The sequence below is a fragment of the Myotis lucifugus genome, unplaced genomic scaffold, assembly GCF_000147115.1.
Source record: "Myotis lucifugus unplaced genomic scaffold, Myoluc2.0 scaffold_27, whole genome shotgun sequence".
In the NCBI taxonomy this organism is placed as follows: domain Eukaryota; kingdom Metazoa; phylum Chordata; class Mammalia; order Chiroptera; family Vespertilionidae; genus Myotis; species Myotis lucifugus.
The window spans coordinates 5,078,599-5,222,777 of NW_005871075.1; the positions used below are offsets into that span (position 1 = coordinate 5,078,599).

At 40.6% G+C, this 144,179-nt stretch overlaps 1 protein-coding gene across 4 annotated transcripts; it reads left to right on the plus strand.

The window, feature by feature from the left end:
- Positions 1-27,015: 27,015 nt before the first annotated feature.
- ST18 (ST18, C2H2C-type zinc finger) lies at positions 27,016-87,025 on the plus strand. Of its 4 annotated transcripts, XM_023751900.1 has the most exons (19): positions 27,019-27,208; positions 32,280-32,661; positions 32,749-33,071; positions 37,896-38,030; positions 41,224-41,314; positions 42,347-42,451; positions 45,219-45,412; positions 47,624-47,835; positions 57,299-57,544; positions 65,272-65,387; positions 67,576-67,638; positions 68,446-68,514; positions 72,140-72,202; positions 72,303-72,383; positions 73,537-73,758; positions 79,671-79,759; positions 82,029-82,132; positions 84,520-84,663; positions 86,885-87,025. In XM_023751900.1, exons 1-19 carry the CDS (start codon positions 27,028-27,030, stop codon positions 87,023-87,025), a joined length of 2,961 nt encoding a protein of 986 aa, XP_023607668.1. In that variant the 5' UTR covers positions 27,019-27,027. The 4 variants fall into 4 exon arrangements, with proteins under 4 accessions (XP_023607667.1, XP_023607668.1, XP_023607669.1 ...); XM_023751899.1 differs by having other exon boundaries at positions 27,016-27,208; positions 32,280-33,071; XM_023751901.1 differs by lacking the exon at positions 57,299-57,544 and having other exon boundaries at positions 32,280-33,071.
- Positions 87,026-144,179: the final 57,154 nt, after the last annotated feature.

The following is a 144,179-nucleotide window of genomic DNA, read 5'->3' on the forward strand; positions in this document are numbered from 1 at the left end:
GACACCTCGTCCAAGAGAGCCCTGAACACCAACAGGCTGCATTTCCATCTGTCTTCTGTGACTCGAGTGTGGCACATCCCAAAGCTTGTCTGAACGCTCTCTTTTGGTGGTTAGAAGAAATAACAGTGCTAACAGAGAGACTTTCTTACCCACTTTCCCTGGTAAATTGAAGACATAATTTATATATAGTTTGGTAATAAAGACAAAAAAGGAAGATGGCTTACCTTGGAAAAAGTAAACATGTTTTTACACTGATATATAGTATACATTTTTTATAGTATAGGCCACTGCGGCTCGCGAGCCACGTGCGGCTCTTTGGCCCCTTGAGTGTGGCTCTTCCTAAGCCTTAGGAGTACCCTAATTAAGTTAATAACAATGTACCTACCTATATAGTTTAAGTTTAAAAAATTTGGCTCCCAAAAGAAATGTCAATCGTTGTACTGTTGATATTTGGCTCTGGTGACTAATGAGTTTCCGACCACTGGTCTAGTCCAACTGAATGATAAGTACAAGTGTCAGCACATCATTCATTGTTCACTTCAGTGTTTATTACTGATCCATTTAACTTGCCCTGCCTGATAGACTTCCCTTCTTTCATCTTAATAGAATGAATTTTAGGATTTCTCACTGAAGCGGGCAGAGACATTTAGTCACTTGAAAGAAGCAGGACAAACCAAGTTGGCATACAAGTTACCTGGAGAAACAGAGAGGTAAGGCAACATTTTTATGAAAAAGTATCATCTAGTGAAAGAAAACGAATCCAATCAAAGCATGTATATAAAGGCTCTCCTGTATAGCAGTGCTTTATCTCTGTGAATTTGCTTTGAAAAATTTTTTTCTTAGTGCTGAATTTAGAAGTGTGATTTTTGTTAGAAACATGGTCACTTTGATATTTAAAAACATCAAGCAGGTGAAGAAGTCCTCTGAGCCCAAAAGCCTTTTACATATTGATTGAGATGTGTTATTTGTCCACAGATTTGCCCTTAAAGAAAGGTTCAGTGTTAAAAAAAGTTTCAAAAATTCAATTTAGATTCATTTTTATTAGAAAATTAGTACTTAAGGATTAAAAGTAAATAAGTGATATATATTTTTTAAAAATATATTTTATTGATTTTTTACAGAGAGTAAGGGAGAGAGATAGAGAGTTAGAAACATCGATGAGAGAGAAACATCGATCAGCTGCCTCCTGCACATCTCCTACTGGAGATGTGCCCGCAACCCAGGTACATGCCCTTGACCGGAATCGAACCTGGGGCCTTTCAGTCCGCAGGCCGACACTCTATCCACTGAGCCAAACCGGTTTTGGCAAGTGATATATTTTTAAATCACGTTTTAAACACTATATGATGTGTAGAGTTAATTCCCACAAACACTGAAAAGTAAGGAATTGGGTTGTCCTTGGGAGAAAAATCTATTTAAAATAATTTATCCATATATGAAGGAACTTGTTTGCTAGCATTTACCTATTTTGCAACACATGCATCTCAAAATATCAATAAGAAAAAAATCAAGGCCCTTTTAAGATGTTACTAACTCTGAGTTCTTTTAAAATAGGGCCCACTAAAAAAATACACCAAAAAAAAAATGACTCCTAAAACATAAAGCCCGCAATTACCCCCTTATGTGACAAAGCTGTGACTCAGAGGCCACTACAGCAACTAATAGAAAACCTTGGCACACGTTGGCTACCTAAGGGAATAATAGGACTATTTGCCGGAGTCGTTTGGCAAAAGGACACAAACATATGGCTTTGGTTTATGTTCAGCACTGCCAGTTGTGCAAAGTTGCAGGATGAAGTCTACAACAGCAGTGACGACTCAGAAACGAGAAGTGAGACTCAAAATAGATCAGCCTCCTTAGAATGCCCACCAGCTGGTCTCAGGTTTAAGGTTTCTTCAGTGCAGTGCATGTCCAAGTGGTTCTAGAAAACCACCTTGTCTCTGGGAAATGTGCATGCACTTGGCCCTGGCGAAGAGCTATTCCCGGAGAACCGTGCTGAATCTGGGAGCAGACCAGACCTGCTCCTTCCTTTCAGTGTGGTGCTTGTTGGGCGTAAGAGGGGTTCGTGGAGACAAGGAGAGGTATCATACATGTAAAGGGTAGACATTATGCAATTCCTTGGCTTCCTACAGAGTCAGACAGCACAGTAAGAGACAGATAGGAACAGAGAGTTGAAATCAGGGTCAGTGTGCCCTAAACAAAAGATTCAGAAAATATTTATTTTATTTAGGATAAGGAATTCAGAAAAGATTTAAAAGATTATATATCTGTGTTGTCACAAATGATATAAAAACCCTGTTTTATTAGGTTAGACTCTTGAATATTTATTTTCTGAATTGCTCTTCCTATTAATAAATGTATGGGAAAAAACACACCCAGAAAAGTAAGCAGAGGGTACAAACAGAGAAAAACATCCTTGAACATTCTGTCTTCGTGTTCCTCTTGGTAAGTCAACTTTTCCTTTAGAATCACAGCTTATTTCCTTCCATGTTGTCCTGTGTATCAGGGAAACAAGCATCTTTTCCTGCCATTTTGGGCTGATCCAAAGCTGTGTTCAAACAAAACGGTGGCAGAATTATCCAAAGGAAGGGCGCTCACTGTAGGGTTCCTTGTTCTTCAGCCTCGCCAAGTTTCATTCCAAGGTACTGGCATCATCTAGTTGTTTCATTTGGGGCGGGGGTGGGGGGGTGGGGGGGAGGTGGTTAGTCTTTTCCGACTTCCTGAGTCTCTCTTTGTCATTTAAAAAAATTGATCCTTCTAAAGGAAGGTAAAAGGGTTAAGGGCTCCTCATCGAGAGGACCCTGGCACTTCCTCTCCCCATTGCAATGAGAGCTCCTGGACTGAAAGGACATCACACAGATGAATGTGACACAACATACAAAACTACATCATCAGTTCAAATACACCAGGAGAGGAACACAATGCAATCTGGTTAAACATGGAAATGATTACAGGTTGAATGTATGTGAAGGACTTTTCAAATGTGAAGTAGCTTCCTGCATAAGACTATATATACCTAGACAGTATTATGATGAACTGTATAAGGATTTTGAGAAAGTGTCCTTAAAACCTTATGATCACCATGGCTTTTTATATTAAGACTAGAGGCCTGGTGCACAGATTTGTGCACCGGTGGGGTCCCTTGGCCTGGCCTGTGGGGATCAGGCCGAAACCAGCTCTCCAACATCCCCTGAGGGGTCCCCGGATTGCAAGAGGGCATAGGCCAGGCCAAGGGACCCCACCGGTGCTCGAGCGGGGCCAGGGAGGGACTGCAGGAGGGCTCCAGGGCGTGTCCGGCCCATCTTGCCCAGTACTGATCAGCCGGACCCCAGCAGCAAGCTAACCTACTGGTCGGAGAGTCTGCCCCTGGTGATCAGTATGCACATAGTGACTGGTCGAACGGTCGAACGGTCAAACGGTTGGACACTTAGCATATTAGGCTTTCATTATATAGGATTAAGAAACATAAGACTACTTATAAACGAGTAGTGAGGATGTCTGTGTCTAGAGTTCTGTTGAAGGAGACATAAAACTTAAACATGACCAAAGGATTTGTTTTATATAGTTTTTAAGAAGTAAGTAAAGCATGGGAAATATATGAAATAATTCTGTGATAACTATGTAGGATTCCAGTTGGGGTCCTGGAAATAGCCAGGGGAACACGATGTAAAGTCTATGATTGTCTACCACTAAGCTGTACACCTAAAACAAAAGCAGCATAAAATTGAAAGAAAGTAAATAAATAAATTGGAGAAGCAGAAAATTAAAAAATATATATACTTGAATATTTTTTACCATTAGGTTAAAATAGGATTATAAGTGAAAAATAAAATCAAACTAAATCTACTTACATACCAGTAATTTACTTGTGTGAATAAAAGCAAAATTGAGTTTATGAATTATGTGTCCTGATTCTTGAATCCCTCTATCCCACAAAATGGTAATTTCAGGGCTCCCTCATCAGCACAAAGGAAGGTACCAGATCTGGGCACTGGGGTGCTGTGGACAGATCAGGTGATTGTCCCCGATGTAAGCACTAAGCCAGTGATGGTGAACCTTTTGAGCTCGGCGTGTCAGCATTTTGAAAAACCCTAACTGAACTCTGGTGCTGTGTCACATGTAGAAATTTTTTGATATTTGCAACCATAGTAAAACAAAGACTTATATTTTTGATATTTATTTTATATATTTAAATGCCATTTAACAAAGAAAAATCAACCAGAAAAATGAGTTCGCGTGTCACCTCTGACACACGTGTCATAGGTTCGCCATCACTGGACTAAGCACTAGTGAGAAAAGATGCTCCAGTACCAGTAACTAGAAAATGACTGTGTGCCCTGTATACAGGTTTATAAGTACATAAGGTTGTTAAATGAGAACTTTCCAAATTCAACTAAGTAGTTCCATTTTATTTTGTGGTCACTTTTCTTCTTCATTGCCTATCTACTTATTTCCATCGTTTGATCTTGCATGTCCTTCCTCCAAGTTTTGCTTCTTTGCCTTCTTTATTTTATAATTTTTTCCCCTCCTGTCATTTCTCCTTGCATTAACTCCTAGAGAACTGGGGAATAAAGTGTTCTTAAAGATTTCTTCCTGCTTTACTATGAATCAGATACCAAGCAATGACCACTTTTTTATAAATATTATATTATATTATATTATATTATATTATATTATATATTAAACATATCCACGCTTATAAGTTAAATAAACTTTTTAAAAAGTAGTTTCAGATCAATAAAAATAAGTGGCAAAGCCAACTTTTAATATTATTACTCTATTGAGAAGTAGACTGTAAAGCCAGGAGGAATCATAGGAATCTCAGAAAATATCTTGTCTTGTTCCTCTATAAACAAATGAATGAGATAGATAAAGGCCCTAAGAAACTGAGAGAAGGACAGCTTTTTAGAAAATCACATTTCTGTTTTGAAAAAAGTGACTCATTAAATTTTATAAAATTAATTGCAGACTTGCCAATACCATTTGGGACTTAAGTAGTAAAAATGATCAAGTCTCCTTTGCCAATGAAAAACAACAATGTTCCCAATGGGAAAAGTCATTTTAAGGTTGCGGCACATGTTATTTAGGTCAGTGTCCTGATTCATACCATAATCATGTATCTCTTCTATAAATCTGAGAGGATTTGGAAGATGATGATCCTCACCACACCCACCCAGGTCTCAACACATGCACTGAGGTACAAGTCTCTTTCTGCCTTTCACCAACCATTACCTGAATGAGGCACCCACTGAGTATGAGGTTTGATCTTACAAAAATTAAGGCTATTCATTGGAAATTTATTAAAGTTGCTGATAACAACTCAAATGAAGAACACTTAGAAATTTTTACTCCCATATTCAAGATTTTATTTTTTTTTAAATGTCTTTATTGATTTTTTTGGTGGACTTTTTTTCTCATATTCAAGAGTTTAGAGAACAAAGACTTATTTTCAAACTAGAGGCCTGGTGCATGACATTCATGCACTGGGGCAGTGGTGGGGGGCAGGTCCCTCAGCCCAGCCTACGCCCTCTCGCAGTCTGGGATCCCCGAGGGGTCTCTAGCTGCCGCTGCAGTCGTCAGCCATGAGCCTGGCTTCTGGCTGAGCAGCACTACCCCCAAAGGAAAAGCACATGTGCTTTAGGTTTCTGATATTTTTACTCCCTGACAAACTATAAGACAAGACTGGACACTGATTTTCATACTTTTATTCTTCTTCAGGTGTGAGGGAGAGAAAGAAGGTGAAATAGATAGGTTGTATATTATGGCCTTGGTCCACTTTGTTCCTACAACTTGGCCCACAGGTTAAATCTGAAAACGTAGTTGTGTCAATGAGTATTCGTTTTTACAGTATTTATATAGGACATACATGCTACACCAACAAGAGGACAGTAGCTCCACAACATGCAATTTATAAACCTGCATTCTAAGCCCAGTCAAGCAGAGGGCCATGCGTATTTACACATCCCTTCCAACGACCTTCATGGGGAGGTAGCTGCATGGGTTGATGAAAGAACAGTTAGGTCCTTGGATAGCCAAATTGCAAAATGGAAGCAGTCTGGCACTGGCTGGTGTGGTCAGTGTGGTTCAGTGGTTAGAGCATCAGCATGCACACTGGAGGGTCGTGGGTTTGATTCTTGGTCAAGGGCACATACCTGGGTTGTAGGATCATTTCCTGTCCCTGGTTGGGATGCATGTGGGAGGCAACAAATAGAAGTCTCTCTCTCCCCTCTCCTCTCTGCCCTGCTCCCCCCTCCCTTCCACTCTCTCTAAATATCAATGGGAAAAATATCCTCGCTTCTCAGGTGAGGATTAAAAATAAATAAACAAACACATAGATAGATAGATAGATAGATAGATAGATAGATAGATAGATAGAACTAGTCTTAAAGCTGTTATAACGAAGGTTACATTTAAGTAGGTTTCGGAAACTTTTTAATTTGTGTTCACTGGTACTCTTTGCTGTCTATTGCTTCATTTTGGGAAATTCAACCTCATGGAGTTCAACCTTCACTTGCCTTTTGGGGAAATTTTCCAGTGGCTGGGGAGAGCTAATACCACCTGTGTGGCAGAATAGCATTAGACCTGAGTTGAGTAGCTTCTTCACAAGGAGTGGATGGTTTTCATCATTTTAACCCCCATGCTACCATTCTCTCTTAATCTAGTTATTCGTTTAGCACATGGAGGGGAGTTTGCATGAGTTGAGCCACTTTATATGCAACAGAGATACTCACAGAAGAGGAGGATTTTACAACACAGTGCTCACCATCCTGAGTAAACCAAGCCATTGTAATCCCAGCCAGTGTCACATCTGTCATAAATCCATGTGTTTTTAAGAGGGGGGAAAATCTACAGAAAAAAACCCCACCTTTGTTTTATTGTTGTTTTGTCTTATTATGTAATCTAAAATATTCATAACAATGAACCATTTTATTTAGAAGAAAGCAACTGCTGTTCAGCAAAAGCAGTGTGCACTTCTTGTTTGCTAATTTAAAAAAGCAGTTCAATGATCGGTGTGGTGTTTATTATGAAATGATGACAAAAGAGTGCTGGTGGTTTTAATAGTTTTAGCTGACGAGAGCTGCTGTTAATTTTGTCTGTAGTGTTGCAGGTGAAAAAATGCACAATGGATAAATAGTCTATATTGGTTTAACTGAACATAATATATAGTGTGTTCTGGAGTTGTTTGTCTCAATAGACTATAGTAATCAAAAGTAATGAACCTATTATGTGCAGGACCTTGGAGAGCGTCAAATGGCAGTAAAAGTGTGGCACATAAAAGGTTTATTAAAGGAAATTAAAGTCCATCATTGCCACACCTGCTCCCCTATTATAAGTCTATGGCAGGTCAGTGCCTTCAATCACAACTCAGCCTCGGAGAGCAGAGATGTGTCTCCCATTACCATCGCAGTCACAGGCTTCCACACTCGTGTCAGGATTTAGGGGTGGGAGCCACACACAGCACCTTCTGCCCGTGTCTGACTTTCAACCAGCAAAGCAACTTCTTTCTGTTTAAGAAACCCTCTGACAACGTGTAAAAGTGAATTAAGCTAAGAAATTATTAGGGGAGTCTACGGAAATGGATGAATGGACCCAGGCCAGAATCTATCTCCATGTGGACAAAAACAATAGGTTTCTAGAATTGTTGCATCCCTTTGAGAATGCATGTGATTATATTTAAAATATTTAGGGGTGGTGTTTTAGGATATTTACTGCCACACCCAACACTCAAATTTCACCTTCCTTATAGACTGGGATGATTATAACCAGTGTTTATTCTGGAATTCTTAAAGTAAATGTATGCCATTTTTGCTAATCAACATTTCCAATGGTATTTTGAAATAGGGACATTTCAAGGGGTTGCCTCCATGTTGCTTTTTTACATGGGGAATCATTTTTTTCTGACTTGGCAAGTGGTATGTATCAGAAAAGGTCTAGAAATGCAAAGGAATCAAGTTTTAGGAAATTAGTCTGAAACCTTTGAGTTTGGCATTTGAGGTTTTGTCTCCTTTGCAACCGCTGTTAATCAGACACTCCTTTTTCTTTCTTTCTGTCCTTGTAATGCCAACAGTGTTTGAATCACTAGCAAACACTTATGGACAAGGACATCTGCCCTCTTGTCACTGTTTCCCGTGGTCCCAGCATCTATAGAAGTTATTTCCAAAATGCAGGGGGTGCGAGGGCAGTCACAGTTCTCTCCCTGCAGGGTCAGAATGCTATTCAAGAACATGGAAGTCTACTCTGGTTTTCATCACGACCTTAAGAACTTCTAGTGACATGTTTTCACATTTTGGTCACTGTCAAAGGAATGACCTCAGGACTTGTGCTCCTGTTACAGATGGATGCAGAGGCTGAAGATAAAACGCTGCGTACCCGCTCTAAAGGAACGAAGGGTGAGTTAGCAAGCCGGTTCCGGGACACCGTGCCCACCACACCATGAAATATGGGTGTTCTGGTGCCCAGTCCCTGCCGTGCAGAATGATGACAACCTCCTCAGGACTTCTCCTCTTCTTCTTCTTCTTCTTCTTCTTCTTCTTCTTCTTCTTCTTCTTCTTCTTCTTCTTCTTCTTCTTCTTCTTCTTCTCCTCCTCCTCCTCCTCCTCCTCCTCCTCCTCCTCCTCCTCCTCCTCCTCCTCCTCCTCCTCCTCCTCCTCCTTCTTCTCCTTCTCCTTCTTTTTTTTGGTAGATCAAACTAGAACATTGGGTCATGGTATTGAGAGGCAGAATATTCCGAACCAGGAGTTGAAGGACTCAGAAGAGCCCAAATGATATAGGATGCTAATTTTTATGAAGTGCAATCATGAGTAGACTCGAACATCTTGCAAAACAACATCAGGGTCAGCGAGGGAAGAATGCTTCATGGAGACCTTCACATTATTGATGTGACCTTTAATGGCCGAGGGAAAAGACCAAATTGCTCATTTATTGCCAAAATGGGTTTTGATTTTTATGTTATCTGGCTTCGTGGCTCCCAATCTAAACTTAGTTCCAGTAAAATGATGATGTTTATTTTTTGACTGTCCCTGCTGGGAATTTCCGGCAGCTCCGCAAAGAAATGTGTGAGAGGTTTAATGTAATGGTTCTCCCTCCCTTTTTGTAACCAACAGATGGTAACGTAACATTGAAATAGAAACAGGCCCTTGATGATATCAACATCTGGAAAACAGGATTGACGTGCAATAATACACCTTAAGGAAAATAACTTTTATTATAATTAGCTATATTTTTGGGGACCCTTAATTTTAAATGGACAACTGCAGGTTCACCATGGCGTCTGAAAACACTCTGGGTAGCCGTTCCCCACCCCGTCCTCTCACCCTCTCACGGTCGGCCTTGCTGAGAAGGGCTGAGTCAGGTAGCAATGGGAAGATATTTTGGAAGCATTTTGGGATTCATCATTGAAAGTGGCTAATCCAATGGGAGGCTTTTGTTAGCTATGCTTACATATGTAGTCAAGGTCAGTAATTCCTGTTTGAGTAAAGTTCAGATTCCAAAATTTTAAATAAATTCCAGGATGATTTTTTTAGTTAAAATGTAATTATGTTTATCATTAGCCATGGTAACCAAAATACAGAATATGCTATATGAGATATGGGGCTTTACCTAAACAGAAATTTGACACTGTATTATTTTCCAGTTTTAGCTTTACGTTACCTTTAAAGTAATTGCATCATGTAGTCTAATATTTAGAATGCAGTATTTCTAAACATTAAGTTTTTATGAAGTGCAATCATGAGTAGACTCGAACATCCCATAAAATATAAATTTAAGAAAAAGAGTTTGCATCATTATTTAGTATAAGCTCAGGTATGCCATAAATATCAGAGTCCTAGGGACTGTATTTGGATTATTTGAATCTCTTGCTTAGACTCCTAAAAGCACACTACTCTAGCATACTTGGAAATTGTGGCTGTTTTAATTTGCAGTTTTTTTTTTACTTCAAATTCCTTTGGCACATACATATACATTCTTAAATAGAGCCAAAATGTTCTTCGAGAAATGAGACAACTGTTTCTCGTGCAGCATGAGTAATCTTTCAAGCCACCTGTTGTCTCTCTCAATATGCTGCTTATCCTTGTGTAGGCAGGTATTTATAAACATGGACTTCTTTAGTTCCCATCATCCCAGTAAGAAAAATCAAAGTTCTTTTTTTCTATAAATTGCTTATTTTGAAAGATGTTGATACTTAACATGGCTGATGCTTATCCTCCTCTCTCTAAGTATAAAATGTGTGAGACAAATCTTGGGACATATTCTTTAGTAAATCTTTTGTCAGTTTTATTTATATACTTGTTTAATGTCCATTAAAATGTAAATAGGGGTGTGGTGGGGTTTTTTTTGGGAAAAATTCTCCATAAGCAATAAAATGGGTTAAATTGATTTAAAAAATAATTCAAGTTCTTCATGCCCCTGTGATTTTTGAATGTATCTCTAAAGACAAGTATTCAGAAAGTCCAACCCATGACATCAAGTTCCCAGGGTCACCCTAGGCACTAAACCTAGAGTCATCTGTTCTGGGCCATATTCATTTGTCCTCTTGTCTCCAAGGAACCAGAACCAGAAAAGATCAACCCACCAGTGGGAACTTAAGTGGGGTCTATACTGACCATTATTGATCATTATGGCTAGGTAGGTGAATAATTTCAGTTGTACAGTTCTTGAAATTAGTAACTGATTTTTTTTTCAACAGTGCCAATGAATTCTCTAATCCAGGAGCTCAGGTAAGGTTTGTCCTACATTACTTTTTCTAATATTGATTTGCTTTATTTATTAGAATGTTTTGTATTCAGAATCCCTGTTTTAGTATGGGGAATGAGCCAATGGGTTTATTTCACGTAGCCTCTGTCTATATGCCAAAGAAGGGAAAAACTATTGATAATTAACCTAAAACAATTCAAACTACTCTTGTGATAACTAAACCCACAGCATTTTGCTGTAATGTGAGTAATTTTCCACTTTTCTCCGTAGAGTGTGTGCTGCCTCTGTGTACACACCTCACATGTGGTTTGTTTGTGCACTGATGGTAAGTGAAGAACTTGATTAATAGATAACCCAAGTCCTAAATTCTCTACTCTTTTTTTTTAATACTCAGAGATAATTCTATCAGGTAACCACGTGACTTTTTCTAATGTGACTGATAGCTATTGGGGTGGGTCCAAGCATTTCCATCTTGTATATTGTAAATGCACCTCAGGTAATATTCTGAAAAGTCCACCTTAATAGGTTTTGCAGAATAAACTCCAATTAGATTTTTTTAAACAGTATTATTGTGAAGTATGGTGTGGTTTTTAAAAAGTATTTACTTATTTATTTTAAATATATTTTTTACTGATTTCAGAGAGCAAGGGAGAGGGAGAGAGAGAGAAACGTCAATGATGAGAGAGAATCATTGATCGGCTGCCTTCTGCAGGCCCCCTACTGGGGATTGAGCCCACAACCTGGGCAGGTGCCCTGATTGGGAATGGAACCGTGACCTCCTGGTTCATAGGTTGATGCTCAACCACTGAGCCTCACCAGCCAGGCTAGTGTGGTTTTTTAAAGTACATATTTGAAAATAAATACATACTGCCAATACATTTTCTGTACTGGTGATATTTTGTAGTGAAATTGTGTCAGGAACAAGATTAGAACCTTGTCTCTGCTCTAGGTTTACTGTTGCAATCCCAGAAAGTCCCAACCCCGCTAACTAACCCACTTTTGTGAAAACAACAGTGGTCTGTATGTGTTCCTCAGGGAAATGTTTGGAAACTGAAGGATAGGTAACAGTGTCGGATCCACATTGAAATTGGTCATGTGTGCATTGACAGTTCACATAGTTATTTTCCCAGGAACTGTGCTCTGTGGTTTCCCGAAGCCAGGGCTGAGTTACTTCTGTGTCCCAGGATTCATTCTGTCAGGTTTGGTTCACCCATTTAATGGGACACAAATCTATCAGAACTGAGTACAAGCATTCATGCTAATGTCCTTAGCTGTGGAAATATTTGAGTAGGGAATCCATGGCCCTGCCTCCATTATCAATGTTATCACTGAGAGTTTTACATGATAAACTACTTTTTATAAGAGCAAAACATACAGTATACCCCACATTGAGGCAGAATGAAAAGATTGAATTTTCTGGCTCACTTAAATGCTTGCTTTTAAGATCTGTTCTCATTTAAAAGTCCTGTCTGTTTGGAGACTTTATGTTTCCTGTAGAATGATCAAAAGACGGTTACGTGATCAAAGGCTCAAAGTGGGTGAGATGTTTGCCATCGCGGGGAACAGTTTCCTACTGGTCTGCCACAGAAACTGGGTGCCCATGAGCCCACGGTCTGCTCGCCTGTGAAAGTGGTTGTGTTTTCAGCCAGAGTCTCTTTTAGAGACTCCAACTATTCGGAGGGGAGGGGAGAGGCCTTTTGAGTGACGTGTCTTGTATGATAGCATGAAAAAGAAAAGAGAATATTGAACAGATGAGTGTGTGCTTTGGCCAAGGAGAAATATGTAATTCATAGAGAAAAAGGAAGGAATTCATAGAGAGAAGCAACTTTGTGGGGGAAAACATGTTTAATAGAACTTTCTGGAGAAATAAGAATTACTATTTAAGTTACTTTATTAGCATTTATTATAATAATAGAGCTAATATTTATTGTGATCTTATTGTATGCCAGACATTCTTGAGCACTGTTTGTCATTTAATCCTCACAACAACATTATAAGGAAAAAAATGATGAGAGTTCCAATTTTCGGATGAAAAAAGTGAAACTAAATAGCTTATGTAAATAGCCCAAGATTTCATTCACCACTAGTTAGTAACCCAGACTTCTGACTCAGAGACCAGCTTCTCAACTCCAAGCCATGCTTTCTGTCCTACACAATTAACAGTACCTGCCTAGAATATAAATAAAAAAAGAAATGGTTCGGCTGGATTTTGAAATTCTATGCTTTAACCCTTATGGTGTGTCTCTCAAAGCTTAATTTTCTGAAATTCAAACAAAGAATATCTTTTAATTAAAAATAATAAAACAATAAAGTAATAAATTGTTCTAATTCCCTAAAAATTATTTTTATCAGATATTTAATTTTACCTAATTTGTCATTAGCCCAACTCAGAAAGCTGGTGATAATTGCTGATAACATTTAGAAACCAACTTAATTCACCTATTTTTCTTGAATAAGAACCTGTTTGTAAAAATTACTGATTACTGTTAATTTCATAGTTGCTTGTTTTCAACAGAATGATCATGCCTGGACTGAGTAGGTCCCAAGTTGCTGCTGAAATAGTTTAAATTGACCCTAGATATAGACCCTAATGATCATTCTATGTAAATTCTTGAAAAAAGTTCTAATTTACTTGTTAGGTTATATTTTTAGTGTCTTTTTAATTTTGTACAAGTTCATTGGCTACACTTGCTCCTTCAAATTTTTCCTCAGGTTTCTGGTGACCTAGAATCCAGAATTTGTTTTGCGTCTGAAATTTGAGCATCTTAGGCCATATAGCATATTTTCCTCAGTATGAGAGTTAAGGCTATTTTGTAGGGAATATTGGCAACTTTATTTAGTTTTCCTTTTTAGAATGCATTGAGCATGTTATTGCTTCTAGAGATACCACTTACAAAAATACTAAGCAAAAAGAAGCTAATTTAAATACACTATATTATTCATGACGCTAATAAAAATTGATACTGACATTCTCATCTCCCTATTATCCTCTATGTCAGCTACTATCATCACCATTAAAAAAGCAATTTATAACCACAGGCCCACCTTTAATCAGATTTCTTATTAGCATTTCCCAGTCTTTCCTCTGACACAATTCAGGCTACAGGTGGTGTTTGGAAGGCTCTCTTGGCACCTTTCTAAATCATGACCACTGTCTCATCTTTGCTCTTTTCGTTTGTTACTATTACCCTTAATCTGATCCTCATGTGATTGCACCTACTAATATTGGTAATTGTCTCATGCATTAGAAAAATGCTTTTATACCAGTCCAGCCCCTTTGCTCTAATTAGAAAACATATTCCAGCTTCTGAATGGCTTTCCTATGCTTCTGCTGCAGGAGGTACGGAAAGGCATGGGACAGACCACCCAATTCTGCCTCTGGTTCACTCACGTAGTCAAAAACCGCGTAGAAAGCACTAAACTGCCCTGAACTTGGCTCATGAGTTAAATGTGGATAATATCATTTGTCCTGACTATCCCGTGAGCTTTTATGGATCCAATTAGACACAGTGCATATTATTTCAACAATTCACTCAATAGGCACATATTGCAGGCCCACTTGATAGCAAATTCAATGCTAAATGCTATAAAAGGCTATGTAATACTATAAATATATGATAGCATTATAGTTAATGGAATGTACTTATTAAAGAACAAACTCTTTTTATTTATTTTCATTCTTATCAAAAGCCTCCCTAGTACATTTTAAGACACTTTCTTACCCTAGTAAAGATAGTACAATAAACAAAACGATCTCTCTGGAACGGTTGTCATCTTATGCCTCAAAGTTTCACTCCCTGTATATTTCCTCTGTTTTAAATTATGTCTTCATTTCAGAAAAAATACTATGAGGCTTATGAGTAAATATTCAGAGTGGCATTTCTCAGAAAGGAATCAGAACAAGAAAATATGCTTTATTTACTTTACCTTTTTTTTCTGTGATCAAATACTATCACAAGGATATTAACCAATGAGTTATAGGCATCTAAGGCACTAATATTTCTAGAAATCAGGCATTTTCTAACACTGACAAAATGCCACCACTGCAGGTTGCACATGAAAATTTACTTCACTGTGGCGTTCAGGTTTGCAGAGCTCACTCATAGAGATAATTTTTTTTACCCATCTAGCTTTTATTTTTTGTAACATAAATCTTTTTACATAGCAGAATTTGCCACTCTTGATTGACGAATGAATATTTCCTTCAATGTTTGTTCACCCAACCCTTCTTCTGTAGAGCGTAGTACTAGGTATTGCAGTGGAGATGAAATTAAAGGTATCCATGTAATAAACCCAAGGAATTATATAATATTATCATTGTGGGTGTTATGAGCATTCAGAGGGAGAGATCACTTCCAACTTGAGGATCAAATATAACCCCGGAGCTTGACTATTCAGAGTATCAGCTGGTTGGCATTCCGTGGGAGCTTATTAAAAATGAAGATTTTGGGGCCGCACCAGACCTATTGAACCTGCATTTTAACAAGATCTGTAGGCTATTAACATGTGTATAAAAGTTGGAGAAGTGCTAGTTTTTTTAGTCCTTACTTGGAAAAGCTAATCTTCAATGGTGTTTCTTTGGAATTTTCTTGATCTCTGAATTCTTGTTAATGATCATTGGCATTTCTATGTGATGAAGAGTAGCAGGATCCCAAACAGTTTTGATGGTGGCATAGCAAAAAGCACAAGCCTTGGTCTTTTTCAAGTCTTTGATTTGACCTCTTGGAAGTGTTTGAAATCAACTAAATCTTTCTTAAATACTTTTCAAAGGTCATTAGAAAGAGAATTTATATAAGGACACTTTTTAACACCATCTTAAATGCATCCATAGATGACTCTCTAGCCATCTCAAGTGTATTCTCAGAAAAGTTATTGTCTCAAACAAAATCCAAAATCTGTCAGCTTCCACATGTCACATGACTGTCTTGCTACTTTGATACACTGGTAACCAATATATGGAGGTTTCCTTCAACCTGCTGAGCACTTCACAATTGTTGTTTTGGTTGGTAGCTTCTCTTCCTAATGTGCTCTTTGAGAATCTCTAACTCAACACAAAGTTATTTAACACTGTTTCTTGTTTCTCATCAACCCTCCTTGAAGGAATGCATTGAATTTAATTCTCAAGCAAAACACTTCATTTCTTGTTATTGTTTAAGTAAACTATAATCATTTGAAGTCCCATTTCACTTACATGATATGTTTGTAAACAGTGTTTCTGACATCTTGTAATATTGTTCTTGCTTAAAGTGTGAACTGAAATAAATGTCCCACAATGTTGACAAATCAGCTCCCTACAACCAAGACATGGTGTGCTTTAGCTTCTAATATTTTCTTTCAATGGGTGACTTTCATAATTCTGAATGCAAACCCTCACTTAGAATTTGACTGGTTCATGCAGTGGAGTGAACAATGGGGTAATCGCAGGCCTGGGTTCCGGGCTCTATCCGTGACTAGCTGAGTGACCTTGGAGAAGTGTTCAAATGTCAAGTCTTGCTACCTTCTTGACTAATGAAACCTTTTTTCTAGAAAGCACCTTCAGTTCTGGCCTCTAAATTCACCTCCCTGTCCCATGCCCCATCCCTTTCCCCCATCTCAAAGCATAGCTAAATTTAACTTCTTGTTTTATTCAAATACTAGAGGCCCGATGCTCGAAATTCGTGCAAGAGTAGGCCTTCCTTCCCCGCTCTGGCACCCGGAACACTAGCTTCCCTCGAAACCCCAGCTTCATCTGGAAGGTCATCCAGAGGACGTCCGGTCTAATTAGCATATTACGCTTTTATTATTATAGATATCTCCTGAGTTTATCTTTGCCTTTGAGCCTCTCTTTCGCTATCTTTCACTTGCTTTTTTTTTCATTGCATATTTTCTCTCATTTATATTCTCCTCCTTGAAAGAGAATGTACTTTTTTTCCTAAGCAGCCCCTTCCCCCCAAATTTTGTTCTTCCAATCTCATCACCATACTGTTTTCTTCAGGAAATCCATACCTAAGGATATTTCTTATTTTTCATTTTATAAAATGCTCTTTCCATCTCAACTCTGTTACAGGCTATTCTGGCAAACTTCTTCCCTTCATCTTCTCCCATTTGGAATTTGTTCTCATACTTCAAGGCTAATGATTAATGTCACCTCCTCCATGCATTCTCCCCATGACCACCCAGCCTGATGGATACTTTTTTCCATTGTGTACTCAGAGCTCTTCTTTTCCTGTCTGTCATCAAGCGCTTATTACATTTAATCATAACTATTTTATTATTCATCTCATCCATCTGTCCACTCATGCAAAAGAAAGCAGATCCCTGCCTTGAAGTTTACAGTTTAGTTGGGAAAACAATAAAAAAGGAGCAAACTATAAAAAAACAACCCCACTTTAATCATATATAATTTTTCCTTTTTGATACAGTCAACATTTTAAGGATAAGAAATCTATTTTATTCAGTTGTGGCCCTAGTACATGATGTCCCTTGAGAAATATTTTAATTTATATTGTCTATCAGTGTTTTGAGAATAAATAATGCAATTAGTAATTCATTGTAAAGGAATGTCTCATTTATCGATTTTCTATAACATCTTTAAAAGGACTGCAACTTTTTGCTTCTAAATTCTTAGATTATTTCACTAGGTCTGTCCCTTTAAAGTCAAGACTGTTTGCTAACAGAGCTTCCACTGGCCCCTTCACTACAGAACAGCCTCCTCTAGCTATAATCATTTCTAATTCATTTTCCTACTGCCAATAAGTGTTTTCCTCTACAAATATATTTCCTGAAAGTATCAAATAGAAAAGTGAGGGTCTCTTGATTTTGTAAACCGCTCCCTGGATCTCATTTGGTCATTTTTGGTCTCGAAGAGAAAACAAAACTGGAATAGAAATGCATCATGCCCTTTCCTGGGTTTGCTTGTATGAAGGGATCAGCCAAGTAAGTCTGTGGACAGGAGTGGCCAGATGCCACAAGATCAGAAAGTAAAGCCACGGCTGGATATGTGAACACAGAAGAAATCGAAGGCTGAGACAGCAAAACACAGAGACTGTAGATAAGAAAGAATACTTTTGGGGTTTTATTTAAAGATCCTCACAGTGGTTCTCAGCCTGAGGCATGGGAACTCACTCCATTGGAGTGGGAGGCACACATGGGGTTTTCTCTCAGAGTTGGAGTGGGCAGTGTGTCTCTAGGGACTCACTCAAACTCAGGGCCAGGGAGTGAAGCTCGGGGGGCGGGGGGAAATGATTGCAATATGCCCCTGGGGTTTGCTCTTCATCTCTCTCCCCCTGTGTGAATAGAGAGGCTTGAGATACCTGGACACCCAAAGTGTTCATGGTCATTGCTGCAGAGCCTCCAAGGTCCCCGTGTCCTGGTGGGTGAAAGCCGACACAAAGCCTTCTGTCTCTCCTGTAGGATCACGGCTCTGAGTGTCTGAAAGGCAAGTCGGGCAGGCTCGCTCTCCATGGCCGTTTTCAAAGAAGTGTGACTTCCCAACACAAATGCTCCCCGATTTCCTTTTACCACACGGACTGTACCTTCTTAGTGCTCATTGCTAGTTCCCCCTCAACACCCCAATCACCCACCACACTCACTTCTTCCTAATCTCCCTGCCTTCCTCCATTCTGACCCCTTCCACCTCAGACACTTCCTCCCTCTCTCTAATCTTCCCCTCTTTTTGTATGGCCTGTCCTTCTTCTGCAAATTGCTACTCTAACTGTTCATAATAGATCCACCTTTCTTCAAGCTGGGAAAAAAATTCTTTTGAACATTGAGAAATATCTATAGTAAAAACAACAGAAATCGTCAGGAAAAAAAACCTGGAGAACAATGAAAAGGTCGACATTAATAAAATCTGTTCTTGATGACAAATATAATGTGACTCTCCTCACTAAGAAATAATACAAATATAAATAACACCCAATAAAACTATTTATACATGAATTTCACTTACAAGCAGCAAATGTCAAAGAGAAAGAAGCCACCATATTATATTATAATATGCAAGGTATGATTATCTATCGCATGAAAAAACATTTAATTCTTACATCAAAAGCTTAAACTTACATTAAGCTCCATTCTCTGTCATTCTCAATAACCCCCCAGCGTCTTCTCCTTAGGAAGAGTTCATGTATGTACATCTTGGGAAAAAGAAAAAAACATGTTCATACTAGAGAACAGAAGGACACCTATACTTCATTCATTACGGTACTAATTAGGCCTTTGTGCTTCCTGATCTTGATTTCCCGCCCTACTACATTAACTCAATTTTACTTACGTGGCCCTGGTTTGAGTGTTTCTGGGAGGGATTGACCCACAGTAACAAAGAAGCGCCAAACCCCATCATTAGTTAATGATTTTTACTTTGTGAATAAATGAGATCATTTTCATTTATAAAGATGTATCTGCATCATACGCATAATAGGAACTTGATACTTGATCGATTTGGATACGGTAGAGTAGAGATAATGTCCTTATGGGTTGATCACAATAAACGTTTCCCCCTCGGACTTCTCTAACTCATATGATCTTGAGTTTATTCACATGATCACAAATTAAATATTAACCGCCTTTGTCATTTTTGTTCAGAAATAATTTAGAACAGACCCTTTCCTATGCCTACTTTACAATCACGATCACTTACTCCACTATGATGTCCCCATTCAAAAGTGAGGGCTGAAATCGAGATTTTGAAATGGAATTTCGCCAGCGCCTGGATAGTGGTTCTGCATTCTATTCAACAAACTTACAGTTCTCATTCCCGTTAGTAAGTGGCTGCAGTTCGCTCTGACCTCTAGGTTTTGTGAGGAAGTGAACTGTTTCTTCTTTCATTAGGAGCGTGCACGAAAGGGTCCGGCTCCTCCTCCCACTGCACAAAGTGCTTGCACAGGGATGAGATGAGGCCACACCCCCCTTCCCCCAGATTCTCCATGACCTCTAGCAAGCCCCCGGCACTGTGCTACACACAACTCTAGAAAGTCTAGACCAGGTGCAAAGTTAGGGAGAGGACATACCGGGTGTCATTATTCGCCAGAAAAATAGACTAGGATGTTGACGGACTAAATGGCAGGGTGAATGACGGTTTTTTGCGTCTTTCATGAAGATACTTGTATTTAAGATTTTTTTCCTTTCAAGTTTGAGGTTTGGGGCTTAAAACCCCTTTTCTGACAGAAAAAAGCTGAGCCAGCGTGGCTGGTTCTTCCACAGGAAGCAGGAGGGACTCTGGCAGACTGCGCAGTCCTGTAGACCCAGCCCAGGGAGGAGGAAGGAGGGGGAGCACCTTCCATCCCCCTACTTAAGCAGTGCTTTGATCTTTTGCTTTTTAAAATTTAACCATTTTTGCAAGCATAATATGCAACAAAATTTCTGCTGGCAGCACAATCTATAATAATAAAAGGGTAATATGCTAATTAGACCGGATGTCATTCCAGACATCATTCCTGATGAAGCCGGGCCGGAGGGAAGCCCAGGTCCCGGGTGCCAGAGGGAAGCCGGTGCTGGGGCCAGGGAAAGGAAGGCCTACACTTGCATGCACCAGGCCTCTAGTAATATCTAATAAAGAGGGAATATGCTAATTGACCCTCACACCATCACAAAGATGGTGGCACCCACAGCCAATAAGGAGGGAATATGCTAATTGACTGCCACGCCCTCAAAGATGGCAGCACCCATAGCCACAAGATATGGCACCCAGTCCCCTCAGCCCCGCTGGGGTGGCAGGCGCGTGGCAAGGCCAGAGCCCCCCAGTCCCTTTAGCCTCCCAGCTGCCTAGGGCTGGCCTGAGGCACAGGCAAGCCTCAGATGGTGGCTGCCCAGCCACTCAGGGCCACCCGAGGCTCAGGTAACCAGGGCCAGCCAAGGCTTGCGCTGCTGGCAGTGGCAGCAGCAGAGGTGTGATGGGGGCATCGCCTTCCCCTGATTGCCGGGTCGCCTCCTGCCCCTGAGGGCTCCCGGACTGTGAGAGGGGGCAGGCTGGGCTGAGGGACCCCCCGCCCCCATCCAGTGCATGAATTTTCATGCACTGGGCCTCTAGTTTCTATATAAAATTCTTTGAAATACTGTGCGAGAGAAATTAAAGGGGGGTACATTTTATTTTCTTCTAAAACTAGGTATTTGTGAATGTATATGGGCTTATCATATGCTAACAAAAATACAGTATTTTTATCTTATTATGAAATTTCATAGCTGTCATTCTTATTTTATTGTTAGGAATGCTAGTTCAAGTAAAAAAAAGTTTCAGATGATTGACAAATTAAAGTAAAAAGAGTCATTTTAAACTCGATTTTATACTTGCATTTAACCTGCATTGTCAAGATGCTGTTCTTATTCAACCACGTTTAATTTTTAGCATATCCAATCTGTAATAGGCCAACTAAGAAGCTGTTATAAACATAACTTGCCAATGATGTTTTGTGGGATGTCTTGCTCTCCAGGCCCCTGTGGACTGTGTTATGACAGAGAGCAGTAGAATTTGCACAGTCCTCAGTAAGGGTATAGACCTACATTCTTTTTCTTATTATTGGAGTATTAACTGACCCTGGTTCTGCGCTCTGATAGCGATGGGAAAGAATGTATTTGTCCTGTTAGTGACTACAAAACACATACCTGAGTCTGTTAATCTGCTGAAGTAAACATCACATATTTTGGTCTAGCAGAAAGGACTATTATTTGTTTGAGTTTGTAGCAGTCCATTGTTAATCACCAGGATCAATCTTATTGGGGTCCACTCTTGTAAATTTAATGGAAAAAATGATAGGGACCACCCACCAAGCATTTTCTAAGTTCTAAGGGTGGCACTCACCTTTGCCATGCCTTCTAGAATATAATATTGTAGATTTACTATTTTGGTGCTGGGAAGGGAGAAGTTTTAGAGGGTCCCACTTAGGGTTCCTACTTTATTAGCTAAGAAGCCAATAATTTTTTTTTTTTGCATTTCCCTGGAGGTGAAAGAGCCTGAGCACCTCATCATTTGTGTATCAGTTCTTTTGTGATGTGCTTGCCCATGGCTTTTGCTACTTTTTAAATCAATTGTCATTTTCTTAATTATCTGGAAGATTTTAAAAGTATTCTGTATATATGAGTTAGAAGAAACTTTTCCCACTTGGTAGCTTACTTTTTTTACTCTTACTGGTCTTTAAAAAACCGTTTTGAAGGGTATAATGGAAGGAGGTACATATCATAAGAGTAGAGCTCAATGAATCTTCACAGTGTAAACATGCTTGTGTCAACAGATCAAGAATCAGAATATTGATAGGAAGCACTGCTTACTGGTATCTTTTGGTGAATAAAAGTTTTTAATTTTAAGCCATGCTAATTAGTCTTTTCCTTTAAATTAGTGCTTTTTATAATCTTCACTAAGGACATGAGGATATTGTTGCACTTTTTTTTTTTTTAGCAGCTTTAAATTCATACTTTTTCTGGATTTATTTCTCGTATCTACTATACAGTAGAAGTCAAGACTTTTTTCAGATAGATATCCCATGGATCTGGTGCTATTCATTAAAGTAACAACCCTTTCCCAAGTGACACGTCATAAATTGACCATATAGGTGTGACGTTATTTCTGGACCCAATAGATGGAACATCTATCTCTTCGGTTTCATTGGTCTATTTGTTGATGCTTGCCCCAATAACACCGTATCTTAAGTACTACAGATTTATGATAAACTTTGATATCCAAGACTATAAGTCTTTCAACTTTGTTCTTGTTCTTCTTTGAGATGATCTTTGCTATTCGTGGGGCTTTTCATTTTCATACAAATTTTAGAATTAAATTGTTAATTTCTAAAAAAATTATTCTTAAGATTTTTTTCTGGGGACTGTATTAAATCTAAAAGGTAAGTTTGGGGAGAATTCAAATTGCACAACACTGGGTCTTTTATTCCATGAATATTTTATATTCCTTTATTTGTCTTTAATTTTCTCGAAATGTTATTTGTTTTATATTCACTTTATGCATATTTTGTTATATTTATTCCTAGGTATTTCTTATTTCTATATAGTATAAATGGTTTTATTTTTTAAATTATTATTTCTAATTGTTTATTGCTGCTTTATAGAAATGCAAATAATTTTCTAAAGTGACCTTACTAAATTCACCTCCTTATTTTAGTGTTTTATCTATAGATTCTTTTGGGTTTCCTCAAACACAATCATGCCTCTAAAAAAAAATAGTTTAAGTGTTTCTTTTTCCATCACCATATACTGTTTTATTTTCTTTTTAATTCAAATTCATACTTTCTGGTACCTTTCCATGAGTCTGTAGTACTCTGCCTAGATAGAAAAAATCAGTAGGCATACCTACTATGAAGTTTCCATGGAAATATTGGAGCATGTAAATCATTCCTTTGGACTCAGGGATTAATAACTTCCAAATCATTTTTGTTATATTCTTTTGGGGAAATGTTGTTAGAATATATCTACTGCTGAAGCTACATTTTTAAATGTGTTACATATTTTCTGGTAACTTGCATTGAGAATTGATTACTGTGAAAAATAAACTAGAAAACTGTTCTGGAGCCCAGAGCTTAATGGACAAATGTTGGGGGTTACAGTTCCCTAATTTGTTGTACTCTTTTCTGAAATCTGAAAAGTTAATGAATTTGACTTCTAATTATATTTCCAGCACTGACTTTTTCATTCATGTTATCTAATTATTGTTTTCCTCAATCATTTGTTAAATAAAATTTCAGTCATATGTTGTCATCAGAGGGAATACGATTTCAAATTAGAATTTGAGTTTCTAAATGGAAGCATTTATTAAATATGAAACCAAACATTTCCTTTGGGTAAAAATGCAGATATGCTAAAGATATTTTAATAAAATCAAAACCATAGATTTGAAATATGGCATTGAAAGGTATTTGGTGCGTTGATAAAGTTCCCTGGAGGACTCTGGATGTTTAAAGCAACAGTTTGATTGAACAGAACAATAAATGCAGGGGTATTTTTTCTCTTTCTTTCTCATCTACTAGAAAAATATAGATAATAGAGCTCATTTATTTCCTTAACATTTCAGAGCTCTGCAGATGGGAAAACACAACCCAGTGGAAATTATTTCTGGCAACCTCGAGAAGATATGTTAGCATTTTGTGGCATTTCTTTCAGTGACATGTAAAGCATGGCTTTCCCTCATTGCAGTGTCACAGTGAAGTGTCACAATAAAGCCAAAATAGTGTGCCTCGGGGAAAACTAGGGAAAGGGACCATTTTCCATGCGCACACAAAGGGTAATATTTATTATAAAGCCTTTTCATTTTAGCTCCAAATGCTGTCGGGGGCCATGGCTACTTTGCAATGGAGAAGCGCACAGAGTGTGAGATTTAAAGCAAATGTTATGTATAAACCTAATGTAATTTATGTAAATATAAATTAGACGTAAAGAGAGGAAAGTGCCTTTATGGACATGCAAGCATGCATACATCCGCACAGTGTGTCGGAGAGAGATGCTGCAGAGTGGCAACATCAGCCTGATGTTGATGGAATCCAAAGAGCACTGATCTGGGAGTCAGACCAGCTCTATCTTGACCTACTTTTGTTCTTACCAGCCCAGATGTTACCTTCTACCTGCCACATGTGATATGAAAATTGTTACCCTTGTTCTATGGATAAGGGATTTGGTTTTCCAAAAGACTCAATTCTATGTTACAGATTACACCAGGGGTCCTCAAACTTTTTAAACAGGGGGCCAGTTCACTGTCCCTCAGACTCAGTTGGAGGGCCGGACTATAGTTTAAAAAAAACCTATGAACAAATTCCTATGCACACTGCACATATCTTATTTTGAAGTAAAAAAACAAAACGGGAACAAATACAATATTTGTATTTGCATGTGGCCCGCGGCCCGTAGTTTGAGGACCTCTGGATTACACAGCTAATATGACTTAAGGAATGTCATTTGATACACACAGTGTATCAAATACAATAACTTTATTTTCAGTTAAATGTGTACCTTTGATAAAACCTTGTATTTCTTCTTCGTCCTTGACACAGTTATTATTTGGATCCAAATACTCATCTTGAGTTTTATTGCCATTAAATGCCACCTGGTTAGATTCATTCTACTGCTCCATCTCTGGACAGTTTGGGGGTCTTGATTACATTCCTCAGCATGCTTTTCATTGCCGCAAGTCAGTAGCACCCCCAGAGCTAATGGACATGGTCGATACCTGCACCCGAAGCATGGGCCAACACCCGGTGACAGGCAGCTTCCTTCCAGTTAGAGAGGTGGCTGGTTTATCCAGGCACCACTTCACCCAACTGCCACATGCATATGGAAATCACCCAAGTTCATTGTTCTGATTTGGCGACACGCAGGAGGGAGCCTGAGCCTTGGGGCCCGCAGACTGGGATTTAGCACCACCAATGACCGATCTGTGATTTGGGGAATGTAATTAGTCTTTATAAGTACACGTAGGTAACAGTGTTAACCAGACAAAGTTGTAAGGGTGTTGCAGGTAGTAGATGTGTAGTCCCATTCATCACCATCAAAGAAAAACAGGACATTTTTCTGGCTGACCAGTTCTTTTTAACCACCCCGACCACCCACGTCGCCTTGATCAGTGTTTCCAGGACTGACACAACTTCATCTTCGTGAACTTTCTCAGTCTCTTTCCATTGTTATGCTTAAGTTGGTTTTAAGAATCCACTCTTTTTTTCCTGCTTTAATATATGAGTGACATTTTTTAGAACTCTTTTATTTTCTATAAACCTTAGTTTGAGATAATGGTTTAGTGGTCTTGTATTTCTTCTGAGCATCTTTGATGGAAATTCACTTGATGTAGGAGACTTTCGTTTAGGGAACTTCTTGAACTTTTTTTTATATAACTAGGAAATTTATTCCTTTTGATATGTTTTTTTCTGTCCCTCCTTCTTCAAAGGTCAATCTCCTTGAAAAGAAGGCAAGGGGAAGGGTGTTCTGTGTCTCTGGGCTTGGTCTCATGCTATCATAACCACATTTGTAGGCTGTTTTCTTTGACAAATTGGTAGGTTAAGGCCATGGAAGTTTCTGTTTGCTGCAGTCTTCTTATAAAGGCATATGTTTGCTCTCTGGTTATATTCTCTTTTGCTCTATCTTCTGTGCATGGTCAGTTTAAATTTGAGCTCCGAAGAGAAATTTTACACAAGCACATTAGCTTATTTAGGCACTACACCCTTTTCTTCCTCAGAATAATTTTAAATTCTTCTATTTTAATCTATTTTTGAGAGATTTCTAACCCTCTTGAATGATCTTTCCTTCCAGAATCTTTTTTCCCCTCTAGAAGAAATAGTATTTTTTCTTCTGACATTTTTTAATCTACTCTTTGAAATCCAAGGATGCATGTATAACAATAATCAAGTAATTCTCATGAATGGGCCACCATCTTTGCATTAATGTTTCTAAAGAGAACAACTTAAGGCCTTTATCTATTTAGTAATATTACTGAGCATTTCATCAGTTTCTTAGTGATGGAGTAAGGAATAACATACTACTTTGAGACTCACTGTTGCCTAAACCCTCTGGTCTTCCTGTATCTTGCTAAGAGAATGCTTGTCTTAACTCCAATACGTAGAGTGATCTACATTAAATCCGAGTGAGCTGTATGCAGGAAATCTATTTGAAAGGGCCATCCTCAGGAGCATTTTCAAATAAAATGATATGAGAACAGGAGTAAGAATAAATTGTTGCCCATTCTTGTGAAATCCAATCTATTTCTCCTCCTTTTCTGTGTTTGTTCTGTGTGCTAAAAGGATGAGAGTAAAAAAATAGAATGCCACATAGCATTTTTGGGTGTGTGTGTGTGTGTGTGTGTGGGGGGGGGGTGCTTCTGGAGATGGGCTGATTAAGTGTTCATAACGTCCGCTCCTTTCATTCTCCTTTCTTTCAAGTCAAAGCTCAGGATATGGCATCTCAAGTTTGATGTGCAACTGTGGCAGAGATAAGCAGATAAACAACTATTGAAAAACCTTGCTATTTATCCATCCTGGGCATGTGTGGTTTTTTTTTGTATCCGGTGGTAATTTTTCACATTAGCTGTTTCTTAGGATTAGCAAGCCAGTGCAAATCTTGTTTCATCCTTCCCTGGGTATTTATTGTAGCGCCAAGCGAAGCACAGATTCACATATGCTTCCTCGGGATTAAGGATGATCTTTGGATAGGCAGTAACATAGAATCCACAATCGATTCAGTGGATGGGCTGTTTTCTTTCATGCCAACAACAAACCCTAAACTTTAGGGTTTGCCAAAAACAAGCCCTAGGCTTTTAGTCCCAAGTTCCCACAGACTTGGAGTCATACTCATGAACGTCAAATAGCAGTCAAGTATTTCACCATGTTCTTCATTTGCCTCAATCCCTACAGTGCGGCATATGATTGCTCCATGGCAAAGAAGAGGAGAGCTGAAGAGCAGGCCTCGGGGGTCCCTGTCAACAAGAGAAAGTCCCTGCTGATGAAGCCCAGACACTACAGCCCAAGCATGAACGGCCAGGAGGGGCTCGATACCAGGACGGAGGCGGAGGAGGACAACGGCCTGCTGGGGACCAACGCTCACCGGACCACAGGTAGCAAGGAGGGGCCCAACTCTCCATTTGCCCTCAGGCACCGAAGACTCAGTCTTAGCTTCTGCAGAACACATACAGCTTGTGTGTTTGAATTTGGAAGCAAAATTAAGTATTTTTTTTCACGTCGAATCCATTTAGTGAGGGCTGATTTTTGTCTGTAACTGTGGGATGTCTCAAGCTAAGCACCGGGGAGGCCTTGCCCTGCGTTCATTTTCAAAATGCAGGATTGGACTGTGCCTCTTTTTGAAGAATATAAAAGATACTAAACCTGAAAGCTGACGAATACCTTGACTCCCAAATAGGGTAGATGTCTAATGCCTGAAAGAACCTTTCAAAATAAAAGGGCAGATTTAATCTTGAGAATATTTAAGATATGATATACATGAATAAAACAAAATATTTTTGTTTTGTAAATATATATAATATTAGTTAGCCCTCAAAATATAATTGGTGATAACAACATGGACCAATGCAGGTGGAATGCAATCTTAATATTTTCAACATTTAAAAAATAAATATTTATAGCAACGGACTGCAGAAGGACGTAAAGTTGGCTGTCTAGCATCTCTATCTAGAAAACTGATATAGAAAATTTATTACTGTGCCCACTATTTCCAAAATACAATCATTTTAATTTACCTATAAGCACACATTATGTTTCATGAATTTAATTCTTCACTCATTAAATGCTGTTTGCATTACAAGTTATATGTTGTTACAATTTCAGAATTTTAGGGTGTTTCTCCCCAGTTCACAGTTACTCCCATTGGTCCCTGGTAGTCACAGTGCCTCCAGGAGTCAGAATATCACCAACCACATTGTGCATGAGGCTGAAATTAAAGAACATGCAAAATATCTCAAAAAATTGTATTTAAAAAAAGAAATCTAAAGCTTGACTTATTAGAAAATGAAATTAGGTATTCTAAATTAAATAAACATGTTTTTTCAAATGTGACTTTATAGGAATCAAAATATACCAAATGAATTATAATTTGAAAAAAAAGTATATATTCTACAAACCAAAGGCAACAAGAGTGTTAGATCATAAATATATAGAAATATAGTAACAGCAATAGGTGTCAACAGAACAGATGTAAAAGCATATGAAAGACGAGTGAGCACAAATCTCAGATCACAGTCCACAGATCTCCAGTAATCTTGGCTTACAAGTAGCTTGAGGTTCTGTAGTTAAAAAAAAAGTTATATTCTGATTTGATGATGTTTAAGTAAATTTTCTGACTTTCCTGTATTTAACATATGGCTTAAAGCCTCATGGCTCATTAGTAAATTATAATCATCTTTGACTTTTTTTTGTTTCCTTGAGTTGGTTAGATTTTTGTTGATTCATGAAAATTGCAGATAGAATCTAGAAAGTCCTTGAATCAGTGTGGTTGGACTTGGACTGTATCTGCCCACTGATGGTATCATGATGTGTAACCATTGTAGATGCCTAGTATTAACCAAGAAAATATATTGTCAAAATGTACTCAGTTAAAATTTCAGTTGTAAGTGTTGATGGACATCTATTTGCAGGTTCATAAATGTTACCTATTTTTTATATTAATACTGGAATCACTACTAATAACAATGAATATGCCAAAATTCCAGAAGTAGTGGCCATTATTGTTGAATTTTTAATATATTCTTGGCAAATAAGTTATATCATTTAATCTACCTGAAATGACATGTGTATGATTATGGACAGAATTTTACAGACATGATGATTAAGGACCACGGAGATTTAATGCTTAAGGTAATGCAGCTTGTAAATGTTGGGAAGGACATAATTAGGAAACAATTGAAGAATAAGCAAAATAACCAGCTAGCCATGCTTCAGCAGCTAATTCTCCCCAAGCTCTGACCACCTTCAGAAAGCAGACTGCGCAAAGTTTCTGCAACATTAGGTCAACATTTCCAGAAACGACAGGTCACAGATGCTCCTATCTCTGGTCAAAAGAGCAAAACTCTTTTAAGTTTTCTTCAGTCCTTTGAGCAAGTGATCCCCCACCCTCAGAAGGAAAGAGAGCTAGGTTGGTCCCCAGGCCCAGCGTAAGGGCTTCTCATCTCTCTCTCATTTACTGCTGGTACTCCGAGGTTTTTACCTGGCCAGGGGTGCACCTGGTTGCATCTTCAGTGGGCATTTCAGGTGCTGAAGGGAGAGGGTCTAGTGCTCCTGGAAGTTCACATCATGAGCTTGTATCCATTTAATGGCAAAACTGCACCCTGGACCCTCCGTGTGGTAAACAAGCTCCACCTCACTTATGTGGAGGGCCCCATAGCCTCTGCCTTCCCTATCATCTAACACAGTATCTAGGGGAGGGGGAAGAGAGCCACCTTCCTGAATACCTTCGGGGTGTCACCTGCTCTCCCGCGCTCCCCCGGGATGTCTGCAGGTGCCTCCCCGTGTGAGGGAGGACGCCAGGATCAGAGAGGTTAAGGACCTGTAAGCGCTGGAACAGAGATGCATGCCAGGCCCAGAATCAAGCCTAGGTTCCTCTGATATGAAAGGCAGCCATCTTCTAGTGATTTCAGTGGCAAAATCACAGACTAAGTCACGAGGCCACCCTGGGACATAGAAACACACTCGCATAGAGAAGTAGGCAGCCTGTCACCGAGCTGGGAGAAACAAGTGTCTCGTCGCAGACCTGTCGGGTTCAAAGGCTCCCTCAACTTCTTTCCCCCCTGTAATTACAGTGAAAGCCAGGGAGAGAGGGATTCACGGAAGGAAAGTCGGGTGGCAGCTTTTCAGGCCATCCCTGGAAACCTTCGTGTGCAACGCGCACGGGCATGGCTGTCGGCAGGACTCCTCTCTTTCTGAGGAATAATTAATAAATATTTTCTTTTAGCATATAACAAACAGTTGAACCAAGCAATTATGTAAACTGGAAATGACCCAAAATGCTAGCAGTTGGCAGCGGCACAGCGAAGTGCATTGTCGTGCACATGTGCATTTTTTGTCACTCCCGCCTCTCTGGTGATCTGCACTTAATAGGAATATTTTAAACTATGTAGCTAAGCAACAGAGGTAATTGTTGCTTTCTAGAGCTTTTGTTAGCACTCTACCACAGCCCAAATATGCATAATTAGGTATAATGTCTATAAATCATTATTGTACACATGTGGGTAGTTAAGTGGAGTGAGAGAATAGTTCAATGAATTGAGCATATTCACTGAAAATGCTTTTTATTTGTTTTCTGTAGTTCATAATACTTTAAAATTATCATAACCCTTTACACTTTCTCTTAATCACCAACCGTGATATTGAGAAAAACTTCATTTGCATTTTAGACTATGTTTAATATATTATTTAAACCTGGAGTTCCTCTGATATGAATTCAGGAGAGGATAGGCCATCCTATCAAACATTATGTGCTTGTTTATCCAGTCTCTTTTCTAGGAAGTAAAATGTTAAATTTTTCAGTTTATGTTGAATAGATCCCAACAAAAGACTGCACCCTATAATCAGCATTATTTAAAGGGGCTAGTGTTGTGACTAAATTCTTCCCTTCATCCAAAAATGCTTTTAGTTACTATGGCAATATTTACTTGATCCTGGCAGTCCAGTGTTGATTTAGGGAGATAATTACCAGAAAGGAAGATGATGGAGATGTATTTTTGAGTGTCCTTGTCAGAGACAATGTTTATAAAAAAAAATTAAATGAGACAAAAAAAGGCTCATTGTCTTCTGCTCAGACACCCTCGCCCACAGCCCTCACATGGGATGGCTGTGCTTTTCTTCCGTCCAAAGGTGCTTATTAACACAGAATGCACTTCACTTGGTGTCTTTAGCAGTCCTTCAGGTAGCTGATTATTTTGTGTTGCCCGTCCCCCACTCCCCTCCTGCTCCTCCTCCTTCTCTTCTTCCTCCTCTTCCTCTTTTTTGGTCATAGTATTCACTAAAGGAAGCATTGCTGGGTTGTCTGGTGCATTTCACAGCCTGGTACGTGCTGGGTGCTGTGCTCGCTGGAGGACACCTCGACCTGGGCAAGGGTTAGGTCATCAGATAATCTGGACCCTTCACTGGTGTGTTTGCACTGGGATGCACACACACACACACACACACACACACACACACACACACACACACCATCTTATCACCCCCACTGGGCCATTGCTGAGAAGGAAAGGGGGTGATGTGAACACTGCCCTGGGACAGGAGGGATGGGTGGACTGTCCCAGGCAGACCAGCACTGGGGCCTGTTCTCACTCATGGGCTCCTTGACTGTCAGGACTCCAGCTGGTCCTGCACCGAGAACAACAGTTGACATTCAACATCCTCCAAACATCCCCATCTCCCGTCTCATTTCCTTTTCACACAAATGCACGAAGCACCAGACCAGAAAATGTGTTACTGGGTAAGGCGTTATTTGATCATGCTGATTTTCCCATTTGCTTGTCTTTCCTTCCACATGGAACTTTTGGGTGACAATTCTGAAAGTGGTCAGGAAATCTAGAAAGCTTTCAGAACTTGTTTAGTTATCGTCAAGTAGATGAATTTCGTATTTTAACGAAATCCCATAAAATCTGAAAGTATGTCTGAAAAAAACTATGAAGACAGAAAACTGAAACCAAATAAGCTTTGAAGATATACTGCCATGCTAACGGAGAAATCTGATGACTATTTCCTTTATAATGCATGGCATTATATATATTTGATTTCTAGGTGGCTAAGATTTGCAAATGTAAGAGGTAAGTAACAATAATTTCGCATTCAGCATTCTGTTACTGCTTCAGTACCCTAGAAGTACTTAGTTCTTAATATACTGAAAATTCTAATAGCTCATTTCTTTAAAGGTAATTCTCAGAATATGAAGGTGTAAGTTTTGTTTTAAGAAGATATATATTTTCTCCCTAATGCTTTTAAAATTAATAGAGCCTACATATTCACATATTTTACATATTATATATACATATGTATGTATATATTGTGTGTGTTTTCTTAAATTATTTTGAAAATATTTTTTAAATAATTTTTAATTATTAAATAAATTTAAATAATTTTCTTAGAAAAATTTCCATAAACGATTTTTGTTCTTGTCTTTCAAATATTGGCATGTGTTTTTCCCCATAGAAGAAATCATGACAAAACCTCTGGATGAGAATGTTCATTCAACTGCACAAGAAAACTCTCATGGGAAGGAAGACAGATACGGTTGCTACCAAGAGCTCGTGGTCAAATCTTTGATGCACGTGGGGAAATTTGAAAACAGTGCATCTGTCCAGACCACAAATGAAAACTTCAATGACAGTGGCATCCAGTCTCTCAAAGCAGAGAGCGACGAGGTGGACGAGTGCTTTATGGTTCATTCCGATGACGGAAAAGACCACATCGGCGACTCCCAGCGGAGATTCTGCTCCTCCGATGACAATGAAAGCAACTCGGAAAGTACAGAGAACGGCTGGGACAGTGGCTCCAACTTCTCCGAAGAAGCCAAACCACGTAGAGTTCCAAAGTATATTTTAGTGGATGATAGGAAAGACATAGTGGAAGTCCCCGAAATAAAGACCGAAGGTGACAAATTTATCTCTTGTGAAAACAGGTGTGATTCTGACCCAGAAAGGAGAGACCCGCACAGCGCTCGCACGGATGCACTGGAGGGCAGAGCGCAGGCCCCCTTCCCCGGGGCCGAGGAGGATGACAGCCAGTGCCTGGCCGTGATGACAGAGGAGTCTGTGGACCTGGAGAAGGCCAAGGGGAACTTAAGTTTGCTGGAGCAGGCCATCGCTCTGCAGGCCGAGCGAGGCTGTACTTTCCATAACACCTACAAAGAGCTGGACAGGTTTCTGCTGGAGCACCTCGCAGGGGAAAGGAGACAAGCCAAAGTTACCGACATGGGTGGAAGACAACTCTTTAACAATAAACGTAAGACATGCTTTTGCATTTTCTTTAGAAAGAAAATTGTGTTAGGGTTGGGAAAAAAAAATTAGTTCAGACTTGATTACTTCTTCCAGATAGCTGTTTGGACAACTTCACACCATTTGAAAACTAGTTTATATTTTATATTATAAAATAAGCAATTTCTCTAAATTGTTCTCAGATCAAGCTTGGTCAGTTGTGTAGTGTTTTGACACACGATAAAAGGATCATTGCCTCTATTTCTTCTAATTTGATTGCTTTTAAAAAGAATATAGTACTTTTTTAAAAGTACTTTATTGTACATTAGAAGTATATTAGTCTTTATTGGATTTTAAATCATCATATTAATCAAGTTATTGGATTTTAAATCATCATATTAATCAAGTCAATTCCAGAAATTTATTATTTCTTTCCCACCCTCTTTCTGGGGTCATCTGACTGTCTTTAAGCTTCAAAATAGCCCGGCCAGCTTGGCTCAGTGGTTGAGCATCAACCTATGAACCATGAGGTCATGGTTCAATTCCTGGTCAGGCCATATGCCCAGGTTGCCGGCTCCATCCCCAGTGAGGGACGTGCAGGAAGCAGCTGATTAATGCTTCTCTCTTATCATTGATGTTTCTATCTCTCTCTCCCTCTGAAATTAATAATAATAATAATAAAAAAATAACGTTAAACTACTTGCAAGTCAAGCAGGATGATCTATCTGATCCTTCTTAGGATAAAACTGGCTGTTAATGCTTTTATAAGCCTCTGCTTTTTACAAGCTCTCTAACTCAGGGTCCACAAAAATCTGGGCCAAGCTTGAATGCGAGAGTAAATAAGCTTAAAATTGTTCCTCAGACTTTAGGGAAATTGTGTTTTCTCTCCCATAAAGATAATCCCCTCCCCCACTCCACCCCCAACCTTGCACAAGGTGGGCCTGATGATGATTTTTTACAGTTAAGTGGAGTTTCCCAAATGGTATGTAAGTGCCTAGAAAGCTAAGATGTGTATTTCCAGGATCTCATGAGACTCACTGCTCCAGAACTCGACATTTTTAAAGCAAGTTTGTCAATTGATTCTTGGACACCCTGAAGGCTGGTAACCACAGAATCAGGGAAAATCAAGGTGGTGGCCCGAAGCTTGTGCTTATTAGAAGAGTTAGATGTTTGGTTGCTATTTATGCATGAATGAATGGTTTTGTCATTTTAAGTCTGTTTTACTACTCACCTGCAATCTTATTAGGTATTGCCTTGCAGCTCAGAGCTGAGAAAGCAGAAAAGAATAAGATGACGTCACGTAGTGAGGAACTAGATAATGCTATGCAAACATTCTGCCAGGGTTGGGATGGGGACAGAATATTAATGACGTGTGTGTGGTTTGGGACAGGACACTGTATTTAGCTCTGTGTACTCCACTAATAGGCAACTGTTGGATTTATCTGCGTGTTTGGTTTTTTTTGTTTGTTTGTTTTGTTTTTTAAATAAACTACAAGCCAGAAAAAAAGAAATTTGCTTCCAATTCCCCAACTCATAATATCTAATATATTACATTTCATTCATCCTAAGATACAGAGTTTCCCAGTTTAATATCTCTGAAATCACAGAATGTGCCATAATTAAATTTTAATAGTTTTTTCTTTCTTACTAGCATACAAATTATGTTTCATCTTACAATTGATGAAATCTTCCAGCCAATGTAATCCAGTATTTGGAGAAATTTTAATTATTTGTGCTACAGCTTGAAATACTTGATCCTTGGGTCAATTTTATAGACCTTTTGAAACTATTTTTTGTTTTCAAAAATTAACAAGGCGTTGGAATCTGTGCTTATAGACTTGGGTGATGTTGGAGATTTACTGAATGGCTAATGCTGCTGCATGGGTCAACAGTATATCTTATTGCGTAGAGCAGCGGTTCTCAACCTGTGGGTCGCGACCCTTTGGGGGTCGAACGACCCTTTCACAGAGGTCGCCTATATACATCCTACATATCAGATATTTACATTATGATTCATAACAGTAGCAAAATTACAGTTATGAAGTAGCAACGAAAATAATTTTATGGTTGGGGTTCACCACAACATGAGGAACTGTATTAAAGGGTCGCGGCCTTAGGAAGGTTGAGAACCACAGGCGTAGAGCACTGTCCTGCCTTGGGGTGTAAATAGCCGATGCCAGGAAGATCCAGACCAGAGTAGTATATAACAGACAGGGAAAAAGAAGTGGAACTCAGAGAAATTGTAGGTGTGGTCCAGAGAATGCCTACAGAGTCCAAATTAAGTATTAACTTTCCTGTTCCTCTTTTTAGATTTGGGAGCCAGCAGCGTTAGAGGTGCTTTTTTTCTCTGGCATAAATTCCATGCTTCTAAGTCAACACTTTTCCCAAATGATAGCCACGCTCTTCAAAATATCATCCTCATTTTCTATAGACTGTGGGCATGTGACAGCTGTTAAGGAGAGAACAGTAGAATTTTAAAATATCATTTTACCCAAGACTTCAGATGAGTCAGCAATTCTAAAGTAAAGTTTGACTATCCTGTTGCCACCAAGCATCTAGTGAGACTTTAAGTCGAAATATAAGTAGAGTCATCGTAGAATGTATAGTTCAGCCTCTTGGAGTGAAGGGGAGTGATATGAACAACCACACAGGTATATCAGGCGGGAACTGGGACAGTCCCAGACAAACCAGGATGTAGAGTCATCAGGGGAGACGGTCATTATGCAGCATTTCACACAGAAAATGGAGGAGCCAGGCCTGAGATCACAGGAGCTCTGGCTTCTCAGCCTGCACAGGGGCTCTGCCCTATAGAGCATTTCATTAGCATCTCGTTTCACCCACAGAAAAGAGCTTGCAGACAAAGGTGCATGATGGACGTCAGGGGACCACACCTGGTCAGGAGCCAGCGGCCTTATCTCCCACACCCTCTCTGGCTTCCTGCGCACCGATAGTGTGGCAAAGAGGAGGCACATTCGACGCCAAACCTTTCAGTCTGGTTTAGAAATGTGGCCTCACCTGGGTGAGGTCCAAGAGAGGAAAGGCACCGAATTACACATTGTTTCTCCTTTTTTCCTAATTCACTCTCCTGTGCTGTCAACCCTCTGAGTTTCGCTATCAGCAAACTTCAAGGAATTTGACTAGCGATCTCCTGGAGAGGACAACCTGAAAGTGGGCAACGTTTTTGGATTCAATAAAATCTATCGCCATAAAAATCATAGAACAAGTCAAAGCCCTTTTGTCTCTTACAGAAAAGTGTATGTTCTCCACATGATGGCATTTAAATTCTGTCTCTCTTTAAACAAAACGCCTGCTCCTCAAGGCATCCCTATCTTTCCTCTGTTCATTTCTCACTTAACTTAGAGCTTTCTTTCGGCTCCCCTACCCCCAGCCCCTGAGTGACAACTTGAAGGACCCTTGGCTCCTCCCCCTTTGCTGAAACCCTGCTCCCAAATAATTGCATTACATACAACCTGCTGTGCCCACCTGCCCAGGACCGCTTGTACTCCAACAACTGGGGTGGCATGCTATCTCAGAGGCACGTCTGCTCTCACAGTCCTCTGCCCTGGAGACGGCTGCCACATCCTGTGACCTTGCCCTGCTCCCCGGGCCATGCTTGGAGCGGCAGCACACGTGCCCTCCACATCCACCTGGCAGGACTCACCCCCTCCCCCACACCCCCACACCCCCGTCCCATCGCTGGCAGCTTATTTATTTTCATTATTATTTTTCATTCCATGCACTAGTGAGGGAGGCCGTTTGGGCTAGAAGAATGCATTTGTGTTTGAAGTTCATTTGCCATCTCGACCACAAATATGAAAATTCTATAGAAGGCCTCTCTGTTAGTTTTAACCTCCTTAGTAGTTCTGTTAGTTCTCATTCATTTTATATATTTAGCTAACCCTTTAGCTAACCCTCAGCCAGAAGACCAGACGATTAACACCCAGGGCTTACACCCAGGGCTTGTCTTCAGCCCTTCCCCTGACCAAGGTGTCCCCGGTCCCTGCCTGGCTGTGCCTGGGATCCGCACCCCCACCTCTGCTCTTGGCAGCACCCTCCAGGCCATGCAGGGCGGCCTCCACTCTTCGTACTTCCATTCTCTCTAAGTTCCTGCAAGAATGTTGCTTTGCCAAACCTCCTTCCTATTGCCTCTGTTGTTAGCTTTTGCATTCAGAGTAAAGCCAGCAGCTCCTTTTCTGTAGCCACTGCCTGCAGATCCCAAATGGCAAACCATTGGCGTTTTGGAACCTCGGGCCTCTGCAGCACTGGCCATGGCACCAGGTGGCATGCTGGCATCCTTGTCCTAACTCTCGCAGAAGCAGGTTCCACACGTGTCTAGGAGCAGCGGCTGGGCCCTGGAGCCTGGGGCCACCTGCTTTGTGAGTGACAAGGCCAGAGATGTCTTTCTCAGATATGGTGGCTTCTTTGTTTTGTCATTGTGAACCGGCTTTTTCCAGACACCTTCAATAGGAGGTAGTTTTGGGTTTAAATAAAGTCTTTCTTCTTTCTCACCTTTTTTCTTTTTCTTTTCAGGAGCCTGTGTATCCTGTGGTGTGGACTTGCTTTTTCACAGTGAGGCTCTAACTACAATCTGTGGCATGACAACTTAAAGCCATCTTGTGTTTTAACACTCCCTTGCCCTGGGTCAGCCTTTGCTTAGGAAACCAAGGAAATTGAAAATCTTTTTTATGTGTCCACAGGTCTTAGTTGAGGGTCTCACTCAAGGCAATGTGAGAAGAATGTTTATGATGATAAAACTGAATAAAGTGAGAATGTCACCCTGCAAGGCCATCCTATTGAAAAGGAAGGGAAAGAAGAATAACCAAACGAATCTTTCCATTTTATTTCTCTGCAGATTCACCGAGGCCTGAGAAGAGGGAGACCAAGTGCCCCATCCCCGGGTGCGATGGCACAGGCCATGTGACAGGGCTCTACCCCCACCACCGCAGCCTTTCGGGGTGCCCCCACAAAGTGCGGGTTCCCCTCGAAAGTGAGTACTGCTTAGCTCTAAAAGAAGGAGGTGCCTTGTTGTACATCCCACAGCATCACAGTGTGATCCTCTTTCTCCTCTAATTTGGAATTAGGAATGGAAATATAAAGTTGTTAAACATTTCATCAAGATAATTTTCATCTGGCCTGGTGTTTAAAATACAGTGTAGAGATAGAAAATGTGGGAACAGTCAGGCCAATAGGTCATGCGATGACTGATATTGAGAAGGTAATTTGTTACTCATAGTTCCCAAGAGGAGGGGGCAGGCCTCACCAGGCAGGGCCACCCTGGGAAGTCCCAGGGCCAGTCGGGGGCAGAGTGAGGGCGGGGCAACAGCCTTTATTGTGGTTTCCTGGGAAGGAACAGAGTGAGCAGGTTTAGGATTGGCTAGATCAGTGGTTGGCAAACTGCGGCTCGGCAAACCGTGGCTCGCAAGCCACATGCGGCTCTTTGGCCCCTTCAGTGTGGCTCTTCCACAAAATACCGGCTCTTCCACAAAATACCGACTTCTGCGCATGGGCCACGAAGTTTCAATCACACTGTACATGTGCGCCCGCACGTGGTATTTTGTGGAAGAGCCACATTCAAGGGGCCAAAGAGCCGCATGTGGCTCGTGAGTGGCAGTTTGCCGACCACGGGGCTAGATTGACTCCTTTCGGGGGCTCTGGCCCTGGGAGGTTGGGGCAGGTGAGAGGGTTCTGTAATGCCAGAACCTGATGAAAGGCAGTTGGGTGAGGGCTCAGAAGGGGTTGGTTTGCCACTGAAAAGTGTTTACTGTGTCTAGGAATTAGGTAGCCCTGGGAGGGGCAGGCTCCCCACGGTTAGCAAGGCCCCAGATATCAAAGCATCAAAGTACAGAAAATGAAAGGCATGGCTGATACGCTGTGTGACTGCGTACTCAGAGGCATGGGTTCCTTCTACCCACAAGGAGCGTTAGCCTCAGTGCATCACTGAAATGTGGGAAGTGCATCACTTCGCCAATGCCCTCTGGACCGCTGCACTGAGGGTCACGGAATGTCTGGGATGTTGCCCCAGGACAACAGCAGCTGGGGGCCTTGGGCAAGAGCCAACCTGAGTTGGTCTCTCCACCCACATGCCCACTGTGAACTAGGAAACTAAAGGAAAAGGAAAGGACTGCCTCCTAGGTTGTCAAGTATCTCTGTGTTACATCCTCTACTTTTTGAACCCACTCATTGAAACACCTCTTGGGTCATAAAAACCACAGTGATGGGAATGCCCAACATCACCTTTCTCAAAAGGTTTTTTTTTTTTTTTTTTTTTTTTTTTGCAAATCACTGAAACTAATCAGCTCATCACTGCCCCATTGGATTAGCAGTTCCTCACACTGATTGCCTCAACCATACTCTTCCACCAATAATTGAATGGCAGTGAGGGTGAGGAGTGGGGGGTGATGGACAAAGAATCAAAATAATGTCTTTTGGGAAATAAAAAAAGACCATATTCAGAACGTCATACTGTGGGGAAAAGATAGAAAGAATAACTATCTATACTAATAAAAGCCTAGGTGCCTCTCATGTGTGACGTCATCACAAGATGGCCACCACAAGATAGCCGCCGCAAGATGGCCACGTGCACAGCGGAGGTGGGGCCTGGCGGTCGCTCTGCACACTGAGACCTGGGGGTCCCATGGCTCTGTGTGGCATGGAGGAGACCGGTCCCAGTGTCTCCGCCGCCTCCCGCGAAGGAGGCAGGTCTCAGCAGAGGAGGTGGGTCGTGGCAGGGGAAGGCAGTTGTGGGCAATCGGGCCAGGAGGGGAGGGCAGTTGGGGGTCATCGGACTGGCAGGGAGGGCAGTTGGGGGCCTTCGGGGCAGCAGGGGAGCAGTTAGGCGTCAATCAGGCCAGCAGGGGTGGTTAGGGGGTGATCAGGCTGGCAGGCAGAAGCGGTTAGGGCAGTGGTCAGCAAACCGCAGCTTGTGAGCCACATGTGGCTCTTTGGCCCTTTGAGTATGGCTCTTCCACAAAATATCACGTGCGGGTGCACACGTACAGTGCGATTGAAACTTCATGGTCCATGCGCAGAAGTCAGTATTTTGTGGAAGAACCACACTCAAGGGGCCAAAGAGCCACATGTGGCTCATGAGCTGCGGTTTGCTGAGCCGCAGTTGGCCGACCACTGTGTTAGGGGCAATCAGGGCAGGCAGGCAGGCGAGAGATTAGGAGTCAGTGGTACTTGGATTGTGAGAGGGATGTCCCGACTGCTGGTTTAGGCCCACAGGGATTGGGCCTAAACCGGCAGTCGGACATCCCCCAAGGGGTCCCAGATTGGAGAGGGTGCAGGCCGGACTGAGGGAACCTCCCCCCCCCAACATGCATGAATTTCATGCACCAGGCCTCTAGTTTGATAAATAATGTTTTCCATTCACTCCAAGGAAAAGCATCTATATATATAAAGAGCCAGGGTCCATCACATCCAAAACGACCAAAGGCTCAACCTAACGCCCAGGCTGCGTGCGCAACAGGCTCTGGTGGGTGGGGACTTGTGGCAGTGGGGCCGAGGCCGGGGGAGGGGGGGCCCGGCACTCACACTCATTCACAACCACACACACGCACAGACACACACAGCGCCTACCAGCTCACAGTCTTTTCTCCCTTTCTTTCCCTCCCTCCCAGCTTGCTCTCAGAGTCTCTCTATGAATGAGGCCCCAGGGAAGGCAGAGGATGGAGCTGCCCCCATTGGCCCTGCCCCCTCCCAGCTGGGAAAGAGGAAGAGGGAGAAAGGGAGGCAGGGAGGCCTGGAGGACTGCTAGAAAAACAAAGAGAGACAGAGACTGGGAGAGACTGGGATGGAGAGATGGAAACAAAATAACAATATTAAAATATTTCCTCTAATTAATTCCCTTTTAATGTGCATGAATTTCATGGACTGGGCCACTAGTATAAATATAAAAGGAAGAATATAAGCTTTTCAGTTTAAGTTAAATATAAGCAGAATCATCTCATTTAAGTCTAGCGTTAACCATAATAGGAAGTTTAGAAAACCTCAGACTTGCTGAATTTAATTGTTGAAGTCCTTAAGTGCCCATTTACTTCAACCCCAATAACTATGGGGAGGAAGCAGCGAGGGTTATGTAACTAAATTCATTTGACTGCAAACTTGAGAAATCACCTTGTGCTTGTGTCATGTGCTTATAGTATATTATTTTTTCCTTCTATGTGACATTTTGTGCTTAGTTCTTGCCATGCATGAAAATGTGCTCAAGTGCCCCACCCCAGGATGCACAGGAAGAGGGCATGTGAACAGCAACCGGAACACCCACAGGAGGTAATGGTGATGAGTTGCTAACCTTTTACATTACAAAGAAGTGAGAGACTCTTTCCATCAAGAAAATAAGAAGCTAGCAATGTGTTATCCAAATCACTGCAGCAGTATCAGATACCTGACCACTTGAAGTAGATAAGAAGTATTCTCAATTTGTGCAGACTAAAAAAAAAATGACCTCACTGTTTACTCTCCTAGAAATGTTCTTTTAGCAGTCAATTATGCTAACACAAATGTTAAATTTGAAGACCAGGATTACACATTCATGTAGTCCTACAAGTAGAACATGTTTTCTTTTGCTCTGAACCCATAGCTGTTTTGATATTGAAAAGAATCGCTTAGGAGTTATCTTGAACCCCATTCTAAAAGCATTAAAAAGGTACCCAAAAGGCTTCGATATGCTGTGGTTTTGACTATATATTAGGATGAAGCTAAATATTACTACATTTCATGGAGATTCATCTCATTGAGATCTCATCTACCTTAAAACACATATGTGCATTTATATACAAATGTATTATGTATATGTAAATATTTTTGGTGAAAATGCTTATTGTTTTATGTGTATTTTGTATTATGTATAGACTATGTGGTCTGGAGATACTATTTGATTCATAAGCATATTGCCAGAAACCTTCATATTCTATTTAAACTCAGACATCCAATGAAGTTGCTAACATTTCCCTAAAGATCCGAAGATAAATCATGGAGTTATCATGCTAACATCTATAGTTGGATACATTGCAATTGGAGTGAGCACTGTCCACTTAAAATATTATAGAAATTTCAGGATAATTTAGTTATTTCTTCTTTAGGTAATACTTTGATTTTTAATATGAGTTTGTTATCTACCACCTCTGAGATGTGGTTGAGGGACATATGTTGACACTATAGTTTGCAAACCCCTTTACTGTGTTAAGTGAGCTATTAATGTGACTTAATAGTGTGTGAGAGGTATGATGTGAGGTACCTGCCAAAGCAAATTATGTTATCTTTTTTTTTTAACTCAAATTCTCACTGTTTTATTTTTGACAGTCTTTCGGGTTGTCCAATTGCTGCGGCTGAAAAATTGGCAATGTCCCAGGACAAAAGTCAGTTTGATTCTTCCCAAACTGGGCAGTGTTCTGACCAGGTTCACAGGTATGACCCTCCCATGACACGCCTGGTACTGTATTCATGCCATGCTCCTACGCAATGGGTCTGTCCCCTCTCGTGTGCTAGTTCACTACGGCCAACATTCGTTCTCAGCTACCAATAGTCACTGGAGAGGCTGGTCCAGTTGATCATACTGTCACTTAAATGAACTTCTAGACCATCCAGAAGTTTCACTTGAAATTAATCTGTATGCAAAGGTAACATAATGTGGTTGAATCTAAAAGAACTAAAGTATATGATAACATATATTAATCAAAAATTTGCATCACTAAAGGCAACCCATTCCACTGGTCAGCTATGGTCTTCCTAATGATTGAATTAACCTTTCTCCCCAGAGAAAATGCCACCATAAATCATTCATATCACTCAAACTACGTGATGCTATATATTCGCCTTCTCTTCCACATGTACATTTAGCTTTTTTTAAAACAAAGATTTAATTGAGTAAGTTGGTAACTATTAATAAAATATATCTAATTTGTCCTAGGTGCATCACAATCTCTGGTAGTTTAGAAGACAATATTTATACCTAAGTAGTAAACTATATATGATGCCACTTAATGTTATATATTTAGTAATATAAAAATCATATATCTAAGAAAAGTGATTTCAGGATGAAAACAGATGATCAGATCTTCATTGTTACTGAGACACTGAAATGCAAAATAGATAGTAGGAATATTTTTTTGAGATTTGGCTTCTATTAATATGTGATCCTATAGATTTAATTAAAAGATTCAAAATAGGAATTCAAATTCCATGAGTGAATAATATGTGTCAAGCCCTAACAGGTTTGGCTCAGTGGATAGAGCATCAGCCTGCAGACTGAAGGGTCCCAGGTTCGATTCCGGTCAAGGGCATGTACCTTGATTGTGTACACATCCCCAGTAGGGGGTGTGCAGGAGGCAACTGATCGATGTTTCTCTCTCATCGATGTTTTTAACACTCTATCTCTTTCCCTTCCTCTCTGTAAAAAATCAATAAAATATATTAAAAAAAGAATATATGTCAAATGAAGTACATGAATTACTGAATAACTAGCAATTTAATATTTTATAACAAGCTTCTTAGTTAGTATTACTGTATTCTCTAGTTTTCCCCTAAGTAGGTTATTTATTAAATATAGAAATAACATTAAGTTTTAATTTGCTAATTTCTTAAAAAATAAATATTGTTTTAGACTGGAACACATGCAACATTAGGAGTATAAACCAAGTTATATACACAATAGCAAGATTAATTCATCACTCAAAATATTTTTATATTTCAGCAAAAAAGTTTTTTTTACAAAATCCAGGAAATATTATCAAAACTTTGACATTCTGATGAGTCAGGCATGTTTTGGTAGGAGACATACACATATAAATATGTATAGGAATCCCCCAGAAATGTATACACACTTTGAATGATTATAAAGTAAGTGTTTATTAACATACAGTTCATTTTCAAGATTTAAAAAAATCTACAGAAATGAATAATTTTTTTTTTTGGTCAACACCTGTTTTCAAACTGATGACTGTTCTGGTCCAGGCACTGCTTGATAATGCAAAGCACTGGAATTACAAGCATCAAGAGTCATTTCCTTCGGGATTTGTGCACCCCGAATTTGTCAGCTGTTGCCAGTTTTGTACTGTAAACTTTATCTTTTACGTATCCCCATAGAAAAGTCTAGTAGATAAATTTTCTTTGTTCAAAACTTAGTCTGGCTTCGCCTATTATTTCAAATCAGTTGAACCTGAAAAGGAGTGAAAATTAAGTGAGTTACCAGCTGTTAAAGTGTATACATGTTTTTTGGGACACCTTGTATATCTATCTATATCTATATATGTATCTATCTCTATCTATCTATATACATATCTATATATACATATATGTATTCTGAAAGGTATATTTGTTTAAATTCTTTTACCATTAGACCATAGCACAACAATATTTGTGTTTTCATTGACTGGAACTGGTACTCCATAAATAGGATGCCCTTGTGTAATCCAAATACAATAATTCTAAAGGAATAGTTAATTCACATTTAGCTTAGATTGGGATAATTTTGTTGAAAACTGTGATAGCTGTGATAACACAGTAATTTAGATTCCTATTGAAATGATGGCAATTTAATAGCTACAATATTGAATACTATTTAAACGATTATGTAAATTAGCAAAAACATTCAGACTGCAGTTAGCAAGAAAGGTGAAAAGCCTGACAAGAAACTCACAATCCAGGAAGCGGTTTCCTGGTGCCTTGGCTGCTCCTTTGAGGTGCTGGGCTCCTGCCAGTTCTGCTGAGCACGGCAGAGGCCAGCATCGCTTCTCCTGATCAGAATATAACGGCTTTTCCTCACCAGTTATGTTACTTTTCACTGCTAATTTGATGAACAGTCCTCGCAAGCAGAACGTGCACACCTTGTCAGTGCCCTACTAATAGTTACACGGCACTTTTCTCTAAGGAGCTCAAAGTGCTAACATCCATCAAATACTTGCTCCTCGTGGCATCTGCATCAAATGAGTGGGAGATTGTACATCTTTCCTTTATGGATGGGAGACTGAGACACACAAAATGAAGCCTCACCTTAGCCACCCAGAGCCCAAAGCGCCTCCCTGTCTCTTACTCCGGGTGCAGAGCTGTGACCAAGGCCTTTCCCGCAGTGCAGTGTCGCTAAGGGTGCCCGCAGGCATGCCACCTCTGATCTGCTTTAATGCTGAGGCTGGTGTGTTCACCACGAGGTTCACCATATTTCTTTCAAACTCTTCAGGACAAGCTTGGTGAAGCAAATAGAATTCAATTTCCGATCACAAGCCATCGCCTCCCCCAGAGCCACGGTGTCAAAAGAACAAGAGAAATTTGGAAAAGTACCGTTTGATTATGCCAGCTTCGATGCACAGGTTTTTGGTAAACGACCCCTAATACAAACAGGTCAAGGACAAAAAACTGCACCGTTTCCTGAATGTAAGCTTTGAATTCTAATGCTTATTCCAAAAAACGTGTATTGTGTATGTGTGTGTTTGGGGAGGGGGGTGTACTTAAATATGCTACTCACTGCTGGGAGAAGAGAAAATATATTGCACATCGAAATAACAGAAACAACGATAAGTTGATGAGTGTTGCTGATTTTATATGAACTTACACTGAATATGGTGATTAATGAATGATTTAATTATTCTAAAAATGTGGTACTATTGTTTAGTCTGAATACAATTTTCTAAAGAAATATTTATTCCACATTTAGCTGAGATTGGGATTAATATATTGAAAATGGTAAGAGTTATTATAAGAGAGTAAATTTGACTGAGAATGAACTTTTGAAAATTTAATAGGTAAAATATTGAAATACTACTTAAAACATTACTTAATTAGCAAAAGTGTTCAGACTGAAAGTAGGAGAAAAAGTGAAAAGTCTAAGAAGGAACACAATTTACTGGGAAAAAATGTGTGTGGCTATGGAGATATTTACTCACAAATTTAAGAATTTATATAGAAACATTGAAAATGTGTTAATACTCTAACGCTAACACATCCACATGGAAGATGTGTTCATCACTCAACGATGCTCTAACATATAAAGCTTGATGGTTTTCCTAACACATTATTTTTCAAGTTGTTTAGAGTCTTTGAGTATTTTAATGAAAAGGAGAGAAAGTGACGTTGGCAATAAAGCCAGGAATGATTTTTTCATTATAGTAACTTAATCATAAGGGAAGAAGCAAACTAATTCCCCACTTTGAGTCCTCCATAGACCACGAATTATATACAACATTCCACAATTCTGTGAAATCCTTTGATCTCACACCTCTTCACCAAGACTGAGTGCTCCTACAACACAGAGTCTTTGCTTCATTCTGTGATATTGATCTCCTCTTTCAAAGGACTAGGATGCTATATGAACCTAGCAGTATAAAACCAGGCCTGAAATGAGTCTGCTATCAATGAGAAGGAGCTTCTACTCCAAATATGCTCTGCCTATTCTTACCAAAAATAGGCCCCAGACACCATAAATAAGCACTGAAAACCTGTTAGATTAAGGAAAAATATCACACACACATGTGCGCACACACATGCACAGAGTATGTTTTGTATCTATCTATACAATGTTATATATAGTTTCATTAAAAATATGCAACACACACACACGTGCATATCTGTTTAATTCTGGTAAAGCTAGTTAATAAGAGCTATCTGTATACTCACATAATATCAACATTGGTTTAAAAATGTGAAATATTCCGTGATATTTTCATATTCTTATGTAGGGATAACATTTGATAAGTTTTCAAATTTTGTTTTATAAAAATAATGATAAAACATTTAAAATAAACAATATTGACAGCAAAATGAATAACTAACTGCTTTAGTATAATCCCCAATTATCTTGGGTGTGTCGACTGTAACCTTGAGCGATGTTTACAAACACCCAGTGAAGAGAAATATGCATAATTCTCTCTCTCGGCAATGCTTTGGTCCCCACAACAGAAACATAAAACAGAAACTCCGCCTTGATATCTAAGTTGCCTCTCTGTTCACCTTGAGGACATTTTCTCTGTCCTTTGCTCATCGTGTGCTGCCTGAATATGCAAAATGCCAGCTCGTTAAAGACTCTGCCACCTCGTTAGTTCCATCGAGTTGGAGGGAGAACAGCTTCTACTGGTTTAAGTACAAAGCAAACCTGGGTATCAAGTAAACAGAAATGCAATTCCATATCTAAATATAACTTGTTATTGTGAAAGCAAATATTGAAAGGATATATATTTTCTCTTCTGGAATGACTGGTCCGTACACACACAGTTTACAGATGTATAAGCCTTAACCCTCTGTAGGCCCTGATGTGTTTTAGCTAGAGTGGTTTTTAATATACAATCTTTGCCCCAAATGCTGCCAGTGCACTTGCCCCATAACATTAGCTGTGGAGTTTTTGCTATAAGATGTAGAAATACAAAAAATATTAAGAGAATAGGCATCTTTTTTTCTCCAGCATTCACACCATCTGTGAACTTCTGTGATAACCAATCTGAGTAACCTTCCTTGAATGTACCAATGCATAATGGATCGTGTTTTCATTCACTCTTCACATATTTTAAAGCAAGGAGTTGTATCTTTAAAACAAATCTGTTTAATGACCGGCACCACGTACATGCAATTGCTAATCAAATCTCTTTTCAGCAGCGAAGCATTTTTCAAATCCAGGGAAATTTCCTAATGGACTGCCTGGTGCAGGCGCCCACACACAGAGCCCTTGCCGTGCCAGCTCTTACAGCTACGGTCAGTGCAGCGAAGACACCCACATAGCAGCAGCTGCTGCCATCCTGAACCTTTCCACCCGCTGCAGGGAGGCTGCCCACATCCTCTCCAACAAACCACAGAGCCTGCATGCCAAGGTAGGCCAGTCCAAGAGCCTGGAGGGGGGGCCGGCGCCTGAACCCTGAGAGTAAACTGCCTTTCATGTTCCTAACCACGTGCACTGCCCTGCCGCTCCCACCCCTAAAGCACATCCCCTCCTTGTCTTAAGAAGAGGGTCAGGGGCCCAGTGACAGGGATGAGTTGGCCGGTTCCAGGAGGCATGAAAGAGGGGCTGTTCTGGAAGGAGGTACCCCCAAGTTGGGGGTGAGCTATAGAGACTGGCTGGGGAGATGTGTAGCTTTCAAAGTTATGTGTTTTTTGTTTGTCTGTTTGTTTGAGGAGTTTGGCACACAAGAAAAGAGGGTTGCCATTAAAATCAGTCTGAACAAGGGAAGCTTTTTGCTGTCTGCGAATCAAAGAGGGTAGGAACTGTATGATTCAACTGTGACTCGTAAAACCTTCGCAAAACTGACTCAGGGCATTTTGTAATTGCATGTGATCGCTAGCCCAGGGTGCTGTAGTTCCCAAAGGACATGTAGTAAAACCTGGACACATTGAATCCACAAGAGATAGTTCAGGGGGACTGGAGGGCTAAGGGCAGGGGTGGGGAACGTCCGGCACGCAGGCCATTTAAGGCCCGTGAAATCATTTGGTCTGGACTTGGCAAGGCATTAGGGGTGAGCTCATTAAATGTTTAACCAAATATAGATGGCTAATTTTTAAGTTAATAATGTTTATCACCCTTGAATGATGTCATACATATCCAAATGGCCCTTGGTAGGAAAAAGGTTCCCCACCCCTGGTTTAGGGCATCCACATCCAAAATCGAATTCTAGGAGGTGCATGAAGATGCCACATTTCTGAAGCCTCAGAAGTTAATTCTGTTTCTCTAATGACCTCGCCTTTCTAACCAGCAACGGGAAGTCCACATGCGTGTTTCTGACACCTCGATGACAACAAGAAGCAGAGGCCCTCCGTGTCCTGCCTTTTGAGAAGGAGGGGTTGATGGGCTGCGAGTCACAGTGATCCTCCCCAGAGGGAGGGCAGGACTGAGCCTGCCATCAGCCTCAGCGGGAGCCAGGAAGTCCTACCTACACAAAGGGCTCCCTTAAAATAAATCAGTTTCTACCCAGATGGCAGAAGGCAACCGAAATAGAGTGTGGGCTTATTTGGAGAAGAGATTTTACTCCTACTTTCAGTGAAAGAACCTTGGGTTAAACGCTAACCCCAAGATTCAGGCGATCAAAGGATACTGGTCTCTTTGCCAATTAAGCGCAGCCCCATCCCCAGTGTGGTCAGCTGCTCACCTGTGCCTGCCAGGCCTTCAGGAGACTGGGAACGCGGTGCTATGGAGCATTTGACAGAAGAATCGGAATTAGCTTCTGGACAAATCTGAGCCAAGTAAACCCCAGGAAGAGTTGGTGGGCCAAGAATCACTCAAAAACAATTTTTAAACAAATGAGATTCTTAAACAAAGAAAAATACATCCTCTAAAAATATAAAGAAAATACCAAGTTATCCAAATTCAAAGGACACCAAGTCAGAAATTATTTACTTAAATAAATGATCTAGGGTACTTCAAAATGCAACTTTTGTTATTTTAAAATTTATCTTTAAATCTGAATATTTTTTTCCTTTTTCAATATGCAGGTAGTTGGAGAAATACTAAACTATTGTCCTTCTTAGTGCTTTATTTTTTCTTTGTATAGGCTGTTCTATGAAAATAAAGGGCCAACATTATAATGATTAGTGCTGCTAAATCACTTGAGTAAAAGATTCTAAGTCGAATGCTTTCCATGTGCACATGCAGATATTTTTTTGTTTCTCAGAATTCTGACTTTAACCTTAATTAATACACTCCTGTGTTCTATTAATTGATGAAGCCAAACAATGAATCAAACAAAGATGACTAAAATCTGAGAGCATTTTCCCTTATCAATATATGTTCTCTTTTTAAAACACATTTTTTCTGGTCAGAAGAGTGACTGTTAAATTGGCTTATTTCAAAAATGCAAATGATCGACTTCCTGTGTATGTTCCTCTGCTCCCACTGGGCGCACTCTGAGTGCCAGTGTCCCCTGTGGAGCAGATGCGCCTGCCCAGGGGACAGGAGCTCACTGCTGGTCTCAGCCTCCCAGCTGCCAGCCCAGTCTTCACTGCAGAAGCCAAATCCGTTACGTGATGATGAAGATGGAAGAGACAGGAAGGGCAGAGATAGACTTTTAGAAGGAGTCTGCTCTTCTGGGAGCTTTCTAAACCATTCCCCCATGAAAGTGACCTCGTTTGGCACAGTGGTCGTTAAAACAGGCCGAAGATGGCCCCTCCAAAGTGTCACTTAGTAAGGAGTCCTTCCCCCAGCCACACATTTGCACGCAACTGTAGCAATTGGTAGAATTCTGTCCTCGTGGGATCCTGTTTCCTGAATAAAGAAGAGAACCTCATAAATTCCTAAAACCACAAAACATAATTTTTGTGGCAAAAAATAAAATAGAGAGGGAGAGAGAGAGAGAGAGAGAGAGAGAGAGAGAGAGAGAAAGCCAAAGTAATTAACCCTGAAAATGGCCTCTGACAAAGTGCCCATTGTGGGCCATGTGTATCGTCAGCATTGCACTTTGCTCTGTGCCTTTTGCTTAACGTTGGATGAACAATCGTCCCCGCCACATTGAGGACGAGGCTGACTCTCTTTCCACTAGCTTTGCTTTCCCCCCCATGGCAGGCTGTGAGCATGTTTATGTCGGATGGAAAACAGCCATAGATCTCTTGAGTTCCCTATTCGGAACCAAGGATGCGGACATAGGAAGTTTTCCCTTACTCTTGACTTCTGCAGCCAAGCATTTTTGATGTACTAGAGCAGCGGTTCTCAACCTGTGGGTCGTGACCCGTTTGGGGGTCGAATGACCCTTTCACAGGGGTTGCCTAAAACCATCGGAAAACACATATAATTACATATTGTTTTTGTGATGAATCACTATGCTTTAATTATGTTCAATTTGTAACAATGAAAATACATCCTGCATATCAGATATTTACATGACGATTCCCAACAGTAGCAAAATTACAGTAATGAAGTAGCAACGAAAATAATTCTAAGGTTGGGGGTCACCACAACATGAGGAACTGTATTAAAGGGTCATGGCATTAGGAAGGTTGAGAATTGCTGTACTAGAGAGACATTTTGGCAGATGGACTCTTAACTGTATGGACCAAAGGTGTTGAAGTGCTGGACTGCTCAGGCCCAGGTTAGATCCCATCACAGACCCTGCCTTCCGAAAGCTGACAGACAAAGCAGACACAATGGTTGTCCCAGGCAGAGGGCTAGGTTTTCAGCGGCCATGGTCCTCGTGTCCGGGTGCGGATGGGTGGCTTTGCAGAGAATTTGATCAGAACTTGGGCAGGAGCTGATTTCTCATTTTCCTTCTGCCTCCATCCAGTCCTTTCTTTTATGTCAGCAGCTTCTCTGAAGTCACTGAAAGCGCTCAGTGAGAGCCCAACAAAATTATAGATCATGATGTCACCCAGGCACAACCTTTTTAACATCAAGCCCAAGGACAGGAACCTTGACATTGCCTTCCTATTCACCTGTTGAGGTGAATATAGATTTTTTTTTCATGCTATTTGCAAGCTCTCAACCGATTCCAAGTTGAGTGGGAGATCTGAATTCTTGATTTGCAAAATCCCTACTCTAGTGGAAGATAGAAGCAGAGGCTGTTTTCAGAGTGGCAGGAGAGCTTTGAGTTCTTAACACTAAAAGCAATGAAGATTGGGCGTTATGGATATTCTAAAACGCTCTTCTCTTTCTGAAGTTCCTCAGCCCGAGCAGCTCTCTACCCAACACTGGGACACTGTCTTCATCAGCCCCTTCCCAACACCGCGCTGAGGATATCAGTACTAACACCCCTGCCCAGACTCAAGTCCGTTGCATCTGAAAATAACTTTTAAAGGGATTATTCATTAAAATACAACCTGGCGTGAATGCAACACATCCACCCTGCCAAAAATTACCTGTATATGTTTTAAGTATCTCTTTGAAGAATCAAGTCAAGAGAAAAAATAGTATCAATACTTAGTGGATAGCATAATCGTGAGAGATAATTTTGTGTAAGGTCTGAGCCCTCTTTTGATTCTAGTACTTACATTTGTTCTAAGATTTATGTAATGTCCTCTATTTTTTTAAAAATATATTTTATTGATTTTTTACAGAGAGGAAGGGAGAGGGATAGAGAGTTAGAAACATCGACGAGAGAGAAACATCGATCAGCTGCCTCCTGCACACTCCCCACTGGGGATGTGCCTGCAACCAAGGTACATGCCCTTGACTGGAATCGAACCTGGGACCCTTGAGTCCACAAGCTGACGCTCTATCCGCTGAGCCAAACCAGTTAGGGCAAATGTCCTCTATTTTAATTTGGAATTTACATGAGTTTGTAAAGCATACACGGACCATAGCCTCAGACACTCTCCCTTTAGTCTGGTGACTGTTCCTACTGATATTAGCGGAGAATTCAGTCAAATGGGCAGCAGGCATGGAGTGAGCATCCCCGGTGTGTGGAGTTTGCTGAGTGCTTTCCTCCTGCCCCGTAACAGCCTGTGCCAGCACGTGTCAGATTCACTCCCCGTTTTTCTTCCTCCCTCCCACCCTCACCAGCAGAGGTAGGAACACGCTTCACAGTCTATCTTTATCCCGGTCGCTGCTGCTTGCCAAGCGTTCTGTTGTTTGTTTTGGTGTCTCCCCCACCTGTTTAGACAAAGTGGCATATGCACAGTGTGCCTTAAAAGAAAACAAAAAATTGACACTTGCTTGAAATGTTTAAAGTTCAAAGTCTGTTTTGTGCTTGAACAAGGCCGAGAAACAACATGATATCACATCGCCATTCTTGCTGCCTGATATCAGAAATAGCCTGGCAGCTCTCAGGGTGGTTAGAATCTGAAAGCGGTCTTTTCAGTAACTTTACACCATGTACTGTGTGTAAAATGCTATAAGGGACTCAAGTCAAGGATCCCAAGGAACCAATTAATACACGTGTAGGGAAAATAGATATTTAATAACTGGCACTGTACCTCTGAGCACAGTAGCATAGAAACATGTCTCTTTTGGTATTCAAAAACCCAAATTATTATTATTACTAGAGGCCCAGTGCACGAATTTGTGCATGGGTGGGGTCCGGCTGGCCTGCCCCAATCGAGGCTGATGGGGCCAGGCCGGCAGGAAGGAGGGGTGGGAGGTGCCGATCGGGGGCAGGGCCAGCCAAGAGGAGGGGCCGTGGGCGGTTGGCTGGTCGGCCCTGTCCCCTGGTTGAACTCCTGGTCGAACTCCCGGTTGAGGGGACAATTGCATGTTAGCCTTTTATTATATAGGATTAGTTGTCATTCATTGAATATCTATTATGTACCAGGCACTATGAACTAGCACTTTGCCCACTTTAATCCTGTTTAATCTTTCTAGAAATTCCATAAAGCAGATATTATCTCATTTTGCAGATGAAGCAGCAGTGGTGCAGAGATATTAAATAATTTTCTCCTAGTGGCACAGCCATGAATGTTGGAGCTGCCATTTGAACTCACACCTGTCCCACTTCTCATCTTTTTAGAGAGCTTGTCATGGTGTGGTTTCAGACTGCTGGTCCACCAACAATTTCCACTGACTATGATTCCAAGTCCCAGACAAAGATTTTTGGGGAATTCCATACATTTTTCAGACAAAGACTTGGGGGAAATTTCATTTTAATTTTATACCCTATGGCAGACACTTATATTTCCTCTGAATTCCACCATTCTATTTATATTGAGTACATTTCACTAGTTTATACTCTTAATTTAGGAGTTTTAATACTCAATTACTATTTAGTAAGAATTAGATATTTATTTTTCCCCCTTATTTTTAATAATCTGCCTGCTTTGAAAGCAGATTTCAGATAGCTTCCAATCATGAAAAGGTACTCCCAAACACCCTGAAGCTAGCGTGAAAGAACACAAGAGATGAAAATGAGGGAGGGGCTAACTCCCACAGAAACCTAGGCTGAGGGACACTTCATTTTGCCCGCCCTTTTAGCCAAGTCAGAAAGGAAAAGGTGACGGGAGACCTACCTTGTATTAAGAGAAAATTTTGCCAAATATGGAAAACAATGGCTATCCTACCAATATTTTGAATATTAATAATTTTTATAATCAGAACATTTAAAGTAAAAATTATGATTTTGCTCCTTTAACTGCATCGTCATCTTTAATGTATGATGAAATTTTTAATTGTTGAAACAATGCACTATTTTCATGTGCCTGGAAAATATTGGAGGGAAGAGCCACAAGTCCATCCTCTAAATAGAAGGACCATACTTTATGCAGTTTTCTTTTTTGTTCTTCTGGAAACAAATTTCTATTTATTTTTTCCCTACTTGTAAGCAGAGTAGAAATGCCAGGCGGTTTCCTGCTTTCGGTGGTAGGTGATAGGTCTTTTCCATGTTGCTACAAAGTCCTCATAATTATTATTTTACAGGTCGCATAATGTGTCATTAAATAGATGTAGCATAATTTCAGTAATCATTTCTCTGTTGGTGTACAACTGAGACACTTCTTATTTTATAGTGCAGATAACAATTACAATGAATAATTATCTCAATTTTCAGTTTAATAATTTATAACATTTATTAAATCACCTTTTACTACTAATTTCTTATACACATAAAACAAGCTCCTCAGAGGCAGGAAGAATGTATTTTTTTCAACTTTCTTTTCCCCTAAATATAGTAGTTTGAAAATATTAAATGCTTTATCAGCAATTTAATGAATGAATGAATAAATTGTAGGTAGCATCTTTAACTTGAAAGTGGCTGAAATGGATAAGAGGGTGTTTGCCATGCTCCCAAATTGGAAAGTACATGAGTAGTGACAGACTTATGCCTACCCTCAAGAAAACTTAAAATTTAAAGTTAAACTAAAGATCCCAAAGAGCACTTTGAGAAATGAGAATATTAGAAGTCTGGGGGTGGGGCTCCATAGCAGCTGAAGGGCTGTTTTCTCCTCCTACAGTCCCCCGCCCCTCTCAACTCCTCCCCACTTTCATCCTGCCATTTGGAGTTTCAGACTGGAGAGGAAGTGATGTCCATAGACACAGCTCCGAATAAAACCCTGTGCAGTGAACGTGTGATCCACCCATCGACGGGCAGAAAGGGACCCTTCCCTGGAACTGAGTGTAACTGTTGACTGCATCTGTGCGCTCACTTTAAGCCCATTTGTACCCTGGTGCCCAGGCGTGCTCTCTCCCAGGCAAGTCAGGTGCTCAGAGCAGCCGGCTGGAGCCTGGGCTGCGGGAAAGTGCCTCTTTTAAACATTAGGAGTGATTTTTTTTTTCAATCAGCACACGATTACTCAAGATGTATACTCATAACAACTCTATTTTTGAAAAATGTACTATTTGGAACTTTTTTCCCCCCTGGGAAAATTAAAATACATATTAGCGTTGCCTTGGGATAATTGATATTTTTCAGTGAGCTCAAATCTGCACTATTTGTGGGTTTTGTACTATAAAACTCTGCAGCCCAGTCACATGGCTCCTTTCCCTAAGCCATCTGTCACAGAGGTCTGGAATTTTATGTGAATGTTAGCTGTGCAGTCTTAACCCAAGTTTTTTTTTTTTAAATGAAAAAATGCCAGCAACTATGGCATTTAGCACTTTACATTGGTTATTAAACTTGATTACTATAGATCTGTTTTATTGCTGTAGTTACATAGCAGCTATGAAGCCAATAATTGCCTTGATATGCTCATGACAGAATGCATCGTTATATCATGGAGAGAGCACATGGCACTGATATGGTTAATATCTTGGGTTTTTGTAACTAAGGTTTATTAATGCTGGTAGAAAAGTGTATTTGATGTTATACAGATGGCATAAGATGTTGTGGTTACTAAGTTATTATCCCGGATAAGCTGTACTGTCAAATTCAGGGCTTAAAACTATCACAGGAGATTAAACTATTTACTAAAAAGGACAGAAAGATATGGCCAAAGCGTCTTAGTACAAACATATTAGAAGTGTATTTACCTCCCACAAATACAATGCAGCATATCTGTCTCATAGACCGAGAGCCGGAAGATAGGAACTTTGCATGTAGAACAAACAGACAGAAGAGGTGATTTTAAAATATATTTTTATTGATTTCAGAGAGGAAGGGAGAGGGAGAGAGAGATAGGAACATCAACGATGAAAGAGAATCATTGATGGGCTGCCTCCTGCAGGCCCCCCACTGGGGATAGAGCCCACCACCCGGGTGTGTGCCCTGACCCGGAATCAACCGTGACCTCCTGGTTCATAGATCAGCGCTCAACCACTGAGCCAGGCCGGCCGGGCTTCATTCTCTAAATCCGGGGCAAGCGGTGAGCCCAGCTACTGTGTGTGGCCCACACCTGAGTGGCAGCTGTCGGGGAGGTGAAGGCAGTGAAAACGGGGAGTTTGAGTAAATCCCCGGGGAAGTAACTGGCTACCACACACGTCAGGGATCCTGCTCCCATATTCAAGGACGCCTCCTGCTTTGCCAGCCTGAAGGACAAAGAGTAGAGAAGTCGTTCAAAAGTTAAACGTGAATTGACGGATGATGGCGAGAACGCCAGAAAGAGACTCATTTGACCCACTTAGGAACATGACAAGCGTGTTCTTCCCAGCATCTGGCAGTGCTCCTGACTGACGATGCCGTGAAAAACCCGCCTGAGCAGGCACCTTGCAGAATATGCAGACACACGGGCACGTGGGCCTCAAACACAAAACAAGAAAACCTTAGCCGAAGGTGTCCCCACAAGAAATGCTGTGAGGAGGGTAGTTTTAAGTCTTTTACTCAGTATCACCTTTCTTCTGAAGATTTTACTGTAGAACTTAAACCGTGAGCGGCCATCCTGGCAGCTGCTACCCAAAGGCCCCGAGTGAATCGTGGTTTGCACATCTGCCTCCCCCCAGCTGCCTCCCCACAATTTAACAAAGCTTTTCAGGTTCAAGTAACCCAGGGTAAAATGTTACTTCCATGTCAATCTAGTTTTCCAATAAGAATTCTCTCCGGGCCTGGTTATTTTTCCACTTTTCTCATGTTAGGTTAATATTGTGATTTGGGGGTTGGAGGGAGGAAACCTGTTGTACCTTTTCATAAAGGCAAGTATTAATGCTTTCAATGATGGATTGCGAGTGAGAATTCTGCAAACTAGGAAAGAAGATTTAAAGCTAAACTTTAAAAAACACCTGACCGGTTTAGCCAATACATTTAGTATTTGGAACCTCTGATTTCTATTAGCCTTACTTTGTTTAAGCCCAGAAACATGAAGCTCACTAGTGGGGCTGCTCTGAAAAGTCCGCCTAAGAATCGAACATTAACCAAAGCAAATCAGAAAGCGAGGTTTAAAATCAGATATACTTACATAAAAGCTTGCATTTAAAATGATCCCTTAAAAGCCCCACATGGCTCAGCTATAACAGCAAACTGCTTAAAGGTTGTTTTTTTTTCTGTTTCCTATGTATACCAGGGAGCCGAGATAGAAGTGGATGAAAATGGCACATTGGACTTGAGCATGAAAAAAAATCGACCCCCGGACAAAGCTGCACCCCTAACTTCCTCAAACACGTCTATTCCGACTCCTTCCTCTTCCCCATTCAAAACAAGCAGCATTTTGGTCAATGCAGCGTTCTACCAGGCTCTGTGTGTCCAAGAGGGCTGGGATGCTCCTATCAACTATAGCAAAGCTCATGGGAAGACAGAGGAGGAGAAAGAGGTATTGCTTCAGTATGTCCATACGTTTAAGATTGAAGGGCATGATGGAAGGGTATTATTGGCTTTTTTCCCTAAATTATTTTTGCACAGTCCTGTTTAGATGATACATCATTCTGTACCTTGTTTTAGGTTTTGGTAGAGTGTTAACTTAGAATTTCAGAGGAAATTTATAAATAAATCCAACTTTTCCTGTTACTTGCCTAAAATAATATTAAAAAAAATTTTTTTTTTGTTAATCATCACCCGAGGATATTTTTCCATTGATTTTGAGAGAGTGGAAGGGCGAGGGAGAGACACACAGAGAGAAACATCAATTTGAGAGAGACACATCGATTGGTTGCCTCCCACATTGGAGATGGAGCCTGCAACCAGGTATGTGCCCTTGACCAAATTCGAACCTGAGACCCTTCAGTCCACAGGCCAATGCTCTATCCACGGAGCCAAACCAGCTAGGGCTATTGTTGTGAATTTTATCTCCATTATGGCTACAATTGTGTGAACTGGGTGAGAGATTATATTATCTATGCCTTCAGATACAGCCGCCTGTATTATGAATTCTTTCTGAGCCAGGAAATAGAAAATGAAACCAATTCAGGGACAAATAGGAATCATGTCAAATGTATTTCCTTGGTTTTGTGAAGGAACTGTGTTAGCAAAACAATGTGCAGTCGGCCTTGCAGAGTCACCCAACTCCAGATGGAAAATATTCAGAAAAAAGTTACGTTGTTGCTGACATGTGCTATGTAGTTAAACCAATGATTGAATGTGTGCTGAACACAGAGAGACATTTTTTCCTTGTCATTACTCCCTAAACAATATAGTATCACCACTATGTACATTGCACTTATATTGTGTAAGGTATGATAAGTAATCTAGAGATGAAGTATACAGGAGGATGTGTGTAGGTTACATGCAAATACCTCAAGTGTCCATGGATTTTGGTATTTGAGGGGGTCCTGGAACCAATACCTGAGGACCCCGAGGGACAGCTGTATGGAGTCATTGGGTCACACGCTGGGTGACTGAGTTGTCTCAATCCCAAAGTCAAGAAGATGCATTCACGTACTTGGTTATCTTAGAGGCGCTTTTACTCCTGGGAGCCAGATGTCCTGACTGTGCAGGAGTTCCCGTAGCCTTCATCTCCCTCGTCTGAGCCACCTGGCTTGGCTAATTAGCATGACTTAGCGTCGTTCAAAAGAATTCATGGCCGGACCCCTCTGTGGTTTAGACTCTATATCACTGCAAATGTGACCCTAATTGTTACAGTAAGTGATTCTCGTTTGCTTGTTTGTCGGGAAAGTTATAGATACTTACATTTACATGTTTAAAGAACCGAAGTAGCCATTCACTTTGGAAGTGTGCACCACCTTTTTCAGGTTTTTGAAGTCCAGAGACTTTAGGGGAAGAGTAATTTCATTTTAGCATATGCTTGAACATCTCAGAGCATAAGTCAACGTAAACAGTAGTGATCTCAGATGGGGTTGTTTGCAATCCCTCTCTACCCTCTCTCCTCCTCTCCCTCCCTTCCTCCCTCTTTCCTTCCCTCCCTCCCTGCCTCCCTCCCTCCCTCTCTCCCTCTCTCCTTCTCTCCCTCCCTCTCTCTCTCCTTCTCTCCCTTCCTCCCTGAAGCACATGTTCACGGGCAGTATTATCTCTGTGTCCAGTCAGTAAGGTAGGCCCAGGACCATTCTCCCACCACACATGTGCTCAATCTAGCAGGACTGACATAACAAATCCCGCTGATAAATGGAAGGAGCAGGCACACAAAGTAGAAAGGAAAGGCCAACCCTATGTGTCCTGGCTGGGGACGGGTTCCTGGGAGTCCTGAGGACCCAAGGCATGCTCTGTGTCACCAGCACACACAGCATCCCGGGAGTGGAGAGGGAAATTGATACAGCAGCTGCTTCCGATGAGATTCTGTCATGCTGGACGTAGTCACTTTATTATGCCTGGCTTTTAAAAACGTATCTAGAGTGTTGAGGGATGGTCTTAGTTCATCTATCCTAATTGTATTTTAGAAGAACAGTTTCTTAAAATAATATATATTTGACTTTAATAAATATAAAACCGACATATACAAAGTATAAAAAGCTGGTTTACCGTAAGCGATGACCACAAACTGACAAACATGTGTTCCCTCCTCCCACCACATTCCACCCACCCCCTACCCCCGCCACTTCAGGCTCCTGTCTATTTTTATAACCCAGAAATCTGCTGAAATTCATATTAACTGATCAAGCATAGTCATGATGAGATCAAGATTGTTGATTCAATCCCATTTCATACAAGTCAGCTTTAGAAAATGGGTGGGGGGGTACCCTCCAATTCCCCAGTCTTCTGAGTCTCCAACCAGTCGATTGCTGATGGGATTGTGGCCTATCCCCCCCCCCCCCCCCACTAATGGGAATCCTAGTCCACATCATAAGATCTGTTGCTGGGGGTTCAGTAAAAGTCGTATGTCACATGAAGGACAGTGCTTTGCAAAGTCAGCATAACTGCGTTCTAATTCTTGGATGGATCCAGCTGGGATAAAGCCCACCATGTGTGGAAGTGTCTCAAGGCCATGTGCAGGGGGGACTCAGGCTTTCTGGCCTCATCGTTGTGACCGTGCTGTAATGGGCCATGGTCAGTGTTTGCCGGACATCCTTCTATTCGTACAGAGTCAGACAAACGGATCCAGTCCCGAGTTAATGAAGCACATGTCAGACAAGTGGGCTCTCACATCCATTTAGGGTCTTGTGTTGGACATTGGTTATAATTCTGTGCCCTCCGCAACAATGCCAACGCCGTACCTTTTCTATGCTGAGAAACTCCTCCCATTTGGGGGTCTAATTAGCTCCTAAGGGACCTCCTTGGCTACACTTTATCACTCAGCCAGAGAGTGAGATCTTATAACAAATAGTTTATGTTTACTTTCCAAGCTCATTTTTTGCATAATTCCCCCAAAATATGGATTCACCTTGGCAGCTTTTATAATTCAATAGAAATATGTTCTTATCTAATGCTTATATATACTAGTATATGTGAGCATGTTTTATTTTCTGGCAAATTCATGGGGAAAAATGGATTTGTTTAGATTCTTTCTCTTTTCGAATGGCTTACTTACTCCAGATCTGCTAGTACAGACTTTTACTTCTACAGTTTGCAACCTAAATAATCTAAAATCTGGAATTTAGAAAGTATGTGGAGATTCAATGTCATTAGGAAGAACAAAAAGGAATTTGAAGATGCTAAGTGAGTTCTTAGAGTCAAAGTGCTTGCCTGGGTTTGAGTTGACAAAACAGTTTTTAAGCTAATGCTTATTACCGCAGTTATCTGACATGGGTGACCCCCTGCTTGGGGGAGCTACAGCCAGTGGGGACAGGCACGAGAAAGAGCGCTTCTGGATCACCTTAGCCCCCAGCACACGTTCTCACCTTTTGTTCTTTGTTCCTTCACCTGTGACAAGGTAATCAACTAATAGAGAGTATTGTTCACATCCTGTTCTGAATCTTGAAAATGAGAAGTGAGATACTTAATAGGTATTATTTTGAAAAAGTAGATGGCATTCAATGTCCTCCTTGGGAAGGTATCAGAGGGGTACCACGTTCAGTAAAAATAAAGATGAGGGATCTTTATCCTGAGATCTGTATATTGAGAAGCAGGGTTATTATCAATGTTTTTAGAGGAAAAAATTGAAGCTCAAGGAGGGAAAGGTGTTGATCCTTAGTCATGCAGAAATTAAGTAATGGGCTGGGCTTCCCTAATATGAAGAAAAGGGAGAAGAGAGAAAATAGAGAGAAACAAACAAACAAAAAAAAAAACACCAAAAAAAAAAAATGGAGACAACTAGGGAATATTGAAAAAAATTAGAAAGGAAAGAAAAAAGAGAATAACGAAGAAACAGCATGAGGCAAGGTTGGTGGAGGCAACCGTGGTCTACAGTGCTTCTCAGAATAGCAGGATCCAGAACTATAGGATGTGACCACACAAGTTACAGGGACTGGTCCACGCTTGTCATTTTCAATGAGCTTTACTGGCATGGCTGCACATGGCCCAGTGATATACTGAAGACTACCTTGTGGTCTGTTCCTGCTCCCATACCCCCATCCTTCCTGTTGCCACCTCCGTCACCTCCCCACCCCCCACCTCACATGACACACATACATCTACACACAGGCAACCAGAAATTGAGCGATTATTTCTAATTCATTGTTATCTAGCTCATATGCACAACAGTTGCTTAATTTTGGTGGCAATTTTCAGAAAATATTGTCTGTCTCTCTCAGTGAAATAGCCTGTCCAGATGCCCCCTAAAAAATTCCTGAATCTGGAAAAAACTCAAAATATCTCAGAAGGAAAGTGCTGAGAAATAACTACGGCTGTCAGTTTCATTCAACTGTCAGTTCTCCAACGATTTCAGGGCTTAAAATGTTAAAAGTGCCAGATGCTATTATCTGTTATTCATGTTACCATTATGTTCTGGTCTTTACTAAAATCCATATAAACATCCATCTGTACATTAAAGGAATCTCATTGCATCCAGGTCCTCTCTAAACACACACATATATGCCATGTTCTTTCTTACATAGCCATAGTATAAAAATATTAACTTCAAAACATTTAAAAATAATATTTTTATTTAATGATATTTTATATATAAAAAATTCTTATATATTCTTATAACTTATTTTTTTACTTAGTCCTGTTTAGGAATTTATCCAATATAAAATGCTTCTGTAACAAATGAAGAATTTTCTTAGTGATGGCCATCTGTATTTGAATATCCACGTTCTCTGCAAGTGTTTTAAGGCCAATATGCTGAGCAAAGAAAAGGAAGAAAACAATTATTTATAATGAAACTAGTGGCCCAGTGCACGAGATTTGTGCATGTGGGGGGAGGGTCCCTCAGCCCGGCCTGCACAGTCTTGCAGTCAAGGAGCCCTTGGGGGATGTCCGACTGATGGCTTAGACCAGTCCCCCTGGAGAGCGGGCCTAAGCCATCAGTTGGACATCCTTAGCGCTGCTGCGGAGGCGGGAGAGGCTCCCACCACCACCGCTGCTCTCACCAGCCGTGAGCCCAGTTTCTGGCTGAATGGTGCTCCTCCTGTGAGAATGCACTGACCACCAGGGGGCAGCTCCTGTGTTGAGCATCTGCCCCCTGGTGGTCAGTGTGCTTCATAGCGACTGGTCGTTCCACCATTCGGTTGATTTGCATATTAGCTTTTTATTATGTGGGATTTCATACATAAGAGTCCACAGTTTTTAAAAGAAGTTACAAAATATTTTTTAAAAGTCATACCCAATAAAATTGTCTTATTAAAGCATTACCACATATTACTATACCAAATGAAATATCATATATTCTGCAAGCATTATTTCATATGCATTTTAGTCAAACAACTTAAACTTTCATAACTGGTCATTTCTTTCAAAGGCCCCTATATCCTTGCTTTCTATAATGCACAGATTCAGCAGTAGAACAACGAATAACCTTTACATGTTCATCTATCACTGTTCATACCTTCTTAGAGATTCTTTGTTCTTTATCATAAAAAAACAATAAGATGGCTTTTTAGTTTATGCCATTTTTGTGAACTTTAATATCTATACAGAAAAACAAAGACTGTTCTACATTGAGACTTAATACTGAACTTAACATTTGTATCTGCTTTCCAAAAGCCAAGACATTTATAAATTGTAGTAGAAAATACTAGCTAGGCTGAATCCAGATAACGCTAAATGGAATGGATGGTGGTATTATTAGGTTTTATATCTTATAATTAGGACTTGCTTCACTTTAGGCATCCACATTATAAAACTTGAAAAGTATACTAATAAGCATCATTCATCTATTTTGCTTCCATGAAAGCAGCCACTAAAATAGCACTTCTCTTTGTATCTGAGTAGGCAAGTATTATCAAGTACCTATTTCTCTTTAATTTTCAAGGGTTTATTATTCTCTGCTGCTATTTTCAAACATTTATCAATAAAATAAGATGGGGCCTGACGGGTTTGGCTCAGTGGATAGAGCATCGGCCTGTGGACTGAAGGGTCCCGGCTTCAAGTCCAGTCAGAGCACATGCCCAGGTTGCGGGCTCGATCCCCAGTGTGGGGTGTGCTGGAGGCAGCCGATCAGTGATTCTCTCTCATCATTGATGTTTCTCTCTCTCTCTCTCTCTTTTACTCTCTGAAATCAATAAAAATATATTAAAAATAAAATAAAATAAAATGGAACACTTAACACTATAAATAATATATAGAAAAATTATATCAAAACAGGTTTTATGAATTTGATCTGATGATAATATAACTTGAGATAGTTTACCAATGTATTTACACTATATGGTCTTGTGTAAAATAATTGATTGAATTGTTATCTAAGCAATTAATGAAAGAAATTGCATTTGCCTTTATAACTGAGATCAAGGTTTAGTATTTTTCTTTAGTTGGAAATATTCAGGTATTTTGTTTTTCCATTGCTTTTTAATGTAGACTAAGGTTATTAAACTTGTATTTTACCATTGCATTTTTATATCCACTTGATTTAAATGAGATTTACCTAATAATTTAAAATTGTTTTATCACCTTATTTAGATCAGTACTTTTGAGAATTAGAATACAGTTTTCTATATTAGTTCATCTTAATTTAATATTAAATCCAGAAAATATTTACCAGATATAAACTAAATGATAAACTAATTATGCGATGAGGAAAAGGATCATTAGTTTCCTGTAACATAATATATCAGATGGTAAATAAGTGATTTGAAAGGATTAATGAGTCTTATGAAATAAAGGTCAGTCTTAAGCTTAAAAGAAGGCCATGAAAATTAGTGATAACTCAACAAGAAATTCCATTCAATAAGTAAAAGCATAGCAATTTAGCAAAAAAACCACAAAAAACATAACTAAGGTAACTTAAGAAAAAACAGGAAGTGCTGCAATAATTAAAGCGATGATCCAGAAAAATCAAACTAAATACCTAAATATTGTAGACTTGGTTATTATTTATTTATTTATTTGTTAATCCTCACCCGAGGATATTTTTTCCATTGATTTTTAGGGAACGTAGGAGAGGGAAAGATAGAGAGAAACATTGATGTGAAAGAACACATCGATTGGTTGCCTTCTGCACAAACCCCAACCAGGGCCTGACTGGTTGGAACCTGCAACTGAGGTATGTGCCCTTGACTGGAATTGAACCCGGGACCCTTTGGTCCGAAGGCCAACACTCTATCCACTGAGCCAAACCAACTAGGGCAGTTATTATACATTTAAACAAATAATTTAAATCTTAGTTATTTGTATATTAGAAAGAACATTCTGTTAACTTAAATTTACTTATTCCTTTTTAGATTTAAACTTTTTGTGATTTACTTTTGCAATATTTCTTCTGTTTTACCAATGACTTCTGTGTACATAAAGAACTAGCCCTATGTTCTCTAGGCAATGTTCATCATACAATAAAACCTGAACTCTATTAGAATAGTAACTTAATTATTTGGCTCAACAAATGCCTCTGTAATTATATTTGCCAAAATGTGAAAATTTTAAAGGTATCCCCATGAATTATAATTCCTCATTCCTCATTATCTTATTTATTTTGTGCACAAACCCTAGAGGAATTTCAGCTAAGTCTTTAAGCCAAAACTCACATTGGACCCTGAGGACTTCAAATACAGCTCTCTTTCTAGGGTTCCCTAATGCCCTCTGTGCTTCTGTTTTTTGTCTTTTTTTTTTCTCCAGAAAGACCCAGTGAACTCTCTAGAAAATTTAGAGGAAAAGAAGTTTCCTGGAGAGGCCTCCATGCCAAGCCCTAAACCCAAGCTCCATGCAAGAGATCTCAAAAAAGAACTAATCACGTAAGTGATCCAACATGGCATTCTCTGCGAGACTCTGGAAATAAGGTACTCAAGGTCGTATATTTTGAGTAATAATATCTCGGCTTATATAGTTGATTTTAGGAATGTTTTAGGGCAATTTCCACCATCCAATAGTTAGATATTCTACATGGACCTAAACAGATGCACAGAACTAAGAGGATTATGAAGAAAAAAGAAACACCAACAACCAAAAAAAACAACCACCCATTTACATGGCATGATCTTATGCTAAAAGAATTAAAAGTCTAACTGTTTAAAAACAACAACATAAAGCCAATAGAAATGTTTATGTTTTGATCAGAAATTCTTAATCTGATATCCATCGACTCCAAAAAACCCAATTCAGGACTTCAGGTGTCTACAAACCTTTTTGAACTTAATGCAAATTGCTATTTGGGTGAGACAGTTCATCGTTTTCATCACATTCTCAAAGGACAGAAAAATGAAGTGTGAATATTTTTTAATGGGTACTTTTTACTGGTACAAAAGTAAACAAACGAGGAAGGGTTTTTTAAAAGACGTTGAACAATTTTTGGAATATATTTATGAATTCCTAGAAAATGATCTCTAGGGACCTCATGGGACTCACCACACTTTACACACAGGTGAGTGCTTTAGCGGATACCCCTTATGTTTATGGGTTGACATTCTGGTTTTGTGAAAGTCTCACTACTTTACAGTTCCATCCTGTCCTTCTTATGTTTTATGTTCCTAACACATAAATAAATGTACCTCAATCACTTCCCAAAAGTTGTTTGAAATAGGATTTTTTTGATGTTGTTGATTAGCATAAATTTGCTTAGAGTTGGAATGCCACTTATTGAGGGAACTAGCTAGTATCCTCTCTCTAATTTTGATCCTTCCACTTGCAAACCTTCTCAGCAAACTGGCAAATGTTATTGTGTAGGATTTTTCAATGAAGATTTGTAGTTAAAGCCAGCTGTCAGAATCTGAAACATAAGGGTTCCCACTATAACACTGCCCCCAATTCTTTATTTTTGTTTAACCTCTTCATACCACCAAACATGAAAATTAATCAGTAGATAAGTGCACAATTTATTATTATATTTACTAAGTATTTATAGCTGACTTGTTTAAAAATTATTAGTACGTCTTTACCTATCCTCGGCAGTATTAACAGTGGTAATTTAAAAATAGAAATAAGAAATAAAGTAAATGCAATGCTGTTTTGAACACTAGGTGGCGATGTATTTCCAAAGTGGGAATTAACAGATCATTATAACACGTCTTTCACTCTCTGTTTATATGATTTGTATAATGTTCAGAAAAGATTACTTCTCCATTTGGGGGAAGAATGTCATTTGCAAGATAACTCAGCTCAAATGTTAGTCATTGTTTATTTTTTCTTTACTTGTTTACATATGCTATAGCTGGACACAGAATTGCTCAGAATAATGCACCTGTTAGCTTATTTTCAAAACACACAGAAGAGGCCCAGAATGTGACTAGCTTCTGAGATAAAATCAAGTCTCTGATCTTGCCAGATGCCCTATTATTTAGGTTTATTTTTAATTAGCAATTGCTTTGTTGGGTTTGAGACTTGAATAAAAGTGATTGCAAGCTTTTTAACTAAACTTCTTGCCTATTTCTGAACTGTCAGCAACTTTGTCAACTATTAATGTCAGTTTACATTTCAGTCACATGTAGTATTTTCCAAAGATTTTTTTCTTTTTCAGATGATTTAAAAAAATGTTTATGAAATTACTATGTTGCCTGATCTCTTAAAAACTAACAAAAATTCCTTTCTGAAATCTGTTATATAATTGATGATGGTATTCTTAAGAGACACTATCATTGCAAAGCATGGGTTTACAATATTTATTTTTATAACCCACATTTTCAAAGAAATAAAACGTTATTGATTGTTGACTCACCTCATCACTAGAACATATATTTTAGCATCACTTTCCTACATTATTTGAATCGGAGAATTGGATGTGATGCTGAGAGCTGATAAGAGCATGCCAGTTTTCTTTTCGCTAGTCCACTCGTTCTTCTGTAGCATAGATCCTTAGTTCACTAGCTTCTGCAGGTTCTATACTGAGTAACTGACGTTGAAAAGAGAAGCAACGTTATAACAAACCAGACAAAGCAAGTGAAGCAATAAAATGCACTTGACGCTAATTATATATATTTTTTGGTCCAGCTGTCCAACGCCCGGATGTGATGGAAGTGGCCACGTCACCGGAAACTATGCATCCCACCGCAGGTACCTCGTTTTATCATCTGGTTCTGATTTAAATACTAATTCTCACCCATTCTAGAACGATATCTTGATCATGAATTAGAGCGTAAGTTAGTTGGTTTGTGTGTGTGTGTGTGTGTGGGGGGGGGGGGTTGTGGTTGTGGTGGTGGTGGTTTGTTTTTCATAAATAAAGCTAAGTTAAATCTTTAGTTTTTTCACTTATGTAGTATAGATATCGTGATTTTGGTTAAAAATGGTTTTCTGCTCCTGTAGTCCAGGCTACAAAGTGAGAGCTTATGTCAGGGCTTTGGTTGTATCTAGCTTTAGGATTCAGGTAAAACAAAGGTAAGACAATAGAGTGACTGGGGTTGACCACTTAGCTGTGGATGTGGCATCCCCAGTCCTGGTGTTAAAGGTGAAACAGTGACAAAAGGCTCTGCTTAATCTTTGCGCTCACCTTCTTCATTGATTTGCTTACCCTTTGGGTGCTGATTTGAACCTGTCAGCCACCATCCTTTGGTGATGCCGTGGGCATGGACTCCTTGTCAGTAATGGTTCTATCACTGAATTCTAGAATTGTGGAGTATCACTGGGTTAAAGCCCTTCATTTGATAAATAGCAAACCCAACTCTTATCAGAAATAATTGAGGAGTCCATGAGCCCAACCTGGCTAGAGTAACAAAGCCAGATTCAAACCTAATTATTTTTTTTCCCCAATCCCCAGTCACCAGAAAATTTAACAGATATTCACAGTCTCAGGATGCCATTTGAGTCAGATTTGTGTATGTCAGTGTTCTGTGTTTTGTTTTTGTTTTTCTCACCCCTTTTTAGTGTTTCTGGATGTCCTTTAGCCGATAAGACGCTTAAGTCCCTCATGGCTGCTAACTCTCAGGAGCTTAAGTAAGTGTGGGAAGCGTGACCTCCATGCCCTGTGCCCGCTGTGCTGGGACTCTGCTCACTCAGGACCAGTGTGGTCACTAACAAGTAGTGAATTGTGTCTCCGTGAATTATAACCAGCACACTCTTTCACCAAAATGTTCAAGTGACTAAACCCAAATCACTTTAAGCTAATTATTTTGCTTGCTTTGGGAGTTTTGATTTTTATAGTAATTTTTAAAGCAGTGATGTAATAGTATAAGAATACTTTTTTTCCCCTGTTAACTTCAGAATTCGATGAGAGAGAAACATCGATCAGCTGCCTCCTGCACATCTCCTACGGGGGATGTGCCCGCAACCCAGGTACATGCCCTTAACCGGAATCGAACCTGGGACCTTTCAGTCCGCAGGCCGATGCTCTATCCACTGAGCCAAACCGGTTTCGGCGGGAGTTTTGATTTTTATAGTAATTTTTAAAGCAGTGATGTAATAGTATAAGAATACTTTTTTCCCCTGTTAACTTCAGAATTTATATAATAAATCAGACTTCTGAAGGTGTGGCAAACAATTTCCATCATCTGATTTTAAGAAAGCTGCATCATATTTTCTTTGTGGGCCTTTTGAATCATCTGACTGCCTTTCACTTTTGGGTGCTAGACACATTTGGCTCATTTTTACCTAGTTTAAAAAATCTCAAAGTCATATTAACTTTTACTTATTGATTTTATTTTCGCCATTCTTATCTTCTTTTTTAAAAAAAATATTTTTATTGATTTCAGAGAGGAAGGGAGAGGGAGAGAGAGATAGAAACATCAATTATGAGAGAATCATTGATTGGCTGCCTCCTGCACGCCCCTTACTGGGGATGGAGCTCGAAACCCGGGGAATGTGCCCTGACTGGGAGTCAATTAGTGACCTCCTGGCTCATAGGTCAACGCTCAACCACTGAGCCACTCTGGCCAGACTCTTATCTTCTTTTATTCCAAAGTTCTCACTTGTTTATTTTCACATCTTATTATATTACATGTAGAATAATTAAAAGTAATGATCCACCTATACCCTTTAAAAATATATTTTCATATCTTATTATATTACATGTAGAATAATTAAAAGTAATGATCCACCTATACCCTTTAAAAATATAATAGGGCATATATTTTTAAAAGACAAAGGAATAATATTAAACAAAATTAATGAACTTTACTTGAAAATAATAATATTTTAGGAAAAATGAGTGTTATTAAGTTTAATGATAAAACACTATTTATAAATAGTAAAATCAACATTTGGTATCTAAACCACAGGCAAAATTTCATATATTAAATGTTTTTAATTTTTGTTAGTATTTCCATTTTCTAATTTGTTCTAAAATTTTATCTAAAAATTACAGAAAATAAGTCTGCGAAAAGAGATGGAATATTAAATAGATATAACATTCAGAATTTTAGTACCAGAAACAGTATAGGGAACTATACAATATACAATTTTTCTCATTTTCAAAGTGTAAACTACAATCAATTGTGTTGGTGTAGATTCTGGAAATTGTTTTATTGACTGCCACTTTCGCAGACTGAAACATAAGAATGCTAACTAAAAACTAATAAGAGATTGAAAAGAGAGAAGTGCCAGGCATACTTACTCTTATTTCATCTTACTCAGTACTTAATTATTCAATCTTATAGAATTGCTCTAAACTTACACATTGCCATGTCTTCATAGTAATTGTCGGTTCTCTTAAGTATTTTCTCTAAACATTATTTCTAGGGAAAAAATGTTGGTAGTACATTTAAAACATGTAGGTTGACAGGTCTTATAGCAATCTCCAGTACTTAGGTCTTATACAGTCATCTAATAAGTGACAATTTTGGATTTTTTCTGTACATAGAGGAAAAAGAGACATTTCATTGACTTCTTTTTTAGAGACTCAAGAAGAACTCCAAAGCAAGGTCACGTGACACAGATTTTTCTATAATTGCAATATGCTACTAAGCCAGTAAAATATTAATAGAAAAAGACTGGCATTTAACCCTTTCCTACAAAATAGCATACATGTTATATTTGAAAATGGCTGATTAGAGATTCAATGCATAAATATGATTTCACTCATATGCAGGCTATACAACTGAAAACAACAAGTGAACAAACAAGACAAACAAACAAAAATTTATAGACACAGACAACAATAAGGTGGCTACCAGAAGGAAGGGAGGGAGGGAAGGGGAAGAAGGGACAAATATATGGTGATGGGAGGAGATTTGACTTTGGGTGGTAAACACACAATGCAATATACAGATGATGCATTATAGAATTGTACACTTGAAACCAATATAACTTTATTAAACAAGGTCATCCCAATAAATTTAATTTTAAAAAATAAGTAAAAAATAAAAGACTCAATGCAGGTTTCTCTGGTTGGCTTAAAGAGATGGATGCTGATTTTATATTTCATTTGGAAAAAGCATTTACTCCTATTTTCTGCCTCAGGATTGAATATAAAAACATTTTTTATGAAAGTTCAGTGGGTTCAAGTTTAAGAAAAGGGGAAGTGTTCACATTTTCCTTTTGGTTATTATTTTTCTCAAACTTGTGTTTGGGTAGAAATCTGAACCATTGTGAGCATATAACCAAAATAATAAAGATAATTTCTTCAAGAAAATTTAAAAAATCAAGCATTTTACATCAGTCTGTGTGTATCAGTATTTGGGATTTTTAAAAAGGCAAAAGGGAGAGAAGCAGTATAAACTGTATTCAAGTGTATTTTAAAACCTAATTCTATTTTATTTTTTTTTTTAAAAATATATTTTATTGATTTTTTACAGAGAGGAAGGGAGAGAGATAGAGAGTTAGAAACATCGATGGGAGAGAAACATCGATCAGCTGCCTCCTGCACACTCCCACTGGGGGATGTGCCCGCAACTCAGGTACATGCCCTTGACCGGAATCGAACCTGGGACCTTTCAGTCCGCAGGCCGACGCTCTATCTACTGAGCCAAACCGGTTTTGGCAAAACCTAATTCTAATTAGCCTTCCAAGCAGAATTGGGTTTTTCCTCCTCTTTCACCCTCCTCATTCCAAATTTAATGGTTGACTGTCAATAATAGTTATTGGTAGATTTTCCAAAAGGCCATTTAAGTTGGACCATGAGCGGAACAGACCAGGTGCAAATGACTTTGCTCCTTTGGCAACCATATTAATGTGCCAAGTCTCTGGAATTCGCATAGAACACTGTTGTTCACCTGAACTCCATGGATTATTGTGGCAGTGGAGCATATCACAGAAAATAAATTATGCTCTGAAACAATTTGGAAAACTGTTTTTCTTAAGTGAAAGATAAGAACTTTGCATGATGTAGACAGAAGCCCAGCAGTAAGTTGTGGATCAAATTTTAGGTTCCTTCTCAAACAAGTTTTTAAGAAAAGAAAAGAAAAAAAAGAATGTAGGATAACTAATACAGTCTATCAAGCCTAACACAGGAGTCACATAGCTTAACAAATTTTTAAAATGGATTCTTAGCCAAAAACTAATTTTATTTAAGCAACGCGGGCCCCACCAAAAGCAGCTCATTCTGTTGAGTTCTGTTTGCATGTGTCATGATCCCGCTCCCTCCACCACAGCCACGTGGCCAGCGCTCTGTCCCTGTGTTTTCCAGGTGTCCGACCCCAGGTTGTGATGGTTCGGGGCACGTGACTGGAAACTATGCTTCCCACAGAAGGTAGGATTGACCCATTTCTGAGAAATGAAATCAGTGTCAGCAGCAGTGGCCATGGAGCTGACATGGTCTGGTTTTGTTCTCTGTTGGGTCCATATTTTAGTTTGTCCGGCTGCCCTCGTGCCAGGAAAGGTGGTGTCAAAATGACTGCTACGAAGGAAGAGAAGGAAGACCCTGAGCTCAAGTAAGTGCGGCAGCCGAGGCAGCAGCAGCAGCAGGGCCAGAAGTAGCTTGTGGGTCAAATGGGCGGGACCTTCGTTGTGGTGCCAGTGGGCGCTGATTGCATCTCACACACAGGGGTCCTTGAGGCAGCGGTCAGTGTTCAGAAGTTTGAGAAAAATTTTCCATTCATAGCCATGTTTCCACAGATGATGTTACTATAAAGTTAGAAGGAGGGGACCGTACTTCTTCCAGTTGTTTTAAAGGAAAGAAGCCTTCTGCTAGCGCTACAGAACAGCAAATCGGCAGCACCCCCCCCCCCCCCCCAGCTTTAATTTTGCTTAAGGCGAACTTTTACCTAAAATCCCTCCTCTGAGACATATGCTACCAAGGCTAGGATGACATATAAAAATATAGATGTAGGAATTCAAAAAATTTTTTAATTGATTTCAGAGAGGAAGGGAGAGGGAGAGAGAGAGAGATAGAAACATCAATGATGAGAGAGAATCACTGATCGGCTGCCTTCTACATGCCCCACACTGTGGATCAAGCTCGTAACCTGGGGAATGTGCCCTGACCAGGAATCAAACCATGACCTCCCGGTTCATAGGTTGATGCTCAACCACTGAGCCACACCGGCTGGGCTAGATGTAGAATTTTAAATTGCTTGCTCTACAGCATTTCTAAGTATAATATTTAGGTATTTGGACACCAGAATTCCTGTTCTATGAGCAATGTGCTATGTAATATAGGACAAGGTAGCTAACATTTTGCACCCGTGGTCTTTGCCGGCAACAGGGTTCACCTGGTTGGTTAGGGCTAAAAAGTGTGGGTCTGAACTGGACTCCACTTCTTGTAAAATGGATGACAAGTTTCCGAAGCCTCATTTTTCCCACCTGTAAAATGGGATAATAACACTCTCTGCCCATTAGATTTGCAGTGAAGATGACAGGAGATAACGTGTGAAAATTGCTTAGCCCAGAGCCCACGGGCTATTAGTACTGCCAGAACCACGCTATTTTGCTAGTTGTATTGGCATCTTTTAAAGTCTATAATCTCACCATCTGCCTTCTGGATAGTGTGGAACCGCCACTACCTTCTTGTTCACTCAGTTACTGCATGTCATGTGAGTTGTCCATTCTCTCCCAGCTGGTAACATCTCTGCTGTGTCCCTCTAGATGTCCTGTGATAGGGTGTGACGGCCAAGGTCACATATCAGGTAAATACACATCCCATCGCACAGCTTCTGGCTGTCCCCTGGCTGCCAAGAGACAGAAGGAGAATCCTCTCCATGGGGCCCCCCTCTCCTGGAAACTGAACAAACAAGAACTTCCACACTGTCCCCTGCCAGGCTGCAATGGGCTGGGCCATGTAAATAATGTTTTTGTCACCCACAGAAGGTAACCTTTATTCTCTTTTTGTTGTGTTGTTGTGATTATTTGTCACCTGGGGGGCTTTGTGGGTGGGTGGAGCCCTCCTCAGGGTCACACGTTATAGCATTTTTAGATGTGATGACAATGAGTGTGGTCAGAGAGCTGACTAGTTTGAAGAATCAAACCTATTTTCCCTATTTCTGAAAATTTACTACACGATTTACAAGTGTTCTAGAAATGGTGCCTTTGTCTCTTGTATACTAAAATATTGCTTATGCTGCTATTTTTTTTAATGGTTCAGTCTTTTAAGGGTTCACTTTAGTTCCAAGAGGTAATATCTACTCTATTATGTTGTGTCATTGTAAACTTTCACTTCACATATTTATGCCATTCCCTGCCTCTCGCGAACTGGCGCAATTTCAGGCCAAATTGTAGTTATTTTTCTGCTGGGAAGATGTGACTCATCCCCAGCAGCCAGAAAGAAAATAACACAGTGACTACTAAGTGTGTGACAGGATGAGAGAGATTTAGAAAACCCTTTATGGTTTCACAATGACTTCATTCCTTTGTCACCGAGTGTCACGCATTTCAACAGAGTCCTTTGTGGGTACAGTGATCGCATGCTGCCTTGTGGTTCACATTCCACCTAACGGAAGATTCACTGCACACGCCTCCAATCAGCGAGGGCCCTTCTAGCCTTGCAGCCCGAGCATGGGGTGCGGGTTTCTTACCAAACGGAGCTTCAGTGAGTCTGATGCTTTGCTTCAGAGCAGAATGTGGATTGAGCAAAGCCGGGGCATTTTAACATTTCATTCCATTTTAAAGCTACATATCGATGGAATCAGAAAAGTGAAACCTTCCAGGAATTGCTGGTTTAAGTGGCTATGCAGTGACACCTGCTTATGGAGAAAACCTGGACTTGTTCAGTCATTTATTTTTTGATGGTTTTCAAATGCCTGGTCTCTTCCCCAATAGTACAAATGGTTTTATTCTGAGTTGGAATCGCCATCCCATAGTTTGAACTGACAGTGGCAAATTCCAGTGTGCCTAATGTCACCATTACTGCAGAGTAGCTTTACTTTCTTATCACGGACTGAGCAATAGACATGTTAACACTGATAAGGAAATGTTACTGCTATGCTATGATGAGCACAACCCTCCGTCAGCAACAACAGAGGTAGCTTTTTAAAAAATATTATTTTTATTGATTTCAGAGAGGAAGGGAGAGGGAGAGAGAGATATATAGAAACATCAATGATGAGAGAGAATCATTGATCAGTTGCCTTCTGCACGCCCCCTCTGGGGATCGAGCCCATAACCCAGGCATGTGCCCTTGACCAGAATCGAACCTGGGACCCTTCAGTCCGCAGGCCAACACTCTATCCACTGAGCCAAACCGGCTAAGGCAACAGAGGTAGCTTCAAAAGCCATGAAGAAGCTTTAGACGATGTCACCAAGGTGAGCTGAGGACCACAGGGATTCTCATACAGCTGCAGGTGGAAGAGGAGTGGGGAAAGCCACGCCAGGAAGTGAGTTGCCTTCAGGAGTCAAGTTGAGAAAGAGCAGACGCACAGGCCTGCTGCCCAGCCTCTGAGCCGCTGGGCTGATGCCCCAGAAGGTCTCCTGCATGGTGGAGCTCAGAGACACGTCTGAGAATGTCTGCGGTGGCATTGCTCTACTAACTCCAAGCTGGAAGCGACCTGCCTGCCCACTGGCTGCCGAGAGCATAGGGAATCAGTGTCTGTTTACAGGGACTGCCATGCAGTGGTGAAAATGAAGGCACAGCGCGGGGGACTTTCAGAACACAATGCCGAGTGGAAAAAAAATTACTGCTGGAGAATATGTTCAGTATGATTCTAATTACAAAGAGTTAAAAATGTAACAACATTACACTGTAAAAAGCTAGGTAATTATCCCCCCCCCAACTCCAGTTAATGGTTTTCTCTGGGGAACAGGAGACAGCAATCGTGGAGGGCTCAGGAGCTGCTGAGGTGCTAGTAAGGCACGCATGGGAAGGAAAACCGTGTTCATCTTAGGAGTGTTCCTTACACTGCAGACCTATTGTGTATGTGTCTGCACACATGATGTACTTCATGATATGAAAATCAAAATGATGAGTTCAAGAAAAACACACACAGGCTGCAAAATTAATGACCAGATAGTGTTTTTCTAGGAGAAGGAAAGTGATGAAGAATTTAGACAAATGAATAACTCAGATCTCACTGCTCTTCACTGGCGATCTCTCTTGTTCCTCACAAGATCCAAGAGATGGCATTTAATTTGTGTGATTCTCTTTAATGCAGAATGCTTTTCTTCCTCATATATGTGTATATGTGCATATTATTTTTTATATTATTTAATGGAATAATGTAACAAAAATGCCCAGCTTCTTCTGGCACACCCACAGGTGTTCTATACAGACTATCTCCTTCCTCTTTTATGAAAATTACATGCATATGATACAATAATTTTTTAAAGTAAGAACGACTTAAACTGGAATAGCACATTCTGACCTACCATAGACGTTTACATGCAATGTATTCTGAACCTAAAATCCAGGACTCTTTCCAATCACCAGTGATAGCTGATAGGCACCTACTCGAGGCTCTCTCTGTTCCGGCAGAAAGCACTGTGCTAAGTTTATTCTCTCAAACCTTCACAAATCCCTGCAAGCTACAGAGGTGTTGTAATGATCTTCCATGGACAGGAAAGGACATAAGCACAGGGAGTTGCCCCTGCAGACAGCATTGGGATGCCAGCCCCCTTGCATGAGCGCTGTGTCATCCATGTCCCTGTGTTTAATGAGTCCTCCCTTGTACCAGGCCACATGTGCATACAGTTTCCTCAGCCATCGTCTAAGATAAGTTTTCTAATTTTTCCCATTTTCCCATCAGGAAAATGGGGATAATTACAAAACTTGCCTTGTACAATAGTTAAACAATATCCAATCTCTGTGTTAAGTCAGCATTATATTTACACTAGAGGCCCGGTGCATGAAATTTGTGCACTTGGGGGGGGGGGCGTGTCCTTCAGCCCAGCCTGCACCCTCTCCAATCTGGGACCCCTCAGGGGATGTCTGACTGCCAGTTTAGGCCTGACAGCTGGACATCCCTCTCACAATCTTGGACTGCTGGCTCCCAACCATTCACCTGCCTGCCTGCCTGCCTGATTGCCCCTACCCGCTTCTGCCTGCCAGCCCGATCACCCCCTAACCACTCGCCTGCCAGCCTGATCAATGCCTAACTGCCCTCCCCTGCCAGCCTGGTCACCCCCAACGGCCCTCCCCTGCTGGCCTGGTTTCCCCTAACTGCCCTACCCTGCTGGCCATCTTGTGGCTGTGGGCACCACCATCTTTGAGGGTGGGGCAGTCAATTAGCATATGCCCTCCTTATTGGCTGTGGGCACCACCATCTTTGTGATGGCATGAGGGTCAATTAGCATATTCCCTCTTTATTAGATAGAATACCAATTGCTTTAAAAGCTTGCTTTAAATCTTTACATTATAAACTTCCATTTAAGAAATAGCAATATGACCCTGGCTGGTTTGCTCAATGGATAGAGCATTGGCCTGCAGACCAAAGGGTCCTGGGTTCTATTCTGGTACAAGGGCATGTACCTGGGTTGCAGGCTCCTCCCTGGCCTGGCCCTGGTCAGGGCTCGTACAGGAGGCAACCAGTCAATGTGTTTCTCTCACATCAATGTTTCTCTCTGTCTTTCCCCCTCTCTTCCACTCTCCCTAAGAATCAATGGAAAAATATCCTTGGGTGAGGTTTAACAACAACAACAAAAAAGAAATAATATTTAAAATCTTTTTTTCTTGAAATATTAATGTTAATTGCATGTAACATTATATTTAAAATCATTTTTCTCGAATTAAAAAAAGAAAGAAAAAAGAAATAGCAATCTGAAGACAAATATGATATTAAAATACAAAGACACAAACACACACGCACATGATTGTGGTTGTATGTCGCTTTTAAAACAGAATTTCTGTGACTAATAGAACTCAGTGCTATGCCATAACTTTGTAATTTTATGAGGTTCATTAGTCTATTAGAAACAGTGATGTCCACTACATAAATTTTATCACTTGCCATTTTATTTTAACAAGGCAGATGAAGATATGATAGTTTAAAATTGCCTTGATAGGCCTTAATAGAATTTCAAATTTGATCAAAACCATGTAAGGCACACTTTCCCAGCCATTTGCATTATGGAGCCCAAATCCTGGCAGGGACATATCCCAGCCAACCGCCCCCTTTCCTCAGCCAGCGACATGGAACCACATGGAGGGCGTCCTCAAAAGAGTAAGGACTTTTAAAATATTTTCCACCCCAACTTTTTAAATGTAGGATCTGCTTTATATTCTGAAAGGTAGAACTGCATTGGAAGAGACAAAATATCCAGCAGCTATTTGAAATCAAAGCCCCCCTTTCACATCTTAAATATACTCTTTGGTTCCAAGTCACGTAGTTGGGAACACTTCACGCACTTGCCACACCAGTGAGTTACAACTGGACATTTACTGCCGGGCTGGCCGAGCCACGCAGACGGAGAAGGCGAATGAGCTGTTAATGTCCATGACTTCACACACGGACTCTGACAGGTCACTTTAAAAACCGAACTTAGCAACAAGGTATTAGTCCTCTTCATGACCATTTTCTGAGAACAATATGTGCCATGAAACAAGACAGATTTGTGCAAACATTCCAGAAAAACAAATAAGGAAGCTTAAGTGGGCCACACTTTACAACGAGAAACTTCTACAATAGAAAAATCAGGTGCAAATTCAGTTTGTGCTTTTTCATTATTTTCTTTTTCTGTGTAAAATATTACATAATTTATCAAATTTTGGAAAATCACATGATCCTGTTTATGTATAATATTACATACTTTTATATTTTATATAATCTTTGCATACAATAATTTAGAATTCTTTAAAAATAACTCATTCAGCAAACATTTATTTTGCTTCAGAAGTCATATTTTTTCACTTGGCCAAGTGTCCTAATCTTTGGGTTGAAAATAATTGTCTCATACATGGATTATAATCACATTTCTGTGGGAAAATATTTTAAATGACTGTGATCATTTTTAATTTTATTTAAAAATTGTATCTTTAAAAATACAACAAAATTACAAAAGAATTAATAGGTGTTTAAAACAACAAATCATCTGATTATGTACCATGGAATACAAGCTTTGGTCAATGTTATTATCCTCTTGGTGCAATTTAAATACAACAGATACATTAACGAAAGGACTGCTGAGTAATGAAAATAAGGAACTGAGTATAAACACCACTATAGGATGATATGTTGCCTGGGCAATGATTGTGTCTGAATATATTTATGATGGTTCCTTTTATTTTCCTTTCAAGGTAGAGCTTTTTTTGAATAAAAAATAAAGGTTTAAAAGTTAAAGAATAAGTTAGAAACTTTCCCATACCCAACTGCCTGGGGAAGGAGGGTTATTATTTTGTAATAATTTGAATCATTCTGTATAGGTCAGGCTATATAGTTTATATAAAGATGGAAAGATCTAGATTCTGCTCTGTTATTCATGGAAGTTTGACTAATTTGGAACAATTCTTATTAATAATGTATGGACCATTTCACGTTTATAGGAAATAAAGTAACCACTACTAAAGAAAGGCACTTATATGTATGCAGAATAGAAATAATTTGATAACATTAATTAAATGATATCAGCAGTAGCTATTTGTATTTTTATTGAAAAAATCACACAAAACATTTTACATCTTTTTAGGGCATTTTGCTTTTATTTTTATATATATATTGTTACTTTCTACAAAGGGACTGCATGTTATAATGTCATTAATAGGCAGGCAAACACTTAAATAGTAAGTAGTGAATAAAAATTTTAATTTGTATATGAAATAATATGTTTCACACATCAGCATATTCCTATTTTCACAGCTTATCTGGGTGTCCTTTAAATGCACAAGCTATCAAAAAGGGCAAGGTCTCGGAAGAACTAATGACTATCAAGCTCAAAGCAACTGGAGGTAAGAGTTCATGGCCAGGGTCACCATCTCCATGGAGGCCCAGGTAGTAGTTCCTCACAGGGTTCTGCATGCCAAATTATGCTTTATTTGGGAATTGTAATGTTAATATACACTAAGGAAGCTTTTCTCACATTTGAACTAGAAGTATAATGTTTATCTCAAACATTATCATTATACTTGGTTTTTTCCTTACTTTAAAAAAAATATGTTTTTATTGATTTTAGAGAGAGAGGAAGGGAGAGGGATAGAGATAGAAAACTCGATGAGAAAGAAACATCAATCAGCTGCCTCCTGCACATCCCCTACTGGGGATCAAGCCCGAAACCTGGGCATGTGCCCTGACCCAGAATTGAACCGGTGACCTCTTGGTTCATGGGTCAACACTCAACCACTGAACTACACCAATCGAAAATGCCATTCCTTGAAAAGGAAGTTGACTCCAAGGAGACATAAAGAAAAAACACAATATATATAAAAGAAACATAGCAATAGAAGTTTTCATTTGCTCAAAATACTTGTTTAATTGAAAATCTATGCTCCATAAAGTTGTTGAAAACAAATATTTTAATCCCTGTTGCCTGTGAAAAGATTCCTCTACCAGCAAATCAGCCAATAAGATATGGTGCTGACGATGCAATACAGTTCTCCAGATGCAGCAGGCCAGTGCGGAATGAGCCCTGTGTCCCAGATAGTGCCGTTAGTGAGGTCATGGGTAATTGTTTAATCTTTTCTTAATGACTGCGTCATCCTGTTACTCATATTCAAGTTCATTTAGATACTAAAATACTGAGGTCTTAGTTGGTGAGTTTGCTTTTCTTCTTTGAATCTCAGAGCCCAGTATTAGGAATCTTATGACACACTCTCTGCATTGGTTCATGCATGGCCGATTTTGTTTAGGTAGTTAGTTACTTATAATAAAGCAATAAGTACCTAGAAAACAGCCACCTGATTTAGCATGCTGTATGTAAGTGTTCCAGGCTTATTTTTTTCTCTCGTAACATTATATTAGTAAGAGTCATCCATATTGTTTTTGGTGGGCATGTGGCTTGTTTCCAGGTCGTACCTTTGTAAACAATATGCTACGTACACCTTGTGCCCACCTCCTATCAGACATATGCAACTGTTTGTCTCTGGTGTGTACCTACGGCTGAAATTGCTGGTTCACAGAGTATGTAAAGTTCACCTAAAGCAGATAATGAACTGTGTTCCACAGCAGTAACCCCAGGAAAGTGCAAGAGCCTGGATCTCTTTCAAACAAATTGTCAAGTCCCCATCCTGCTCTCATGAAATTGATCTTATTACATCTAAAGTGAAAGTTTACATTTATCTCTCTTAATTGCCATCTGTTTGGTTTAGATTCATCACTATGGACTGTTGAGATTACCTTAAATCCTGCTTCTGGCATCCTTACTATTAACTACCCATCCCACCTTTTAAAAACCTTTCCAATCCATTCATATTCCTTCTATAAAACAGTGATGGGAAAGTGATGCCTGTTCATTGACCCTTTACTCTGTGTTCAGCACTTTATATATATTTTTGCATTAATTCTCACAACATAGATTTTATGCCTCTTTTACAGACAAGGAAGTGGAAGCACAAAGAAGTAAGTTCCCCAAGTTCAAGAACAAGAGTCACGGGCAAAGCACATGTTTCTTCTAGATTGCATTTGCTTGCCTTCACCCAGGCCCACGTAGAGAGCCCAAATTACATGTCCCTGGACTCGCACCCACCTGTCTGCACCCAGCTCTACCTGTGTAATGGTGCATTAATTAATCAGCATAACTTGGGTCTTAATAGCCTTTACAGGGTTGTGTATGAGAGGACCCATGACCTTTGGAATTCAGTCCCATCTCTGCCTCTGACTTTGGACTTGGGCAGGTTCTATCTCCTGTCGGTGATGAGCATGGCCTCACTTAGCTTAAGGCTCAACATCTGCATGTATGAGAAAGGTATAATGGAACACGACTCCTAGTGCGCAGTGAAGTTGAAATGAGAAAACATTTACAAACACCAACATGTCTTGCAGCACACCTGCAGCGTAATGGGCAAATTAAACGGTGGCACTTTTATACGCCCTTCTTTTTCTTACAAAGGATTTAAATCCTTCAACTCCTTTTACCTATCATTTTAGAATCTTGAACATGGATTTGGATACAAATTCAACATTTCAAACCACTCCACAAACCACAAACTAAATGTAAAGTGACTGAGATTTATCACAGTCTCGTAATTTCAGTGTGAACTAAGAGAGTCTGATTCTTTGCAGGTATAGAGAGTGATGAAGAAATTAGGCATTTGGATGAAGAAATAAAGGAATTGAATGAATCCAACCTTAAAATTGAAGCAGATATGATGAAACTTCAGACGCAGGTAAAGAACCAGAAAGGTATCTTCATGGTAATCATACTCTTTAGTGGAGGCAAAACATTGAACTGCTAAACCTTGTGATGAAAAAAAACACACCCACACACTGATATCTTATAATGAATATACTAAGCATGCCTAGATTACATAATTATTGTAAATACGTGAGTAGGTGGGTCACCTGGGCCATCATTGATTTGGTAGCCGAAGGCAAAGGTATTCATGTTTCTGCTTTGGGTGCATCAAAGGCTTTATAAGCAGGTCATCCTGTAATTGTAGAGTCCTTTAGAGCGCATGGTGCTTTAGAGAAATTGTATATGAGAAGATATGAGTACTTAGTTTTATTAAAAAATTCAAGTAAAACAGGGCAACTTTAATTTTTCTACAACACCTCTGAATGTGTCCATTTTTGTTAAAAACAGATCTTTCTGGAGATTTTCCTGCATAGCTTCTTTACCAAAAATTGCAAGCAATGTCTTTACTCTGCATTCTCCTTTGTAAATGTCTGCCCCATTCCTTACTAAATTTATCCAAATGGAAATTAAAAATGTAGTCCAGGATTTTTTTTAGCACACTAAATAATAACTCTATTGCAAAAAGTACAGTATCTTTCTCCCTTCTCTCCTCTCCTGCAATGTGCGATTTTTAGATCACTGTGGTTACTGATTCCCAGAAGTCATTGCCAGCAGTTTAAGACAGAAGGTTTAAGTCCATCTGAAATGTAGGTTTGGTTTCCTGACCCAGCATAATGTGAACAATGCCATGATCTTCCATTGAATCACGATCAGTCTATAAAAGAATTCGGTTTACAACTCCTCCTATAACTATTAGCAAAGACAGCAAAGGCGTCTGCCCTCATGGAGCTTCAAGTCTAGATGGGGGAGGCCTACAATAACATAAAAAATCATAAATAAATTGTTTGACCTGGCTGGCGTGGCTCAGTGGTTGAGCATTGTCCTATGAGCCAGGAGGTCATGGCTCCATTCTTGGTCAGGGCACATGCCTGGGCTGCAGGCTTGATCTCCAGTGTGGGGCATGCAGGAGGCAGCTGATCAATGATTCTCTCTCATCATTGATGTTTCTATCTCCCTCTCCCTCTCCCTTCCTCTCTGAAAGCAATAAAAAAAAATAAAGGAATCATTTGTATGAGGGAAGCAGGTAGGGAGAGGCAGCCAGATTTCAATATAAAACAGGAAAGCCAGGCTAGGCCTCAAGAAGAAGGAATCATTTTGGCAAAGACTTCAGCAACTGAGGGAGTTTGCCAAACAAGTACGGGGGGGAAAGTGTTTCAAAGAGTGAAAGCACCGTATAAAAACACTACCTCTAGAGAAAGCACAGAGTTTTGAGAACTAGCAGGTGAGTGATGTGGGAGATCAAAGGAGATGTGTCCTGAGGTAACACATGAGTGTCCTAGGACATTCTGAGGACTTGGTTTTTATTCTGAATGAACACAGAACATTTTGGGGTTTTGAGCCAAAAGTTAATGTGATCATATTTGACCTACATGCGATCTGCATTTTAAGAAACTTGTATTGGTAGCTGTGTTGAAGATGGACCAAAAGAATAGATTGCAGGGGGCAAAGCCACACTCAGGGCCACCATGAGAAGGCAGTCAGTCACTCTGGTGGCTGGGCCCAGGGGACAGCAGTGAAGATGGGGGACTGTCGGCCCATTCTGGATATTTTGAAGGAGGAGCCCAGTGGATTTAAAGTGTGAGAGAAAGAGAGCCATCAGGGATAACGTGAAGGCCTGAGCAACATTCTAGTTGCTACTAACTGGGAAGGAGAAGACTATAGTATACTAGTAGCCTTGCACACGAATCCATGTGCCAGTAGCTCTCTGCAGGAACTGGCCGCTCCACACCCGCTGCCCAGAGGCTCTACATGGCCCAGAGGCCCATCCGCAGCCGGGCGCGGAATGCTTGCCTTGTCGCCAGGGCGACAACGCAAGAGTGTCAACCCCCCCCCCCAACTCCCCCGTCCCCCGCCACTCCGTGCCCACTGCCCAGAAGCCCTCCGTGGCCGGGTGGAACGCTTGCCTCATCGCCACGGCGAGGAAGCCTCTTGTGGCTATGGGCTCTGCCATCTTTGTGATGGAGCGACGGTTAATTTGCATATTACCCTTTTATTAGATAGATGGAGCAGGCTTAGGGAAACACAGAGTTGAGATATCCATCATATAGCCATGTGGGGGAAGTCTGGGCTGAGGATATCAATTTGGGAATGCAATTTCAAACTTTAGAGCCGTCGATGGGGTTGCTGTTTTGTGAAGAGAAGTTACCGGGGAGGCATTCCTGGGCATTGAGGTTCAGCCAATGCATTTCCTTCCAAGAGAAACATTTTGTCCTCTTTCCAAACTCCACTTCTTTTATTTTCAAGTCATTTTCATTGCAGATCACATCTATGGAGAGCAATTTAAAGACAATAGAGGCGGAGAACAAACTTATAGAACAGAATAACGAAAGCCTGCTGAAGGAGCTGGCCGGTCTGAGCCAAGCTCTCATTTCAAGCCTTGCCGACATCCAGCTCCCGCAGATGGTAAGTCCAAGGCCAGGACGTGGCCGCCCCATTCCAAGGGTTTGCAGGGTCAGTGTCAGTCACCAGCAGGGCAGCCAGACAGAAGCACCGAGCTTTGAGGAGACCTGCCAGCAGTCACCGAGGCATCATGCTTCATTATGCAGGACTTGCAATGACCTCCTTCATTCGGAGATTCATACACTTAAATTACATGAAGGCCAAGGGTTTTGGATACTGTAGAAGTCACTTAAAGATGAAGGTTTATTTGAAAATTGTTTTACAATGTCATATGAAAGTTGGAGGCCAAAACTCTCTGGCTAAAATTGTTTCTCCAAATAAAAAGCTTGCGTGGCTTACAAAATCCGAGACACAGCCATTCGTGTCATCCACCCAATTTAAGAATCATAGAAAAGAATTTAACCAGATGGTTTCTTTGTACTAAGTATGAAGGCCATACTTACGTCATCTTCCTATAGAACAAAAAGCACAAAAGTGATATTTCCCAAATCTAAACACATATTTGAAGCATGGCAACTATTTAAAATTTATAGAAAATTAGTTTCCTTTACATTTTCATAAATATAATGAACATTTGAAAGGGGGGCTGCATTGTTGAATGCTTTTAATTTCCTCACTGTGTCCATTTTTAGAACAAGTTTTCTAATGCTGCAAATTTTATATATAGAATGTTTTAAAAAACAGCAATTTAATAAAGAAATCTAATTGATTTTCTGAAAACAATTAAGTCCCTCAATTTACCTAACTTTCCAGCATGGAGTCCTCATCTTAACCAATTCCAAATCTGCCTCTTGACAATTAAAAAACAAATCAATAATGTAATACTATAAAAGACAAAGAAAAATAAATGATTACTTTGTGGTCAGTATTGAGGTAATTATTGAACATGTTTTAATATTATTTATTAATGTTTAACTCATACTTCAAACATATTCCTTAATATTTTTTCCTTACCAGTGCCACTAAAATAATCATTACCATACAAGATAACTTGTACTTTGTATAGTTACCATATAAGGTATTCTAGTGGTGAGTTTTAGGGTTAATCACACTAAATTTTCACAAAAGCACTAAAGACATTCTCTTTCTGTAGTCGAGGAAGTAGAGACTCAGAAAATTTACATAATTTGATCAAGGCCCCAATGCTAGCATGAGTCGGCGGGCCTGGCTTTAGTGCGGGCTTTGTTCACTCTGCCACCTTTGTTCAGTTCTGTGACTCCAAGAAGCATGTGACACCACAAAAGCACAAGCTAAAAGGGAACAGAAAACCGCGGTTAAGACAACACTAATAATTTAGATCAGTACTTTGCTGAGCAAAAACAAATAATCTTCAAATATAGGAAGCTCACCTTCTAAATAGCAACAACAATATTCTTTACACCTAAAGTATTTAGACCTTGTAAAAGTCTTCTCTTCTAACCATCTTGTGAAGTAAGCAGGGCATATACATTTTTAAAAAGACGGGGAAGGGGGGGCACCAAAGAATGGTTGGGTAGGAGTGCTTTCTGTCATTTATTTCCTTGCACACGGCGTGCAACTTCTACATGTCAAGTGTCTGTTCTCTCTGAAGCACCACATTAGGCCAAGGAGATACCGAAACACACAAAAATATGAGATGAGCAGTTCCGACTTTGTGGACCTCACATTCTACCCGGAAAGACGGGTCGAGAAATAAAGCACATTACAATGAGGCTGCAAGGGGGCGGGGGGGGGGGTGTCTGAGAATGAAAGAGGAACATTTTCCACCAGACACCTGGTTAGGGACCAGCTTGCGCAAATCTCAGATTCCTTGAATCCAGCCCAGTGCTGTCAAAGGAAACATCTGGTACAAACAAGCCTTTCTCCCCAGCCTGGCTGACATTCCCCTTCCACACACAGGAGGTCTGCTTTGTGCTGAGCCCAAGCAGTGGAGGCTGAGACTGCATCCCAAGGTAGGGCAGCTTTGAGGGCCCACCTCAGCAGCCAGACAGCTATCTTACGCAGCTCCACATGGACCTCAAAAACACTGTCCAATCACACTAATCCCATAAATTGAGGAAAGAAGGAGCCGATGAATCCCAATGCGCACCTCCTCTCTCTCCATCTCCCCAAACTCCAGCAGCCCCAGGCATCCTTCCCTTCCTTCCCAGACTCAGAGTCCCTGATAGGCTTCGTGCCCTTTGGTCCTCCTTTTGCCTCATCCCGAATCCCTGTGATTGGTTCCATGTGTTTTGTCTCCATTCAGGGGCCTATCAGTGAGCAGAATTTCGAAGCGTATGTAAATACACTCACAGACATGTACAGCAACCTGGAACGGGACTATTCCCCAGAATGCAAAGCTCTGCTAGAAAGTATCAAACAGGCAGTGAAGGGCATCCACGTGTAGGAGCGCCTCGAGGTGAGCACCAGAAATCACCAACAGCAGTCACACCAGTGAACCGGGCGCCTGCGCTGCCGAGGCAAGCAGGCGGCCGCACTGCATTTACAATTGCAACATTGCACTAATTTCCTCCCCAGCTGACATAAAAAGGAAAGGAATAATAAAAAAAAAAACTATAATAGACTCTATGGATTAAAAGCGATGCTGTCAAATATTAGATGGTATTTATTTTCATATGTTTTTCTTTTATTTCCTCATTGCACTCGTTTGAATTTTTTTCTTTGTAAAGTATATGTAAAGTAATGTGACATTTTAATATTTTATTCATTTCTAATCAAAGAGTTTTTTATCTTTTACCTGCATTTTGAAGTCTGCCATATTTTTTACAAGTGTGTTTCTTTTCCAATAGAATTTAAATAGAAATGCTCGTCTCAATTCACATATCTTGCTGGGCTTAAATGAGAAAACAAACAAACAAAAACAAACAAACAAACAAGTCTGAAGGAAATCTTTGTCTAAGGACTGCACTATGCTCCCCTTTGATTTTTATTGCACTCTTTTCCCCCCTTTCACTGGCTTTCGCATTTATCAGTGGGCTTGTCCTAAGGTGAGACGCGTGGAAGGAAGAAGATAAATGGCGCCCACTAGTGGGCAATGCGCTCTCACAGAAGCACAGGTACTGAAAAAGCCTGTTCAGAATTTGTTAGCAATAATTAAATATAGAAATCAGCAAATTACTCGACTTGGCTGTATGGTTTCGGTAAACATGAATTATTTATCTGAAATGTTTTAAAGAAACGTAAGCTTTTTTTAGTGGTGCAGATTTGTCTGTTTGTTTTTCAAGTCATATCAGATAGTTGGCAACTCTTATCCCAAGACGAGAAATAAGACTTGATGTGACCAGCCAGGCTTCCCTGCCATATGCTGGTACAATATACAAGTGACAATATTGATGTAGATTTGTACTCAGCAAATACAAACACATCCAAATGGAAAATTTTGTAGATACCATATCCCCTGAAATAGCATTTATCTTGCTTGGTTGACTGAAAGGAATGGAAAACTATAGTAACACATGGAAAACTGTTACTCCGATCTGAGTCATTACTTTAGGCAACGATAAAACTTTCAATTTGATCGATAACTTTCTGTAGAACTACAAGTGCTACAGAGCAAACACACTCAACACACAGGCACACACCCACATATACACACTCACATACACTCAGACACACGTAAAATTGAGCCCGAAATCTTGAATTTCTGCATAGATCAGAGTTTAGTAGTTGCTATAGTAAAGGCAATGTCTATTTCAGGGATTGTAAAGTAGTTAAGCATTGTTTCAAAAGTTTTTTTATATTTATTTTTTTTAAGAAAAGGTATAGACAACCAGCTAAACTGCCTTTTTGGTGTGCACACACACCTCGTGTGCAATGTGCCTCCGTGTAAATGGACACTTGAATTTAGTGTGGGCTTAATTTCCTGTTCTATAACAAAAGTGTTTATTTTCTATTAGCCTCATGGATATGTAGATTGAATGTGATGGCTCTCACAGGCTTGATATATTCCACTGTTATTACTGTTACCTGCACAAATTAAGAGTAATATCAACAGTAATTCCACTTCCATGCCACTGTGGTCATTGTTATGTATTAAATGGGGCTTATCTTTGGTTTGGGGTTCATTTGAACTCTTGAATTTAGTTTAGTGAAAATGAGATGTCTGTTCTTAGGTAGGAATGGTGTTTATTTAAAAATCAATTTATAAAGAAAAAGAGCTACCATATGTGCTGTCTATTATAAATGGGACACCAAACAAAATTTTCTATTAAAGTTATGTACTTGCAAACAGTTTGCTCTAGAGTACTTGATAGATGCATACAAATGAGTTCACTTATTACAAAGACAAACCTTAATTTGCTAAATATTTTAACAACTTTGTTATATATTTTATTTAATTTAAAAGAAATTTCTTACCAGCCTATGTATTTATTACTATAATTTACTATGACTTCGGGTTAATAATTTATTTGTGTTTGCATAGTTTGAGCAGTATGTTTTATGAAGTATATTTGTATTTATTTGCCTCCTTTGTACTTGACGTGTTTTGTAATTTGCACTGAATTATTTTCCTTTCAACTATGTTGATCGATACTGTAAATTGGGTCTTTTGTAAACAACAAAAGGACAATGATGTATGCATTTTTTTAATTTCAAGTAGTTTGTATACTGTTTCTTCAAACAATTAATATTTCTTACATCAAAGCAACAAAATTGTGTTCAGTGCTGTACATTTGGTGTATGGTAGGAAATAAAAATTGATAATGAGTTTTGCTGTGATCTTTCTCAAGCTGCCATGTCGAGCAAGCATGTCAAACTCAAAGGCTAACACGGGCCAAGTAAACGAGGCATGCGGCCCGCGGGCCACGAGCTTGATGTGCTTGACGTAGAGAGTATTACCACCATCACACGGAAAGCATGGAGCTCGGCTGCGGTAACGTACCCCTGAGTCCTCCAGTGGTTCTGATGTATTTTGGTTCTGTCAACCCATCTGCTTGGTTTGTTTTTGCACCACAAGTAGGAAGGATTTTTGCCCATTGACAGGTCGTCACAGCCTTTGGTTCAGCACACACTACGGAAAAGTGGGCACCTTTGATGTAAGAAACACCTTTGCTAGCACTAGCAGGAAATGCACCTGGATCTAGTGAGCAAAAGAATATAGGCCTCACCCTCCTGATTCCAAAACTGCTGTGGGCATATCTGCATATTCATACAAGTTTGTTGAACTCAAGTTAAAGAAAACTAGTCGTCAATTCTTTTTTTAAAGTAGTTTTTGTTTGTTTGTTTTTTATTGATTTCGGAGAGAGGAAGGGAGAGGGAGAGAGAGAGAAAGATAGCAACATTAATGATGAGAGGGAATCAATGATCGGCTGCCTCCTGCACACTCCCTACTGGGGATTGAGCCTGCAAACCCGGCACGTGACTGGCCGGGAATCCAACTGTGACCTCCTGGTTCATAGGTTGATGCTCAACCACTGAGCAACAGTGGCTGGGCTAATTGTTAATTCTTGACAGCAATTCCTTTAATTATGTGTTTTTCTCATCTAATATCAGCTTAATTTAATTTTCCAGTTTCTGAAATAAGTCAGTCAGAAAGGTCAAGAACCGTATAATTTCACTCGCATATGGGATATAAAGAAAAAAGCAAAAAATGAACAAACAAAAAATGAGGTCATGGATACAGATGAAAGAATGGTGGTTACTGCTGTAACTGGTTTGGCTCAGTGGATAGAGCGTTGGCCTGTGGACTGAAGGGTCCCAGGTTCGATTCTGGTCAAGGGCATGTACCTTGGTTGCGGGCACATCCCCAGTAGGGGGTGTGCACGAGGCAGCTGATCCATGTTTCTCTCTCATTGATGTTTCTAACTCTCTATCCCTCTCCCTTCCTCTCTGTAAAAAATCAATAAAATATATTTTTTTAAAAAAGAAAAAGAATGGTGGTTACCAGAGGGCAAGTGGGTTTGGGGGTGGATGGAGAGGGTAAAGAGAGGTCAAATTCATGGTGACAGAAGGAGACTAGACTTCAGGGGGTGAGGACACAATAGAGTATGCAGATGTCATAAAGTTGTACACGTGAAATTTATATAATGTTATTAGCTAATGTAACCCCATTACATTTAATTTAAAAAGTCCCATTTCTGCTCAGATTTAGACATTTCTAGGATTGGATGCTGTTTATTTATTTATTTATTTTATTTTTTATTTTTTAAATATATTTTATTGATTTTTTACAGAGAGGAAGGGAGAGGGATAGAGAGTTAGAAACATCGATGGGAGAGAAACATCGATCAGCTGCCTCCTGCACACCTCCCACTGGGGATGTGCCCACAACCAAGGTACATGCCCTTGACCGGAATCGAACCTGGGACCTTTCAGTCCGCAGGCCGACGCTCTATCCACTAAGCCAAACCGGTTAGGGCTGGATGCCGTTTATACTCAATGTGGTAAAACCCATGTAATCCATGTATTGAAGCAAAATTGGCTAAAGGGAAGCCTGGGTCCCCAGAGGAAAGCAGGGTACTTGGGCAGATCTTTATGTAACGGGTTGGCACATGGCAGTTCATGCACAATAGAGCTTGCTCTTCATCACCAAATCATAAGATGCAAATCTGTTCAGCCAGCTTCTTAGCTTACTCTTTGCAAAATATGTGTATCTTGCCCTGACTGGGATTTTACATCAACGAGTAGTGTCTGAGTTCTTGTCATCCAAACTGTCAGAACAGTACCGGTTCTATTGGAAATAAGACAGTGATGAGTCAGTATCATGCATTCGTACAACAGAAGTTTGATTAGAAGGTACTTATGTCAGGTCCGCTTCCTGACGACCATGTAAGTTCAGCCTTGGGGTGACGATGAAATGAGTGGTAAGATTATGACCGAGGTACACACAGGCTCCTGTGGAAACAGTGTAGAGCAGTGATGGCGAACCTATGACACGCGTGTCAGAGGTGACACACGAACTCATTTTTTTGGTTGATTTTCCTTCGTTAAATGGCATTTAAATATATAAAATAAATATCAAAAATATAAGTCTTTGTTTGACTATGGTTGCAAATATCAAAAAATTTCTATATGTGACACGGCACCAGAGTTAAGTTAGGGTTTTTCAAAACGCTGACACGCTGAGCTCAAAAGGTTCGCCATCACTGGTGGAGAGGGTTATATAAATAACTCTGATCTCCTGGGGAAAGTGCTGGTTACGGATGAGCTCGGCATGTTTGAGGAAAGGCATTGCAGGTAGCAGGAACGTCATGGTGATGAGACAAATGCAAGCAGCTTAAGGTAATAAAAATACAAAAAAATAATGAGAAGCATAAAGCCCAGGTAAGTGGAAAAACAAGTTATATTCTAAACAGCCATGTTAAAGAGTTTTAATTTCCATAAGCAGACCTTGGAATGCCAAAGAAAGATTTAAAACCAGAATGATGGGATCTGATTTCCATGAAAGATAATGTATCCTAACACAGTGGTCGGCAAACCGCGGCTTGCGAGCTACATGCGGCTCTTTGGCCCCTTGAGTGTGGCTCTTCCACAAAATACCACGTGCGTGCGTGCACGTACAGTGCGATTGAAACTTTGTGGCCCATGCGCAGAAGTTGGTTTTCGGAAAGGAGATAGACGAAACAAGTATACAAGACAAGTGTGGATGGGAGAGTTGAAAGGGGTAGACCTCAGCGAACGTACCTCAATCGGATTGAGGACGTTTTTAGCAAAGGCCAGCTTAGGAGTACCCTAATTAAGTTAATAACAATGTACCTACCTATATAGTTTAAGTTTAAAAAATTTGGCTCTCAAAAGAAATTTCAATCATTGTACTGTTGATATTTGGCTCTGTTGACTAATGAGTTTGCCGACCACTGTCCTAGCAGTTCAAACAACGAATATTTCTTTCTTACACTAAAGCAACAAAAGTGTATTCAGTGATGTGCCTTTGCTATATGGTAGGAAATAAAAGTTGATGATGAGTTTTGCTGTGATCGTTTTCAGGCTACTGCATAGAAACTATTGTCACCCTCCCATGCAAAGTGTTGGAGCCTTTAGACACAAAACTAAAATACTTCCACTTGAACCAGTTGTCTGGTTGAAAAGAAGGGGTGAATGATTTTTGATTTGTCTCATTAGAAAAAGTTTTAAAATGAATTTGTTATGGTACCTCAATATTTTATGCATAAAGCTAATGTTCTCTGTGTCTCTACACATGATGTCCCATTTTATTGTGGCCTGGGAATAGGACCCTGCTATTTCCTTACATTATTCAGCAGGTAATTCTATAGTAAGCAGATTTACCTGGCTAATAACTGTCTATACTGTTAGACACAATCAATGATGTCTTGAATACTTTATCTCATGAAATCCTTGAACAAATTTAGGGAGCAAATGCCACCATGCCCAGTTACACCACTGAGGAAACCGATGCTCAGAAAAGTCAGTAACTGGTCCAAGACTATCGCACTCCGATGCAGAGAACAAACCGATGGTTGCCAAAAAGGAGGGGAGATGGGAGCCGGGTGAAAACAGATAAAGGGATTGAAAAGTACAAACTGGTAGTTACGGAGCAGTCATGGGGATGTGAAGTACAGTAGAGGGAATACAGTCAATAATATTGTAATAACTATGTGTGGTACCAGGTGGGTGCTTGAAATATCGTGGGGACCACTTTGTACATATACGATTGTCTAATCACCATGCATACACCCGAAACCAGTACAAAATAATAGTGAATATAATTGAAATTTTAAAAAGAACTAGGAGAAGGTATAGCCTAGAGTTGACATCTTTTCACTATTTTTAAGGTATAATCCATGGGGATCTGTCAGAAAGAAAGAAAACCCGGAAGGAAGAAAGCAGGAATTAATTAAGATTCAGATACAGAGGAGGGCCCAGACGTATCCAATATTCTTAAATCCTAACACAATAACAGTGCCTAGCTGCCACTCCTGAGTGCCTCATCGTGCCCCCTGAGCCCCCGAATTCGCTCTCATAAGCTTGACTGTCACACCAAAATGTATTATGATCAGCCTTATACTGACAGGAACCTGAGGCTTAGAGAGAATTAAGAATTTGCTTGAGCCTCAGAATTAAGTACCAGGGTCAGGATTCAACCTAGTTCTGACCCGGAGTGGAGCTCCTTTCCCTGCTGCAAGCCATCAGTGCTGTCTCTGGCCGACCCCTAACCTGCTGACCATCCTCCTAACCTGCCTCCAGCCATCGTCACTGGGCAAGTGGCAGTCAGTTTAATCCCACTCCAGACAAAGCTGTTTAAAGAAGCATAATTTTCATGTCTAAACCACACTATTATGATATATTTGTCTTGTAAAAGCATATCATAAAAAATGTGACACCTTAATCATTTATTTGACAAATTGGGATTGAAAATCTTAATATGGTTGTAATAGCCAAAAAGTCAGAAAAATGTAAACAACACATTTTTTGTTGCTTCTAGAGCAAAACAACACAATTACTGTGTTCTGTCATGAGCTGCGGTTTTGGATTGGCCTCCAATAAATAAAAAGACACTTTGTACTGAACTTTATCAGCCATTAAATACTTAAAAGCATAAGAGAACATAAAGTTCCCTGCTCTTAAGAAACAGCTGCTGTTTTAGACTTTTCCACTTAAATAAATGTTCTCTTATTTATTCTTACCTGTAAATGTAGCCATTTTCCTTCTGTGATGATTACCTGATGCAGTCTGAAATGAAACCCAGGATTAGATGGGTGGGCCAGATATTTTGAACTAAGAATGGCTCTTTGGGGATATGACACCCTGATAATGTTTAAAAGGATCAAACTTTTAACCACTGGAATTGTTTGTAAATACTTATCCCCAATGCTAGTGTACTTGAGAGAACTCTCCAGTATTGTGCCTCATCAAAACCCTGAGGACCACCTGGCTGGTGTGGCTCAGTGGCTGAGTGTTGATTATGAACCTGTTGACTATAAATCTTGGTTCGATTTCTGGTCAGGGCACATGCCCGGGTTGCGGGCTCAATCCCAAGTAGGGGCCATGCAGGAGGCAGTCGACCAATAATTCTCTCTCATCATTGATGTTTCTATCTTGTCCTCTCTGAAATAAAAAATAATAATAATAAAATAAAAAACCCTGAGAACCAAAACCCTCCATACCCACACAGCTGGCAGCTCAGGCCACAGTGTGCTGTCTCCTCTCACAAGCCTTGACTATTGGATTGTTCCCATTAACATGGGTTTACTATTCTAGGAAATTCTTTCCCAGGAAGAAAAATTGAAAAGATCTTCATTATTTGTTCCAGGAACTTTCTAATAGTACATTGATTTGCAAGGGAGCTATTCAATGTACTATCAGAGCAAATACCCCTCCTCTGGACCATGTGCTCTAAAATGATTGTTTTCTCTTGGAGACTCATGTTAGAACCCCAGGCTGTGCTGGGTGCCTCTCTTCTACACTGTGATGTTGTGAACTTGCCTAATTCTAATCACAGTCTCACACCTTCCTTAAACCAGACAGACCTCCCAAACTATTGTTGGCTGCTTCCAGGGTTCAGAATGCTCCAGTTCGGGACGCCATTTATGCTGGGGTTCTTGTCCCAGCATCAAGAAGGGTTCAGGAATCTGGAAAAGGCGCTGACATAGGAATCCAGAGACTAATAAAGAGTCCGGAGATGAGATATAATTTTGAAAGGCATTGGGGGTCAGAGGACCTTCAGCTAAAGGAACTGAAGAGTCCCTCCTTGTCTAGGACCCTTGCTTTTATTAACACAATTTGTCCTAAGGCAAGGTGGAGATAATACACTTCAAAGGGTAAGGTTTCAAAGGGTACAGAGTCCACTGTGAGAATGGGGAATAGCCTACGGCTGTTCAGGTGTTTGGCCAGTAGGAGGCAATAACATGTACATTAAGATGCCCTTTAACTGTCTGGCAGCCACAATCAGTTTCCTATTCAGGTTTGGGGAAATGCCTTTAGCCATTCCCAACAGGTAACTACATGTGTGACTCAACCCTGTTGAGTCCCCAAGTCTCATCAATCTTTTGATGAAACTCTTGAAATTATGGCATGCGGGAATTGGCCTACGGCACCAAACCACAGGAATACCCCACCTTTGCCTGTCCAGAGGTGCGCAGTCAGCCACCGCCTGGGCTGCCCGGCAGGAGCTTCAAGAGGTGGCTAATACTTGTATTGGGTATGGAAATGCCCAGGTGAGGCCCAGCTGTGAAGCAAGGCAGGCTGGTGCTCGTGCCAGGTCTTGGGCCTTTTATTGATGGGTTTGGGGCATGCTGACTCCAGCTGCAGCTTGTTTGAAAGATTTTACGAAGTCTGAAGCCTGAGCCAGGTCAGGCCCTTCATATGGAAAAGCTGCTGCAAACAGCTTGGGTGGGGCTACAAATTGGATGGGGCGGGACCTCAGGGAGTCACCTGGGCGCAGCAAACAGTGTGGGCGGCTGCCAGTCAGCTCTGCGACTCCGGAGATCTCAGCACAGGAACGGTGACCCTGGGGGCACCGAGTTCCTGCCCCGATGCCAGACAGTCCAGTTCCTCCCGCTTCGTGCCTGGCTCCTGACGTGGGACCATGTGAGTTCATGCGCCGGCCCTGGCCCTTTAGGAGGAGCTGCCGGGGGTCTCCACAGCCTCCGTGTCACTCAGCCATAATCCCCGCTGGTTTTTACAGCCCAAACTTACAGGGACTGGTCTCCCCCGCTCTGGAACCCTGTGCTGAGGGGTCTGGTGGGGGGCTGGGACCCCCTGCTTTTCAGGGGAGGCCTTGGAGATATCCCTCCTGATTAAAAACACGCCACATGTGGGTGTCTGAGCAGCCTGTTCGTGCCTCTGCCCCTCCTACTGTAACCGGACAGTCAATGGGTCCAGGCTGCCTGTCGCTACCTGAGCCAATTAAGCAGAAATGGGGTTGAATCATATGTGAGTGTTTACTCCAATACTGCCGGCAGCATGGGAGGGCAACAGGGCATCCACAAACATCTGCTCTGCACCTCACCATAAGCTGGCAGCTTATATTGGATAGAAGGACAAAGATTACATGGGGAAGTAGGCAAAAGGGATAAGAGTGGGTAGGCAAAATGGACAGTTTACAGGCAATGCGGGCTGGGGGTTTGCAAAGGCCTGGGGGTATGCAAAGGCCTGAGAGATTGCAAAGGCCCGGTGCCTCTGGTTTCTGCTACAAGGTTGTTAATCTTCCCATGATAATAGGCAGCTCCCGGATGGAGAGGATGGGCCGCATTTCCAGGTGAGCTCCCAGGTCCCACGATTAACTCCCAGCCAGGTTAGAATGTACTTTCTATAATCAGAACAAAACTATCATGGTTAACAGAACATTACTAATTATAGCTGGTCCCAAATATTTCTTCCTTAACACTACCAATCTCAATGTGCTTTCTTCTTTACTTCTCTAGCTGTAGGATTTCCATGCAGATTTCAGGCGCTTCTGAATGATGGTTGTTCTATATTTTTAGATGTAACTTTGATGTAGGTTGTGGGAGGCAGTGAGTACCGGCATTTACCTACTCCTCTATTAGAAATTAGAAAACTAAAAGTATCATATAGAGTTTTTTTCTTTAAGCAACAGCGCTCTTTGGTTGTTAGGGAAACATAGGTTTATTGTTGTCAGGGAGGGGGAGGCAGTGTGGGTTATTTATAGTTGGTGAGCTCTGGTGTAAGACAGATCTTTCAATGGCAGTGCCAATTAGAACCGGGTAAGGTTGGTGGTCGATAGCTTACAATCGGTGGGCATGGGTGAAGAAGTGCCAGATTGGAAGGGAGTCCCGGGAGAGTAAACAGCTGTTTGAAGCTATCGGTTGAAAGCTGACTGCTCTGATATGCATTTAAATCAGCGGTTCTCAACCTGTGGGTCGCGACCCCTTTGGCGGTCGAACGACCCTTTCACAGGGGTCGCCTAAGACCATCCTGCATATCAGATATTCACATTACGATTCATAACACTAGCAACATTACAGTTATGAAGTAGCAAAGAAAATAATTTTATGGTTGGGTCACAACATGAGGAACTGTATTTAAAGGGCCAGAAAGTTGAGAACCACTGATTTAAATGGAGTCTGGAGAAGATCCTGAAAGGAACAATCGAGTGATCTGCCGTTTTATCTTCCCGGGGCAGGATATTCTGGGATGATGAAGTCCTGTAGATAAAGACACTGTAATAGCAAAGTCCTATTACTTTATATGGCAGGCTGTGTGGGGTAAAGGGTTTCTCCTCTTCAAGGTACAATTTGCAGAGATTTTACTGTGGACTCGAGGCATCCTGTGGCCTTTGAGCGGACAGGGATGGTTCCAGGAAAGATGTAGTAGCCAAGGATGATGTAGGACCAAGTAGCCAGGGTCAGCAGGAGTTCCCGGGCCTGGGGACAGACCACGCTCTCACAACATGGTGATAGCAACAGCATCAGTGTGGACGCCTCAGTCAAGCACTCCTGTACTGCGTGTGTCTGGGAAGGGGCTAATGAGAAAGCATGCACAGTGCCCTTGCCCTTAGCAGACAGACATAGTCCTTGAATACAGCGAAAGTGGCGAGCAGAGGGCTGGGGCAGAAACCAGAGGGGAGATGTCCACGTAGATCAAACACTGCCAAGTGCTGAGCATATGTGATCTTAGTCTCTCAGCACCAGGCTGTATTTGTATTATTATTTTTTTACTAAAATCTCAAAAAAAAAAGAAGTAACTTGTCCAATATCATCCAGCTGGCTCATGGAATAGCTAGAATTTAGCTTGTTTAACTCCAAATATTATGGTTCTCCCACCACTTTATAATGACCCTGATCCTTGATTGGGAGAATTCCAGATCTGGTGGGAGATGAAGTAGATGGTGGAGACGAAGTTGGGAAGAAAGGGCAGAAAAGATGGCGAGGGACTAAACAAAGGCAATTGTATGGAAAATTAGGAGGAGGCCAAGTTCCAGAAAACATTCAAATAGTAGAATTATTAAACTTTTAGATTAACTAAGAAAATTGACACCTTTTTTTTCACTTGTACACTTAATGGAAAAAAGGTGTTCATGACTTTTTTACCCCCCAAAACCCTGAAGGTTAGCTGGCCATCTAAGGTGCTTTCTTTAATCAGAACCAAACAGTCACGGTTAACAGAGCATGATTAATATTTCTTATAATGTAGCTGGTCCCCAATATTCTATTTCTCCCCAATGTTCCATTTCTCCTTAATATTCTATTTCTATAGTCTGGTGAGCAGGCCACAGTGAGGCCCCGAGGCCAGCTCCGTAACCTGCAACAAGTGTGACAGTTTTAGAGGAGCAGGAGGGAAACAAATTTGTCAAATGCATTTTCCAAATTTGAAATGTAATCTCAGTTATTATTCTCACAGAAATCCCAATTATCCTTTAACTTCTTAAGAATTGCATACAAGCAGTAGGATGGCCAGGGTTAGTTTATACAAGCTAATATTGCTAATGGGAGGCAGTTCATCTCAGCAAACATGTTTTCACGTCCATTGTGCCTTTGGTTTAAGCTGATTAAATTTTCCTTGTCTTGGTTGTTGATAGTCAAATCAAGGGCTCAAACCCTGACTCGTTGAAATGAAAATGAAGAGGTGGCAATTCCAGCACAGATATTTCCGTTTAGAAAAACATACTCCTGTGAGGCAGCTACTCATGCTTTCCCCAGTGATCACGAGGAAACTGAGGCACGAACAGATTTCTTAAACTAGGATTGCAAAGTTCCTATGTGGCAGAGCTTGGATTTGAACCCTGCTATTGTGGGTGGGTCTGGAGCCTGAAGTTGTAAGCACTGTGATACATTGCCACACAGTTAATGAGGGAGACTTGTTCTATTAGCACCCAAAACCTGTGAGTTTTTTTTTTTGCCGAATTAATGACGAATTTTAAGCCATTATTTATACTTAGTATCAGCACTAATGAAGCACCTGCTAAGTGTGAAAAAAGGAAGGGCATGCCTGATGGAATAAAACTGGTTCCACCTGACTGCCAATCCACAAACTACTTCATTCACAGGGAGCAGCTGGCGTTGCAATATGCCTCTTGATGTTAATGCTGAGTTGAAGGAAATAGTGGAAATTGAAAATTTATCTTTGGCCACTAAGTGTACATGTTCTTAGCGTTCCTTGTGCTTTTTCACTCTGAAGTGCACTCCCTAATTAAGGGAAGGAGCAAATGCTATTCAAGGTCGTTTTAAAATAAAGAATGAAATCAAGATAGTTATTATCTTGATATCGCTATTATAGCCATCTCTGAGATTTCATGCATCTTTGTCAATTTTGGATCTCAAAGATATTCAGTGTATTAAATGTGCTGGACTTATAACTTTAAAGCCAAAATATCATAATTTTTATTGTTGAGGATAAGATAGCAGAATTTCTGAGTAAAACAAATTATGGGTCAAACAGTTTGGTCACCGAGAGTTCTTTCACAACACTCAGTTATTTTTTCACTCACTGGGGAGAGAAATCAGTGTCCCCCTATTGGATGGATTTATCAGCTATACTAAGATCAAGTACATTCCAAAATGCTTTCAGAGACACATACAGCCAAAGAATGGATTAGAAGTCCATTCACAGCTGTTGTCTAAATTAACAAACCTCACTTTTGTGTGAGGTATTTGTCCCCTTAATTCATTTCAAGCACTGAAATTAGTAAGGAGAAATCCCACCATTACTTTCAAATCCATATTCAATCCAAATATCCAGAACTTCCTGCCAGAGCCATCAAGCAATTTCTGTCTTCATAATGACTGATCGTCATGTTAGGATTTTCCAATAGAAAACCCAGGCATGTGCCCTAGCCTGTTTGGCTCAGTGGATAGAGCATCGGCCTGCTGACTAAAGGGTCCCAGGTTCAATTCCGGCCAAGGGCACATGCCTGGGTTGTAGGCTCGATCTCCCCAGTAGGGGACATGCAGTAGGCAGCCAATCAATGATTCTCTCTCATCATTGATGTTTCTATCTCTCTCCCTTCCTCTCTGAAATCAATAAAAAATATATATATTAAAAAATCAGGAGTAATATACTTAATTGCATTGGATAGATTTGTTTTATCTGAACATAACAATAAAACCCATTAAGAGCAGCTTTGTGATGTCTCTGTCTCTCTCTGTCTCTGTCTCTCTAACTCTGTCTCTCTCTCCAAGAAGTTGAGTGGCTGGCAGTCCAATGTGGCTCTAGTTTCATCTGTCTTTCTAATCCATCATCCTATCACTAGGTTGCATCCTCAAGGTTATCACATAAGTCAATAAGGCTGCTAGATCTCCAGCCATCTTATCTGCATCCTAGAAAAGGATGTCAAAACAGACAAAAAGAGCAAAAAAGGGACCCACGTTCCTTTTAACCAGCCATTTCCTAAACTACATATAACACTTGTACTTCCTTTCATTGGCCAGAATAAGTAAGTCACATGGACTTACCTAACTCTGGAGGAACTCTTTTATTCTGGATAATGAGGTACATAGCTAATAATTAGAATTCAGAGTTCTGTTACTTAGTAGGAAGAGAACAGGGTTGCAGGCACCTCTAGTTCTCAACTACTGAGCCAATGTGATGTGACGATCAGTGTGGATCATTTTTCCAGGGGGAATTGGTGGAAGGTCTTCACTGCAATTTTAGAAATGGTTATTTTTAAATACTTTTTGTTTATTATTTTTTAAATTCAGATAAATCTCTTTCCTTCCTAAAAAATGGCAGTTTGCAATTGTTGGACACTCATTAAACAAATCCATTGCATATGCCCAAAGTTTGATATGCACTTACTGACGTGACTCAGTTTGAGGGGACAAAAAAGCCCAGTTTCTCTAGATACGAACCACACAGGGTTCCACTCTCCACTGCTCCTAAAATTCCCATCCATGGGAGGAGCATGACTTAGCAATATGAGGCACACCAAACACTTATGAATTTGTGACTGTTTATCTGATCTGGCAGAAATGTGAGGTAAAGGGTGGCCAGACCTCGACCATAGTCATCATTGTTTCCAAGGGCAAGGGATAGTCCCCCAAACAGTGTGACTCCCTGACTAAATGAATACGTGAATAAAGCGACTGGGTACGCTAGCCACATCTAACATGTCACTAGATCTTTGCTATGTCTGTTTTCCAAAATATGAAATAGTATTTGACCCAGTTTTCCTCAAGGTTCTTGGAAGATAACAGATGTGAGAGTACCTGGAAATTTTAAAGAGTAGAGTTATTCGGTGATATATTACATTCTACCCTATATAATAAAGAGGTAATATGCAAATTGACCATCATACCTTCACACAAGATGACCACCCCCATGTGGTCACAAGATGGCCACCACAAGATGGCCAGCAGGGGAGGGCAGTTGTGGGCGATCAGGCCAGCAGGGGAGGGCAGTTGGGGAGGACCAGGCCTGCAGGGGAGGGCAGTTAGGGGCAGACCAGGCTGGCAGGGGAGGGCAGTTGGGGGGCCCAGGCCTGCAGGAGAGGGCAGTTGGGGGCGAATGGGCCAGCAGGGGAGCAGTTAGGCATCAATATGGCAGGGGAGTGTTAGGGGTGACAACCTCCCAATCCACCCTGCTCTGTGCATGACAGGGGGCGGCGCAGGCAGGTGAGTGCTTGGGAGCTCTGAGCCCAACCAGGGGCTGCACCTAGGGATTGGGCCTGCCCTCTGCCACCCAGGATCCGGCCTAAACAGGCAGTTGGTTATCTCCTGAGGGGTCCCAGACTGCGAGAGGGCACAGGCCGGGCTGAGGGACTGCTCCTCCCCCCCCGAGTGCACAAATTTTTGTGCACCGGGCCTCTAGTATATATATAAAAGGCTAATATGCAAAGTGTCCCCTGGGGAGTTTGACCAGGAGATTGGGAGTTCAATTGCTCGCTATGACGTGTGCTGACCACCAGGTGGTGGCGCAGAACGAAGGAAGGCCCCAGCTGGCAGCCAGCAGCTGGGGAAGGGAGGCTCCGGCCAGCAGCCGGAAGGCCCCGATCAGCCCTGATCGCCAGCCAGGCCTAGGGACCCGACCCGTGTACAAATTTCATGCACTGGGCCTCAGTTACATTATAAATATACTATATAGCAATTGTGATCACCAATAATTTTCAGTACATTAATGCTTTTTAGTTTTAGAAATACTTGAGGTGTCCTGAAAAATATTGCCTAACATTTATTATATATGATGCCGCAGACTCCAACCCACTCTCCCAGATGTGCAGGCACCGTGTTGAGCTTGGAGAGGCAGGCTGAGGACTGGGAAATCTCCAGGCTTCCTGATAGTGGGTCCTGCAGTAACCCCCTCCTCACTGACCTGATACTGTAGACAGGGAGCCTGTAAGTCTCCCCATTGCCCAAGGTGCCACAGAAAGAGGTTCTACACTGACCTCACCAAAGGCTGGAAAGATGAATGGATAGGGCCCGAGCAAGCCGATAGCTACTGAGATAATTGGATAGAGAAAAAAAAAAAAGCAAAAGCCCTTCCCTCCCTATCCCTATAAGCACTGGGGCTTGGGCAGGAAGGCCAGATGGTCTTGAGATGTGAGTCCACCATTCTCCCAGGCTGTGGCACCTGCATAAAACTGTATAAATACAGTGTGGTGTTTTTTTTAACTTTCCATTTGGAGGTTTTGGCACTAAGTAAACAGAGGCTGAAAAAGATTACAGCCTGACTCATGTTGGCTAATGCTATATAGATTTAGAAAAACAAATTGGCCAATACACAGTTTTTCAAAACTGCTCTGCAGTAATCTAATGCTAATCCCCCCACTGCAATTACATTTGGATCTGGCACTAAACAATGAGTAAATCAACTTTTCAATGGCCTTTTTTAGCCTCTTCCTGTGACTGAATTATACACATTTCCCACGATGCTCTTAATTTCAGAACTCATTTCCTATCACAGTGCATTTCATTTTTCCGAATGATTCTGAGGCGGTTTCTCCGTTTGATTCCTCCAACACCTGATCAGTTTGGATACACAGTGTGAGGAAAACTTATGTCACATATAGACAAATGGTTTACTCTTTAGCAAACGGGTTACAAGATCCTTGGAGAGGAACTCATTAAAATGGGCTGGGATTTATATGTATTTCATAGACTATGACAACAATGACATAATTTCATCACCTTTCAACAACTCATTTTAATTTTGTTTTTCTCCCACTTCCTTTGCTCTAATAATTCTTTTCTAGTCAAGCCTACATAATAGTCTACTTGAAAATTAGTCTGATTTATTCTCTGATATAATTTGGTCAAAAGCCCTGGTTCGTAAATTTATAATCAATTGATATCCACTCTATTTTGTAGACCAAAACAATTTCTCTTAATAAATGTCCTTTAATGGTTCTTAAAATGTTTGAAGGCTTTTTCTAAAAATACTCATAATAAAATTTTCTTTTATTGGCTTTGGGTAATTCAAAGAAGTGATTAGACAAAAGCATAGCCTACAGTTATCGTGTCCCGTCACTCCCAAGGACAGTGGTTCTCAACCTTCTGGCCCTTTAAATACAGTTCCTCATGTTGTGACCCAACCATAAAATTATTTTCGTTGCTACTTCATAACTGTAATGTTGCTACTGTTATGAATCGTAATGTGAATATCTGATATGCAGGATGGTCTTAGGCGACCCCTGTGAAAGGGTCATTCGACCCCCAAAGGGGTCGAGACCCACAGGTTGAGAACCGCTGCCCAAGGCTCACCAGACAAACATCGCCTCCCTGTTTCTCTTCCTGGGGGATACTCTCAGGTGTCCTCTCCAGACAGAAGGAGGGGCCACTCCCTCTCTGTGCTCTCTCACTAGAACTGGGGGAGCAGTCATCTCATACAGCTGGCCCACCAAGCTCTCAAGGGATGCAGAGCAGGTTCATGGGGAATTTTAAACATGTTTTGGATTATAATAGTGGAGCTAGAAACCCAGACTCTATTAATCTGATTTCTACCCCTCCCAACATCTCATAGCTCCTTATCCTAGCTCTTCCCTGCAGGGCAGGGATGCTGGAAACTTCAGAAGATGCCCGAGACAGATGAGCCCCAACTTCAAAGGAAAGTTTCCAAACCACAGCTAGAGACCACCCAGCAAAAGGTCCAGATTCCAGAGAGAAGTCTGGAATTCCAGAGAGAGAGAGTGAGGACGAGAAGCCCACCAGACACTTCAACAAGGAACGTTTGAATTTTAGTTCAGTGACAAAGTAAGACCTCAAATATGAAGTCCAAGGTGGAGCTAAACTTGATTTTATTTCATTAAAAAAAATTAGCTGAAGAGCATACATGCATAGGTCATGGACACAGTCAACAGCGTTGTGAGGTCTACGAAGGAGGGGGGTGCAAAGGGAGAGGGGGATGGGGAATATCTGTAATAGTGTCAACAATAAAAAAAGGACAAAATTATTTTTTTATAATGATTCCACTGGAATCAAGAATTTCAAGGGCTCTGAGTCACAGGCTCTTTATGAGATGGGTGGGAAGTGCTTACTAAGGAGAGGACTGGGTTGCAGGTCTACCTCTGTTACTTACTAGCTGTGTGATCTTGGCTGAGGGTTTTTTAAAGCCTTTCTTGGCCTATTGTACAGTTTCTTCCACTATACACGGCACAGGTTTAATTTAGTTCAGTATGGCATTCCCACCTAGGAATAAAAGGCCCAGTCCCCTATACATAGCCTTTAACAGCTCAGAGCTAATCTGTCCTAAAAGTGAGGCCTAGATTGGATTCCTTTTCTTGATATCGAGCTCTGGTAGAGGACAGAACTAAGAACCTAGGAATTGTGGTTCTCTCTGAGTGTGTGATCTTGTCCTCTGAAAGTATTTACATTTACAAAAAAGTTTAAAATAGTTTTCCCCAGACTTGAAGACCTTGAGCCTTGAAATACACTAAGGTTTTGAAATAATATGAATATAGCTTGTTAAGAAATCAAATTGAATGATTCTGAATTGGCCATAAATACCTGTGTCAGATCATCATGTTGTGCATCTTAAACTTCAACAATGTTATGTATTATTTATTTCTCAATAAAGCTGGGTGAGAAGAACTAACATAGGCTCTATTCTTTTTTTAAAAATATATTTTGATTGATTTCAGAGAGGAAGGGAGAGGGAGATAGAAACATCAACGATGAGAGAGAATCATTGATCCTCTGCCTCCTGCATGCCCCCTACTGGGGATTGAGCCCACAACGGAGCATGTGCCCTGGACCAGAATCAAACCTGGGACCCTTCAGTCTGCAGGCCGACGCTCTATCCACTGAACCAAACCAGCTAGGGCTCTATTATTATTAACTTATTAATTCTGTAATTAAAACAGTGCCTGCCCCCCCGCCAAAACAAACAAACAAACCAAAAACAAAACAACAAAAAAAGCAATGCCTGCTACATTGGCTATCTTTTTATTGTTGTCATTGGGAAATAGATCTGAGAAGTAATTTTTAAACAAAATCTGAAGTAAAAATATATTAATAAAATTTTACTTGTGTCAGAGCCAAACAAATATTTATTAACCTATTATTAGCTTATTATAATCCTAATATTTTTTGTGTGCCTCATTTGGAAGCATTGTTTTTCCTACAGGTAATTTATCCACCAATGTTTTACTGCCACAACTTCATTTCTTTGGCATGTTAGGTGATTTTGCAACAAAATATTAAATTAATGAAAAATTAACTGGCTTATAAAGGTGATAAAATATGTTAATATGGGTGATATATAATTCCACAACCAATTCAGAATAATTCAGTTTGATTTCTTAATAAGCTATATTCATATTATTTCAAAATCTTAGTGTATTTCAAGGCTCAAGGTCATAAAGTCTGGGGGAAATTATTTTAAACTTTTTCCCAAATGTAAATACTTTCAGAGGACAAGATTACACACACACACACACACACACACACACACACACACAGAGAGAGAGAGAGAGAGAGAAGTGATATTGATATTAATCAGGTCAGAAATAACACTGAATTAAATTCAATGGATGTATATTTAGTCTTGAATCTGCAACTAACATTGGATAAGCTACTTACTTTCTCTGGCTTACCTTCCCACAACAAAAAATAAGAGGTTGGATTAGATGGTCTCTTGGGTCTCTTTTTCTTCTAAAATCATATTAAAATTCCACTGAAATAATTCCAACCCCTGCAGTCATCTTATTGTTACTCTACTGTTTCTTGTATTTTCTCCTAAGAGACTCCTTTTTAACACTAACACTGATAATAGAAGCTGATAATTCTTATAACGGAAGTCATCTAGTCAGGGATACAGTTTAAAATGGATAAGTCAGATCAAAATGAAATTAAAAAGGTTAGAGTTTGCTTTAAAAAAACATTGAAACAAAAGAAACTCTATGTTCATCAAGAAAAGTGTTCTGGAACTAGTACATTTATTTAATATAATAATTCTACATTAACATAATTTTCTATTTGGGACTGAGCCACATGAACACTCATTAATGCAGAACAGATCAAATCAATATCTTCATTCTAGCTTTTCCAGCCACTTCTCTAAGATGACCTGAGGGAAGTCATTCTGGTACTGACAGATTACACTAGATTTTCAAATTAACAGTAGAAAAAAAATATGTGTTGCAATTCCTAAAAGGTGAGCATTTTCTAATATTAGAATGGACAAACTTTAACAAATGGTATCTTTTCCCTGATTCTTACCATGAATAAGAAATTTTGTTTTATGACATTCTTCATGGAGAGAAAAAGTAATATTTGTATTTTAATTCAACCACCACAAGTTTGGTTTTTGAGGTTCTATGACTTGATACCTTTAGAATTGGCCAAAATTAATGGAATCAAAGTTCTCCCAGCTAAGATACATATTGCTTCTTTGAAAACAAACAAGGAGATAGACATTCTGGGACAATAAGAGCCTGGGGTCGTCAGGAGTTTTCTATTTCCCATTTATCTTCTACCCCAAATACTATTAAACATTTAGATATTACTTACATTAGTGTCAGCCTTCTGCTGGATTTAATTAAGCCATCTGCTAGAGAGATTTCTTCTTCCTGTTTTTTTCTCAAAAGTTCAAACTGGTTCTGAGCCTCCTCCTCTTTTGGAGAGTCAACATGGAAGGTTTAACATGTAACCACATGACTATTTCGGCGCTCTGAACATCCCCGTATTACCTTTCCTGGAGCAGAGTGATGAGCCACTTACAACTAATAATTCTGCATTTGATTGGTGTTCAATAGGCAATTCCCTCTTTCTCTGATTTAATATATTTAAAAGTCCACAAGCATCACAAATTTTACTTTTGCAATATGCACATTGACCATTTCAGAGAGGGGTGTTAATACATTTTGACGTGCTTAACTTAAAGACAACAGGTAACAGTCATGCTTTCCCCATTTGTACAGCAATGTTTTCCATTAGAAAGGGAACCATCATGCCTATACAGGCCTCTGGAATACTGGGTAACAGAGTTTACCCACGCTGTTACTAGTGAATAGAAACAATGAGGAGAACCTAAAGGGATGAGAAGCAATTTTCACTCTAGGCCAAGTTTTTTTTTTTGTGTGTGTGTGTGTGTGTGTGTTTTCCACCTGAAAATCTGTGAGCAGCCATAATTGCATCTTTGTTAACGTGGCTTTGTTAGTTGTGTTGGCAGTAGCAATTCTCCCCAAAAGGAAGTTGTGTTTTTCCTGTAGGATGGAGGCTGGCTTCAGGCTCGTGGGAGGCCTGTCACCTGGACTCTCCTATGCACTCTCTAGACTGCCTGGTAATGAATGTATGTAACAGGTATTCATTTACCTCCTTTATTTTCTTGTCCTTTGAACTTCTGATGAGAACCCACTGATCTTCATTCTCCTTAGTTTTTTTTCTTTCCTGTCTCAGGAGGAACAGCTACCTTTTCTTAGGTGCATTGCGTGTACACGGAAATCTGTATTAATGGCAATCTAAAGACATTTATATATTAGCATTTTTTTCATAAGTAAAAAATAAAAAAAGTATCAGTGACTCCTTCCTTCACAGATCTCGGTGCTTTAGGTTGATGAGGGAAGTAAGAAGACAATAGTTAGTATGAAAAGACTAAATTTATAGATACCAGCTCACTTTTCTCTTTTAATGTCTAAGAGTGTTTATCATAACATTATATTTAGTCTTCTATAATAATATCTTATTGGCTATCTGCCTCCACTCATTTTCATTCGCCTTCCCCAGGCATCTCTTGACAATTTATACTAGGATTTACCAAAGATTAATTTATTCTAAAAAATCCCCTGTTGCCAGGCTGGCATGGCTCAGTGGTTGAGCGAGGAGGTCACGGTTAGATTCCCTGTCAGGGCACATGCCAGGGTTGCAGGCTTGATCCCCAGTAGGAAGCAGCTGATCAGTGATTCTCTCTCATCATTGAGGTTTCTCTCTCTCTCTCTCCCTCTCTAAAATCAATAAAAATGTATTAAAAATAAACCTCTGTTAAATAGGCCCAATGCCAATGATGACCAAGGTTGAAGAGCTCTTCACTTGTCTTTACCCAACCTTGGTAGGCCTAATTCTTAGCATTTTCACCTCATATCCTATATAATAAAAGGCTAATATGCAAATCAACTGAACGGCATAACAACTGATAACTATGATGCGCACTGACCACCAGGGGGCAGACGCTCAGTCAGAAGCTGGGCTCACGGCTGTCGAGCGCAGTGGTGGTGGTGGTGGGAGCCTCTCCCACCTCCACAGCAGCACTAAGGATGTCTGACTGCCGGCTTAGGCCCACTTTCCATGGGGCGTGGGCCTAAGCCATCAGTTGGACATCCCCCAAGGGCTCCCGGACTGTGAGAGGGCGCAGGCCGGGCTGAGGGAGCCCCCCCCCCCCCCCCGCCCCAAGTGCACAAATTTCGTGCACTGGGCCTCTAGTTTGGTATAAAAGGAAAGACAATCTTTTCTTCATGTCATTAATAAAACCCATGCATGCTTAGGGCTTACAATATAAGTTTAAACTTTCCTGTCTTGTGCTCATCTGCATTAATTTTTAAAGTCAAAAGATTATACCTTAAAAGGTTAATATGCTAGTGTTCAAAATATTTTAAACTAAAAACAATGAGTTACACTTATTTATTATATTGGTAAAGATAGAAAAAGCTAAAACTAGTCTTGACCAGGATTTTTGGAAATATGCCTTCTATTACACTGCTATTAGAAACCTAAGTTGCTACACATCTGGAGGAAAATTTGTCATGATATATCCAAAACCTTAAAGATGTTAGTATCTTGGATTCAGCTATTTTATTTCTAAAAATGTGTGCAAAGTTGATAATTGCAGCATTATTTGTAAGAAAAATATACAAATAGCTTCATTGCTAAAGAAGAGGGTTGTTTAGTTATGACCTAGAATAGGATGCTATAACCATTAAAAGGTAATTCAAAATTATATGCACTAATATAGAGAAAAATTCTCTTAAGAAAAAATTGTGCCCTAGCTAATTTGGCTCAGTGGATGGAGCATTGGCCTGTGGACTGAAAGGTCCTAGGTTCGATCCAGTTGAGAGCACATGCCCAGGTTGCAGGCTCAATCCCCAGTGGGGGGCATGCAGGAGGCAGCTGATCAATGATTCTCATCATTGATGTTTCTATCTTTCTCTCCCTCTCCCTTCTGCTTTGAAATCAATTATATATATATATATATATATATATATATATATATATATATATATATATAGTAAGCTTTAAAATAATGTAAAAATATAACAAAATCTTACTAATGGTTATTGCTGGTTAATGAAATTACTGGTGAAATATATTTATATGTTTTTTAATATGACTTTTAATTTTATTTCCCTAAACTTGTGTTTTTTTATCTTTCAAGATTAATTTTTAAAATTTTCAAGTCAATTCCATTTTATAAAAGCCATCAGGGCTGTTAATGTATCCACTTCATAAAAAATATTGAGACAAATTGTTGGAAAGGCATATAAACATGTTCAGAAACAAAAATAGAAGCCAACAAAGGCATGAAGAACTGAAATATGCAGATAGTTTAAAACTTATTTTTATATCTTCTCTTTTTAAACAAACATGCATATAAGAAAATCAGTTAGTTTAGTGTCAGCAGTTTAGTACCTGACAACATTAGGGAATTACGGTGAGTGAACTAGAACAGGAGGAATTATATATATTCTCCACACAACCCAACAATTATGCATTAATTGGCCTATTGATTTGGTCAAGTTTAGCTATAAGCCCTTGATAGTCAATATTCATTCACACTAGCGAAAAATGAGAGGGCTCAGGAAGTTTGCTGAATGAAGTACATTGTTAAGGAGTGAAGTATAGACTCACATGATATTTCTTGTCATAGTATTTTCTACACTACATTTTACCTTCATAATGATTTTCTCCATTAGATTGTAAACTCTTAAGATACAGGACACATTTGTCCTCACTCACTATTATATTTCTGTTTCCCTCCATATGCCTAGTAGCAGGCTACACTGGTACTACATCTATTAAATGAATGAATCAATGAATAAGAATGCCTTGTCGATGCTTTTCCCCTGTAAAACATATTACAAACCTTTAGTTTCTGCTGTTTCTGATTCTGTGCTCCCACCAGCCAAGTTGGGCAGAAACCCTGCCCCCCATACAGTAGGGGAGACTGTGGGCAACTTCCCTTCACCATCCTGGGTCCTCTCACCCGGCCTGTGTGTCCTCATCCCACAAGAACAATTGGGGGTCTGTTGTGAGATACAGCAGCCAGGGGAGCTCTCTGAGGGCAGGGATAGTGTCTTTACTCCGAGTCCTTCTTGACTGGCTAAAGGTGGGCACCTGCGGCTTCGGTAAATGTCATTTCCCTTTCTCCCCTCCCTTCCAGCTACGAGTCTCAACCAGAATTCTAGATAAACTTCTTTGCAATGGAAAAGAGAGGAAAAAAGGGTTGCTCTACCGGTGTTTCAATTCAATTCCACACATTTCTTAGTCCCAGAATGTCTCAAATGGAAGAATTGGTCTGAAAGTCTTTCAGCAATTCTCCAAACTGCCATTTGGCGCCTGGCTAATTATTAACACCAATCTAATTATAGGAGGACAATCTGTTTGTAGATATTTTCCTGGCAGTGCTTACGATGGTTTTAGTCCACTTTGTATCATTAAAAAATGTTGCATCCTTTTACGTTATTATCAAGCTGCTAATTTTTTACAATTAAAAAAAAACCCTTCCAATTTCATAATGGCAACGACTTTGGGGCATTTTCTTATTACCTTGATTCATTCTCATAAGGAAGTCCAAATTTTTCTTGAATAATAAAAAATGTACATATTTTTCATGGAATTTTATAGATGTTCTCAGCTCTTTTAGATTTTAGGTTTTTTTTTTCATCTAATACAATTTTAACTTTTTTTAAAAAACAGCATCAAAATAAAATCTTAAGTATTCTGGCTTAAACATGGATATCATTCATTCGTTTGAATGATGTTAGTCTACGGAGCTGAGTCAGAGCCCAGGTCTGCCACACTAGCTCTGTGACCCAGGCCCTTCGCTTTAAGTTTCATGTTCTCAGGGAATAATATTGCCCCGCTGCCTTGTGATGAGGATTAAGCAAAATAATAGCAGTGAGATATTTTTGAAACAACTAAGCTTATTCTTCAGCTATTCATCCCACAGCCGAGACTGTTAATTCCTAGATGAAGGTACATGCCCCCCATGCGCCCATGGGAGGGTGGTGGACTGGTGATTGACAGACTCTGTCAATTACTGTGAGATGTCAGGTCCCCAGCCATATAACGAGAAGCCACAGCCTTCCGAAGGATACGTTTTAGACTTAGATATATTTTATAGTGACTATTTTGACTACAACTAAGTCTACAAAGCTTTTAAGCAATTACTTTTCCATTGGCATGAGCTTTAGCTTTGGAATTAGACAAACGTGGACTGAAATCCTGGCTTTGTTGATTATCTATGTGTGATTTTGGACGTTAACTTCTCTGCAATCAACTTCCTTATTTTGTGTGTGAAATGGGAATAATAGTACACATATCACTGTTGAAATTATATTTTTGTGGGTTAGATATTATTATGTATATATTTTGTGCTATTTATCAAGCTCCTGTTCAGTTTTTCTTTAGTTTTGTCCACAACTTTCATGAAAACAAAATATTTCTCTTGAAAATTACTGTACTGAATCACTAGCACTAAAATCTCTCTTCATCTCTTCATTGTAGAAACTGGTTTTGAAAATAATTACTTAATTTTACAAAGAATACATCTATTTTCCATTTCATGATTAGAAAGACTTGTTGTGGTGGCTGTTTTTTTAAAATTATTGTTAGAAGAATTTCTTATTGCATTGATTAGCCAATAGATGGCAGGACTTCAGAGAAAACAGAAGTTTTGCTGCCCCTCTGCAAAATATTATCTGCATAATCCAAAAGATAAGAAACAACGGTAAAATAGCTTAGTTCACAGTTTCAAATGTAAACTTTGCCTATTTTAAATGATATGCTGTCTTCTTTCAGTCTGACAATAACTTGCATTTCTGTGTAATTTGTAATTTCAATGCAAAAACATCTCAAACATAAAAATACAATGGCATGATAGAGTGTAAGGAAAAAAATGCTATTTCAAACACTAGGGAAGACATAAAATTCATCTCAGAATAGATGGCTTTTAGTTTAAAAAATATAGGTCCCTAGTGTAAAATCTGGAAGGAGATGGAGAATGACGAGAGCTAATTTTTGCAATTTAAGAAAACGTTAGTGAGAATAGGAGAGATACTTGAGTAACATGGAGACCAAGAGCAAAGGCCAGGATGTGGGAGCTCCACGAGGAAGGGCCACCGAGGCAGCATGCTCCCTGCCATTTTTGAATTCTTCTGCAAAAGCTGCGGCTTCCTGAAGCAATTTGTCTTCCTGAATATTACATATGTCTCCGCCTGGGCCACGTGACCTCCGGTGATTTAACACGCTACAAGCCTGGGGCTTCATTCTGAGACATATTTGCATAATTCGATTCCTTTTGCAGAATCTGTCCTCAAGTTTAAATCTACCAACAGCCGCTTGAGTACGGTTTGGTAAATTAAAATAATTTTCAGGCACACTGGGACATCCATATCCTCTATTATCCTGGCACTCTTGGCAAGGGCTCAAAAGTCATTGTATACCACATTAATACTAAACAAACCCTTTTACATTTTTTTTGAAGGGGGTGATGCAATTTCAGTAGCTTTGTCCCCCCCCCCCCCCCCCCCCCGGGCATTTGTAAATATCAAATTGGTTTAGTAAAGAGGCACTTCGAGCAGGCTTCGTCATGAACTGCACCTCTTACAATGATCTTCCCATATATCATGTAGAAATCGCCACAACGCTGGTGTGGAAACAGATGGCACAGTTGTGCTATTAGCACCAATGTCATCCTTGGGCTGTTAATTCCAATTAAGAAATGTAAGTCATGGCGGGGTGGGTTATGTTCCTGGTCCCGGTCAGCAGTGTGTTCTCATAAGGCCACACACTGCTTACGTTACAGTAGGAGAGAGGGCTCTGACGACACTTGCGCCAGACCACGGTCAGAAATACAGAAGCTTCGTTTTAGAACACTCTAGGCTTGCCTCGGAGAGAATTTAACCCTCTTAGGATAGTTTTCCAGAAATAGGCTGGCAGAACCCCACATTTTCACCATCTTTCTTTTATTTGAGAGGTGTTTCAGAAGCAAGAGGGCAGAATGGAATAATGAAATAATGTCAGAATGAAGCCAGAAGACAACATCTTGTGTTTTTTTTTTCTGAAACTGAACAAAATAAACAATAACATACCTTAAAAGCAATGAAAATTATGCAGGACTCCTACAAAGGAAGGAGCAGAACTTCACATTATTTATTATCTTTGAAAAAGGTGATATTAAAGAAATATAAACAAAATATGCTGAGGATTTTGAGTAGCTGACACGAAACCCAGAAAAACAGCGTGTGTAGGGGTGGGAGGAGAGGGTGAGTTAATAAATCTTCCAAAATCTTAAAAATACCAAGCAATTTGCAGAAAAGTGAGCTATCGGGATTTGGTTCTTTGGAGGGGGTTGGTCCAAAATGATACATAAAACCATTTAAAAGTAGAAATGCCTTTTACGCTTCAGTAAACTCACCACTTCTATTGCAGGCTGGAAAAAAAATGCCAGGATGGGTCCTATTTTGTTTTAAAAATTTTTGAGTGGTAATAGGAGGGGATGGGAAGGTGTTTGCTCAGGATTTTTGGAGAAAAATAACAATGTAAAAAGGAAAAACCACCACAGTTATTGTATTTGTTTGCTAGGGCTGCCATAACAAAATATCAGAGACTGGGAGGCTGACACCACAGGAATTTATGTCCTCACAGTTGTAGAAGCTGGAAGTCCAAGATCAAGGTGCTGGCAGGCTTGGTTTTCCTGAGCCCTCGCTCTCCTTAGTGAGCAGATGGCTGCCTTCTGGCTGTGCTCTCACATGGCCTGTTCCTCTGTGCGTGTGCATCCTGGTGTCTCGTGTTCTTTTAAGGACATCAGTCCTCACCCATTTAGCCTCATTGGAACTTAAAATTTACCTCTTTAGAGGTCCTGTCTTCACATAGAGTCATTTTCTGGAATGTTGGGGCTTAGAACTTCTCTTCTATGAATTTTGGGGGAGAACAATTAAGTCCATGACAGTTGACTAAAATGAGTTATAATCTGTAAATAGAGATTTAGTGAACATTGAAGACAAAGTAAGTTCCACTTTGGGCACAAAAATATGAGAACTCCATGGATCTACTCCACAGTGGAACAGGTAAAAATTATAAAAAGACAACCACTTAAAGCTTCTGAAACTAGTTCTAAGGATAAACAGTAAATGAGGAAACATTTATTAAACAGCCAGAATCAGGCTGTTTTTATTATAAGGGCTTTGTAGTATTGTTTCTTGAGTATTTCTTGTTAGTCAAATCTGCTATCAATAAGTTCTCTCAGTGTTTGTTTACATGGGAATGTCTATATATTTTCTTCATTTGTAAAAGATAACTACTGGATATAAAATTCTTTGTTGACAATCCTCCCTCCCCTCTCTCCTTCCACTGTGATGGAAAATTCACCCCAGTGGATGTATCCAAGAACACAGGGATCCCTTTCGCCCCAGCAATCAGTTGGAGAATGAAGGTATCTTCCTGGAAGGGGTAGGGTGACAGATTTTCTCATCCTGTGCTCAGCAACCTGTGGCTGAGGCTAAGTTCCAGAATTTTATATCCAGCAGTAAGATATATTACAAATAAAGAAAAAATGTAGACATTCTCATATAAACAAACACTGAGAGAACTTGTTGAGCCAAGATACAGGGGCTCTCTTCTTCCACCCAGTCCCCATTTGGGGTGGAGACTCTACTTTGGGTGCAGATACTGAAAATACTGGGTCCCAGAATCCCCTCAGCCCATCTTGTTTTATAAGGCAGAGGTTCCACACCTGATTAGGCAAGCTGAGAAGACTAGAGGTGACTTTGCCAATAAGAAAAAAAAATTGTTCTTACAGGAGACCTTAATCAGATTATAGTTGGATTTCCATCGGATACAATGGGAGTAAAAAAGAAGTGGGATGTATATTCAAAGTGCCCCCCCTTCCCCCAAAAAAAAACCCTGTCAGCAAAGAACTTTATATCCAGCAGTTATCTTTTACAAATAAAGACAAAATATAGACATTCTCATATAAACAAACACTGAGAGAACTTGTTGATAGCAAATTTGACTTACAAGAAATACTTGGGAACCTATACTACAAAGCCGTTGTAATAAAAACAACCTGGTTCTGGCATAAGAACAAACATAGAGGTCAGTGGAATAGAATAGAGAGCTCAGAAATCAACCTTCACCTTTATGATCAATTAATATTGGACAAAGAGCATACAATGGAGTAAAAACAGTCTTTTCAATAATTTGTGTGGGAAAATTGGACAGGTGCATGCAAAAAAAAAAATGCAACTAGATCACCAACTTTCACCACACACAAGAATAAACTAAAAATGGATAAACGACTTAAATGTAAGTTGTGAAACCATAAAAATCCTAGAAGAAAACATAAGACAGCAAAATCTCAGACATCTCTCAGAGCAATATTTTTGCTGATATGTCTCCAAGAGCAAGGAAAACACCAGAAAAAATAAACAAATAAGACTACATCAAACTGAAAAACTTTTGCACAGCAAAAGAAATCATCAACAAAAGGAAAAGGGAAGGGTGTTGTTCTACATGGTATTAATTTCTGGGTTCTGTGGACATCAGTTTGCTATGGTTAACAGTGATTTCCTTATGTGTATGTATATTATGTATGTGTGTGTATATATGTACATATATTTGTGTGTACGTGTGTGTGTGCATGTGTGTGTACCTGTTTGTATGTGTGTACATAGATATGCATGTATATGTGTATATATGCTTGTGATGGGAATGGAGCTAGTGGTGTGGTTTGTGTTCCATTATCTCTCTGGATCCTTTAAACAGTAAAACAATGAGAGGCTTGCATTACCTTTACTTGGTTGTACTTCTAAGGTCCTGAACAAAGTATGGTTGGCAGAGATGGTTGCTACTAAGGATCACAGTGAAGACTTTCTGGGTGAGACTGAGAGAACTAAAAAATGGGGAAGTTCATTTTTGGTTTCTACATTCTCCCGGGAACTTTGTTCATATACAGGAATGCACAGTGGGAAAATTTGGAACGTTTTTATTTTGCTGTCATTGTATAATGAGAGTATTTCTAGATGGTCTTCCAGTTACAGTGTATGTCTGGACATCTATACTTGACCACACGGCAAGACCAGGGACGGAGAATAGAATAGGGGAGAATTGTCATTTTCAGAACAACACTTCCCTGGAGAGAAAGGAGTGCATTGAATACCTGTGCTGGTACAGTGGACAAATATCTGATACAGGCAAACCTGGGTGTCAGGGCACCCATCTCATGAAAGCTGGAGAGAGGTTGATAAAGAAAACATAAAACTGTTGATTTCCTCCATCCCAGGATCAACCACAAGCCTGTGGAAGGAAATGACCCCCCCCTCCCCCAAATGTTCTTCATGCCTTGGTTGTTAACATGGGGCACTTCTAAAACACCCCTGAACTCTGGCCTCTGCCTCTCTCCCATGCTCACTGTCCCCGAAGGAGGCACAGCTTCCTTGACTAGTGGGTTCTGAGAAGGGACTGAGCTCGTTTGTCATTCACCCCTTTCCTCTCCGACAAGTAGCTGCCTGTCCTTCCGGCATGTAGCCCAGGGCCCTCACTTAGTCCACCTTCCAGCCCGCAGGGGAAGACCTGCAGTTTGAGAGGGCAAGTCCACTCAGGCAGGTGAGGAGGTGGGATGGAGGGAGGGGCGTGGGTGACTGGCCAGACCCCATCTGCATTCTCCATCTAAGACACGTCAGCAGCACAGAAAAGATGATTTTAACTACCTGTCTGATTTTTGCACTTACTTCCCCGCTGGTTCCAAACTTGAAGAAAAGACTGAAGTGTTCATGATGATCACGACTCAAACCTCAACTGTGGAAACAACACAGTTTATTAGATCTGGCTGTGTTGGCTGTGACTTATGAAGAGTGGTGGCTACAGCTTTCTCGTTTCTGTGTGAACTCAGCCACCCCGAGTCTCCCACTGACACACGCTCCAGGGAGTCATGATGTCTGTCTGTTCACCGGGTTTATCACTGAAACTCAGCTAACGATTCTGCCTGGTTGGGGAAGTTGAGGAAAAGTGAGATCTACACCATCATGCTAAATTTCCTCCTCCATAGCCTTTTCACTGCTACTAACCAAATGAAAGTGAAACGAACCAAACAAAAGATTAAAAAACAAACAACTGCTGTACAAAGACCACTTTCTTCATGAATGTTTTCCTCCTCACCCTGGTCACCAGCGTTTTCCTCCCTCTGCGAACCCCTAGAGTTTGAGATGCTTCTGTAATGGCATTCGCCATATTCTAACATATTGTAGTCTTCATGGCTTATCTGCTACTCAGCTCTGAGGAACTCGAAGCCAGGAGCATCATGCCAGTCACTACGTGTCCTTAGGATAGTGATGTGCAGACAGCACTTGAGGCAAGTTTGTTCAATGAGAGGAATTTTACCTCCTGGTGCAAGTATTTAAAGAGCTCAGCATTACAGCTTTGTACATTCATCCTGTGGGGAATTATTCTTTCCCACCTAGAAATGGTGAATTGCATTTCAGATGAAAGCGTTTGATTAAAACAGGCCTTGCTGGCAAAAGCACCTCATGTCACTAGCTGCAAGTGGTGCCAGGATACAAAGACGAGCCAGGTCCCTTCCAGCTTTCAGATTGCAATAAACATCAATACTCACATGTTGAAAACGGAAGCAAAATCCTTCAAAAGGTCTTAAATTGTGTTGAAGTGAGGATGAAATGTACTGCTGATCTGAGAGTTGGCACGGAAAACAGAATTTCTCAGCTCTTTGATCAATACTTAAATGGGCTGAGAGTCTTACAATGGGAGTAACCACAGATTATGCCATCAGTCACCATCCCTCCTTTTATAGACGAGGAAACAGAGGCTCGGGGAGGGTCAGTGGCGTGATCAGTGAATTCACAGTGGTCAGAGGTTGAGACGGAACAGCACATCCATCCCCCTAGCTCCCACTGAGGCTGAGCCATGAAAACCAGTGCAGACATGCAGACTTCATCCAAACCTGGCTGCGAGAATGGTCTGGGAGTCATGCTCAAGGTGAGGCAGAGGCAGAGAAGCAGGGGCTATGGAGACCACTAGAGAGACCCTAGCCAAGAGAAACATATCATGAACAGTGGAGTACTGTGTTGTAGGGGACATGACTGGGTAGAACAGCTGAGAGTGCATTTTATAGCAAGTATTTGTTTGATAAACTGCTTTCCAAATAGGTTAAGGATTATTCCTGGCAGGTGTGGTTCAGTAGTTGAGCATTGGTCTATGAACCAGGAGGTCACGGTTTCAATTCCCGGTGAAGGCACACACCCGGGTTGCAGGCTCCATCCCCAGTGTGGGGTGTGCAGGAGGCAGCTGATCAATGATTCTCTCTCCTCATTGATGTTTCTATCACTTTCTCCCTCTCTCTTCCTTTCTGAAATCAATGAAAATACTAGTTTATGTTAAAAAATAACTTAAGGATTAGTAATCCTCGTTATGCTTTGTTATAGTTATTCTCCAGGTCTCCTGCCAGATTTTTCCTCTGGACAAGACATTTAAAAATGGTGGAGTTAGAGTTTTTGTCCACAACAAGCAAGATGTGAGCCCTCTTATTCATCTCAGAGGAGGAAGTAAAAGGACCTAACTACATAAGTAGAGAACATTCACCCTTTGGAGTATTATGCAGCCACGAAAACACTGAGGTAGAGTTTCTGTAGGGTGTGGCATCCTCCCAAGAACACACATGTTGTCCTGTGAATAATACAAGTCAGAGAACAACATGTGCATACCTCCATGTTCATAAATACACAGACAAATACCTGGAATCCTCTTTGAGAAAAAAGGTGCATGCTCCTGTTAGCCAATAGTCACCACACTTCTCAAACTTTTGCCAACAGAATGCATTTATGTAATTTTTTGGTTAAAATTAAATTTAAAAGCATGCTTACTAGAACAATTATTTTTGTATTACAGACAAAAAGTACACCTCTACCAAATTTTCTTTTTAGGATTTTTTAAAATACATTTTTATTGATTTCAGAGAGGAAGGGAGAGGGAGAGAGAGATAGAAACATCAATGATGAGAGTGAATCATTGATCGGCTGCCTCCTGCGGTGCACCCCCTACTGCGGATCGAGCCCGCAACCCAGGCATATGCCCTTGACTGGAATGGGACCTGCGACCCTTCAGTCCACACGCTGACGCTCTATCCACCGAGCCCAGCCAGCTAGGGCTCTACCAAATTTTCTTGACTTGTGGCAATAAACAAAGTTAGAGCAAGATAACTTTAAGAAGACATGCCCTTTGAAACGTGGAGAGTAGCAGATACAGGAGCCGGTAGCGGGTGGGGCCCTGGTGTGGTGAAGCAGACACCTGCTTCCAGAGAGCTTTTGGTTGTTGTCAGCACCACCAGGCAGCAGGCCCAGCAGGGACTCAGCCAGCGATGTGAGGGTATGGTTTATAACAGCGAATGTCAACCCCTGTATCGCAAGAATTTGTAAAACATGCAATACCTGACTATTTAGTCAGGGCCACTGACCTCTTATCCCTTAGATTGTCAAATAAAATGACAACAGCCAACACGACAATAGCCATCCGGTGTGAATGAATCAAAATTATACCTTTTTTTCCCTGTCAGATTGGCAAAAAATATATTTTTTGGTGTGCTGCAGAATTTTAGTAATTAGTTTGTGTGCCATGAGATAAAAAAGGTTGAAAATGGCTGGTTTATAAGAATTTATTGCACTGTCTGCTGTTCAGTGTGATCGGCAGTGTCTGTTGCTGTTTCTCCTTTTGATTTCCTATAATAGAAGTCTTTCTTTTTCATTAATTTGGCCTGAAGAGGTCAATAGGACAAATAGTAAGCAGACTTTTCTAACTGAAGGAGGTGCTAAAATGTCATTAATTTTTTCACCCCAGTCTTCTTTCCCTCCCTTCCTTCCTTCCTTCCTTCCTTCCTTCCTTCCTTCCTTCCTCCCTCTTTTTTTCCACTTTTCAAAATAATTTGAGGTTTTATGGCAGTGGTTCTCAACCTTCTGGCCCTTTAAATACAGTTCCACATGTTGTGACCCAACCATAAAATTATTTTCGTTGCTACTTCATAACTGTAATGTTGCTACTGTTATGAATCGTAATGTAAATATCTGATATGCAGGATGGTCTTAGGCGACCCCTGTGAAAGGGTCGTTCGACCGCCAAAGGGGTCGCGACCCACAGGTTGAGAACCGCTGTTTTATGGTAATACTTTATTTTTGTTTTGAAAATTACTTAGGCTCCTAAAAAGTGTAATTAAGGATTGCTTGGGTACCATCATTTTATTACAAACATATTATCCATAATCTATAGAAAAATCAGTAACTAACTTGAAGCTGTGAGAATATTGTTATTATAGATCCTGACTAATGCTGCATATGCCCCCTTTTAAAATGAGAAAATAACCTTCAGCTCCTTTAAAATGTAGAGTTTGGCATTTTACTAAATTTCATAGGGAGAAAATGTAATGAGTCAATAAACCCAATGTGGAGGCTGGTTATTGTCACATAAATTAATTTGCCTGCTAAATGATCAGACTCACATCCACCTTTTTCCCCACCATCTGCCTCACAACAAAGTTGGCATTGTACTCCTTTGAGGGCGAACTGTAAAAATGTCATTACTTAAAGGCTTATTATCCACCAAGTCATGCTAAACCCCAATTTCCCTGTACTTGCTGGCTGATCAGGTAAAGAACAGAGTTTGGAATTTCTCCCCCTGCCCCCACCCCCCACACACACCAGTGGTATGCCTCGAGGCATCTCTTTGTGTTGGGCTATTGTCCAAATGAGAAATGCCGCCATGTGACCTTGGCCCCCTGCTTGGCAGGCACCCCCATTTAGCGGGAAGATGGCAGGCCACGTTTGCATGGCTCGATTTGGACTTGCCTCTCCCAACACTTGTGATCTGTGAAATCTCTCCTGACTGTCACACTGAGTGAGCCCGTCCCATTTCTCTGTGCAATCAGGCACCTGGCAGGCTTTGCCAAACAGAATGCTGGTCAGGGAGGGGGGTGCTGGAGCCAGATTTTTGCTCGAGCCAAGTTCTAAATATGACCCTGATGGAATCCAAAGGCCAAGATAATCCTGATCAGGATCTTCACACAGTCCTTGTTGGAGTGGAGAAGGGAAAATATGCACCGTGGGGAAAGCATAGTAGCTATAAAATAACTGTTTAATATTTAAAGGTTTGTAAGTCGGAAACTAAATACAGAGGCACAAGTAGTGGCCTTTTACCAATAGCTAAGCTGTGGCACCCAGTGGCAGGTAGTGCTTTTTATTGCTTGCTTTTTCATTTGTGTTCTTCTCTAGCAATCAAGGTAGCATTATATGTTCACCAACCCATTCTGTGCTGTATCACTTCTGTTTATGCTTCCCTCTAATGACATGATGTGGATTTCTTGTTAGATAAATCACTTTTTTTGGCAAACGTGTGACCTATAAATAATGGCAATTACTCAAAGAACAGTTGATAATTACATAACTTGAAAGAACAATGGGGAATATATTTTGACCTCGGATTTTCACAAATATATTGTTAATCTAAAAAATTTGAGGACTTACTATGTTAAATATGCAAAAACAAACACAGTATAAAGAGAGGTGATCCATGTCCATAGGGCTTCTTGTCTAACTCTAGCAGAAAATTCAGACAAGTGAAAAACAATCTACTGCAGCCCGTGATGTAAGACAATATCACGTTAGGTGCACGACCCGAGCAGAGTAAGGGTGTCATGGACGACCTCCCGGTGATGGCCCGGGGACTCCAGGCAGGAGGAGCCAGGGAGCGGGGGGCACCACAGCGGAGTCTGCCTCAAGGCCCGCGGGGCTGCCAGCTCTCCCGTGGAATGTGACTTGCGAATGTGCTGGGATAGAGGCAGGTACTCAGTTCTCAAGTTTTTCAAAGGTCTTGCAGAGGGTTTTAGAATCTGTTTAGTTGGGAGCCATTGAAGAATTTGAGACAGAAGAATAGCATGATCTGGTAGTAGTTTTAGAAAGCTCATGCATTCCAACAACATTGCAGCAAACATATTGGCATGGGGTGAAATTTGAGGTGCGGAAACCAGACTGGGGGGGCCGTTGTGGATTAATCCAAACAGGATAGGCTGAGTCAGGACTAGGCAGTAACACCAGGAAGAAAAGGAAGGGTGGTTTTAAGATAATGAGTAGAGATAATCCATAGCAACTGGTGAGAATTACATCAAGGGCGAGGAGAGGAAGATGTCAAAGCGGACTCTCCTCTGCCTGTGAATGATGTCATAAGCGGACTCTCCTCTGTCTGTGAATGGTAACTCAGGGCAACAGTGTGGAAGGCGTTTCCATTTAGACACCCACCTGAAGGCAGACAATTCACTTTTTGGGGGGAGGGTGGGGAGAAGTAATGAGATTCTGCTATTACAACAGCATGGAGATGAAGCAGAAGGAAAGTGACAGAAATCTTATCAAGTATTATTTATGGATCAGCCATCTGGAAAAGCAGTTTGGGAAAGAAGAGCAAAAAAAAAAATGCTAAAGGATGAGGACAGAAGGCAAGTGGGTTCAAGTTCTCTTTTTTTAAACATTGGGTTAAAAAGCAGTGAAATGGCAGAAGAGACACTGAAAGGTGCTAACTATGTCTCCTCTTTGGGGCAATGGCAGTGAGAGGGATCTGGAGGTCAGTTAGGAAAGGACTGTGACAAGGGCACAGGGACAAGCGTGACCCCCTCACCCCCCCCCCGAGAGAGAAGTGCCCGTTCCCGAGGGAGCCAGGGGACTCCAGGCCAGAGGAGCATGTTCCTCCCTCCTCTTCGGGCCCGATTTGTTTATTCCGAGCTTATACCCAGCACCAGTCCCCGAGTCAGCTAGGGAGTCTGGTCTTCATAAAGGATCTGTTGTTACTCGGTGAGTTTTCTCTGCAAAATTAGGAAACATCTGGCTGCTCCGAGTGAAAACGTTTCAAATAGTGAAAGGCTGCCAAGTCAAGTTTCCATTGTAGTCAGGTTCATTCACATTGTGGGAACGAACACAGTCATGCCCCAGGTACTCACCTCGGGACTCACTCTCTGAACCTGCTATCTTTATTCACTCCAAATTGGATCATTTCTAGACAAATCCTTTCACTTAACACGGCACAGGCTCAGCTTGAGGGACTCCTTTCTAGAGGAAATTTAAAAATCCCATCAGGGCTTCCCTGTAGTAGAATTAAAGAGGATCCTTCCCCAGATTAAGGCTAAGGAAGGCCCACGTATGGGAATAATCCCAGCCTTTCCAATAGCTTGAGTAGAGGAGAGGGGGATTAGAAAGCACAAGTATTACAGGGAACATAGTGACTACATTTACAAATGATCATGTCTCTTCAGAAAACCTTCCTATTGTAAAGATATTCTGTGAATTATTTCCATGATCTGCGCCCACTTTTTTATTTGAACGAATTCATGCTAACTGACTCTAGCACCCACTAGCAGTCTAAGAACCTTTCATCCTGTACTTAGTAAAAACATTTTGGTCAGCTGAAACCGGTTTGGCTCAGTGGATAGAGCGTCGGCCTGCAGACTGAAGGGTCCCAGGTTCGATTACGGTCAAGGGCATGTACCTGGGTTTCGGGCACATCCCCAGTAGGAGATGTGCAGGAGGCAGCTGATCCATGTTTCTCTATCATCGATGTTTCTGACTCTCTATCTCTCTCCCTTCCTCTCTGTAAAAAATCAATAAAATATATTAAAAAACAAAACAAAAACATTTTGGTCATTTTCATACTGTCAGTGTTAGCGAGAATAGCAACAATCCATCTAAAACCGTTGCTATCTGATTTTTATTAGGCCACCAGTTCAACAACATCATCAAACTTTTCCAAAAGGTGGTGCTAAGTTAAATTAAATTTTAATTCGACTTCATTTAAATTTTGATTTGATGTTAAGTGTGTTGAAAGTTAGGCACATTTATTTCTTCTAGAAAAGGGCTCTTTTGGTCAAAATACTTTTTAGTAGTATTGACTCATTTTATTTTGGATCAAGGTTAATTATAATGACTATCTTAGGATATAATCCTAGAAAGTAAATTTTATTGTTCAGGTTTTTTTCTAAACCAAATCCTTTGTCTCTCTATAAGTTGCATTTCTTTTCTTTTCTTTTCTTTTTTAAAATATATATTTTTAATTAATTTCAGAGAGGAAGGGAGAGGGAGCAAGAGATATAAACATCAACGATGAGAGAGAATCATTGATCAGCTGCCTCCTGCATGCCCCCTACTGGGGACCAAGCCCACAACCCAGGCATGTGGCCTTGACTGGAATTTAACCTGGGACCCTCAGTCTGCAGGCCGACACTATCCACTGAGCCAAACGGGCTAGGGCTCTGTAAGTTGCATTTCTGATCATTATTTGTGAATTTCTAAAAAGTTTACTCATCTCCACCTTTTTATACTCTATTATTATTTCACTTTATTTTTACTTATTAATTCTCCCATTTTTTCTGTAAAATCAAAAACTGCATGGCTAACATGTCTTTAAATACTACACTATTATCTATACTAATAAAAGCCTAGGTGGTCCTCCTGTGCAACGTCATCACAAGATGGCCGCCACAAGATGGCCACAGTGGAGGCGGGGCCTGATGGCCACTCCGCATGGTGAGGCCTGGGGGTCCCGCAGCTCTGTGTGGCATGGAGGAGGCTGGTCCCAGTGTCTCCGCCACCTCGTGCAGAAGAGGTGGGTCCTGGTGGAGGAGGCGGGTCGTGGCAAGGGAGGGCAGTTGGGGGCAACTGGGCCAGCAGGGGAGGGCAGTTGGGGGCGACTGGGCCAGCAGGGGAGGGCAGTTGGGGGTGATCGGGTCTGCAGGGGAGCAATTAGGCGTCAATCAGGCTGGCAGGGGAGTGGTAGAGGGCGATCAGGCTGGTAGGCAGAAGTGGTTAGGGGCAATCAGGCAGGCAGGCAGGTGAGTGGTTAGGAGCCAGTGGTCCCAGATTGTGAGAGGGTGCAGGCCGGGCTGAGGGACACCCCCACCCTCTGTGCATGAATTTCATGTACCGGGCCTCTAGTTTAATAGTAAAGTAAAAGCTAGGTCAAATGTCATAGATATATTTAATGTTGAATGAACACAGACACATAGACACAGACACAGACACACAGACCCCCTTCATCATCATCAATTTACCAGAAGTACATTTGAATGTTTGAAACCAAGGTATTTGTCTTAAAGCCAGCGACATCAGAAAACCTACACTGCACATTCATTATTCAGATCTGTACTAGCAATTCTGAATGGGTACTATTTAAATTGAATTCTGTTAACTCACTTTGATAATAGGATTAAGTAGTTGAATATTGTTTGTTCACTTCTGATGCAAGTATGATTTGCCATTCATGGTTATTGCAACTTGAAAAATACATAGTGTTTACAGGGCCCAATGACCCTGACTATGTATTTTTAAAGACTTTATAAATATCCATTCTCTATATGAATATATTTCAGAATCATATTTAATTCAGGGAAGATATAAGACAATCTAACATCTTACCAAAATCTTAGTATAGACTTAACTGAGAAAGGGAATGATAAAGGGAGATGGTATTTTTCAGAATTGAGACCTTCTGGTACTGTTTGTGTGCAGAGAAAAAAGACTGAGAACAGAGAAAGCAGAAGCCAAGAAAGAAAAGAGAGGATGACAAGTTAAAAAAGTTGCATTTTAGAAATATGTATTTAGGCATCTGCCCTTTCAGAACTGTTTTCACAAAATATGTTTTTCACTTTGCAAACTATGTTTCATAAAAGTATTAATATGCTAGATATTCCAAATCCTGAATCTTGAGTAGGGTCAATATCAGGAACTTAAAATCACATTGATGGATGGAAATATGATAGAAATATTTAAATATCATTAATAGCACTTAAATCACATTGACATATTCTATTTATTTTGGCACCAAATAGCTCTTTCTACTTCCAGTCAACATAATCACAACTCCTAAACCCATTAATATCTAAGGAAATGTCTGAAAGTATTTGTTTTTCTCTCTTTAGAATTTTGTTCTTTATTTTTAAACAAATATTTTTTTATATTATTGCTTTAGAGAGAAAGTGGAAGGGAAAGGGAGAGAGAGAAACATCGATGTGAAAGAGTAACATCAATCATCTGCCTCCTGCTCGCCCCCTACTGGGGATTGAGGCGGAAATCCAGGCATGTGCCCTGTTAGGAATCAAACCTGGAACCTCTCAGTGAATGGGATGGTGCTCAACCAACTGAACTACACTGGATATTTTTTCTTATGGAAGTAAGACATCTGTTAAATACAGGTAGTAGGTTCCTGATATGGTTTTCTATACATTTAAAAAAATATTTTAAACATTTAATAATTACTTTAAAAATTATAAATATTGAAAGGAAATATTTGTAGGTGCAGAATGATATAAAAATTTAAAGAAAAAAGTTGTCAGAAGAGGGTCTGCACATTTGTCTGTTTCTTGTCCTATGCCTCCGTTGGCATGGCAGGCAGAGGCGCTCTGGGACAGTGCAGTCTGGCACAAACCAAATTTCTCTAAACACGAATTCAGTTCCAGAAAAGAGGACAAGCCTTCTTGAGCCTTGAGACTTCTAACTTCTGAGGTGCTTTTCTATTTGTTTGCTTGAAGGTGTAGCACTGAGGGGTTTAAATTTTTACTAAAATAAGGTGATGATTAGATATAACACAAAATTCTGTTTTACTTTTGCACTATAAAATTAAGAACCTTGTTAAACTGGTTCCCTCTTTTTACTTTAAGCTGTAACAATTACGTGCATTGGAGATGTCAGAGAGACCCAAGTGAAATTATTAAAAGAGAATGTGTTTTATTTTCAAAAGCTTGGTTGATTTTTAATAGACATAAACATTAAATAAATCATATACAAATATCAGGGTTAAGTTTCACATAGTATTCTGTCATATTCATTAAGATATAATGCAAAGACACCTTGACAAAATCTGACCAGCAGATTTTCTAAAAGATTAATGCATAGCTTTATGTCTTTGTTAAATATATAAAAGTATAAAATACATTATCCATCTACCACCCCAGGTGGTCTTTTTAAAATAAGAGACAAGTGATGGTTTTCTCGGTCCCAGCCATAGATTGGCTTCCTAGCTCCTCAGAATAATTGCCAAAGTTCCTAAAAACACACCCCTGGTGACTGGTACTCATAGAAAAGCCTGGGTGTTCTCCTGTTAACACAAATAATTTCACAGAACACTACCATCCGACCAGGCTATTCGAAGGCCAGGATCCATCAAGACAAAAACAAGACCACTTCATCATCAATTCTGAACACATTCAAAATAACACGTTCAAACCACAAAGTGAGCAAACATCGCCCTCTCCTGGCGAGGAGAAGTAACTGCAGCGTGTGTGTGTGTGTGTGTGTGTGCGCGTGCGTGTGTGTGTGTGTGTGTGTGTGTGTGTGTGTGTGTGAATCACAGCTTTAACCTTGCTTCCTGTCATGTAACACAAGATTTATTAAGATAGTCACAGAATTGCACCTGCTTCCTGACAGAATGGATCCTTAGCAAAACCCCACTTGTTTGAACCCTCCTCCAAAATCATGTAACACAAACCCAAGTCCCATGTTTGTTTCTTCCCAACACTCACTTCCTGAGACATCCCTGGCTTCCTGGGTGCCCATTCTCCCTCGCTGCAAGGAGCAAGGGACCCAACTCCGTTCAGCACAGGTGTGATATCATGTGGCATTTTGCCTTTTGCTATTAAATATAAAACCCCAAAAACCCCAAATGGCTTCTAATCACTTTTTCGTCTAATGTAATGACATTTTAAAATTAATGTTGAAGATAAGACCACGGACATCACATTTAAAATCTACGCTGTCAGAGGTGAGTCCAAGATGGCAATTCAGGACACTATGCTGTACACCTCAAACAAATATGATTTCAAATGTCAACTGGAATGGAAAAATGTAAAAAGTAAAATAAAATCTCAACGCCTTGGTCCACCAGCCACAGAAATAGTTCTCGCTTGTGGTATCTGGGCGTCCCTTTCTGGAGCTTTCTGTTCCTCAGTACCTAGTTAACAATTCCTTTGCGATAGTCTCGACTAAACTAACGTGTGTGGTTCTGTTTCCTGACTTGACTCTGGAGAAAATGCAGACATGTGTGATGAGTGGATCCAGGAAGTATACCTAAGAAATAGATCATTTTGGTGTGGCCTTAGGCCTGCGTGCAGTGTGGAGCTCCTTACCAGTAGGAGCTAGTCACCCAAGGAATGTAGGAGCATCCAAATGAATCATAAACAACCACCTGTTCTTGACAGTAATTAAACGGCTGCAAAATGAAGGGATTGCTGCCATGGGCCATTGGGCAGCAGTGGAGTCAACGCGACCAGGGCCTGGAACAGCTTCTTCTAAGAGCCCTAGAGCCCTCACAGACAGAAGATGAGCGGCTCAGGTATGTACACTCTCATCGCAGTCCCAGAGCCAGAGAGCTTCTAGAGCAGCCTCCAGGGGCTCCATATTTCCCGTAGCTATACAGCCACCGTGCTGAAAAGTACACACAAACTTCACAGGGGTGATTGCAGGATTGCAATGTAAGTTAAAACCACAGCCAGCTGAGTCTCCTGAGCAAATGTCAGGGACATCGAGATGGAATCACACAAAGCTGAAACTCTTCAGTGCTCAAGTCTCTCTGATCTTTTCTTGCCAGTTGTAGTCAGGCTTCTCCAGAGAAACAGTAAGATATAGACAGGCAATAGGTGATAGATAGATAGTTAGATGATAGATAGATGGATATTATAGATGATAGATAGATATAGATGATAAATAGGTGATAGATAGGTGATAGATAGATAGATGATAGATAGATGGATATAGATGATAAATAGGTGGTAGGTAGGTAGATAGATAGATAGGTGATAGATAGATAGATAGATATAGATGATATGAGGAATTGGCTCACATGATCACGGAGTCTGAGAGATCCCCAAGTCACCCATCTGTAAGCTAGAGATTCAAGAAAGCTGGCAGTGTCGTTTGCAGGCCTGAGACCTGGAGAGCCAATGGTGTAAAATGCCGTCTAACCTCTGACGTCGCTGCCTTTGTGAAAAAGGAGTGTCTGCCTTTCTGAGTTTTCAGTTCTTTACACTAGTGAACAGTTGTTACATACCTTCTCTCTGTAAAAACCCTGGGGTGGTTTCTACTTCCTGACTGTCCCTTGACTGTCCTAGGGGGCAAACTAACTGTGAACTTGGGGGATTTGGGCACAAAACCTGGTGCATCACTTACTAGTGTATAACTTTGGGTAAACTCATCGTTCTAAATCTTAGCTTCCTCATCTGTAAAAGTGAAATAGTAACATTGCCTAAAGCTTGTAAGAATTAAGTGATAAAATTAAAGTAGAACAATTTATTCATGAAACCACATCTCACATATAAAGACATAAAACAATACTTTTCTACCATAAAAACTCTTAGAAGGAGCTCAAGACACTGTCGCATTTGTAGAAATAAATAGAAAGTATTTATTTTCACTGTAAAACCACTCTATGTTGTTTGAATTTTCTACCACAGGTGTAATACTTTCATTTTATTTTTTAAGATTTTTTAAAATTGATATTTAGAGAGACAGGAAAGGAGAGGGAGAAGGAGAAACATCGATGTGAGAGTGAGACATCAATCAGCTGCCTCCTGCATGCCCCCAACCAGGAATCAAGCCCACAACCCAGGCATGTAACCGGCAACCTTTAGGTGCACTGAGCCACACCAGCCAGGGCTCATTTTATTTTTAAAATAGCACAGAGATGATCTGGGCAGTGGATTCTGAGTCATTTTGCTTTCTCATAATATTTTCTATGAAAACTTTGTAAATGCTTGAGTAATGGGAGAGAGGCACATTAAGAAATGTTAACTCTTTTTGCAGGTCCTAAGGGTCTGGTGACATGTTCTGTGTCCGATTCTGTCCCATGTCCCAGCTGCTGGCCCATGGAGCCCCAAGCAGCCTCGGCACCAGGAAGGACAGGCACCCAGTTTGTGAAGAGCAGGGCGATTCTCTGCTTCAGTAATTGTGGCTTTTAGTCACACAAGGAATGCTGCAGGTCTGTGCTAGATGAGGCTTGCTTCCAGTGTATTGTACATTATTCTATGAGGCATTCTTCATTATTCCACATTTGTGCGAAAGATAATGTCTTCAGGAGGCTAGAAACAGACTGTGGCTAGGGAGTTTACCAAAAAGAATTGATTCAGAAGCATGCGTACTGATTATGATCCTTATTGGAGCAGGGGCAGAAAAAGAACTGGTTATGTATTAGCAAAAATCAAATTGTGATTTAAAGACATTAATTTGGTTAACCAAATGTATGCGTGTGATTAAAATGCAATATTGCTGTGATTATAATGCAATCAGCAAATTATTAAACTGCAATCAAAATGTAAACAAGTCTTATGTGTCTGCCAGAAGTCTCCTCATCTCATTATTTTAACTCAATCGGTAAACTAGTTTTCAGTAAATAGACTGTCATATTTCTCAGCTGTCACATTTTATCTTTTTTCTTTTAATTTGTTAACTGAATGAAAATATTACAGGGACATTTTTAAGGAATGTAGTGTATCTTTCCAAATATAATTTTTAAAAGTCTACAAATCAGGGCTTATCAGTATTATTGTACAAAATTAGATCTGCTAAAAAGAAAAAATATATTTAAACATCTTGTTCACTTATCTATAACACAAAGATTAAGCAATAAGTTAATGAATGATAAGCTTAACACTTTTCATTTTTGGTAAATTAGCTTACAAATTAATTTTTAAAAGATTACAACATATACATGTGCTTAGCACTAGCATTGTATATAGCTACACTTGTAAAATATTTTAATGTAGGTGACTGTTAGATGTTAAAATTATAAAATCTACAAAATGTAACCATCAAAATAGTGCATTTTATTTAAATTATACATGCTAATCATATCCCTAGCTTTATTTGCTCTGCCTACATTTTAAAAAATACCTTGCTGATTTTCTGGTCCTAAATCATACAAGAAAGAAGTGCTCTAAAATATTTCACCCATTTTATTCCAGTACATGTCCTTAAAAACATAAAAAATTTCACCAACAATATACCCTACTTTTTATTTTAATTTAACATTATAGCTCCTGTTGTTTAATCTGGACCATCTTCTCCGGGATTCTTAGGATTCACATAATCTAAGCTTTGTTCTTCATTGGAAAACTGCTAGAAACGGACTGTGGCTGTGATGTTGTAATACAGGTAGGTTGAGCTACCTTCAAAAGTTGAGACACAAAGAGCTACTTCATTTAAGCAAAACAGAATGCCCTAGAACTTTTTTCTTATTCTAGGGTGTGTCCCAGTGGCAATTATGGTGTTTGAGAGCAAGCATTGTCTGTTTTCAGGACTGACCTTTGAAGGCATCTTAAAACTCAGCTGCTTCTTAAAGGTATTGCAATTTTTTTCTTTCCTTTCTCTGTTAAAATAACAATCTATCCAGTTAAAACAAAAAAAATGGCCAAAATATAACCTTTTGTGATTCTAACCTTTAAACACTTGAAAGTTATATATAAAATTAATGTATAAATATTAGTAGGCATTCTATTTTTTTCATACAAAATTTTCATGAATCTGTTTTTTTCCATGTTTGTCTTTTAATTTACAATAAAATATTTACTTATTCATTCTATAGTTATTAAAATTTGAATTGTTTCTAGTTGTTAATAATACATTATGCAGCCATCTGTATACAAACAGTTCCCCCCCTTTAGTATAAGTAAATAAAATAAATTGTTGTTGCAACCCATAAACCAAAAGTTAAGAAATCATATTAAAGAAATCTCATTGAATTTAGGAATATACTATATCAAACATTAATAATTTGTGTCAGGCAATGTTCTAAGTGACTTACACATAATAACTTTTAACCCATAAAACAACCTCATACAGGTGGGATAACCAAGTTACAGACAAAGAAATCAAAGAACAAAAAGTAAAGCAACGAGCCCCAGGCCACACAGATAATGTAGGGAAGGCTGACCATCCAGCTTGGGCCTCCTGGGGTCAGAGTGGTACTTTAACAGTTATACTGCACTCTCTTTAATGAGTATATAAGTAGAGGATCCCATAAGTAAAAAAGATTGATTTAAGATAGTGGGCTAAAAACAAAATGATAGGAAATGAGAAAATAAGGAAGAAAAGAAGGAAGAGAGAAAGGAAAAGAGGCAAGAAAGGAGGAAAGAAGAAGAAAAGGGAGGAAGGACAGAAACAGGAATTCCGCAATGGTGCTGGGAGACAGGAAATGAGCATCAGTGGAAGAGAACTTGTGAGGAATTCCTGAATGCTAGGCAGTGATGTGAGTCTCATCCTGTGGAGCAGACAGAGTGGTTGAGAGCTCCCTCACCTCTCTCTCTCTCTCTCTCTCTCTCTCTCTCTCTCTCTCCCCCTCCCGCCCCCTCCCCCCCCCAGTAGCTTTCAGCAGTTGGCTTAGACCAGAGCCTTAAATCTGAACCATGATTCCTAATGGGGAATAAATATCTGAGAGAGAGGGAAGTGTATCTCAAGATCTCAAGACCCTCTGGATTATCATGACAAGCATAAAAGAGAAAGAAATAAAGTTTTTGCCCAGAATGAGAATAGTGCACTGCTGGGGCTGACCAGCAGACCCTGAGTGACAGATGAACGGATTACTCTGACACATGTTTCTGTGAAAGAGAGGGCTAAGGGGCTGCTTGGCTATAGGAACAAACAGCCCTGTTCGCCTGCCTCCTTAGGCTTTTATTGTAACAACAACTTGAACTAAAATTAACTATTAGATACTAACAGCAGGGTAAGCATCCTTGAGAAAGCACATGCTTCTACAAGGTCAGGTTTAAAGGCTAAACATAGAGATTCCAGTAAAACACCTGGGGGTTCTAACTTGTTTGAAAAAGTCAAGGCAGGGCTGCCGCCTTCAGCAGGATTCGACCTTTCGGAGAATCCTCCTTACAGACATTCCAACCGAGCCCCGTGCTTCCCCACAGCACAGCCAAGAAAGATGGCTTCACTTGGTCCCGTGGGATCCTCAGCTGCCTGACTGTGTCATGCCCATAGCCCTAAAGTGAAGCTGCCATGTGTGTATCTTACCCAACTTACCGACCTGCCTGAAGTCAGCTTTCTCATTCAAGGGAGAAGTCACTGGGAAAATGGACAACAAATCACAGGAAAACACACAGCAGCTCCCAGCAGGGCAGTGGGGAGAAGCATCAGATGGAACAGTTAATCCTCGCAAGTCTACAGGGCTTCATGAAACAGAATAATTTAGGAAAAAAGTAATTAAAATTTATCAAATGATTTGAGAGAATAATGCATAAAAAAGAACAGTTATCTATGGGGAAAATAACAGAAACAGGAAGTTAAAATGTGACCATTTCCTGGAGGTTCCATATCTTAACAATGGTGATGGTTAAATGACTGTGTGCTTTAGTTAAAATTCATAGATCTGTGTACTAAAAGGACTTATGTAATTTACTCTATGCCAGTTATACTGAATATACATGACTTTAATATAGTTTTAAATATGATTGTAATTTTTAAAAGTAATTAAAATAATTAAGTGAAAAAATGGCACAAGTACATTAAATTAGTAATCTAAAAGAGTATTAGGGCAAAGTCAAAACTTCTCCACGAACATAAAATAAAAAGACAAAAAGAAGAACAATATGAGAAAACATTTTACAAGGAGGAAGGAAAAATCCATAGTCCAGTTGCTTTTAGTAGAGGAGTTCCAGAAGGAGAAAGAAAATGTAGAGAAGGAAAATGAATAAGAACAGTATTTCTCCGAGCTAAAGAGAGGCACAAGTCCTCAAGTTCAAACGACTAGTCAAACGTCAAATGGGCTAAGTAATCAGACCATTACCTTCTAGAAGAAAACACACCTGGCATTGGTCCTGGTGATGAGGTTTTGGGTCTAACTCCAAAAGCAAAGGCAACAGACAGCGAAAACAAATGAGCTGGACTATTGTACCCACCCTTATTCATGGTTTTGCTTTCCGTGGTTTGAGTTACTTGCAGTCAACTGCAGTCTGAAAATATTAAATGGAAAATTCCAGGTATAAACAACCCATACGTTTCCGGGTGCATGCTGGTCCCACACCCACACGTGGTGGATAAAAATTGGGAGGGACATCTTCGCTGCAAAAGTCCCTCTGAAGATCGAGGGGCCCCACCCCAGGGTTCCAGAGTCAGAAGGAGAGGTCTCCGTGACTCCTGGCGGTAGAAACCAGAGGGGACTGAGGCTGAGGGAGACAGAGGGGCTGTGGGAGGCCCAGGCAGTCTGTTGAAAAGGGCCCATGCCCACACGTACTCGAACTCACTCTTTCTGTGTCACAGCCCGGAGGCAGCAGCTCGAGAGGCAGAGACATCCGGGGAGTCCAGCATTCGGGCGAGAGCTGGCGGCAGCTTTCTCCCAGACAGGAGTCTTGGCAGGGGCCATTGTGCCCTTGGTGCGCCCTCCCCGCACAGGGCGGGCAGGTGGGTGCCGTATCTGAGATTCCATCAACTTGGCTCTTCCCTGAGGTCACGGAGCTAATGGATGGTGGTGCTGGGAGGAGGACCTGGGCCAGCTGCCTCCTGAACCTACATTGTTAATTAACCTCTAGGCCTAGCCCCTTTCACGGAGGACAGAAGTGTACTAGTCTAAAGCAATCGCTTATTGGATAGCAGTTGAGAAGCTCAAAAACCTCCAGTAGATAAGAGGTAGGAAAAAGATACTGGTTTTAATCATCTTGTATGACTCAGCTTACTTTACTGGCATCTATACACTGGCTTCTCTCCTTCACAACTTTGGCTGTGCAGGCACTGTAGCCAGAGGGGAGGGGGGCTGGGAGGCTGGGTGCAAAAGGTGGTCATTACAGAATAGTCATGGGGATGTAAAGTACAGCATCGGGAATATAGTCAATAATACTGTAAAGATGATGTATGGTGCCTGGTGGGTCCTGGAAATATCAGGGGGAGCACTTTGTAAAATATGTGATCGTCTAACCGCTATGCTGTACACCTGAAACTAATACAAGGTTAATAATCAATGTCAACTGGAATTGAAGAAAATGAAGGGCACCGCAAGCACATTTAACTGGATGAGCGTCTGTCTTTGACGGTGCCTTGAAGTGTGAAGATACTATTGTCATTTCCCACCACAGCTACTTACTGTGAAAATCCTATTAGGATAATATTGTGGTTTTCATCAAGAAAACATATGCTCCACACCTAAAAGGTTCAGAAAGCTCGTAGAGCTCTCATCACTGACGTTTCAGAAGTTTAAAAACTCATCACCCGCTTAGAGAAAGCTGCCAGCCTTTTCATTCGTTGTTGTCTTTTTAATAGAACGGAAACTGTGATATAAAAGGAATAAACATTGAAAATAAGAGACCTCGCCCTTGCTCGAGGGACAAACAAATCGAAGGATTCAGTGAAGAGAAAACTCTTGGGCCTCATTTCTTCTTTATCCACGTCTCCCTGCAGGGCCCTTCGAGTCTTCTGCCTAAACAGGCTTTCTGCCTTCTGTCTGGTACTCACTGTCCTTGGTTCTTGCACTGGCATCTGATGGGCGTGTGCGGTGCCCAGGTCCACTGCACAGGTGTCTGGGTTGTTCAGCCAACTTGGCATTGGCACCAATCTATAATAATAAAAGGGTAATATGCTAATTAGGCCAGACATCTTCCGGACGTCATTCCGGACATCCTTCCTGACGAAGCCCAGGGGGAGGGAAGCCAGCCTGGGTCCCTGGTGCCTGCCGGCTCTGAAGGAGGGAAGCCCGGGTCCCAGGTGCCAGAGGGAAGCCGGTGCTGGCAGCTGGGGGAAGGAAGGGCTGCTCTTGCACAAATTTTTGTGCATCAGGCCTCTAGTAGTTATAAACTACAGTAGAAATTCATAAATGAGGGAGAAGCTTAGAGGCAATTGAGAAAGGCAGGTATTGTCTTTATTTAATAGGGGTGAAATAAGGTAAATGAGAACTTGAGTGAGTTTATAAAGATTGGCAGTTTATAATGCATTCATGGCAGAGATGTTCAAACTCAGCTTTTTCTTTTACATTCCAAATGCTATGCTTTTTCTATATTGTGTCTAAATCAATATTTAGAATAGCATTAATACTGTATTGTAGGTTGATGTCGATTTATTTAAGAATATAGTGTTACAACCCACCTCCAAAGTTACTTTTTGAGCTTTTGCAATGTTCTGTTTCTGCTATGTTCTCTTTGTATAACTATACCCCTATCTGATTTGTTCCTACTCCTGCTTACAGATGTTTAGGTATAGCTGTACTGGATACTATCTATTTTACTATATGTTACCAAACTGATCTTCTACACTCTTAATATCAGATGTAAGAATTAGGTGTTGTTTGAAACGACAAAATGATTATAGAAAACATAGGCAGGAATGTATTTATTAGAAAATTACAAACTCATTAAATAGAATGAAAAGCTAAATAACCAAGTCTTAGGAAGGACAGAAACTGGAGTTTTGGATGTCAGAACCAGGAATTAATGGTCATCTGTTTTTCTTGATAATTGTTTTATTGTCTTAAAAGACATGCCACGTAAAATCTGTCATTGTAACCATTTTAGAGTATATACCCAGCGGCATTCACATTGTTTTGTAACCATCACCATTACCTAGTTTCAGAACATCACCCCCGAAAGGAAACCCCTACCTACTGAGCTTTACTCCCATATCTCCCCCGCTCCCCACCAGACTCTGCCAACCCTTAACCTGTGTTCTCTCTTTATAAATCCGCATGTTCTGTGTATCTTACAGGTGGAATCATACACTATGTGGCCTTTTGTTTCTGGCTCCTTTCATTTAAGATGTTTTCAAGGCTCATTCATATTTTAACCTGTACCACCATTTCACACTTCTTTTTTTTTTGGGGGGGGGACGCAATCTATTTTTAAAAAAAATATATTTTATTGATTTTTTACAGAGAGGAAGGGAGAGAGATAGAGAGTTAGAAACATCGATGGATGAGAGAGAAACATCGATCAGCTGCCTCCTGCATACCTCCTACTGGGGATGTGCCCGCAACCAAGGTATATGCCCTCAACCGGAATCGAACCTGGGACACTTCAGTCCGCAGGCCAACGCTCTATCCACTGAGCCAAACCGGTTTTGGCAACACAATCTATGTTATTGAGAGCCTTCAGGGAAAGGTCGAAGTGCTGGGAGGACAATGGATCTGAAGTCCTGGGCCGGCTGGATCTCTCAAGCTTTACAGCCTCCGAAAGCCACACCTTTTTAATGGCTGCATACTATCCCATGTATGGATATAACACGTTTTGTCTATTCATTTATCAGATTTAGGTTGTTTCCATAGTTTTTTTTTTAGGGTTTTGCTATTGGTCACCTCCATCTAAAACCACATGCTCACCTGCGGTGTACATTCTTGGGAGAGTCGGTCTCACTGGCCTAGCTTAGGTCGTGTGTATTGCTGTCACTGGAGAGGGAGGTCCTGTGAGTGACAGCCTTATCAGATGTACATGAAGTCCAGGTGGTGGATCTGTTGTAATTCCTTAAAAAAGTACAAAGCAAAGTGAATTGAAATCGGTGCTCGTGTTGTGTCCCTTGGACATTTTATCTGGCAGAATTTCCTGATTTTCTAGTATGCTGATGGTCCTCTGACATGTTTTGTTGTTGTTTTATGTTTTTACAAATATTTTTTATTGATTTCAGAGAGGAAGGGAGAGTGAGAGACAGAAACATCAGTGATAAGAGAGAATCATTGCACACCCTGCACTGGGGACGGAGCCCCCAACCTGGGCATGTGCCCTGACCTGGAATCCAACCATGACCTCGTGGTTCATAGGTCAGCACTCAACCACTGAGCCACACCAGCCAGCCGTCATATATTTTTGAGGATGAATATTTGCTCACTGTATACTCTGTGGTTATCTTCAGTGGGGTTTTGGGTGTGGGAGAGTGTGCTGCCAAGGCTCAGATTATTAGTGTTCAAGAGCTATGTTCTAATTATTTACAGACAACAGTGCTGATGGGAGCTGCCTCAGTCTAGAAAAGTATCAGCCGCAAAATGAGCCTGGAAACCAATGAGGGGCATGAGGATCCTCTTCTGGAAACAGGCATGCATGCAGCTAAGGTCAGTCTGTGAAGAGTCGGGTGGAAACGTCGCCTCCGTGCGGTTACCGTGGGACTCCATGCAGGAGGGATTTGGCTGCGTGTAAGGAAGAAGGGTGCTTCATAACTAGGCCTGACGAGCAAAGGAATGAGCTGATGGTGCCATGAGGGCCCAAGAAGCTCTATCACAGGATGAAGATGTCTTGCTTTGGAGGGAATTATGTGTCCCTCAGATCCTTCCCAGCCCAATAATTCAGGTTTCACATGAAGGTTGAATAGGGTTACCTCGCACATTATGGGTCTTTTAAAAATGGCACATGTTTCAAGTTTTATGTGGGAAAATAGCATAGAAATCCATAGGATCAAAGGTGACATCTTATGTTTGTTTTAGGTATTTAGTGCTAAATGCATGAACATTTGTAATTACATTTCCTTTCTGGAATACTGATAAAATCATTTTCTCCTTTTTGTTAATTTTCAAAATGAGATATAGCAAAATCATCATAAAATATATTTAATAGGTGTCAAATCTTTTAAAATGAAAATGCACAGTGTTTTTAGCTTATGATAAAACTAGAGGCCCAGTGCATGAAAACTCATGCACTGGAAGTGTTCCCTCAGACCGGCCTGCCCCCTCTCACAGTCTGGGACCCCTCAGGGGATGTCCTACTGATGGTTTAGGCCCGCTCCCCATAGGGGAGCTGCAGTCTGACCTCCCTCTGCAGGAGGCCACTAGCCGATCAGGGGAAGGCACCGCCCCCATCACCCCCTCACTGCTGCTGCCTCTGGCCTCCCTCTGAGGGAGGCAACCAGGCCAATCAGGGGGAGGCGATGCCCCCATCACACCTCTGCTGCAGCCACTGCCATCCACGGCTTGCCTGAGCCTCAGACAGCTGCTGCGGCTTTGTCCGGAAGGACGTCTGCCCTAATTAGCATATTATCCTTTTATTAGTATAGGTATCACAGTTACTTCTTCAGCATGTTGAGCCCCTGTCACTTGCAGGCACATGATAAGCACAACCTATGTTTTCCATCAAAATGAGTCATTATGCTGCCGAGTGTTTCAAGGAGGGATGAATGGATTGTGTGGAGAAGATGATTTAAACGGGTTGGAAGAGTAAGCTATCCCAAAGACCTAGGACAGATAAGGTAATTCCAGGGAGAAAAAAAAAAACATGTTCAAAATAATTACAATGGCATGTTTGGAGTGTTGTATGCAACTTAAAAAATTGCAGTAGAAACATGAAGGGGGGCCCGGTCAGTGTGGCTCAGTGGTTGAGCATTGACCTATGAACCAGGAGGTTATGGTTTGATTCCCAGTCAGGGCACATGCCCGGGTTGTGGACTCAATCCAGTAGGGGGCGTGCAGGAGGCAGCTGATCAATGATTCTCTCTCATCATTGATGTTTCTATCTCTCTATCCCTCTCACTTCCTCTCTGAAATCAATAAAAATATATTTTTTAAAAATGTGAAGGGGGAACTGTGGGAGGTGAAGCTGATAAGGGCCTATCTGGAAGAGTGTTGCTTGCTGTATTAACAAGATTAAACTTGCTTTGTTAAAACAATGCGGAGCCAATGGATTATTCAAGAGAACATCACTCCAAGGTTATAACAGTCAAGATCAAGGAGGTTGGGAAGTTAGGGAACAATGAAGAAGCTCTGAGGGAAAGCATGGATACTGTTCAGAACAAGGGAAGGGTGGCACCTTGAAGAAAGAGAAGGCGGTTCCCTACCTGCCATACATTTGACATCAGAGAATATGTGTTTCCTATTATAATGTGAAATATTAACTACCCTGGCCAGTGTCCTTAATTATCCTGAGGTTGGGTTAGAGACAATGGAGGCAGAGAAAAGGGGGGTGTATGACGACGTGTAGAGCAATATACTGGAGAGTGAATATTATAGAGCACCCAAGTTACAGACTTCTCATGGGAAAAGGAAGTAGATGCAGCATTCATTCCTTTGATAATGGCAGCAAGCACTTTGGTTATGGTTTCTCTATAATGGATTTGTAGCATAGAGATTTGGCTTGCTACTTTTTAATTTATATTTTCTAATAGGTTACCACCAAAGTCATAGAATCTTTAGATTAAGTTTAAACTTTATAAGTATTATGCAAACGGTCCTGAAAAAAATAAGAATGGGAAATTGGAATTGACTATATTTAGGTTATATGCTTGTATGTCTGCAGATACATTTTATAATGCATTTTGTGCAGTATTAATCCATCAAAAAATAATAGAGAATAGAGCAGCGGTTCTCAACCTGTGGGTTGCAACCCCTTTGGCGGTCGAACGACCCTTTCACCGGGGTCGCCTAAGACCATCCTGCATATCAAATATTTACATTATGATTCATAACAGTAGCAACATTACAGTTATGAAGTAGCAACGAAAATAATTTTATGGTTGGGTCACAACATGAGGAACTGTATTTAAAGGGCCAGAAGGTTGAGAACCACTGGAATAGAGGATAATAGAGAAGAAGTGGGATCACTAGGTCAAAGGGCAGTCCATATTTATTTTTTTGAGGAGACTCAATACTGTTTTCCATAGTTTTTGTTGTTGTTATGTGTTTTTTGTTTTTTTGTTTTTTTTTTTCAGCAAGAAGCTTTATTTGGTCCAATGCATGGGAGAGGGCGCCAGGGTGGTTAAAAGAATGGCTAGTGTTTTCAGGGAGAGGCTCAGGTAAGAGCCAGACACCATGGGATGCAGAGGGGCCCTCAGAGGCCTCTGGGCTCCACAGGCTCCTAGTCGTGGGGGAGGGTGAGCCTGTGGAAGAGCTCCTCGCCCAGCCCAGCCTGGGCCGCAGCCTGCGGAGGGGAGGCAGGTGTCGCCCATCTTCTTGGTGAGCTCCACCTGCTCGCCCGGAAGTGGCTCTGCAGGAAGTGACCGAGCGGAGGGGCTGCGGACAGAACCAGGCCTGCGCTCCAGGGCCAGGTTCTCCAGGGCCAGGGCGGCTTCCATGGCGCCCTGAGTGTTGCCCACTCGCCTTGGGGAGGCCTCAGCCCGTCCTGGAGAGAGCGCGGCCCCGCGCTGGTTGCTCTTTGAGAGCCACTCGGAGCCCTCCTGCTCCTGCTCCGAGGAAGCGGCCGCACCCTCGCACCCTCCATGGCCACCTGGTTCCGGGAGCAGAGGCCCAGAGAGGTAGGTGAGGACGCAGACGCGGGGGGCAGGCGGCAGCCTCTGCCAGGTGGAATGATTCTGATGAATTTGGGAGCTCATGGTTGTTTGGCAACGAGGAGTTAAGGTCAAAAAGACAAAATGGCGTTGGCTGGTCCCGGAGGCTGAGGAGGCGGAGGGGTTCCGAGGTGGCAACTGGAGGAGCCGCTGGAGGGTGGGCGGAGGCTGAGGAATGGGCGGCCCTGGGTCTGTTCCATCCAAACGCCGTGGAAGAACAGGGTCAATTTGGTTGAGACTTTTAATAAAACATTTTTTTGTGATTTTTTAAAAGATGTACTTTGTCATGATGATTTCAGGTACTGAATCATCTGAGACTGGCTTGTACTTGGATTTCATCTGGGTGTGAAGTCATATATTCATTAGCCATTCCTTCTAGTGCGTTGCTTTGCCATATGATTTCTACTGCCCCTCATCCCATTCCTCAAATAGCACTTTCTCACCCTGGCTGGTTTGGCTCAGTGGATAGAGCCTTGGCCTGCAGGCGGAAGGATCCTGGGTTTGATTCCCCGTCAGGGTACATGCCTGGGTTGTGGGCTCCATCCCCAGTAGGGGGCGTGCAGGAGGCAGCCAATCCATGATTCTCTCTTATCATTGATGTTTCTATCTCTCCCTTTCCCTCCCTCAATTTGTATTGAAATCAATACAAATATATTAAAAAATAAAATAGCACATTCTCTTCCTGAGATATAACATTGTGTGTTGGGACCTCTGAGGGACTTTGTCATAGTTTCTTACCTGCCACCCTATGACACCATAGAGTAAAAAAGTAAATAAATAAAGCTAAGATGTTGCTATGATAGGTTTAAAATACTCTAAAAGCTTTAGGTCATGGCTCTGTAACTTCAAAACTTTGAATATTTTACTGACTTCAAATTCACTGAACTGTAATTTCACAGTTGCTTAAAGATTTAAGGTTCATGTTATTCCACTCAATAAGCTACCTATGTAGATATATGAGCTATGATTTGTTGGTTGGAGGGTTTCAATTATAGTAAAGGTAATTGTATTTCATTCTGAAACAAACTTTCATTCTCTGGATAATTACATTCGGAATGAAAAGAAAATATTAAAACCCTTGGTTACCCTGAAGATCTGCTTTTCCGGGCACTTTGTTATTCTGGCCTCATGATGGCACCAAAGGGCAGGAAATTATATTTTGAATTCCCCTTCGCTTTGAATTGTAATAAAAAATAAAAAATAAATGAGCAAAGGACAGCCAAGATTTCTAAGCCTTTCCTATAAAGAAGGTTGGAGGGGTTGGCACAGTTTTGGGTATGTCCCCTTTGGTATAAATGGTTACAGTTCCCTCCTAGACACTTTCTCCTTTTTCTCAAATTATTTTGTCCCTTCTCCTAATTCATCTCCTCTGATGCAGCAAAGAAAAGGTGCTGATGAAAACAAAAAAAAGAGTTGCTGGATCTAATTATAAACTTGTGTCTGAATAACTTTGAAAGACACAGAATTAGCAGTTGGCCAATAAGGAGATGAACATGAAAGGAAATATGCATCAAAAAATATGCATCAAAAAATGCCCTTTGGGGTCTTACGTCACTCATTTTCTAATTTCTTAGAGAATCAAAATTTAGAATCTAATTTGACACCATAATAAATCTTACTTACGACGAATGGCGGCAATCTCGGCTGTGGTCGTCTCTCTCTCATTGGGGGTGGGACACAGTTAATGTGTGCGCGCCTCCATATGTCAAACCCGAGCTCTGGGCTTCTGTTCCACGTTGAGAGAGAATGACACAAATGTAGGACCTGCTCCTTTTCCCTTCTCCAGGGAGAAAACCCAGCTCCAGCAAGAAAACTGGGGTATATCTAAAAATAACTA

Bases quoted from the DNA above. Each gene is read 5' to 3' on its own strand.
- ST18 (XM_023751899.1), top strand. From the start codon at position 27,028: ATGGCAAAGAAGAGGAGAGCTGAAGAGCAGGCCTCGGGGGTCCCTGTC. The intron at 67,639-68,445 runs GTACCTCGTTTT...ACCCCTTTTTAG, and splicing joins AACTATGCATCCCACCGCAG to TGTTTCTGGATGTCCTTTAG. The intron at 84,664-86,884 runs GTAAGTCCAAGG...GTCTCCATTCAG, and splicing joins ACATCCAGCTCCCGCAGATG to GGGCCTATCAGTGAGCAGAA.